This window comes from Gopherus evgoodei, chromosome 17 (assembly GCF_007399415.2).
Source record: "Gopherus evgoodei ecotype Sinaloan lineage chromosome 17, rGopEvg1_v1.p, whole genome shotgun sequence".
In the NCBI taxonomy this organism is placed as follows: domain Eukaryota; kingdom Metazoa; phylum Chordata; order Testudines; family Testudinidae; genus Gopherus; species Gopherus evgoodei.
In genome coordinates, this window is record NC_044338.1 from 21,886,765 (window position 1) to 22,026,543 (window position 139,779).

Here is a 139,779-nt window from a genome sequence, read left to right on the forward strand (position 1 = left end):
AAGGTCATGGCGGCCAGCGGTACGGTACCACTCCATCCCCCACGCGGGCCCATTGCTTCGAGGATGCTTGCACCCTGCAGTGTCCCTGGACCTGCAGTTGCCTGAGAGCTGGTTCCGTCCATCTCTGATTGGGTCTTCTCTCTGTGCAGTGTTCAGGTGCGTCCCTTTCCTGGGCATCACCCTGACCACCATGCAGACCATGATGCGAGGGATAGATGACAGCAGGAGACGAGGGGCCTTCTGCACCGGTGAGGGGACCACTTGGGCCAAGCCTTTGTTCTAGATGGTGGGTAGAGTTGGAGCTGGTTCGACCCCAGATCCCGGCACCCCATGACCCTGGGATCTGAACAGCCCTGGACTTTGTGTAACCCTGATCCAGACCCCAGCGTTGCCTCTTGGCCCCGTCTCTAGTCTGTGGAGGTGGAGGAAGGGGAGGGACAGTATGGTCTGGACACCTGGGTTCTTCTCCCTGGCGGGGGAAGGTGGGGCTGGCAGGTTAATTCATTGGGCAGGGGTGCGCTCCAGTTACTCTGATGGTGGGAGCCATAGAAACACCTGTACATGGAAGGCACTTTTTAGCGGAGGTCTTGGTTCTCTCCCATGTCTTGGGGAAAGGGTATGTAGGTGCTGGATCTCGGCACACTGACAGGTGTGTCATCATTGGCTCCATGGCATCAGGGCCCGGCCTTGTCTCTGTCACGTCTGCTGCCTGCAGGGACTCATGTCATGCCCCAAGGAGCCTCACTTAGGGTTGCCAATTTGGTTGACTGTATTTCTGGAGGTTTCATCACATGACATAATCTTTAATGAAAGATTAATCTTTGATTCCTGGAGATCTGGGGCAATCCTGGAGGGTTGGCAATCCTACGTCACTGTCTGCAGAGACCCACGTGTCCTGCCTGCTGGAGGCTGCAGCATGAACCCTGGGAAGGAGGGGGCAGAAAGTGCAGCATGAACCCCAGAAGGCAGGGGGCAGAGTCTGCAGCATGATCCCTGGCGCACAGGGGGCTAGGTGGGAGTAGACCCCTGCAGAGACTGAAGTTCCTGAGAGTGGCAGAGTTTGAGCTGCTCTGTAATGAACCATGTCTCAGCCCTGGACTGAGCTGCCCTTTGCCCCCACCCCCAACAGCCCTGGAGTGCATGTGTGGGGCAATCAGCACTTACCTGAGGAGCTGGGAGAGGAGCACCTATCCACAAATCACGCTCCAGCGCTTCTCTGCATACCTGCTCCCCATGTACCGGTACCTCATCAGCACCTGGCTGCCCAGCGAGGACACAGAGGTGAGGGGCTCGCACAGGCACTGTGGCCACAGGTCACTTGCTCTGCATCTCCCCACAAGCCCTTTCGCCCCTGGCCCCTTTGTAAGGAGCAGACCCCGGGTGGAAATCTCTCCTGTCTTGGGGTGGGGAATGTCACCGGATGCTAGGGGCTGTGGAGGTGGAGGGCTAAGAGCCAGGATTCCTTGGCCAATGTCCTCCTGCAGCATAGAGGCCAAACTGATCTCCCTGCATCTCAGGCTGGTCCCTACTGCTCTTGGTGCCTGAGCCAGTGCTGGAAGGAGAAGTACAGGATCCAGTGACTGAGCTGCAGGGGACCAAGCCAGCAGTCACCCCGTACCCATCTCTCGACAGGTCAAACTGGCTGTCCTCAAGGCCCTGGGGCCAATGCTGAACATCCTGCTGCCCAGGGAGGAACTGCAAAACCAGATCTATGGGGACATCCCCCTGCTCCTGGCTCAGTATGGGAAGAACATCGAGGCCTTTTACATCACCAAGGTGAGGGGGGGAGAGTGTTCCCTGCAGGCTCCATGGGCCAGCAAGTGAGCTGTCAGATCAGCTGCAGTATGTTGGATGGGGGTTCCCAGGGCTGGGAAGGGGTCCCAGCACCAACCCCCCTCCTAGGGGGTCAGAGTTGACTCCTGGAACAATCACACATAACAACAGCACAACACTGTTCTCTGACCCCGGCAAAGGCTGGAGCAGACCCAGGCCAGGATCCCCACTAGGGGTTACACAGCACAGCTTACAGCAAAACAGCTGTACCCCTTGGCTCGACACACACAGACTCTCTGCCCCATGCCCCTGGGGTCAGTCCAGCCGGACCATGCTCTGGGTGGCGCTGGCGGGCTGAGTGAGCTCAGCATTGTGGGTTGGTTAGTGGTCTCAGCTCCTGAGAGTTTACACAAACCCCCTTTTGCCAGCAGCCGGCTCTCCTGCCAGCAGCTCCCACCTTGCCTTAGCTCAGGGCTCCTGTCCTGCTGCTTCTTTGTTTTCTTTCCAAATTTCCCAGGCTGCCCCACACCATTTGTTCAACTCCCACCCCCCCCCCCCCCGGTCCGAGTTAAGTCTGTGTGTTTGAGCGGCAGTCCCCCCAGCCAGTCAGGTTTGTGCAGAGTAGCTGGGGCAGGAGGGAGGAAGGGAAGGAGATCTCTCACCTGCTCCACAAGTGTGCATAGCATACGGCCAGCCTGCCCCCGGACTGCAGAGCGCTCATGGCTCTAGCTGTGTGGAGGAGGGCTGGCTGAGAGGCCGACTCTGGACCAGGATCCAGAACTCCAACAGTCCATGTGTCAGGGTTGCTCAGATCTGGGGCTCCAATTCCCCAATCCCACCCATGTCAGGCAGGAGTGACTCCATCATGGCCAGTGAGCTGCTGCCCCAGGGTCAGAGCAGAATCTGGACCTCTGCACTAAGCAGAATTCCCCACTTCACCACGCTTCCAGGGTGATGAGAACCTCTTTCTCCCCAGAGCCTTCAGCCGGGGATGAAGCAGACACCTCTGTGGCTGATGAGTTGATGTCAGTGCAGCTGGGACCTGCTGCTCCCCTGTGCCGGCTCTGCCTAACATCTCTTCCTGTCTGTTGCAGGTTCTGGGAGAGATCTTGCAGGCCTCTTCCTCCAACAACCCGATCCCAGAGATGTATGTGGAGGCCATCTCCCATACGCTGAGTTACCAGGTATGGGGAAGTGGGGCTGGCATGAGTGTGCTGGGGCCAGTAGAACTCAGGGACGCCAGCAGGCATCCGTAGAGTGCACAGTGCTCCCCGCCCCCGTACTGGAGACCTCCCTGTGCCCTCAGCATTCCATACAGTGGGAATCAACAGCGCTCAGCACCGCGCAGGATCAGGCTCTTAGTGTCTGTGGGCCCAGTTCTCCTCTCTTGTGTGGAGTCTGGGGTTGTTTCTCCTGATTTACCCTGGTATAAGTGAGAGCAGGATCAGGTCCTTTAGTCCCTTCTCTGGGCTCTGGCTATGTCATACGCAGTACGTACCGCAGGATCTGTGATGGTCACATGGCCCAATCCGGTTCTGAATCCTACTCCTAGCCCCATCAGCGTGAATCTGCACTGGGGTCTGAGGAGTTGCAGAATTGGGCCCTGGATCCTTTGGGAGGTTCCTGTTTGAGCGAGCAGGCTCCTCTGACCTGTTCCCATCTCCCCACAGGTCACTTCCAAAGTGCAGTGGCCCTACCGGCTCTGCAGGGAGAACTACACAGAGATTTCCCACGTCTTCCTGCAGCTCAGAAAGGGGGTGGTGGTGAGAGGCTGCAGCCCAGACGAGCGGGGCATGGGGTGCCTCAAAGCTCCTGGTGCTGGGTCCGGATCCCTGATTCAGTGCAGGAGAGGAGAGCTCACTCCTCACTGTCCATCATTCTGTTTCCTATTCCCTGTAGCCCGTTCTTATCTATCAGAGCTGTTGGGGATTTTCCATCGAAAACTGGAGATGGGCAGGGGAGATACCCGTGTGGGGATCCTGGCCCTGATGTCATATGTTATTGGTGCTGAAGGTAGGAGCAGGGGAGCAAGAGCTCAGAGACTTTCCCTTATATCATGTCAGAGCGAGTGCCTGGTGCAGCACAGAGCCGCTATGCAGCTTCAGGGCCTGTGGGTCTGGCTGCAGGGCCCTGGGTGTGACCTGCTCCCTGTAGCAATGGACAGTCTTCCCCGTGCTCCCATGCTGCGCTGGACAGACACACCCCAAAGCTCTGCACACTCGGACACTGAAGGTGAGCCTGCCTGCACCAGCCATGGCTGGGAACAGGTGAGGGTGTGGTGCCCCTGCCGGGGCCCAGCTTGCAAGGGGCACTCGGGTGGGGAGGAGGGGAGTGAGGATGAGCGTGGGAGCCCTCACCAGGCGGCCTTATTGAAGACACATGGGTACATTGTTCCAATGAGGTGGGGGGACTCTGTGATCCTGCCCCCGGCCATACGGAGCTTCTCTGTGGCTCTGGCTTAGTGATGATGTGTGCCCGTCTCTTCCAGTTCCGAGGATGGCCAGGCTGAAACACCTGTGCATCAAATCAGTGAAATCAGTTCTTACCGATGGGAGTCCCAGGGTGAGAGAACAACAGTGCCGGGTGCGGGTGAGGCGGGCAGTGCCTGGTGCGGGAGAGGTGGGCAGTGTGGGAGAGGTGGGCAGTGCCGGGTACAGGAGAGGCGGGCAATGCCGGGTGCGGGTGAGGCGGGCAGTGCCGGGTGCGGGAGAGGTGGGCAGTGCGGGAGAGGTGGGCAGTGCCGGGTGCGGGAGAGGTGGGCAGTGCGGGAGAGGCGGGCAGTGCCGGGTGCGGGAGAGGCGGGCAGTGCCGGGTGCGGGAGAGGCGGGCAGTGCCGGGTGCGGGTGAGGCGGGCAGTGCCGGGTGCGGGAGAGGTGGGCAGTGCGGGAGAGGTGGGCAGTGCGGGAGAGGCGGGCAGTGCCGGGTGCGGGAGAGGTGGGCAGTGCCGGGTACGGGTGAGGCGGGCAGTGCCAGGTGCGGGTGAGGCGGGCAGTGCCAGGTGCAGGTGGGGCGGGCAGTGCCGGGTGCTATCACGAGATCAGGATCCCTCTCGGGTCCAACGGGGCCTAGTGCTGGTGTGTGGAGGGACATGCTGGTGTCTGTGCTGCTGCCAGCCGTCTCACCCTCTGTCTCACTACCCTCTGTGACAGTGTCTCCTCCTGGCCCTGCAGGTGAGGGTGGCTGTCCTACAGGCCATTGGCACCCTGGTCTCAGCAGGGTACCTGGATAAAGTGGAGGGATGGCCTCTCAACTACATTGCCCTGCAGCTTGCTGCGTTGGCCAACTCGCTGGTTAGGGGCAAGGTCAGCTCTCTATCCATCAGACCTGGATTCCCCCCCTTCTCCCCTCCCACTAGTTGCTCTTCCTGGCACTCACCTCCATCCCCATGGCATGTGAGTCACACTCCTTTTGTTCCCCCTCCCCCCCAGTGCCAAATTGGTGCAAATTGCACTTTGCCACTTACAACTGGTTTCTGGCCAGCTCGTCCCCAGCATGGAACACACTCGCCCCCAGATCCCTGACTAATGGCTTCACCCCAGAGATGCCAGTAGGACCCTCCCCGCACTCCATGCCGAGTGTCACCCCCCCCCACCTCCCAGGCATGGGAGCTGCTCCTCCACACAGAGAGTGACCCTGTGCTCATCTTTTCCAGGAGCGTCCAATTCGGAGCCTTCCCCTGGGGGGGCTGCTGGAAAAAATGGTCCAGAAAAGCAGCCTGGCCACCTTAGAAATAATCATTGCCTCGGACAGGGGGATCAGCCAGGTGAGGGACTCCATTGGCTTAATCGCAGTTACCCCTGATTTACACCAGGCTGAGTGAGAGCAGGACCAGGCCTGGGACACCAGGGTGATTGATTTCAGTGGTCACTGCTGATTTACACCAGTGCAAGGGGAGAATCAGAGCCCGGGGGACATTCTGTTGATTTTACTGGAAGCAGAATTGGGCCTTGGTCCGTAATTGAACAGTGATAGCATATGGGTGTTGAGGGGGAGGGAACAGGGCTCTGAGGGGGTGATGGGGAGGGGCAGAGCTGGACTCTGAGGGGAGGGGGGCAGAGCGGGGCTCAGAGGGGGTGAGGGGAAGGGGCAGAACAGGGGTCAGATGGGGAGGGCAGAGTGGGACAGGAGGGACAGGATTCACCTAGCCCTGGGCTCTCTCACCCTCGTCTCTGCAGGAGCTCTGGGAACGGCTGCTGGGCTGTGTTACCCGCACCCCTTACACTGCACCCCTTACCCGCACCCCTTACACTGATTCCATGACTTCCCTGTGCCGCTGCCTGAGGGTCCTGGCCACGAAGCGGCAGCAGCACAGACAAGCAGCCCAAGACTGCAGGGAGCCAGGTCAGTGCAGCAGTGCTCAGCCCCGGGGATCACAGCCCCAAGTTGCCCCAGTCACGGGCTTGGGGGCCCTGGGGTACCAGCGGGGATCTGCTAAGGGAGGGCAGGCCCCAGGGAGCCCCTTGAGGAACCTCTCCCACAGCACAGTGGGATGTACCTGAGGAGCAGAGGGGGGATCATGAAGGGATCCCTGGGGGAGAAGGCCACATGTCTGCACCTCTGCATGTGCTCTGCAGTGCTGATGCTGGTCACACATGCCCACCCCTGCCTCCGGCACAGCTCTGCTAGTGGCTGCCCCGCTGCTCTGCCCCTGCCCAGGTTCCGGGCAATCCCCCTGTGTGGTGTGGGGGTCATGGAGCAGCCTGGGCGGTGGGGGAGATGCAAAGCTCTGTCCCACTGATGCAGGTGACCCACTGATGCAGCAGAGCCCCAAACCTGATTGCTCACACCTAGATATTAAGAACTGCATAGGGGACACTGAGGCACCAACACAATATTTGGAGCAAACATTAAGAACATTCCCAGTTCGTCACAGAGAGTGAGGTGCGATCAGAGCTGAGCTGTGGGAGAGAGAGCTGCTGAGGGCACAGCCAGCACCCTGCAGCCAGACTGGCTAGAGTTGGCTCCTGGGAAACCTAGATGGGACACGTATTCCCTACGAGGCCCTGCCACATTGGAATAGGGTACCCCTGTCATGGGAGGAAGGGCAAGAACTCCAGTGCGGATGGGATCCCTATGTAGGGACCTGCACAGTGGGAAGGGCAGGAGCTTCAGTGTGGATGGGACCCTGGTGTAGGGTCCCCTGGGAAGGGCAGAATGCCAATGCAGATGGGACCCCAGTGTAGTCAAGGGGATCCAGAAGAGCCTCCCTGGGGTGCTTGGTTAATGGCCAGCTCTGTACCACTCTCTCTAGGACATAGCAAGTTCTCTCTGGACCAGACCGCGTGGGAGCACAAGCTGTTGGAGGTAACATGAGGGCTTCTATTCATTCTCCCAGCCCCAGAGTGAAGCAGCCCTGGGCTAGTTCCTCATGGAGGGACCTGGTTTAGAGAGTCAGAGTTTGGCTTGGTGTCCTTGGCCAGAATTTCCTGTTGCCCCCACTGTTGGGCTGTTAAGCAGCTGCCACGCTCCACCCCAGAGAGAGTTGCATTTCACTGAAAAGGAGGTTCCTGTGTGTGGCTGGAAAGAGCGTTGGGACAAGCAGTGCTATGGAAATGAAAGCGTTAGATCCTGGGCCAGGGCTGTCCCTGCTGGCAGTCAGGAGAGTTGCCCTAGCAGGTGATTTAGCACACTTCCTCTGTGTCATAACATTTCTTCCCAGATCTGGACCTTAGCGTCCAAAATATGGGTGTTAGCATGAAAACCTCCAAGCTTAGTTACCAGCTTGGACCTGGTATTTGCTGCCACCAGCTAGGAATTATACAGTGCCTAGCTCACTGTGGTCTCCCCAAAACCTTCCCGGGGGGACCCCCCAGACTCAGATGCCTTGAGTCTTACAACAAAGGGAAATAACCCCCTCCCCTTGTTTCCTTGTTACTTCCTCCCAGGCTCCCCTCCCTGGACAACCCTAGGAGATTCCCTGCTTCCAGTCCTGGAAACACAAGTACTGAGAGATCTAATCTCTCTCCTCCTCACCCAGAGAGTATGCAAAGTCAGGCTTAGTAAATCTAACACAAAGAGATTTTCCCCCCGACTTCTTCCTCCCACCAATTCCCTGGTGAGCTGCAGACTCAAATCCCTGGAGTCCCCACTAAAGAAAAACTCCCACAGGTCTTAAAAAGAAAGAAAAAGGACATTAAAATAGGCTCTGTATCAAGTTGACAATATACAGGGTCAATTGCTTAAAAGAAAAATGAATAAACAGCTTTATCCAAAAAGAATACAATTTAAAACATTCCTAGAGCTTTTGAAGAAACAGATGAATACAACACATGCACCTTTACATATGCTACTAAGTATGTAAACTACAAGACTTTTACATATGACGGACAATTTTTTAACCGATGTATTCTGGGAAACTCTCATGAGAGAGTGCATCAGCTACTTTGTTAGAAGCTCCTGAGATGTGCTGAATTTCAAAATCAAAATCTTGGAGAGCTAAACTCCAACGAAGAAGTTTCTTGTTGTTCCCCTTGGCAGTATGAAGCCACTTTAGCGCAGCATAGTCAGTTTGTAGCTGGAACCGCCGTCCCCAAACATATGGGCGTAACTTTTCCAGGGCGTACACAATGGCATAGCATTCCTTTTCACTGACTAACCATGACTTTCCCTCTCAGACAGTTTCTTGCTGAGAAACACGACAGGATGGAAGTTGTGATCCATTGCTTCCTGCATGAGAACTGCTCCTATACCACGCTCAGATGCATCCGTGGTTACTAGGAATGGCTTGTCAAAGTCCGGGGCTCTTAGCACAGGGTCAGACATGAGCGTCGCCTTAAGTTGGGTAAAGGCCTTTTGACGCTCATCAGTCCGCTTAACTGCATTGGGCTAGGTCTTTTTGGTTAGGTTGGTCAGTGGGGCAGCGATTTGGCTGTAGTGTGGTACAAATCGCCTGTAGTACCCGGCCAAGCCTAAGAAGGATTGGACCTGTTTCTTTGACTTTGGGACAGGCCACTTTTGGATAGCATCCACCTTGGTCTGTAGGGAGTTTATGGTTCCTCGACCCACCTGATGCCCCAGGTAAGTCACTCTGTTTTGGCCTATTTGACACTTTTTGGCCTTAACAGTTAGTCCAGCCTGCCTGATGCGCTCAAAGACCTTTTCCAGGTGTTCTAGGTGTTCAGGCCAGGAGTCTGAAAAAATGGCCACATCATCGAGGTAGGGAACTGCATATTCACCCAGTCCTGCTAGTAGACCATCTACCAGCGTCTGGAAGGTGGCGGGTGCATTTCGCAACCCGAAAGGAAGCACATTAAATTCATACACCCCCGCATGGGTGATAAATGCTGACCTCTCTTTGGCAGGCTCATCTAGCGGTACTTGCCAGTACCCCTTGGTTAAGTCGATTGTAGAGATGAACTGGGCACGTCCCAACTTCTCCAATAGCTCATCGGTGCTTGGCATTGGATAGTTGTCTGGACGAGTTACCGCATTTAGCTTACAGTAGTCCATGCTAAAGCGTATTTCCCCATCTGGTTTGGGTACCAGAACCACTGGAGATGCCCATTCACTGGTAGATGAGCGGATTATACCCATCTGTAGCATGTTCTGGATCTTCCGTTCTACAGCAGCTTGGGCATGAGGAGACACCCGGTAGGGTGGGGTTCTAATTGGGTGAGCATTACCTGTGTCAGTGGAGTGGTATGCCCGTTCAGTCCATCCTGGGGTGGCTGAGAATAATGGGACGGAGCTAGTGTACAACTCCTTGATTTGTTGCCGCTGCAGACGTTCCAGGGTGGTTGAGAGGTTCACCTCTTCCACGCCACCGTCTTTTTTCCCTTCGTAGTAGACACCTTCAGGCCACTCAGCATCATCTCCCTGGACTGTAAACTGACAAACCTGTAAGTCTCTGGAATAGAAAGGCTTGAGAGAATTAACATGGTACACTCTGGGCTTTAGTGAGGAATTGGGAAATGCTATGAGGTAGTTCACAGTTCCCAGGTGCTCTTGGACCATGAATGGCCCTTCCCATGATGCTTCCATCTTATGGGCCTGTTGCACCTTGAAGACTATAACCTGGTCTCCTACCTTGAAGGAATGTTCTCTGGTATGTTTGTCATACCAGGCCTTTTGCTCTTCCTGAGCATCCTTTAAGTTTTCTTTAGCAAGGGCTAAAGAGTGTCGGAGGGTGTTTTGTAGGTTGCTTACAAAGTCCAGAATGTTAGTCCCTGGAGAAGGCGTAAACCCCTCCCATTGCTGCTTCACCAGCTGTAATGGCCCCTTAACCTCATGGCCATACACAAGTTCAAATGGTGAAAACCCTAAACTGGGATGTGGTACAGCCCTGTAGGCAAACAGCAACTGCTGCAACACTAGGTCCCAATTATTGGAGTGTTCGTTGACGAATTTATGTATCATGGCCCCCAAAGTTCCATTAAACCTTTCCACCAGGCCATTGGTTTGATGGTGGTACGGGGTGGCAACCAAGTGGTTCACCCCATGAATTTCCCATAGTTCTTTCATGGTCCCTGCCAGGAAATTAGATCCTGAATCTGTAAGGATGTCGGAGGGCCAACCTACCCTGGCAAAAATGTCTGTTAGGGCCTGACACACAGCGTTAGCCCTGTTGTTGCCTAGAGCTACTGCTTCCAGCCATCGGGTAGCAAAGTCCACGAAAGTCAGTACATACTGCTTTCCTCTGGGTGTCTTTTTTGGGAAAGGACCCAGAATATCCACAGCTACTCACTGAAATGGGACCTCAATTATGGGGAGTGGCTGGAGAGGGGCCTTGACCTGGTCTTGGGGTTTTCCCACTCTTTGGCATACCTCATAAGACCGGACATACTTGGCAACATCCTTGCCCATCCCCTCCCAGTGGAAGGACTTCCCCAACCAGTCCTTGGTTCTGTTCACCCCAGCATGGCCACTGGGATGATCATGGGCTAAGCTTAAGAGCTTCCCCCAGTACTTAGTTGGAACCACCAACTGTTTTTGCGGCTGCCATTCTTCCCGGTGTCCACCAGAAAGAATCTCCTTGTATAAAAGTCCTTGGTCTATAACAAACTGGGATCGGTGAGAAGAGCTGAGAGGCGGTGGGGTGCTCCGTGCTGCCGCCCAAGCTTTCTGAAGGCTGTCATCTGCTTCCTGCTCAGACTGGAACTGTTCCCTTGAGGCTAGGGTCACCAGTTCTTCCTCAGACTGTGGACTTGGACTTGGTCCCTCTGGAAGTGATGTAGGTGATGGGGCTGTTTCCGTTGCTGGTGAACCGCTCTCCGCTGGTGCACCTGAGGGTATTTCAGGCTCTGGCTGAGCCTTTTGGGTATGGCTGTCTTGTGCTTCTGCCAGTTTTGGCTCGCTGGCGCCCTCTGGTGTTGAGTTTGAAGATGTGGTTGCACTTGCTGGTGCTGGTTGCTGTTCCAGTTCCGGGCCTGGGACTGGAGGCGCTGTGGCTGTTTCAGTGGTTGGCATGGACTTCGGGTCCACTACCTCTGTCTGGGTCTCTGGTAACACAGACGGGGCGTCTGTGGACGGCTCAGGAACAGGAATGGGTCTGGAAGCTTACCTGGTTTGGCTACGTGTAACCATTCCCACACTCTTGGCCCGCTTCACCTGGTTGGCCAAGTCTTCCCCCAGTAGCATGGGGATGGAATAATTGTCATAGACTGCAAAAGTCCACATTCCTGACCAGCCTTTGTACTGGACAGGCAGTTCAGCTGTAGGCAAGTCTACAGCTTGTGACATGAAGGGGTAAATTGTCACTTGGGCCTTTGGGTTGATGAATTTGGGGTCTACGAAGGATTGGTGGATAGCTGACACTTGTGCCCCCGTGTCTCTCCACGCAGTAACCTTCTTTCCGCCCACTCTCAAATTTTCCCTTCGCTCCAAAAGTATTTGAGAGGCATCTGGGCCTGGGGATCTTTGGTGTGATGGTGGTGTAATGAACTGCACTCGGTTGGCATTCTTTGGGCAGTTGGCCTTTGTATGTCCCAGGTCATTACACTTGAAGCATCTTCCAGCTGACTGGTCACTGGGTCGAGGTGAGTTACTGGAGACTGGTGAAGTGGAAGAATAGTGTGTCTGTGGCTTTCCTTGGGTTGTAGGTGGGGTCTTTGGTTGCCCTCGGTTGTAGGGTTTATGGTCAGTGTGCCCCCTGGGGTATTCGTTCCCCTTGACAGTAGATTTCTTGCTTTCTGCCACTTCCATCCATCAGGCTCCAATCTCCCCCGCCTCGGTGAGATTTTTGAGTTTTCCATCTTGTATGTACCGTGTTATGTCCTCAGGAACACCATCCAAGAACTGCTCCATTTGTATGAGGAGGTGCAGTTCGTCCAAGGATTTAATATTGTTTCCTGATATGTAGGCCTCATAATTTTTCCCAACGTAGTAGGCGTGTCTGGGAAATGACACATCTGGTTTCCACTTTTGGGTTCTGAAATGCCGATGGGCATGATCCGGGGTTGTCCCCATTCTTAATCTGGCCTTGTTTTGAAACAGTTTATAATCGTTCATTCGGTCCTTTGGCATTTCAGCTGCCACCTCTGCTAAAGGTCTGTGGCCTCAATTCCACCATGTACTGGTCTTCAGGGATGCTGTACCCAAGACAGGCTCTTTCAAAATTTTCTAAGAAGGCCTCAGTGTCATCACCTGCCTTGTAGGTGGGAAATTTCTTGTGCTGTGGAACCATAATTGGCGAAGGGTTGTTAGGATTGGATGGTGCATGCTGCCCAGCCTGCGCTAATTCCAGTTCATGCTTTCTCTGTTTTTCCCTCTCTTCACTTTCTTTTTGTTGTTTTTCCATTTCTCGGCGGTAGGCTGCCTCTTCTTCTTGTAGTTTTCTGTGGTGGGCTGCATTTTTGGCTTCTTCTTGTTTTTGTAGCCTTTCCATCTCTTGTTTGTGAGTTGCCTCATCTCTGGCCATTTGTGTTCTTAGTAGTTCTATCTGTTTTTCCATTGCTTCCAGCTATACTGCTTCTGGTTTTCGTGACATTCTGGTTCCTCTTTTCTTGTGTTGGGGTGCCCTCCGGTGTTTGTTGTCTGAACTGCTGGCTCTGTTGTCTCCTGGGGTCTGCCTAGCAACAGTGCCTTTTTTTTCTTCCTCTAGCTAATCTTTTAAATGTAAAGTAAACCAGAAAAACCACTTTATTTGCATGTGTATTGTGCTGGGTACTTGACTCTCAATGGGAGTGCTATGTTTAACAAAAGACCCCTAATAGTTCTTTAATGGTTCCTTGCTTAATATGCAAGCTACTGCCAGGAGAGAACAGAAAAAAAATTTCTCTCTGGTTCCTTTTAAAACCAAATCCTCTCTGCTTAAAAGCCCCTAGCAGAGAAAAGAAAAATATAATATTCCTACTGGCTTCTGGATTGTATCTTTCCCACAACGCTGCCACCATGTCATAACATTTCTTCCCAGATCTGGACCTTAGCGTCCAAAATATGGGTGTTAGCATGAAAACCTCCAAGCCTAGTTACCAGCTTGGACCTGGTATTTGCTGCCACCAGCTAGGAATTATACAGTGCCTAGCTCACTGTGGTCTCCCCAAAACATTCCCTGGGGGACCCCCAGACTTAGATGCCTTGAGTCTTACAACAAAGGGAAATAACCCCCTCCCCTTGTTTCCTTGTTACTTCCTCCCAGGCTCCCCTCCCTGGACGACCCTAGGAGATTCCCTGCTTCCAGTCCTGGAAACACAAGTACCGAGAGATCTAATCTCTCCCCCTCACCCAGAGGGTATGCAAAGTCAGGCTTAGTAAATCTAACACAAAGAGATTTCCCCCCCCTGACTTCTTCCTCCCACCAATTCCCTGGTGAGCTGCAGACTCAAATCCCTGGAGTCCCCACTAAAGAAAAACTCCCACAGGTCTTAAAAAGAAAGCTTTATATAAAAAGAAAGAAAAAGGACATTAAAAAGAATACAATTTAAAACATTCCAGCAACTACACACATGTAAATACAAAAAAACAATATAAATCTATTGTCTTACTATCCTTGTACTTACAATTTGGAAACAGAAGATTAGAAAGCCTGGAGACAGAAAAATCACTCTCAGAGCCGAGAGGGCACAGACACAAGACAAAGAACAATGAACTCACACCCAAAACTTCCCTCCACCCAGATTTGAAAAAGTCTTGTTTCCTGATTGGTCCTCTGGTCAGGTGTTTGGTTCCCTGTGTTAACCCTTTACAGGTAAAAGAACATTAACCCTTAGCTATCTGTTTATGACACTCTGCCAGTTCTAAAATGCTCAGCTCCTCGGTTCTCAGCGATGAAAGCCCCCTCCTCACTCACCTCCCTTGCATTTCTCTGTCGGGGGAGCCCCTGCACTGGGAGTGGCAGCTGGAAGCCCCTGGGCTGGGCTTACTCAGTGCTGGCCCCAGTGTCCTCTGTCTAGGACCGCAGGCCAGGAGGGCTCTGGGAAGGCTGATACCTTACAAGAGACCTTTTGCATAAAGCATATTTCAGTTACATCGTATTCATGTTCATAAGCATATTTCCATAAAACATACGTTGTGCAATGTCACACCTGTCTCCGGCTCCTTTCCACACAGTTCCTCCGAAAGACCTTGGGGAGGAGCAAAGAGGGTGTCTGGAGCCAGGATCTGAGCCAGGAACTGATCCGGCAGATAGGCAGCTATGCCAGCGCCTCAGTGGAGAAGGTCAGTTCCCAGAGAAGGCCTCTCTGGTACTGAGAGGCTCTGGGGAGGGGCAGAGGGTGCGGGGGAAGTCCCACGCCAGTGAAACCAAGCCCTGCAGTTCCTCTTGTGCAGGTGGGGCCAGGCCCTGCCTGAAGCTAGGGATCCTGATCCTGGCCCAGACTGGCCTGGCCTTCACCCCAGCAGTGGCACAGTCTGCCCTCCCCGGGGCTGGGGCTAAGCCCTCCCTTGCACTCTCTTTCAGGCTTTCCTCTACAAGGCTCTGGGCACAGCCCTGGCCATGAGCAGGGATGTGGCTTCAGTGACAGGACAGCTCCGGACGCTGCTGTCCATGGCCGACTATCTGAATGGTGCAGAGATGGAGGTGAGGGGCAGAGCCTGCCTGCACCCCAGAACTCTGGAGGGCCCTTCCCCCAGGCAGTGGCCTGTGGCCTTTGTGTGTGATTGGAGCTCCTGGGGGTGACTAAGGAGGGACTGGAGCACTGGGCCCAGGGACTGGCAAGACTGGTTGTGACTGGGAGTGTTGGGCCTGGAGACTGGTTGTGACTGGGAGTGTTGGGCCTGGAGGCTGGCTGTGACTGGGAGCGTTGGGCCTGCAGACTGGGGAGACTGGCTGTGACTGGAAGTGCTGGGACCGGGGACTGGGGAGACTGGCTGTGACTGGAAGTGCTGGGACTGGGGGGGCTCCACGCTGTTCTGGAGTTGCTGATGGCTCTTGACTGACTCCGAGCTCTCTGCTCCCAGTGCCTTGGCTCCTGCCTGCAGCTCTGTGCCAGGGAGCAGCTGGATGCCACCCTGAGAGCTCTGGGCGACTTTGAGGACGAAATAGCAGAGGGGGAGGATTCCTGGCATCTCAACTTATGCAAGGTACAGCACCCTGCTTGTCCCAGCCCCCAACCCTGTCTTCATGGGGCTGTTGGCTGGGGTCCGGGCCAGCAAGGCACAGACTGGCAGTGCAGAGGGGCTGGGCTGGGTTAACCAAGTTTCTGATTATCAGAGCCCAAAGCTGGCCCAGGCAGAACCATGGTTCTGATCCAAGTGGACCCTGTCTGGATTTGGAGATGGAGCCTCTCTGTAGCCACATGGGTGATCACCTGAGGGAACTGGTTAAGTAGGCAGGGGTGAAGCTGGGGGATCACCCCCAGGGCATGTGGGGAGCACAGGTCTAGGGGCTGGTTCTATCCAAGGGAGGGCATGGAGAACCAGAAGTTTGTTCTTGGAGGTGGGGGTTAGAGCTGGCAGGGTCAGTGTTTATAGAATCTAGGGAACAATCTTCTCAGCCCATGAGCCCCAAGGAAGCGCTTGCCGTGGGCGGTCGGGAGTTGGGGAGGGAAAGGCCTTTCCCCAGTGACATCCTTTCTCCTCTCTTCATTGCCCCAGGGCCAGGCCCCACAGGAGAGGAACAGAGTGAAGAGCGCCCTCCTGCTGTTCTACAGCAGTGCAGCAGCCCAGGCGCCCCCCCAGCAGCTGCTCCCTCAGCTGGCGGACAAGATTGTACCCAAAATCCTGCACCATTACAGTACCAGCTCCCAGGTATCTGCCTGCAGAACTTGGTCCCAATCTCCATGCCATCCCTTCTACCCTCTGAGATTGGGCTCCCAGGGCCTCACAGGATCGGACCTCAGGCCCCGGGGAGAGGGCAGCATGGATTGAAGGGGTCACTGGTGAGTCCAGGACAGCGGGGGCGGTGGAGAGAGAGGTGACTTTTAGAAAGCTTTTGTTACACTATTCTTGCCAGCAAGTTAAAAAAGTATGGATTGGATGAATGGACTATAAGGTGGATAGAAAGCTGGATAGATTGTCAGGCTCAGTGGGTAGTGATCAATGCCTGAGTGCCCCAAGGGTCGGTCCTGGAGCCGGTTTTGTTCAACATCTTTATTAATGATCTGGATGATGGGATGGATTTCACCCTCAGCAAGTTCGCAGATGGCACTAAGCTGGGGGGAGAGGTAGATAAGCTGGAGGGTAGGGATAGGGTCCAGCATGACCTAGATAAATTGGAGGATTGGGTCAAAAGAAATCTGATGAGGTTCAACAAGGACAAGTGCAGAGTCCTGCACTTAGGAAGAAAGAATCCCATGCACCGCTACAGGCTGGGGACAGACTGGCTAAGCAGCAGTTCAGAGGGAGGGATAACTCAGTGGTTTGAGCATTAGCTTGCTAAACCCAGGATTGTGAGGTCAATCCTTGAGAGGGCCATTTAGGGATCTGGGGCAAAAATCTGTCTGGGAGTTGGTCTTGCTGTGAGCAGGGGGTTGGACTAGATGACCTCCTGAGGTCCCTTCCAGCCCTGATATTCTATGATTCTGTGACCTGGGGATTACAGTGGACAAGAAGCTGGATAGGAGTCAACAGTGTGACCTTGTTGCCAAGAAGGCCAACGGCATATTGGGCTGTATTAGTAGGAACCTTGCCACAGATCAAGATTATCCCTCTCTACTCAATATTGGTGAGGCCACATCTGGAATACTGCATTCATTTTTGGTCCCCCCACTACAGAAGGGATGTGGACAAATTGGAGAGAGTCCAGTGGAGGGCACCAAAAATGATTAGGGGGCTGAGGCACATGACTTACAAGGAGAGGCTGAGAGGACTGGGCTTATTTAGTCTGCAGAAGAGAAGAGTGAGGGGGGATTTGATAGCAGTCTTCAGCTACCTGAAGGGGGGTTCCAAAGAGGATGGAGTTCAGCTGTTCTCAGTGCTAGCAGATGACAGAACAAGGAACAATGGTCTCAAGTTGCAGTGGGGAACGTCTAGGGTGGATATTAGGAAACACTGTTTCACTAGGAGGGTGGTGAAGCACTGGAATGGGTTCCCTAGGGAGGTGGTAGAATCTCCATCCTTAGAGGTTTTTAAGGCCTGGCTTGACAAAGCCCTGGCTGGGATGATTTAGTTGGGGTTGGTCCTGCTCTGAGCAGGGGGTTGGACTAGATACCTCCTGAGGTCCCTTCCAACCCTGATATTCTGTGATTCTATGATGGATGGATGGATGGATCGATGGGAGGATAGCGGGGATGGAAGCAGTCAGTTGGGGCTCTGCTCACCTTTTAGGGCCCTGTGGCTCCCAGCCCAGTCCTCCTCCTTTCCCTGGACCATATAGCTTTAAACCTGCACAGGAACTGGAGGGAGGTGGGTCCCAGGGCCCCCTGGAACAATAAGCACGGCTCCATGCTGCCTCCTGCAGGGGGAGGTGGCTCTGGGGGCCCTGGCATATCCCAGGAGGCTTCAGTGCTGATGTTTCACAGCTGCTCATATTTTGTTTTTCAGGCACTAGGACTGAACACCAGGCATACGGTAATGAGCAGCGAGTGTGATCCTACCATGTCCCCCAGAGCCCATGCAGCTCGGGCTGGGGCATCTGCTAGAATTGCGGGAAGGCTGGGGCTGGGCCAGGCTGTGGGCTGCAGGCAGCCAGACTCAGTCTCAGCCCTGGGGATGCTGGTGCATGGGACTAGTTTATGCTGCTGTTCCATGAACCTGGTTCTCTTCTGTGGGGTGGGGGTATTCCTAAGCTTCTGGGACCATCCCCATAAGGGTGCCATGTGACTTTGGGCCCTTCCTATGAGGGGAGCGAGGCGGTGGCCAGAGGCCTCTCCAGGGTGGGGTGGTGGAGTGGCCAGAGTGGAAGCCTGTACTCACCCCAAAGGGCTGGGAATGCTGCATCCAACTGTCATTCCCACTCTCCTCTCTGCGGGCATGTAGGACATGGCCCTTACTCTGCGCTTCATTGAGAGCATCTCTGCAGTCAGCCTGGCTGTCCAGAGGAGCGGGGAATCCCAACCCCACCAGCTTCCTCACAAACAGGAGCTGCTCAGCCAGCTGCTGGTGAGTAGGGGGATCCCCAGTCCTGGGGGAGCGGCCTCATGGCCTCATTGTTGCCCTGAGCTGGGATAACTGTGTCCTTGGGAGTAACTGGGGAATGGGCTGCTCTTAGGAGGTCATCCCAATGCTCTCCAAACCTGCCCTGAGGCTGCTGGCTGGACGCAGGGGCTGGCTTGGGGTTGGGGACCCAGCCCCTTGGCATAGGGAGGTTCCATCAGCTTCCGCACCCCTGCATTTCTGGGCATTATGTCAGTCCCCCTGGAGGTGGGTGGGAGGTCCCAGTGTCGCCCCCAGGGATACCATGGCTCCCCCCATGTTCTTGGTCTCTCTGTGTATACTTCAGGAGATCATTAAGGCTGAGCCACGGAGCTCCCTGCTCTCCCCAGTTCTCCAGGAGGCAATGGTGGCCATCAGGCACCTGAGGTGGGTATTGCTCTGCCCCTGGCCCCCTCCATGCCAGCTGGCACTTTGGCCATCCTTACACACAGAGACCAGCATGGGCAAGCCCTGACGTGGGCTGTGAGGGCAGTGTATGAGGCAGGAGTGTGACCCCCATGATGGCACTAGTGTGGGGAGAGCTGCCCAGCCTTCCTAGAGCCAGAGGTCAGTTCCCAGGGTGGCATGGCCCCTAGAGCTGAAACAGTCCCGTCAGCTCAGCCGTGGTGATACTTTGAGCTCCCTGGGACTCAGATCACTGCAGATTGCTCCTGATCTTCGCAGGAGAGCCCAGCTGGGCACAGAGCACCTGCCTGCTGGCAGAGCAACCCCTGCACACAACAGAGAGCAAGGGGAGAGCCCTGGGGAGAAGGGGCAGGGGTGGAGGCACCAGGAGAGCCCCAGGAGGAGGAGGGAGGAGGGAGGCAGGGAAGGAAGCAGGGGGAAGGTATTGGCCTGGAGAGGTCTCTGGGTCTCTCCATGCTCACCGGCAGGGGAATGGCGAGCCTCTAACGCCTCCATGCTCTCTCCTGCCAGTAAAGTGAAGCAGCCACTGAGCTGCGAGAAGAATCAGGAGTTGATGGAGCAGTGTCTTGATAGTGTCTTCTCCCTGCCTCTCCAGGAGCTCACTGAGGACGTAGGGCCTGTCCAGGTATGTGACAGCCCATCCTGCCTGCCCCTGCCCGGGTACCCCCACAGGCATCATTCCCACAGGGCTGGGCCTAGGTACCAGCCCCCTCTGCCTCTTGCCAGCTGCTTCAGGGCCTCACTCGTCCCTCTGGATTGCAGACTCTTTATGCCAGCACCATGGCCACCCTGGAGGGGCTGATGCAGATGTTACTGGAGGAGGATGAAATGCCAGAACGACTCCAGAGAATCTTCCGGGTGAGTGGGGGCTGGGCAGAGAGGTCTCCTGTCCTTGTGTCCAGACTCCTCGCCGGCCCCTGTCACCTCAGGGACAAGACTCACCTCCCAGCCTCCTGCCCACCCCGGAGTAAGAGCCTGCCTGGGTATGGCCTTTAATGTGGGGAGCAGGGGTGAGGAGTCGGGCTGTGGAAGCGGGGTGTTGTGGGTCTGGAGATGCACTAGGGGAGAGCGAAGTCCCAGACTCCAGGAAAGTGTGTGTGCGGGGGTCCAGTCCAGTGTTTCAGGGTTCAGGCATCCCCCGGAAGAAAGAGGAGTGATTTCCCATCAGGAGGGCTGTCAGAGCCCCCTGCAAACAGGAGTCACTTCAGGAGTGGATCTGGCCTGAGGCCTTGTGTCACGGAGTCCCCGGGCGATGCTCTGGAACTGCTCCCCACCAAGCCAGGCAGGACTTTGGGGAGCCTCCTCTCCCTTGGAGCAGACTGTCTGCAGGGCAAGAAACGCACACGGCTTCACCTCCTGGGTCTCTCCTTGGAGCATTCAGCATCCTCTGCCCCTCCATGTGCTTCCCACAGCGAGTCCACCCAGGCATGGTCCTGGGACAGCCACAGGGTCCGGCCCCCCCACTTTGCAGTCAGACGTGACTCTCAGCCAGCCAGTAAAACAGAGGTTTGTTCGATGACAGGAACACGGTCTAAAACAGAGTTTGTAGGTACAGTGAACTGGACCCCTTGGCCGAGTCCATTCTGGGGGACTGTGAGACAGACTCCCCCGTCTGCCCACACTCCTTGTCCCCAGCCAGCCCCAAACTGAAACCCCCTCCAGCCCCTACTCTCTGCTCAGCCCCTTTCTCCAGGCCAGGAGGTCACCTGATCTCTTTGTTCTCCCACATCCCCTTGCAGAGGGGAAGGGCCTGGCCATTAGTTGCCAGTTGACAGAGGGTTGGCCAAGAACTGAGGCCCCCACACAGTATTCAGAGGGAACAAGAAGAACAGTCCCACTTCATCACATCTTGGCCCAACATTGCTGGGGCTGCATGTGTCCTGGGGTCTGGGAGGGTTAGGCTCAGCCTTTGCCCAACATGGGGCTCATTTCAGACAGAAGCTAGAGGGGGGAAGAACTTCCTTAGAATCATAGAATCCCAGGGTTGGAAGGGACCTCAGGAGGTATCTCGTCCACCCCCCCGCCCCACTTAAATCAAAGCAGGACCAATCCCCAGACAGATTTTTGCTCCAGATCCCTAAGTGGCCCCCTCAAGGATTGAACTTACAACCCTGAGTTTAGCAGGCCAATGCTCAAACCACTGAGCTCTCCCCCCCTTGTCTGAGCAGAAACACTCCCTGGAGTGCTGCACCCCAGAGGGGAGGGCAGTTGGACTGGCCCCACTTCCCTGGTTTCCATCCCTTTGAAGACCTGCACCACGGCTGTTCATCCAGCCCCTCCCCCTTCAGGGGGCTGGGAGCAGAGCACTGCTCTGGGCATGGCCCAGGAGGTGCCATGCGGAGGCCTCTCCAGTTTCCATTCCCTCCTCCCCCCTCTGGGCCCTTCCTCCTCCAGGTGCAGTTGGTGGGGGCTTGCTCATTGCCCTGCTCTGCCCGCAGCTCCTGCAGAGATGGCTGGTGTCAAAGCAAGTGTGGGAGCGTGCACGTGCCATGCGGGTCAGCACCCACCTGCTGAAGGCATATCTCCAGACGGTCACAATCACCGTGAGTACCACCCCACCTGCCTGGCCCAGTGCCTGCCTGCAGCAGGCTCAGGCACTGCCTCTGCCCCAGGGCGTCCCCACGGCTCCCATATGGGGAAGGGCAGAGCGGGATCCCTGGGCCTCAGTAGCCCCGGCACAGCAGAGAGTGGCCTGGGGGCAGCCCCTCAGTACCTCCCTGGCTATGGGTCCCTGCGGGGAAAGGGCCTGCTCTCATGGTAGTCAGGCTGGTCCCTGGGAGCAGGCAGCTGTCGGCAGAGTGAGGTCGCTGCCTGGTGTGAGGATCCTGGGCCAAGGCGAGGCGAGAGGCTGGTTGCATCCAGGCCAAGCCCATTTGTTGTTTTCTTTCTTTTCCTAACCAGACACTGATCCCTCCTGGCCAGTTCAGCTCTCTGGCTGGGATGCTGGGCCCCTACACCTGTGACTCACTGGGCAGCATCCGCCAGGGCGCAGGGGATGCCATTGGGTGCCTGCTAGACATACAAGGTACGGAGGCCTTGGGGCCTGGTCAGAACACAGTGTAGCGGGCATTCTGGGGCATATAGAGGGCATGACCCAGGGATGCTGTGGGGCATGGCCCAGGGGTGCCATGGGGACAAATAGAGGGCCTGGCCCAGGGGTGGCATGGCGTGAATAGAGGGCATGTCCCAGGGTAGCATGGCGTGACTAGAGGGCATGGCCCAGGGGTGCCATGGGGACAAATAGAGGGCATGACCCAGGGGTGGCATGGCGTGACTAGAGGGCATGGCCCAGGGGTGGTATGGCATGAATAGAGGGCCTGGCCCAGGGGTGGCATGGTGTGAATAGACGGCATGGCCCAGGGGTGGCACAGTGGAATAGAGGGCATGGCCCAGGGTGGTACGGCGTGAATAGAGGGCCTGGCCCAGGGTGTCGTGGCGTGACTAGAGGGCATGGCCCAGGGGTGGCACGGTGGAATAGAGGGCATGGCCCAGGGGTGGCACGGCGTGACTAGAGGGCCTGGCCCAAGGTGGCATAATGTGAATAGAGGGCCTGGGCCAGGGTGGCGTGGCATGAATAGAGGGCATGCCCCAGGGTGGCGTTGCGTGAATAGAGGGCCTGGGCCAGGGTGGCGTGGCTTGACTAGAGGGCCTGGCCCAGGGTGACACAGCATGACTAGAGGGCCTGGCCCAAGGTGGCATAATGTGAATAGAGGGCCTGGGCCAGGGTGGCGTGGCGTGAATAGAGGGCATGGCCCAGGGTGGTGTTGCATGAATAGAGGGCCTGGGCCAGGGTGGCACGGCATGACTAGAGGGCCTGGCCCAGGGTATCACGGCGTGACTAGAGGGCCTGGCCCAGGGTGGCACAGCGTGACTAGAGGGCCTGGACCAGGGTGGCACGGCGTGACTAGAGGGCCTGGCCCAGGGTGGCACGGCGTGACTAGAGGGCCCATTCAGGGTATGGCATTGCAGATGCCTTGGGGTGAATAGACGGCCAGTAAGCTGGGCCCTCAGTCTCAGCAGCTGAGTGCACTAATAATGGCACCCAAGGGGCAGGGCTCAGGCCCACAGGCCAGGCTAAGCATCTTCCCCTTTTTGATTCCTGCAGTTGCCAAGCAGCCTTGGACCCTGAGGGACCGAGATAAGCAGTGGGCACTGAGGCGCGTGTGTCAGGAGCTGCAGAGTGCAGATCCTGAGGAGGTGTGGGACGCATCTATCAAACTGGCCAAAGTAAGGACTCTAAGCGCTACCGGGCTGGGCCACCTGGGGAGGGGGCTATTGGGCTGAGCTGCTTGGGGGAGGCCTCAGGGGCTGGGGCAATGAGCTGGCAACTGGGAGGCTCCTTGTCAGTAATCAGGAGGGTTCATAGAGCCACAGGGGCATGCTGGGTGACAGTGTGGATCTCCCATGGGCAACAGCAACGGGCAGACCCAGGAACTCCACTACCTGGATGCGGGATGCCCCAGCACTGTGCAGACTTCCACGCCCCTCCCAGCACCCACTGGCTCTGCCTGGATCTCTGGGGTAGGGATTCTCCCCAGAGGGGCCCGGAGCCTGCAGGGGAGCGCAGCCAGGGACAACCCTGCTCCCTGCTCATGGCCAGACTCTCCCGGGGCCCTGCCTGGCTGAGGAGTGAGCAGCGAGGCGTCGGGCTGACCCCAGGCCGGGGCTGTGCCCTTCTCTCTGCAGATGGTCAGCAGGGCCCTGCCCAAGGCGGAGATCCTGCCCTTCACCCAGACCCTGCTGGAGAGCCTGGGGGCCGTGAGCCGGGCCTGTGACCAGGCCAGTGTCCTGTGGTTTCACACGCTCCTGACAGACCGCGCCAGTGACCTGAAGGACACAGTAAAGCTGGGCTGGCCGTGGGTGTTTGGGGCTGGGTTTGTGGGCAGCGAGACTCCCTGAGACTGTCTGCCAGGGGCTCTGATTGAGAGCTGCAGGGAGGCAGCAACCCCTTCCCCCCGCACAGGGTGGGGGGCTGGGTGAGTGCAGGATGATATGTGACGGGGAGGGGCCGGCTGGGGGGCCAGGTGAGAGGAGGGAGGTATGTGGTGGGGAGGTTTCTCCACCGCTGGCAATCCCGAGGAGTGGGTCAGGGTAACCTCTCTGTCACGGCCAGGTCCAGGCCATCCTGAGCATCACCAGCACCTACCTGCGCTGCACGGACGACCCTGAGCTGAGAGGGCTCCTGGCCCAGGCAGTCTCCCTGCTGGCTCAGCACCACCAGGAGGCTGTGGTCACCTACCTCCTACAGCGCCCCCTACCGTTGGATAAGTGAGTGCCGCGCCTGGCCCAGCACGGGTCTCCTAGCGGTGGGGTGAGCCACATGTTCCTGGGAGCAACCCAGGAGATGCCTTTGCCCCACATCCCTGGTCCAAGGGCTGATGTGATTCCACAGCTTGGACAGGATTCCCCGGCTCTTTCCTATCGAGGTTTACCGCACACGCACCCCCCTGATCTCTGGGGCAAGGGCGGGGGGAACAGGTCCAGGCTGGTCCTAAACACAAGCCAAGTGTGTGCTTGCATTTGGCCCAACACTTTTGGGGGTACTGCTGAGTCAGCCTCAGTTCCTGCTCCACACGCATGGCCCCTTGCACTTCAAAGTCACCGGTCCAAGTTCAGACCCGCAAGCTCCCCCAGCCATTGGGGGTGCGGGGCTGCCTGGGGAGTCCTGTCCTTTGTCTGGAAGCCCAGCCTGCAGAAGGAGAGGTCTGAGCCGCTCTGGCCTGGGACTCAGAAGTCCTTTCTCAGCTGAGAGTCCCCAGGGCCAGGCCGTGGCTCCCGAGGGAGCATTAGTGGGGCAGTAAGGCCAGGCTGGTTTCTTTAACCTGCTCTTTGAGGTGCCCACACCTTTCACCCCAGGGCCTTAGGGTGGGCGCTGCCCATGAGAAGGGCCCCAGCCGCAGTGAGGTGGTGGCTGGGCCAGGAGCAGAGGCTCCCACTGATGGGTGTCTCTGGGTCTGCTATGCTCTAGGGACAGCAAGGAACTCTGGGCAGCTCTGGCTGCTGAGGATTTCTCCCAGGACATCCTAAAGGATTTGCTGGACCAGATCCCCAGGGGGCCAGCAGCAGAGCAAAGGGCTGAGACCCAGGAGGTAGCCGTTGCCAATTCCCTCTCGGTGAGTGCAAGGGGCTGTGGGTGTGGCAGCTACGGGGAGGGGGCAGCCAGCACCCTACCCTCCACCAGCACTGGGCTGTGGAACAACTACCTGAAGGGGGGTTCCAGAGAAGATGGAACTAGGCTCAGAGTGGGGGAGGTCTAGGTTGATATTAGGAAACACTATTTCACTAGGAGGGTGGTGAAGCACTGGAATGGGTTCCCTAGGGAGGTGGTGGAATCTCCTTCTTCCTTAGACGTTTTTAAGGTCAGGCTTGACAAAGCCCTGGCCGGGATGATTTAGTTGGGGTTGGTCCTGCTTTGAGCAGGGGGTTGGACTCCCTGATATTCCAGGTTCCAACCCTCATATTCTGTGATTCTGTGACACGGTTCATGGGCTGCTGGATCCCATTGCTGGCTGGGCTGGGAGCTGCTAGCAGGGCCAGCTCCAGGCCACAGCACGCCAAGCGCATGCTTGGGGCGGCGCAACACAGGGGGCGCTCTGCTGGTTGCTGGAAGGGCGGCAGGCGGCTCCGGTGGACCTCCCACAGACACGGCTGCAGCAGCTCCACCGGAGCCGCCGGACCATCGGACCGTCCGCAGAAACGCCTGCAGCAGCTCCACTGGAGCCGCCGGACCATCGGACTGTCCGCAGAAACGTCTGCAGCAGGTCCACCGGAGCCGCCGGACCATCGGACTGTCCGCCGGACCATCGGACTGTCCGCAGAAACGCCTGCAGCAGGTTCACCGGAGCCGCCGGACCATCGGACTGTCCGCAGAAACGCCTGCAGCAGGTTCACCGGAGCCGCCGGACCATCGGACTGTCCGCAGAAACGCCTGCAGCAGGTCCACCGGAGCCGCCGGACCATCGGACTGTCCGCAGAAACGCCTGCGGCAGGTCCACCGGAGCCGCCGGACCATCGGACTGTCCGCAGAAACGCCTGCGGCAGGTCCACCGGAGCCGCCGGACCATCGGACTGTCCGCAGAAACGCCTGCAGCAGGTCCACCGGAGCCGTGGGACCGGCAAGCGGCAGAGCGCCCCCCGTGGCGTGCCGCCGTGCTTGGGGCGGCAAAATTGCTAGAGCTGGCCCTGGCTGCTAGGTCCTTCCAGGGCAGATTTCATGGAAGGAAGAGGGCCCTCAACTGGCATAAGGCAGAGACCCCTCTGGGGCAGGCTCTGCCCCCTCCCCTCTGCACAGACCCTTCTGGGGCAGAGAAGGGCCCATGGGCCATGTCAGCCAGGGGAGCGGAGTTGAGTTGGAGTAGCTCCTGTTAACACCGTGTGGGCCCATCCCACAGGTGGTCTGTGCCATCGGTGAGGTGGTGATGGGGGCAGCGGTCTGGGATGTGCTGGACTCGCTGCTCCCAGAGCTCTGCTGTGCCCTCCTGTACCAGCTCAGTTGCACCCCAGACAGCTACACAGCATTGCCCGCCAGGGTTCGGAGATCCCTGGCCAGCCCAAAGAGAGTTGCACCCCCACCCTCCACCCCCCGCAGGTAACGTCTGGGGCAAGGACACCCCACCCCCATCTCCCTCAGGTACAATCTGGGGCAAGGGCACTCTACTCCCACCCCCGCTGGTAACATCTGGGGAAAGGGCGCCCTATTCCCAACCCTGCAGGTAACATCTGGGTCAAGGGCACCCCACTCCCACCCCCCGCAGGTAACATCTGGGGCAAGGGCACCCCATCTCCATCTCCCTCAGGTACAGTCTGGGGCAAGGGCACCCTACTCCCACCCCCGCTGGTAACATCTGGGGAAAGGGCGCCCTATTCCCAACCCTGCAGGTAACATCTGGGTCAAGGGCACCCCACTCCCACCCCCGCAGGTAACATCTGGGGCAAGGGTACCCCACCTCCATCTCCCTCAGGTACAGTCTGGGGCAAGGGCACCCTACTCCCACCCCCGCTGGTAACATCTGGGGAAAGGGCGCCCTATTCCCAACCCTGCAGGTAACATCTGGGTCAAGGGCACCCCACTCCCACCCCCGCAGGTAACATCTGGGGCAAGGGTACCCCACCTCCATCTCCCTCAGGTACAGTCTGGGGCAAGGGCACCCCACCCCCATCTCCCGCAGGTAACATCTGGGGCAAGGGCACCCTACTCCCCCATCTCCCGCAGGTAACATTTGGGGCAAGGGCACCCCAGCCCCTCAGATAGAGTCTGGGAAAAGGGCACCCTACTCCCACCCTCCACAGGTAGTGCCTGGGGCAAGGCATCCCAATCCGACCTCAGCCCCCCACCCCTCACCAGCAATGCTCAAGGACAAGGCCACCCCAACCCCCTGCCCGGCCCCCACCACCCGTCATAGCTAGTGCCTGAGAACAAGGACACCCCTTCCCATTCCCCACCAGCTACCCCTCAGAGGAAACACTTAGAGGCAAGGACACCCCCCAGGCCCCCATCCGTCCCATCCTGCAGTCAGTGCCCAGGAAGGATCTGGTGCCACCAGCCCTATGGTCTGCCGCTGACAGGATCCCTCTGGCCTCTGCCCTCCCCCATCTCTGCTCTGCTCCCCCTCCCTGCTTCAGTTGTGCCCCTTAGCCTGGGCAGTGGGGCTGGGCCCTGGGATTCAGGCAGCTGGGTTCTGATTTCAGTCCCTGCCTCATTCTCTGGGCATCCTTGGCCAAGTTCCAGCCCCTCTCTGGGCCTCAGTTTCCCCCTCTGTCCTTGGGGGTTAATGATACATGGGGGGCACGGGGCTGAGGAGGGCCAGGCATTAGCTGGGTCCCGCAGCCCCGTTCACCAGAGCAGCCCTGCTGTCTCCCCAGCCTGACAGTGGCGGCACTCAGAGCAGTGCTCACCAAGGGCCTGCAGAACGTGGCCAGGACCCTGGACAAGGAGCGAGGCTGGTGCCTCCTCGAGGATCCCCGCAGCTTCCCCGAGGGTGTCTCCCTGCTGGCGAGGTGAGGAGTGAGGGGCAATGTGGGGTGGGGGATACAGCCTGGAGTGGGTGACTGTCAGCCTCCAGCCCTTCCGCTGTCTCTGCAGAGTCCCCAGTTCAAGACCCTGGGCCGCCACTTTCTGAGCTCAGGCCCCTGTGAAGTGAGGCAGCGTGGCAGGGCAGCCTCTTCACAGCAAGCCAGTGACTAGTGGCCGGGGATACAGAACTGCGTGGCAAAGCAGAGCTCCTCTGGGATCTGTGCTGGCCAGCACCTTTCTCTCTGGTGCCAAGACTCCTGGACTCTGTCTTGTCCCTGCCTGGCTAGTAGAGCTCTCCTACCCCAGTCTGCCGCATGGCAGCCCCCCATCTTCCAGCACCATCCCCCTGTGATCACTGCTCCCTTTACTGCCAGGCCTTACAGTGGTCTTCCACTGCATCGCCCAGGCAGTGTCTTTCTGACAGGGACTTTTCCTGAGAGTTCATTCCTCCCAGCCCAGACAGGTTGCAGTCAACAGTCTGTTTACACAGTTCTTGCTGCTCCCTAGTCCAGAGGGAAGGGAACCCCTTCACACCAGTGGGTAGCAATCCAGGGTGAGAGGGGAAACTGAGTCACAGAAAAATATTCCAAACCTTACTGCCTCCTCTACAGTAACTCGGGGGCCTTTGGGCAGAGGAGCTGGTCTGGGCCCACTCACCCCCCAGGGTGTTCAGAGCCTCTCCAGGCAGCTGTTGCTTAGCTCTGCCAGCCCAGACACTGCCCAGACTCCCCACCACGGCTCTGTACACTGTCCTTGCCTCTCCCAGAGCTCTGGTGCAAGTGAGTGAGGCACCGCTGGATAGGATCCTGCAGCTCCTGTCCCCATCCCTGAGCTCCCCATGTGAGGACTGGAGAGTCACCGGCATGGCCTTCTACGCCGAGGTGAGACGGGCCCCAGACAGATTCTCCCCAGGGCACTGCCTGGGCAGGTGATGGACTGGGCATGGCAGGGGCAGCTGGACAGGCAGTGGGATGGGCCCAGGGGCTCTGTTCTCCCCCCATTTTACATAGAGCCCCCTGAGAGCCATCACTCCCGGCACTTCTGCTGCACCCCTTGTTTTCCTGGCCAACAGTGGCACGCTGAGGGCACGTTCTGCCCCTCCTTTCAGAGGAGCAGGGCCTGCTGCCCTTCACATGTGGGACAGGATTTTGGGAGGCTGGGCAGAGGCTGAGCAACCCCACTCCCTTGCACCCCAGGGTCCCTTGCTGCACCTCTGCTTCCTTCCGGCTGGAAGTAGCCCCTATTCTTTGTGCTGGGAATCAGAACCGACACCAGGGCAGGCCCTGCTCTTTCTTCCCTGCTCCGCCCCACTTGACACCCCCTTGGGGAGATCAGAGTCCAGCCTAAAGGAGCTCGCCCTCCAGCCCAGGCTGCCCGGCTCGCCCTCCTCCTCACTGGGCAGACGAGCAGCCAGACAGCACCCTGAGGTCACAGGCTGGCACTGGCCATGGGCCCAAACGGCTGCCCTGAGCCAGAGCCCCATTGACTGTGGGCAAGGAGGATCCCAGCCCTGGGACTAGCCCATTCAGTGCATTCTGCCCCTCCCATCAGGCCAGGCCAGGCCAGGCCTTGGCAGCGCCCGGGCAGCAGCAGAGGCAGGGTCTGGCCCTGTCCAGCAGGTTCTGGAGAAACTCCCTGGAGAGCCAACTCAGCCACGCCCATCCCCTCTCCAGCCAGGCTGGGACAGACTGGAGGGCTGGGTCCTGTGCCCACTCTGCCACTGGCCCCTCAGCGAGTCACTGCCCCGCTCGATGCCTCAGTTTCCCCAGCCACTAAGGGGACAGCGAGACCCAAGCACCCCCTGAGAGTCACCCCACCCCATGAGAGCTTTGAGAGGCACTGCGATGCCTGGCAGAGCTGAACCCAGCCCGGAGCCCGAGGGAGCTGGGGCTCTGCTCTGCCCGACGAGTGACTCCGTCCCTGGCCGTGATCATGGTCTCTTGTCCCTCAGCTCATGAGTCACCCTGTGCTGCAGCAGAGGAAGCTGCTGAAACCCGTCCTGAAGCACCTGGCGGCAGGGGCCAGCGAAGGGAGTGACACCATCCGCCGGCTGGCGGCACGCGGGCTGGGGAACATGGCCCAGGGGGTGCCACACAAGGTGGGCAGAGGGCAGTGTGGCTGGGGGTGGGGCAAGGGGAACAGCGTGGCTGGGGTGGGGGGGCAGGGAGCGAGTACAGGGGCTGCATTTTTGGTTTACAGCAGCCCCCCTCGCCCTGGGCTCTAATGCTAGAGCCAGTTAGCTCTGGGGGGTGCCACCTCTCCTGCACCTGGGGCAGAGATCCCCGGCCGGCCCCTCCCCATGACATATCACCCTTCACTCACCCGGCCCCCCCGCCAACCCCTCCCGACTGCACCTCCCAATTCACCCAGCCCCCCAGCTGGCCCCTCCCCATTACATATCACCCTGCACTCACCCGGCCCCCCAGCCGACCTCTCTCGACTGCACCCCCCATCTCACCCAGCCCCCCCAGCCGGTCCCCCCCATTACATATCACCCTTCACTTACCCGTCCCCCCAGCCGACCCCTCCTGACTGCATCCCCCAGCTCATCCAGCGCCCCAGCCGGCCCCTCCCCATTACATATCACCCTTCACTCACCTGCCCCCCCAGCCGACCCCTCCCAACCGCACCCCCCATCTCACCCAGCCCCCCAGCCGGCCTCTCCCAGCTGCACCCTCCATCTCACCCAGCCCCCCCAGCCGGCCCCTCCCCATTACATATCACCCTTCAGTTACCCAGCCCTCCAGCCAACCCCTCCCGACTGCACCCCCCATCTCACCCAGCCCCCCCAGCCGGCCCCTCCCCATTACATATCACTCTTCACTCACCCAGCCCCCCCAGCTGACCCCTCTCGACTGCACCCACCAACTCACCCGCCTCCCAGCCGACCCCTCCCAACTGCACCCCCATCTCACCTAGCCCCCCAGCCAGCCCCTCCCCATTACATATCACCCTTCACTCACCTGGCCCCCTAGCCGACCCCTCCTGACTTCCCCCCTCAACTCACCCAGTCCCCCTCCAGTCAGGCCTGCACATGCCGCCCACTCACCCAGCCCCCCATCCAGCCCCTCCCCATCACATATCATCTTCCAGTCACTCGCCTCCAGCCAGCCCCTCCCCTCCCCTCCCCACTGCACAGCCTCCCCACTCCCCTAGCCCCCCATCCCATTCGGCACTCTGCTCACCTGGCCCCGGGGGCACTGGGGTGTGTCTGCTTGTTGGGTCCCATGCAGGTGAAGAAGCACAGGCAGCTCCTGCTGGACACCCTGCGCCGGCCCCTGGCTGAGCCCAGCAGCCCCCAGGTCGTGGGCGAGAGCATGCGGGCCCTGACCAAGACGCTGGGGCAGCTGAGCGAGAGAGACGTGGGCCGCCTGTCCCTGCCCATGGCCGCGCAGGCCCGGGCTCACTTCCCGCACGTGAGTCACCCCGGGGCACGGCAGAGCTCTCCTGCTGCACCCCCCACAGCAGGGGCTTAGGGAACCGGGTCACAGGGACGCCCCCACTGCCCGGGTTCCCCCGGCCAGCTCCAGCTCTCCAGGCTCAGGACCTCGGAGCAGGAGGGAGAATGGAGTGGGTGCTCGCTGCCCCTCCCCTGGGGCTGCCATTGCCCACCACCTCTCGGGCGTGCCACTGACCCTGCCCTCTGCTCCCTGCGGCAGGAGGATGGCGCCGTGCGCGCGGCAGCATTTGGCCTGTTCAGGGCCCTGGCTGGCTCAGCCCAGCAGAAGCACCGGAAGCTCTTCGCAGGGGAAGTGAGGAGCAGCTGGGCCGCTCTGATGCTCCATGTGCGGGACCCGAGCCCCGAGGCAGCCGCGGTGAGATGCAGGGAGAGCCCTCTGCCAGGCCTGATCCTGAGACGTGGGCGCAGAGTCACCGACAGGGACAGAGCCCCCCTGCCGGGCCTGATCCTGAGACACTGCCACAGAGTCACTGACAGGGACAGAGCCCACCTGCCAGGCCTGATCCTGAGATGTGGGCGCAGACAGGGACAGAGTCCCCCTGCTGGGCCTGATTCTGAGACGCAGGCGCAGAGTCACCAACAGGGACAGAGCCCCCCTACCAGGCCTGATCCTGAGACGTGGGCGCAGACAGGGACAGAGCCCCCCTGGCAGGCCTGATCTTGAGACGCGGGCGCAGAGTCACCGACAGGGACAGAGCCCCCTTCCCATGCCTGATCCTGAGACGCGGATGCGAACAGGGACACAGCCCTCCTCCCATGCCTGATCCTGAGACGCGAGCACAAACAGGGACACAGCACCCCTCCCGTGCCTGATTCTGAGACATGGGCGCAGACAGGGACAGAGCCCCCCTGCCAGGCCTGATCCTGAGATGTGGGCTCAGGCAGTGACTGAGCCTCATCTCAACCTGCTCGCACTGTTTTGCCAAGGAGGAAGGCTGAAAAGCGATGGGCGATCCTGGGCCAAGTGCTGCCCTCAGAGTAACCCCTGTGAGCTGGGGGTCATTGGGAGCAGAACTGAGGGTGCATTAGGGGGTGTAACCCACTGGCAGGGGCTGGGTGGGGCTTTGGGGGTACATGGGTGTATCCCATTCGAAGAGTGTCACAAATCTGTCTGTGGTGGGCCACCCCCTTTAGGCTACATGGGGGTGCACACACGGGAGTCCAGTTACTCCACCCATGATGTGCCAGTGCAGGGGCTGGGCCTCTCCAGCCCAGGGCAGCTCCTTAGCCCCTTCCATGCTAGGGCGGGGTGAGTGACCCCCTCACGAGGGGGTTGTGCCGGGGTCACTGTGTTGCAGACCCCCCCTTGTGTACTTGATCCCCGTCCCAGCAGGGTCCCCACCCACCTGTCTGGAATCAGCTGGGCAGTGGATGGGGCCCTCACTCACCACCTCTCTGCTTCCAGGCCTGCTGCGCTGCATTCCAAACATGCGCCCCATTCCTCGGCCTCACGGGGCTCGAGGGAGCCTTTGACAGTGGGCTCCTGACAGGCGCCTCTGGGGAGAGGCACAGACACTTGATGGGACACGTCTGCAAACAGCTGGTGAGAGAGCTGCCGAGGCTGGGCCATTCTGTGGCTGCTTAGACCTCAGAGCGGGGTCGCCCATGTGGGCCCAGCCTGAGCCCTTCCTCCCTCTTGTTCATTCCCTTGCTGATGGCCCCAGGAGCAGCTCCGAAAGGCAGGCTCTGGGCACATCTTTGTGCCCAAGGCACCTGTGTCATGGGAACTCAGGGAGGATTTAGCCTCCCCAACCCCAGGCAGGGTTTGATCTGATTTCCCCATCCCCTACCTCTCCCCCCATTTCCAAAATCAGGCTTGGTAGGCGGGTGGGGCTGACATGGCTCTCGGTCAGGAGGAACTCACACCGTCTCTGTTGCTGGCCCCTCCTAGGCCCACAAGGACCCTGCGCTGCTGGAGAGTCTCGTCACTGAGACCAGCCTGCACCTCCACAGCTGCTGGGAGGAAATCAGACTGGCAGCAGCCAAGCTGGCAGGTGAGACGGTGCCCAGTGACAGGGAACAGGGTAGAGTGATCCTGCCCTTGTGGCCAGATTGCAGCTCCGGGGCCAGCCCCATGAGGGCGGTGGTGTGACTCCAGCGAAAGCCGGGAGATGGGCCGAAGACAGAGCCATTAATCTGACCCCTTTTGAATGCTGTGGGAGGGTCTGCTTTGAACCCCTGGCTCTGAATCGGCCCCTGTGGTTTGGGCCCAGGAGGTGCCATGTTGTGGTTCTGGTCCAGACAGGGCCAGAATCTCATGAGAACAAGCCATTCTCGTGGGACCCGGGGCCAAAGCCTGGGTGCAAGGTGTCAGGAACCCACCCTGCCTTGCAGCACCCTGGGACAACATGCTCCTCTTGTGCCTCTAGGGATCCTTGCAGAGAACATGGAGGCCCAGCGTGTCCAGCAGCTGGATCTGGGAAAGCTGCTGTGCTGTAAGTTCCCCAGGCCACCCCCAGCCAGCTCCTGCCCCAGGAGCCACTCACTAGGGCCCATCCAGCTGGCACAGAGCAGAAGGGGCAAACACCATGAGAACTGCTGATGCCGAGGGCCACGCTCTGCTCTTGCTTGCAGCAGAGTGAATGGGGAGCAATGCCGTTGGGTTAGGGGGCAGCTGACAGGTGAGCGTGGCTGGAAGCACACGGGCTGGACAGTGGGAGCCAAACACCCCCTCCCAGTGGGACAGCGGGTCCAGCCTCAGCAAGTGACGCCCCCAGGACTGAGGGAAATGCACCTGGTGCTGTCATGGGGGGCTCAGGCCATGGTCATTGTAGGACTTGGCCAGTGTGGTCCTCGCCCCAGGGATCTCTGTTCTTGCACAGATATCTCATCCCAAAGGGGCCTCTCTTCCTCTCCCCAGCTCTCCGAGTGCTGCATGGTGACTCCAGCACTGCTGTCGAGATTGCTGCCGCAGAAACCATCAGCACCATCAGCCAGAAACAGCGGGGGGCCCTGCAGGAGCCAGGTCCCAGCCACACAGCCCGCAGAGGCCAAGGGAGGCTGCTGTTTGTGAGGAAGCTCTTCAGGTGGATGGGGTAGGGGAGACCCCTGGCAGGGCCCCTTGATGCTGCAGAGTCAGAGAGCGTCTACAGCAGCTGATGTTGGAAGGAGATGGGTGCTGCTGTCAGAGCAGAGGATCGGGGCCTTTGGAGCCATGTTCCCCTCTCTCAAGGGGCTCTGGACATTGATGTGTATATATGTGAATATATTCTGTGCCTTTCCAGCCATGGTCTGGGCTTTGTTATCTGAGAATCTGAGTCCAGGGCCCCAGTCAGTCCCAGCCCTGAGTCGGCAGGAGCTGGGAGCACGGGCAGCTCCCAGACTAGGCTGCTGAAGGTGCAGGGGCCATAAATACGGGAACCATGGGGAACACCCCCCGGCACAATTGCATGCCCGTGGGGTGAGAGGGTGGCCAGCTGAGTCGCAGACTGGCCTGTGCCAGGAGAGCTGGTTATGATTTGGCCCAGACTTTTTAATCTAGAGAGTTTCCCTCCTCCCTTACCTTTCCCTGCTCTCCTGGGTGACATCCAGCTCCTGCCATGGCCTCTGAAATGGTGCTCCGGGTTGCGTGGGGGAGCGGGATGGAATTCCATAGGGGGATTCTCTGCTACTTCCAGGCTCCAGAGTTTGCCTATTTGACCTGATAAAAGCTCCTTTGGGGCTGTTCTTTTAACCCCCAAACCCCTCTAAAGAGACTCTCTCAGCCTCCCCTCCCCCACACCGTCTCCCAGCCTATACCCCATCAGGCTACCTGAGGTTAGCAGAGGCTCACGAAGTGGCCACCAGCACTGCCTTGCTCTGCTGTGGTGGAGAGCGAAGTGAGCTTCATGGTCCTTAGGGCCTAGGGGACATTTTGACCTGGAAAAGGCTTGTGTTGGGTGCTGCATGTACCACTGGCTCTCCATGCACATCTGTTCCTGCGGCTGACTCACAGCGAGAGCAGCAGTCTGCTTCTTCCAGCCAAAGAAGAGTAGGACTGGAAGGGACCTCGCGAGATCATCTAGTCCAGTCCCCTGCACTCAGGAGAGGACTAAGTATTATCTAGACCATCTCTGACAGGTGTTTGTCTAACCTGCTCTTAAAAATCTCCAGTATTAAGATGCCACAATCAACCTTGGCAATTTGTTCCAGTGCTTAACTACCAGAAAGGACGTTTTTCCTAGTGTCCAACCTAAACTTCCCTTGCTGCAATTTAAGCCCATTGCTTCTTGTCCTATCCTCAAAATTGAACAATAACAATTTTTCTCCCTCCTCCTTGTAACAACTTTTATGTACGTGAAAACTGTTATCATGTCCCCTCTCGGTCTTCTCTTCTCCAGACTAAACAAACCCAATTTTTCAATCTCCCCTCATAGATCATGTTTTCTAGACCTTTAATCATTTTTGTTGCTCTCCTCTGGACTTTCTCCAGTTCAGCCACATCTGGAAATGTGATGCCCAGAACTGTGCACAGTACTCCAGCGAAGGCTGTATCAGCGCCAAGTAGAGCGAAGAATTACTTCTCGTGTCTTGCTTACAGCACTCCTGCTGATACAGCCCAGAATGATGTTTGATTTTTTTGCAACACTGTTACACTGTTGACTCATATTCAGCTTGTGATCCGCTATGACCCCCAGATCCCTTTCCTCAGTACTCCTTCCTAGGCATTCACTTCCTGGGAGACCTTGTGGTCTAGGTCCCAGCCTGGGGTGGTCTATCATGTTATTCTTCTGCAGGGACATTAAACTTCTGAGAGCACACAAGAGTCTGGCCTTGGTTTGCCCCAACAGCAGGACTTCGGTGACCTTTAACTTTAAAAACAATAAGCTAAAAAGCCATTTTATGGTGCCTCTCTAATGGGCTCACGGGACTGTGTGATGGTCTGTACTATTATGGTCACCACTTTTACAAGACTGTAATAAATGTTGTGCAAAGTAAGCCTTGTGAGGTATCATTTGAAAAATCATAATCTGCTGAACATTAGTGTCCTGATGAAATATGTGATGGGGGAGATGTAAACAGGAACAGCTATTCTGACAGCACAGCAGTATAAAAGGCACCCCAGGCTAGAGAATTAAGGAGCCGCAGCTGTTCAACAGTCCAGACTGTACCCTGAGGCATGTCATATCATAGACAGAGGAGGCAGCTTGGAAAAGGAACCACACCTGAATATTGTAGCTGGATCATGGAGCAAGGCTGTAGGATGTGAGTAGTCACTCCCCACGTGAGACGGCTCTGCTCAGGTTCAGAGCTTTGGCAGACAGTGTTTCCCCTTACTATGTGTTACTGGCACAATCATTGGTTCAGCCAAACACTGGGGTGGCAGCCCTGCGGGGAGGTGTCCACTCATTGAGTGGGACTGGGAAGGACCTTCCTGCAGACTGATAATATATGTGCTCCGAGATGTGCTCTGAGCCCCAGCCTGCCATCCAAGGCTACACGAAAGTCTGGTTAAAAATAAAGCTACATGCAGTTACCCTGCTGGTGGCGGACAGGCAGTGCCACAATCTTTGCACTCAGGAACAATATGGATCGGATGCTCCACCTGTTGAGAAAGCAATTTACTGCAAAGCAAACAGATGTAAGCTGTTCTCCAGTGATAGATGTTTGGCTGCGTGTGTGTGTTCCCTCTGTGTGTTGCCCCAGCCCTGCACAGACAGCTGGCCCGGCAGACCTCGAGCGAATCAACCACAAGATCTGTTAAGGGACGAAGGCATCCAGCTAGGTTTATTGTCGACAAATCCTGGTACTAGTATCCCGCAGACTCTATTGGACCAGTAATACATGTAAAACATGATTCTGGGATGCATTAACAGGTGTGTTGTAAACAAGACACGAGAAGTCATTCTTCCGCTTTACTCTGCGCTGGTCAGGCCTCAGCTGGAGTATTGTGTCCAGTTCTGGGCACCGCATTTCAAGAAAGATGTGGAGAAATTGGAGAGGGTCCAGAGAAGAGCAACAAGAATGATTAAAGGTCTTGAGAACATGACCTATGAAGGAAGGCTGAAGGAATTGGGTTTGTTTAGTTTGGAAAAGAGAAGACTGAGAGGGGACATGATAGCAGCTTTCAGGTATCTAAAAGGGTGTCATCAGGAGGAGGGAGAAAACTTGTTCACCTTAGCCTCCAATGATAGAACATGAAGCAATGGGCTTAAACTGCAGCAAGGGAGATTTAGGTTGGACATTAGGAAAAAGTTCCTAACTGTCAGGGTAGTTAAACACTGGAATAGATTGCCTAGGGAAGTTGTGGAAGCTCCATCTCTGGAGATATTTAAGAGTAGGTTAGATAAATGTCTATTAGGGATGGTCTAGACAGTATTTGGTCCTGCCATGAGGGCAGGGGACTGGACTCGATGACCTCTCAAGGTCCCTTCCAGTCCTGGAGTCTATGAGTCTATGAGTATGGCTGTGACAATGGACCAGCTCAGTGAACGGCCAGACTTTCTGTTCCTCTCTAAGGCGAGACAAAGATCCTCCCTCTGAGATACATCTTTATACCCCAATACAAATAAGTTAGTACTGCCCTGCTGACATAGTTAGTTACCGCCCCTGATGTGACTAGTTCTTATTCATCACCTTGTACGTGTTAGTTCAATCAAACATCTTTATTACGTACTGTCGTCCTGACCTGATCTTTAGGAGGGGTCAGCGTCTTCCTGTTAACCTCGGGAAATGGTTTTGTACCATCCTTGATATGGGGATGTTCTGGTACCCCTAGGTATCGGGATGTGTTTGTGTGAGCACTCTGTGACTAGCACTTCTTAGGAATGTGTATTTCTGCAATATCAGCCCTGTTCGTGCCAGAGTCTGTGAGCAGGGCCTGCCTCATACCAGGCCTCTGATACAAGGGCTTATGTCTCAGGCTCTCTGCCTACTGCATCTGGGATTTAGGCCAAAGCAATCGAGCATGTGAGCCACTGAGTCAGGCTGGCCCTGCGGACCCATGTTCCAGGCCTGTGTGCAGGGCTGGGGCTGGGGTTTAAATGGGGACTTGTTCCTTTTCCAGTTCCCCTGCTCTCCGCCTTGGTCAGGTTTGGAATCAAGACTGGCCCATACCGGGAGCTCCTGTAGTCGTGATGCTCTCACCCTTTGCCCTGGCTCTAGTCTCACGGGCTCTGAGGCAGGGTGGAAAGTGCCGGCTGGGTCTCAGAGCCCTGTTTACGGTATTGACTCCGCATTGCTGCGTTGATCCCACCGGGGCAGAGTGACCTTTTAGCACCTGGTCTTGTTGCCTTATTGCTGTGGCATTTTGATGCCACTTTCTCCCCACTATGTGATGATGACATCATGCCATCCCCCATGCGGCATCGCGCTGGGCTTGAGGACGTTTCATCTCAGGCCATCACAGCAATAGTTTGATGCTGCCACATGAAGACGTTTTGGGGATCACATTTGTATCACCCTGGGACTGAAGCAGGGGAGCCCCAGCTCTTCCCCATAGAGCTTGTGAGTATAATGCTGACCCGAATCCAGCTGCTGGGCCTGGCCTTACAGCTCCCCATGTATCTGAAGCCTGAACGTGGCAGCAGCTGCAGGAGCAGCGAAATCTTGGGTTGATCCATCCAATGGCTATTCTGTGCCTGTGTTTGTCAGGAACGAGTCTGGGAGTCAGGAAAGCAGGAAATAAGGGAACTAAAGAATGAGCCACAAGAGGGCACCTGCGAGGCTGGGTCACTGATGCCCCATGAAGGTGAGAGTGCAGGGGTCTTGCTACACCAAAGGGCTGGGGCACGAGGCATCAGCAGGGCTCTGAGGGAAGGATTGGCTCACGCTGCACCCATTAACTCTGAGCCGCGCTGCCAGTATTTGCACTGTTCTTGGGTGGTGATTCGGGTCCATTTTTTCTAGGCTCCTTATGATGAGGGGAGAAACTCGGTTACTCTGGCTCAGCTGTTGGCAGTTCCAGCCCCTGGACCGAAGCGAAATCCCCTTCCCTGCAGAAGCATCAGTGTGATAAGGGGGTGGGGGATACAATCCAGGCAGTCCCCAGGGAGTGGGAAGGGAGGCAGGATTTGCCTGGGGAAGGGGTAGGGGAGGTGGAGAGGGTAGGAACTGGAGTCTACCTGTTTGGGGGTGGGTGAAGAGGGTGGGACTTCCTGGGCTAGAAGGAGAGCGCCCTGGAGGGCCTACTGCTAAGGTCTGGGAGGGGGAGATGGGGAGCTGTGGGGGGCTGATGTTTTGCTGGGGGGAAAGGAAGGGGACTGTTGTGTTGCAGAGGGCATAAGGGGCAGCCTGGCCTCAGCTAGGGGCAGGGGCAGAAGGGGAAGGTCTGGAGGAGACAGGCTTTGCCACCAGGAGAAATTACCTCCCCCCACCCCCTCGTACGTAATTTAGTAGAGCAAAGCCCCCGCTCCCTTGGGAAACATGACAAAGGGGTTGAAGTTAACAAGGTGTCTGCGAATACCCTTGTGAGCATGAAAATGGGTGTGAGCAGGGAGCCCTGCAGTGTGTCCCCAGGGAGAATTGGGAGGGGTGTGTGGGGAGGGAGGCCAAGGGGAGCAGGAAAGGAGAAGCTGCTGGGTGGGCTGGAGCGTGGATGGTGATGGGGTGTGACTGGGGCAGGGGCACTGGAGAGGGGGAAGGGGAAGGTGCTGGGTGGGCTGGAGCAGTTGGTGGATGGTGGTGGGGTGTGACTGGGGCAGGGGCACTGGAGAGGGGGAAGGGGAAGGTGCTGGGTGGGCTGGAGCAGTTGGTGGATGGTGGTGGGATGTGAGTGGGGCAGGGGCACTGGAGAGGGGGAAGGGGAAGGTGCTGGGTGGGCTGGAGCAGCTGGTGGATAGTGGTGGGGTGTGAGTGGGGCAGGGGCACTGGGGAAGGGGAAGGTGCTGGGTGGGCTGGAGCGGCTGGTGGATGGTGGTGGGGTGTGAGTGGGGCAGGGGCACTGGGGAGGGGGAAGCTGCTGGGTGGGCTGGAGCGGCTGGTGGATGGTGGTGGGGTGTGAGTGGGGCAGGGGGAGGGGGAGAGGGAAGCTGCTGGGTGGGCTGGAGTGGCTGGTGGATGGTGGTGGGGTGTGAGTGGGGCAGGGGCACTGGGGAGGGGGAAGGTGCTGGGTGGGCTGGAACAGTTGATGGATGGTGGTGGGGTGTGAATGGGGCAGGGGCACTGGGGAGGGGGAGGAGGAAGGTGCTGGGTGGGCTGGAGCGGCTGGTGGATGGTGGTGGGGTGTGAATGGAGCAGAGGCACTGGGGAGAGGGAAGGTGCTGGGTGGGCTGGAGCGGCTGGAGGATGGTGCTGGGGTGTGAGTGGGGCAGGGGCACTGGGGAGGGGGAGGGGAAAGGTGCTGGGTGGGCTGGAGCGGATGGTGGATGGTGGTGGGGTGTGAGTGGGGCAGGGGCACTGGGGAGGGGGAAGGTGCTGGGTGGGCTGGAGCAGTTGGTGGATGGTGGTGGGGTGTGAGTGGGGCAGGGGCACTGGGGAGGGGGAAGGTGCTGGGTGGGCTGGAACAGCTGGTGGATGGTGGTGGGGTGTGAGTGGGGCAGGGGCACTGGGGAGGGGGAAGGTGCTGGGTGGGCTGAAGCGGCTGGTGGACAGTGGTGGGGAGTGAGTGGGGCAGGGGCACTGGGGAGGGGGAAGGGGAAGGTGCTGGGTGGGCTGGAGCGGCTGGTGGATGGTGGGGTGTGAGTGGGGCAGGGGCACTGGGGAGGGGGAAGGTGCTGGGTGGGCTGGAGCAGCTGGTGGATGGTGGTGGGGTGTGAGTGGGGCAGGGGCACTGGGGAGGGGGAAGGTGCTGGGTGGGCTGGAACAGCTGGTGGATGGTGGTGGGGTGTGAGTGGGGCAGGGGCACTGGGGAGGGGGAAGGTGCTGGGTGGGCTGGAGTGGCTGGTGGATGGTGGTGGGGTGTGAGTGGGGCAGGGGCACTGGAGAGGGGGGAGGGGGAAGGTGCTGGGTGGGCTGGAGTGGCTGGTGGCTGGTGGATGGTGGTGGGGTGTGAGTGGGGCAGGGGCACTGGGGAGGTGCTGGGTGGGCTGGAGCAGCTGGTGGATGGTGGTGGGGTGTGAGTGGGGCAGGGGCACTGGGGAGGGGGAAGGTGCTGGGTGGGCTGGAGCGGCTGGTGGATGGTGGTGGGGTGTGAGTGGGGCAGGGGCACTGGGGAGGGGGAAGGTGCTGGGTGGGCTGGAGCGGCTGGTGGATGGTGTTGGGGTGTGAGTGGGGCAGGGGCACGGGGGAGGGGGAAGGTGCTGGGTGGGCTGGAGCGGCTGGTGGATGGTGGTGGGGTGTGAGTGGGGCAGGGGCACTGGGGAGGGGGAAGGTGCTGGGTGGGCTGGAGCAGTTGGTGGATGGTGGTGGGGTGTGAGTGGGGCAGGGGCACTGGGGAGGAGGAAGGTGCTGGGTGGGCTGGAGCGGCTGGTGGATGGTGGTGGGGTGTGAGTGGGGCAGGGGCACTGGGGAGGGGAGGAGGAAGGTGCTGGGTGGGCTGGAGCGGCTGGTGGATGGTGGTGGGGTGTGAATGGGGCAGGGGCACTGGGGAGGGGGAAGCTGCTGGGTGGGCTGGAGCAGTTAGTGGATGGTGGTGGGGTGTGAGTGGGGCAGGGGCACTGGGGAGGGGGAAGGTGCTGGGTGGGCTGGAACAGCTGGTGGATGGTGGTGGGGTGTGAGTGGGGCAGGGGCACTGGGGAGGGGGAAGGTGCTGGGTGGGCTGGAGCGGCTGGTGGATGGTGGTGGGGTGTGAGTGGGGCAGGGGCACTGGGGAGGGGGAAGCTGCTGGGTGGGCTGGAGCGGCTGGTGGATGGTGGTGGGGTGTGAGTGGGGCAGGGGCACTGGGGAGGGGGAAGGTGCTGGGTGGGCTGGAGCGGCTGGTGGATGGTGGTGAGGTGTGAGTGGGGCAGGGGCACGGGGGAGGGGGAAGGTGCTGGGTGGGCTGGAGCGGCTGGTGGATGGTGGTGGGGTGTGAGTGGGGCAGGGGCACTGGGGAGGGGGAAGGTGCTGGGTGGGCTGGTGCTGGGTGGGCTGGAACAGCTGGTGGATGGTGGTGGGGTGTGAGTGGGGCAGGGGCACTGGGGAGGTGCTGGGTGGGCTGGAGCGGCTGGTGGATGGTGGTGGGGTGTGAGTGGGGCAGGGGCACTGGGGAGGGGGGCTCACGAGTGGGGAGTGGAAGAGGTAGGGGAGGGGAGAAGGGGAGCAGCAGGGGAGGTGTCAGGGGCTGGGAGAAGCAGGGAATGGGGGAACCGCTGGTGTGGGGGCTGGGAGAGATGGGAGGGAATGAGTCCCAGGCTGGGACATTTCAACCCACAAGAAGCTGCCCTGAGCCAATGACAGGAGCCTCCTCCAATGGGAGGCGGAAAAGGAGAGGGAAGCTGTGCCGGGGGGTGTTGCTGTGTGAGGGGTGGTCACCCCCCCATACACACAGTGCCCAGAGCCATGGGGTGGGGGGCAGGAAGCTGCAGCCCAGAAGGGGGAAATGGGGTTTTCTAAGCTCCCGGGCAGGGAGGGAGATTAGAGCCTCCTTGGGGCCGTGCCTCTGCCCCCATGCTCAGGGTTGGGGCAGGGGTAGGATCTTGGGAACAGTCACTGCCCTGAGAGGGAAGGGCTGGGTTAGCCAGGACCCCTCCGTGGTGGGCAGCCCCAGGTACCCGGGCTGGTGGTTGGGGTTTGGTACCTTGGGGGTGGGGGGAGTTGATATTCCTGAGTTCTGGGCAGGCCTAGGTATCCGGGGTGGTGGTTGGGGTTTGGTACTCAGGGGGGTTGTTATTCCTCAGTGCTGGGCACACCCAGGTAACCAGGGTGGTGGTTGGGGTTTGGTACCCAGGGGGGTTGTTATTCCTCAGTGCTGGGCATGCCCAGGTACCCTGGAGGAGTGTGTGGGGTGGGGTCAAATTTCATTCCACCAGCCCTGCTGCGAACATGCTTCACACACACTAGCGGCCTCAGTTTAGACAGCAGAAGTGGGGGCTAATGCTGCTCCCCAGGAACACCTGAGGGGTGACGGTGGCTGTTGGAACAGCAGGCAGAGGTGTCCAAAGACACCTTCGCAAGGACAGATGAGGCATAGGGGCAGAGGGGTTAATTAGTTTCTCTCCAAACAGGAATACCCTTTGGCTCTCCCTCAGCTCTCCAAACAAACTCCCTTGGACAGGACAGCTGTGCTGGGCCGAGTTAACCCACGAACCTGCAAGTCTCAGTCTCAAGGCTGGTCTCTGCCTAGCCCCTCAGCCTCAGCTGGTGGCACGCACTGTGTCAGAGAGAATAAATGCTTATAGCTTGGCTATGTCGCAAATGAGAAATCTCATCGTCCTCTGCGAGGATTTGAAGTGCAAACACCAAAAATAGAGAGTGGCACAAGGCCCTGCATGTAGAAAGGATGAGACCAAACTAAGGAAAGGAAATTTGAGGCTTAGTATCACAAAAAGCTTCCTGACAGTGAGCTGTGTCTAGCGTTGGACAGCTTCCTCCAGGGACGTTATGGCACCCCCTCATTTACCCATGGATGGTGGGGTAAACACACTTGTGAATGTTCTGTAAAAGCAATTCCATGTCAGGCCTAGGGCTGGGACTGAAACTCATGACAAGCTTGTTACCATAGAACTCAGAGGGGGCGGACTAGGCTGGGATATTCCCATTGCCACCACCTGATTTCTATGACAAATTTCTGACATATTTCATCCTCTGTCTGAGCAGTGCCACACTGCTGATTATGTCCCTCGCTATGCCCTTGCATCTTCCATTTGTCCCACTGATGTTGCATGTTCCCCGAAAAAGCAGCAAAGATCCTGTGGCACCTTATAGACTAATGGAGGTTTAGGAGCATGAGCTTTTGTGGGTGAATACCCACTTCGTTGGATGCATGTTCCCCGACTTCCTCTGAAGCTGGGGACCCTGTAGATGACTGTTTCCCCCTTCAGGGACTATATGACAGTGACCACAAGGGACACAAAGGAATTTCTAAATCAATCACCTTTTACTCACAGATAAAGCACTAGGCATCTACAGATCTATGGAAACTAACAAAAACCTGCAAGCAGAATTTTTTTTCCCTCATTTTTCACACCACTCACAGAGCCCTTTGGGTTTTGATCATTCCTTTCAGGGTCCCAGGACCCTCCTTTCCTTCACGCCCCTACCTGCCACCCTGTGTACAGCTTCGCCTTCTGGGCCTGATAGCCTCTCTCAGAAATTGCTGATGGGAGAGGCTTCCTTTTGTCATGTCCCAGTGCCCCCCCATCAGGTGACTCTCTTCAGTGGCTTCGAGTCCCTGTCAGTTGATACATTACTTGATTAGAAGCCCACCTGGAAGCTCTGGTTCCCCTAGGAAGTAAGCCGCTCGCTGTCCTAGGGTGCTTCCATTTGATGGAGAACCACCAGGTAAACCACTCTTGTTGCTCTGTGTTAGCCATGTGCTAACACTTCCAGGAATCCCAGTCCAAGATGCAGATAAAAAGACAACACTGAAGATACAGTGCAGTTTCCACTCAACATGGCATTCATCAAATGGTGTTTGTAATTTGATTTAGACATGTACAGACTTAACTAATCCATCACGCTAGGTTCACTCCCTGCAGACACGGGGTGGGGGGGATCTGCCCCACTGTGGGTTTCTGATGTTTGGGGAAAGCCTCCATAGCAAGGGCACATAGGCAACCCATACTAATGCTGGTGGCTGTTTAATTCCAGCCAGCTGCTAAACGGTGTGCAGTGATGCCCCACGCAAGGTCACCTGGGGTGGAAGGAACTCTGGACTCTTGATTTGAAAGCATGAGCTAACGGGCACCAGAGTTGAGTAGTGGACTTGGGAGATCCTAGGGGCTATACAAGGACATACCCATGTGAGCCTTGGTACACTGTGTTAAGGGGAACAGTCGGGTTGGGGAGGGAGAACAGGTTTGTTTAAAGAGCAGTTGATATTCCATGCAAAGCTCTGACCACTGACTGAGACAATTGTGTCTTGGCTGGTTGAATTCTGTCTTCATCCTCTCTGATTCCGCATAGCTGGGGCCATGTGCATGGGGGCAGGCTACTTCTCTCTGCTCTGACATGATCCTCAGCCTGAGATGCAGTCCTCAGTCCGCAGCAGTCGTTATGGTGCCTCACACAGGAGTCTGGGTGGAGAACAGGCGGCAGAGACAGGTTGAACACGGTAGTGGGGATGGGTCCAAACGGCAGCAATCGGGTCCAAGTTCCCCCGAGAGTGGGGATGGGGGGCTGATTTGGTTCATGCCCATCTCTGCTCTTAAGGGATAAAGATCCTGTTTCTCCAACCCTGAGGCTTGACTGGCAGAGACCGACACCAGCTATAAGCCCTCCCCAGCTGGGCTTCAGAGAGCTCTGACCATCCCCAAACAGTGGGTAGGGTGAGGGGCTCTGGATGGGGATCTATAGCTTTGTGGGCTCTGGTGGGTCCAGGCTGCTGTCGGGAGCTTGTGTGTGTCGAATCATGGCAGGCGTGGGCAACACGATGGGCAGAGCGTTGGTGCCCCGCTCGTGCCAGCACATGTCTATGATGGGGTAGAGCTTGCCCTGAAACTCCGCCTGGAAGGTGTAGATGGGGACGAGCTCGTCGGGGCTGTCGGCGTTGTAGAAGGTCAGCTCGCCCTTCTCGTAGTGCAGGTAGACGCCGATGCGCTGGGGCCGGGCCGTGAGTGGTAGCGTGGTGCGGGGGTTGTTGAAGGCCTCGTAGATCTTTCCTTCCTTCAGGCCGATGAGCCACACGCCATGCTCAGGAGACTTGTTCAGCTTGCCCTTGCGGCTAGCTGTGCCCTTGATGATGCCCAGGCGCCAGTGGCTCTTGGTGCCTACGATCACCTCCCAGTAGTGCTTGCCCCAGGAGAAGCCCTTGTTGGCAAGGATGCAGTTGCTGGCGTCAAAGCGCTCAGGGATGCTGCCCCGGCGCTGATAGAGGAGCCTGCTCTGCACCACGGTGTTGTCCTTGGTCAGCTCTAGCAGAGGGTGTCCTGTCACCGGGTCCAGCTTCAGTGTCTCTGGGGCTAAGGAAACACGTGGCAATCAGAAGAACTACAGGACGGGAGACCCAAGTGGCTGGGCCCAGGTGAACCCTGAGCAGCTGTGTGGGTTGAACCAGGACCAGGAGAGCCCTGAACACAGATGCAGGCCTGGCCAGGTGCAAGGAACCCTGGGAGAGCCCCGAGCAGCCTAATGGGCCGGACCCAGTAGAACTGGTCTTGTCCACAGGCAGCACCCCAGCTAGGCTCTTGCATAGCCAGGAGAGTGACCCATGCAAAGCTTCACGTGGCACATGCCTGAGCAGCCCCGCGTGTGTCGGACAGTGCAGTGCATGCCAGAGGGAGCGTGTGCACGTGACCGCTGCAGGGGACTTACTGTGGGCGGTGCAGTACCTGGCAGGACTCTGCGGAGCAGACGTTTCCATACTGTCATCTTGATGTCATCTTGGTGGAAACCTGGCTTAAAGGATATGGCGCTGAAGGTCCCTTCAGCTAGGTGCTGGGGGAGAAACTCTGACCTGCAGGGAAAGACACCCCCATGCAGTGGGGTTTAGTGAGAACATTCACGGGCCCTGCTTCTCTCCCCATTGCACACAACTGGCAGAACTCAGAGTCTCCCTGGCTGCACTAGCCTCCATCTGTGAGCTGGACGCCGGGCAGCGGGTGCTTGGCACCCTCAGGGCATGGGCAGTAAGGCGTGCCAGGTGGAGGGGGTGTGGGCACTATGTCACTCCTCTCTAGGAAAGTGGAAACCCTGGGAGCAGAAAGCCTGGTGCCTCACTGCCAGGCTGCTCCCAGCAACACTGGAGATGCTGCCACACCACTGGCATGGAGAAGGGGTGCAAACCGCAGCTGGCATGGGCACAGCCCTTGCTCACCACTAGAGTTGGGGCCTCAGTGCCTCCTGCTACCCCCATGAAAGAGCCCTCGCCATCACCACTCCTAGGAAACATTTCCCCTTCGTGGGTTCTAGCCATCCTGGCTGTCCAGTAACTCAAAGGAGAGTCCCAGGGGCGGAAGGTAAGTGCTCACCTGGAGGGGAATGAGCCATAGTTCTGTAAAACACAACACACACAAAGGCAGAGTTAGCGCTGACAGCCTTAGCCCCGGGGAACGCTGCAAAGGATTCCTGGCCAGCACTCTCACCCACTCTCCAACTGCCCGTGGCACTGCCACCGCCGCTGCCCGTCCATGCAGGGAGAGTCAATGTAAGCCACACAGACTGGGAGTAGGGGGTCTCTGGCAGCCAGGATGGGGCTGAGGGACACAGGGATAGGAGGAATCAACTGCCAGGTGGAGAGAGGCTGGAGAGAGTGCAACAGAACCATAATTTGTCAAGGCTACTCCACCATGGGCAGGCATGGCGCAGTGCCCATCTCTTGGCTCTCCAAGGTGGCTGCATGGAGGTACCTGGCTCTCTCCTCTCCTGGGGGAGATCTAGCTGGCTGCTCTTCCCACAGAGTGCATGGGGTGCATCTAGCTGTTTCCCAGGTTGCCTTGCAGGATATAGGGCAGTCTCCTCTCCAGAGTTCCCATGGTCATTCCCCGGCAGACAGACTCACCCGGATGAAATCCAGCTGAGTTTCATTGTTGAGTTTCTCCAGTGAGCTCTCCATCTCCTGCAGCTTGTGCAGGGCGTCTGATGTCTGTGTGACCTGGAACTCAATGGAGGCAATGAGGTGGCCAGCCTTCCTCTCAATGCTCCCCAGGAAGCTGGCCTTCTCCTCGTCAATGTATCGGTGCAGCTCCTGGAACTCCTTCCGGATCACCCACTTGAAGACGTCCGACTCATTCTGCAGGAGGAACAGCATGTTCTAGGAGCCAGAGGAAAATACCAGGACAAGGCGTGGGGTGGCCTTGCCCTCTCCCTGCTTAGCACAACTCAGTCATTCCACTGGCTTCCAGGGTGCTATGCCTGGTGCAGACCGTGGGCCAACTGCAGCCCACCTGCCTTCTGCAGCAGGGCACATGCCCTCCAGAATAGCCCAGTGGTTAGATATCTCACCTGCACGTGGGAAATCCAGGCGAATGGCTATTGGCTATTCTGGGGTCAGTGGATCTCTCTTTTTTCGTGACATTTTTTGAAAGTTCCTTGCCTTGGTTTTGTCCCGAAACAGAATGAAACCAAATGCAGACACTGCCATTTATTTTTTCACAAAATGGAGCTCTTGTTTTGTGGCCACTCCAACTGCTTAGCACATGGAAATCTGCCCAAAGCTGAGTTCCCCTGGCAGGGCAAACATGCCCGGAAGCTATCAGTATTGATCTTGTTGGAGAGCTAGTTCGGGCCAGGATATTTTACACTGGTTATCTCACTTTCAAGGACACTGGGTCAAACCAGCTCTGAACAATGAATTGCCCAGCCTGTCTGTACGCCTGCCAGGAGGTTCAGAGCCACAAAAGGTGGCCCCCTCACCCCTTTGAAAAGCAGGGCTATTTTTAGTCCACACTTTGTGAAGAACAACAACCCCCCCCTCCTCCGCTAGCAACAGAAAGCAAGCATAAAACTGTAGGGTTGGAAGGGATCTCAGGAGGTCATCTGCTCCTTCCCCCTGGCTGGGGTAGGCCCAGGCAACCCTAGCCCAGCCCTGGGAAGCAAGACACTTATTCACTTGCCTCTCGCCCAGCAGGCAGAGGACATGGGACCAAGCAGCTCTGGCATAGTGTGGATTTGGTAGGCTGGGACTCTATGAGGGAGGAGGGAACCGCTTCCGGTGTGGGGCACAGGGCACTCTGGGGTTTGATTGTTATTATTGTTATTATTTAACACTGATACGGCTGGAGAGTCTAATGGCCAATCAGGTCGGGGGCCACCGTGCAGGTTGCTGTACAAACAGATAGCAGTGAAGTGTCACAGGGGTAGCCCACTTCCTCAGACACATGTTTCGTGGGCATTCACCCACGAAAACTCATGCTCCAATACATCTGTTAGTCTTTAAGGTGCCACAGGACTCTGTCACTTTTTACAGATAGCAGTGACAGTCCCTGCCCTGAGGGGCTTACAGGCTAAAACTAGACATTACAGGGGGATGAGAAACAAGCTGGCCGGGGTGGGAAAGACGGGGTAAGACAACGAATAGGATGGGTGCAATCCTTAGTCAATTGGGAGCAGTGATTAAACTGGGGCTGCTCCCGGGGAGGCACCCAGGAGATTCCCAGGCACGGGCTCCTCTCACAGCTCCCTGCACTCACTGCAATCCGGGTTTTATTGTTAACCAGCTTGCTGATGTGCTCATCCAGATTCCTCTTGTGTTGCTGGACCTCTGTTATTAGCACTGAAAGCTCCTCCTGTGAAGGCAGAACATACTTCTGTTAGACTGGAGTCTCTATAGCACCCAAGGAGTAGCCAGGTTGCAGTCACTTGACAGGGGTTTGGCTCTGGGCCCCACACCCCCGCATCTGTGCAGGCCAGCCTGGCCTGAAGGGAACCAGCTCTCCTGGGGTCAGTTATGCTTCATGTTCCCTTGATCACTGGCTTCCTCCCATGGAATACAGAGCACGGTGAGACCATGTTCTCCTAGGCTCCATGGGGAATTCATTTATCATTCTTTTTCCATCCTGCCTGAGCTCACCTCTAGGCCTCTTTAATGTTGTGTTACCTCGATATTGTTAACCCTAGCCGCTGGGCCAAATTCGGAACTGGGTAATTATGTTTTGCCCATCTAAGATTCTCCCTGTTGGCTCATTTGACATCTAAATTGCTATGCACTGTGAAACAGTTGCTGAATTCCACCCTAGAGGTGGCTGCATTTGAGTGGTAAGTGCACTGGTGTTGTACAGCAAATGCAAAAAGTACAGAACTCTTGCAAGGTTCAGTTTGCACAAGCACTCGATGAGTCTGGAAATGCAAAAGTTTAGCTTCTAAGGGCTACATTCATTGGGCTATTTAGCATGTCTGTACACTAATGTGAGGAGCCTATGTAACAAAATGGAGGAACTAGAGCTACTGGCGCAGGAAGTGAAACTGGATATTATAGGGATAACAGAAACGTGGAATAGGAGTCATGACTGGAGTACAGGTATTGAAGGCTATGTGCTGTTTAGGAAAGACAGAAATAAAGGCAAAGGTGGTGGAGTAGCATTGTATATCAATGATGAGGTTAACTGTAAAGAAATAAGTGATGGAATGGATAAGACAGAGTCTGTCTGGGCAAAAATCACACTGGGGAAGAAAGCTACTAGAGCATCCCCTGAGATAGTGCTTGGGGTGTGCTACAGACCGCCGGGATCTGATTTGGATATGGAGAGAGACCTCTTTAATGTTTTTAATGAAATAAACACTAATGGGAATTGTGTGATCATGGGAGACTTTAACTTCCCAGATATAGACTGGAAGACAAGTGCTAGTAACAATATTAGGGCTCAGATTTTTCTGGATGTGATAGCTGATGGATTTCTTCACCAAGTAACTGAAGAACCAACAAGAGAGGATGCCATTTTAGATTTGGTTTTGGTGAGTAGTGAGGACCTCATAGAAGAAATGGTTGTAGGGGACAACCTTGGTTCGAGTGATCATGAGCTAATCCAGTTCAAACTAGATGGAAGGATAAACAAAAATAGATCTGGGACTAGGGGTTTTTTTTCAGAAGGACTAACTTTAAAGAATTAAGGAAATTAGTTAGGGAAGTGGATTGGACTGAAGAACTTGTGGATCTAAAGGCAGAGGAGGCCTGGAATTACTTCAAGTCGAAGCTGCAGAAACTATCAAAAGCCTGCATCCCAAGAAAGGGGGAAAAAACCATAGGCAGGAGTTGTAGACCAAGCTGGATGAGCAAGCATCTCAGAGAGGTGATTAAGAAAAAGCAGAAAGCCTACAAGGAGTGGAAGATGGGCGGGATTAGCAAGGAAAGCTACCTTATTGAGGTCAGAACATGTAGGGATGAAGTGAGAAAGGCTAAAAATCATGTAGAGTTTGACCTTGCAAAGGGAATTAAAACCAATAGCAAAAGGTTCTCTAGCCATATAAATAAGAAGAAAACAAAGAAAGAAGAAGTGGGACTGCTAAACACTGAGGATGGAGTGGAGGTTAAGGATAATCTAGGCATGGCCCAATATCTAAGTAAATACTTTGCCTCAGTCTTTAATGAGGCTAATGAGGAACTTAGGGATAATGGCAGGATGACAAATGGGAATGAGGATATGGAGGTGGATATTACCACATCTGAGGTAGAAGCCAAACTCAAACAGCTTAATGGGACTAAATCGGAGGGCCCAGATAATCTTCATCCAAGAATATTAAAGGAACCGGCACATGAAATTGCAAACCCATTGGCAAGAATTTTTAATGAATCAGTAAACTCAGGGGTTGTACCATACGACTGGAGAATTGCTAACATAGTTCCTATTTTTAAGAAAGGAGAAAAACGTGATCCGAGTAACTATAGGCCTGTTAGTTTGACATCTGTAGTATGTAAGGTCTTGGAAAAAATTTTGAAGGAGAAAGTAGTTAAGAACATTGAGGTCAATGGTAATTGGGACAAAATACAACATGGTTTTACAAAAGGTAGATCGTGCCAAACCAACCTGATCTCCTTCTTTGAGAAGGTAACAGATTTTTTTAGACAAAGGAAACGCAGTGGATCTAATTTACCTCGATTTCAGTAAGGCATTTGATACGGTTCCACATGGGGAATTATTAGTTAAATTGGAAAAGATGGGGATCAATATGAAAATGGAAAGGTGGATAAGGAACTGGTTAAAGGGGAGACTACAACGGGTCGTACAGAAAGGTGAACTGTCAGGCTGGAAGGAGGTTACTAGTGGAGTTCCTCAGGGATTGGTTTTGGGACCAATCTTATTTAACCTTTTTATTACTGACCTTGGCACAAAAAGTGGGAATGTGCTAATAAAGTTTGCAGATGACACAAAGCTGGGAGGTATTGCCAACACAGAAAAGGACCAGGATATCCTACAGGAAGATCTGGATGACCTTGTAAACTGGAGTAATAGTGATAGGATGAAATTTAATAGTGAAAAGTGCAAGGTCATGCATTTAGGGATTAATAACAAGAATTTTAGTTATAAATTGGGGACACATCAGTTGGAAGTAACAAAGGAGGAGAAGAACATCAGAGTATTGGTTGATCACAGGATGACTATGAGCTGCCAATGTGATATGGCCGTTAAAAAAGCTAATGCAGTCTTGGGATGCATCAGGCGAGGTATTTCCAGCAAAGATAAGGAGGTGTTAGTACCGTTATACAAGGCATTGGTGAGCCCTCATCTGGAATACCCTGTGCAGTTCTGGTCTCCCATGTTTAAGAAGGATGAATTCAAACTGGAACAGGTTCAGAGACGGGCTACTAAGATGATCTGAGGAATGGAAAACCTGTCTTATGAAAGGAGACTTAAAGAGCTTGGCTTGTTTAGCCTAATTAAAAGAAGGGTGAGAGGGGATATGATTACTCTTTATAAATATATCAGAGGGATTAATATTAGGGAGGGAGAGGAATTATTTAAGCTTAGTACAAATGTGGACACAAGAACAAATGGGTATAAACTGGACACTAGGAAGTTTAGACTTGAAATTAGACGAAGGTTTCTAACCATTAGAGGAGTGAAGTTCTGGAGCAGCCTTCCAACGGGAGTAGGGGGGGCTTTAATACTGAGCTTGATAAGTTTATGGAAGGGATGGTGTGATGGGATAGCCTAATTTTGGCAATTAATTTTGGCAATTGTTCTTTGATTATCAGCAGGTAAGTATGCCCAGTGGTCTGTGATGGGATGTTAGATGGGATGGGATCTGAGTTACTGCAGAGAATTCTTTCCTGGGTGCTGGCTGGTGAGTCTTGCCCACATGCGCAGGGTTTAACTGATTGCCATATTTGGGGTCAGGAAGGAATTTTCTTCCAGGGCAGATTGGCAGAGGCCCTGGAGGTTTTTTGCCTTCCTCTGCAGCGTGGGGCACGGGTCACTTGCTGCAGGATTCTCTGCAGCTTGAGGTCTTCAAAGCACAATTTGAGGACTTCAATAACTCAGACATAGGTTAGGGGTTTGTTATAGAAGTGGATGGGTAAGATTCTATGGCCTGCATTGTGCAGGAGGTCAGACTAGATGATCATAATGGTCCCTTCTGACGTTAAAGTCTATGAGTCTATGAGTCTATGTTCTGTATGTTATATGGGATACAATTTACAACATAAACAGAAATACGTTAAGCTACAAATTTTAAAGGATATCAGCAGCTTGAAACCTCATCAGTTTAAAAAAATGAGCTAGAAGCAGTTTCAGGTATGACACCTGCGCCCAAGTCTCCCAGCCAATGTTTGTGGGCAGGTGTCACATTTCCCTATTTTGCAAATTCCATTTTTTTTTTAGGTGGACACCAGAGTTAATCACGACCAACTGACATGCTGTGAAATATGACAGTACTTATCCACACAGAGTCTGTCTAGACTAGGAAAAGATTCTAGGTTACAATACAACCACCTAACATGATAGTAAGCTATTAATAACTTGTATCTACATTTGGTGGTAAGTGGTGTTTCAAATCATGTTACCCAACTCAATTTTAAAAGCACCTTTTTTTTCTGGCCAAGACAAACCCTGAACATTTAACATTGTTTTAGTTGGCAAGTGTTCTGTCTAGCACAATAACAGGGAATAACTGGCGAGGTGGTAGCACTGCAGAAAAGGATCAGGGGTTACAGTGGGCCACAAATTGAATATAAACCAATGTGATGCAGTTGAGAAAAAGGCTAAAATGTCTGGGGTTTATTAACAAAAATGTCCTGTTAAAACATTGAAGGTAATTGTTCTGCTCTGCTCAGTGCTGGTGAGTCCTCAGCTGGAGTCCTGTGTCCAGGCTTGGGAGCTGCACTTCAGGAAAGATGTGGACAACGTCCAGAGGAAAGCAACAAAAATGATTAGAGATTTAGAAAACCTGATCTATGAGGAAAGGTTAAAAAGGTTGGGTGTGTTCAGTCTTGAGAAAAGTAGACTGACAGGGGACCTGACAACAGTCTTCAAATATGTTAAGGGCTGTTATAGAGGAACGTGATCAATTATTCTGTGTCCACTGAAGGCAGGACAAGAAACAATGAGCTTAATCTGCAGCAAGGGAGACTTAGGTTAGCTATTGGGAAAAACTTTCTAGCTCTAAGGATAGTTAGCGCTGGACTTGGCTTCCCAAGGAGGTTGTGGAATCCCCGTCATTGGAGGTTTTGGAGAAGTCTGGCAAACAGCTGTCAGGGCTCGTCTAGGTTTACTTGGTCCTGCCTCAGAGCAGGGGAAAGGACTAGATGACCTCTTGAGGCTGCTTCCAGTCCTACAGTTTTATGATTGTGTCAGTGTAGGCAGGCCCATTATCTCACTCTGACTGGCAAATTTACAGTCTGTGAATTTGTTTAGTGTGAGTGTTCATCCCTGTTCCCAACTATTAATAATGTTACAAACAAGCAGAGCATGAATCACCGTGTCCTTCCTCTAACCTGATCTGTGGCCACTGCTCACTGCCCTTTCCGCGTGATCTGGTGGAGAAAGATTCGGGGGTGTAGCCAAACTGAACAGTATGACATTGATTCAAATGCCACCAGTGGGTGGGTTCTTTTGCAGTAACTCCTCCCCTGTGCTCTGCACCGATGCTGCCTCAGTGGCGTTATTATTCCTCATTTTCACTGAGGGGAGTAGCCAGGATCCAGAAAAGCAGCTTTGAAGCATGTATTCCAGTTCAGGACAGCAGTTAAGCACATTCAGGTTCCTGAACTGGAGCTGCTACCAGAGTAAGAGAGAGGAGAGTTGGTCCTAGAGGTTCTAGTTCTGTTGTAGCCCAGACATACCCTGCTTCTGAACAGGGCCCCGACTCCCCAAGGACCGAACTCAGGGCAGGACACACTTCTCCTGCCTCCCACACCCTATCTGGTGTCAGGAGCGGCAGGAAGCAGGGGCTGAGGCTGTGCTTTTCCACGTACTGGCTGCCACATGATCTGCTGGAAGGGGCCCATTGTTTGCGGTTGCAGCCTAGCCTAGCAGAGTGCTCTGTCCAGCTTCCCTGCTGCTTATCTCAGCTCTTATCAGCCCACTCTTTTCCAAAGGTGTTTGAACACTGGAGATGAAAGGACCCTGGAGTAAACAGGGAACAAGACTGCCTTTCCCTCCAGCACCCCCGCCTGCCATGCCTCCTGCACCCCCTCCGCAGGCAAACATTAACTCTTGCAGCCCCGGGGAGCTGGGTCATGGGGATGGTAGGTTCTAGTCCAGCTTCAGGGCTGCACAGAGATTCGGTTCACACTGAGGCACAGCCGAGCCGGCTCAGATCTAGCCTGGTCAAAGCTAGTCTGAGTAAGAATAGCAGTGCAACCCTGGCAGGAAAGCTGGGTCCTGTATGGGCAGGGCTAGCCCATGCAACTCTCTGCATTGCTGCAGCTTCGTTACTATTGTTATTCGAGCTAGCTTTGATCACGCCTACTCCTGCTGCAATCACACCTCCTGACGGCAGTGTACAGACTCCGTGGGTTACTGTGGCTGTGGGACAAACCCCAGCAAACCCGATACACCGGGATCCAGGATTTATTTCAGCTACCAGCCTGTGCCAACTACCAGCCTGGGCCAGAACTCTTGTCCCTCTCTCACACCCACAGCAGGTCTGGAAGTCCAATCAGGGATGTTTCATTGGCTGTGCTTTTACCACCGGTGTCTTTCCCCAGCAGGTGCCATGCCTTGCCATGTTAGCTGCCCAGGCACTTACCTTCATCCGGCTGTATATGGTAGAAACAGGCATGATCTTATGCTGACGGTGAGCCCCAATGATGCCGCACAGCCCACAGATCACCTCTTGGTCCTGCTCACAGAAGAGGCTGAGGGGGTTGTGGTGGACAGGGCAGGACTCCTGGTTGGGATCTGAATTGCCCATGGTCCGCAGCGCCTCGATGACACAGGCCAGCGTGACGTTGGGCAGCAAGGTGCTGCAGTCCACAGCTTGGCGGCACACGGGGCACAGGAGCTGCTGGTCCAGGTTGCACACGAGAGACCCCACGCAGGACTTGCAGAAGGAGTGCCCGCACTGGAGCATCAGGGGCTCCTTTAAGAGCTCCAGGCAGATGGGGCAGAGCAACTGGTCCTCCAGCTCACAGAGACTCATCTTCCGAGCCATCCTGCAGCAGGCGTCTGTCCCAGCAGGGTGGCTTGGTCCAGGCTTGAGGGAAGAACGCCTGGGCTGGAAAACACGGAGTTAATGAGAACAGTTCCTAATGTAACAAGCAAGATGGAAATCTGTCCCATTGGCTGAGGATCTGAGGAGGAGCACATCCCTCTGGGGTGTTTCACTGAATAAACCTCCAAACACATCTATCCATCCACCTGGGATGGGAGATTCCTCCACCGGGCACACAGTCCAGTGGTGCTTGTGCCCACTAGTGTCTGTGTGAGGTGGGAGGTGTTGGTTCAACCTATGAAACGGGGAAGGGCTTGGGCCCTGCTGATCTTTGAGACCCTGCTCCGCTGTTGGTGTGATCGCGGGGCAGCTGTGGTCATCTCCAGTCCATGGCTGCCCCATTTGCACAGAACAGGACTGTTCTTGATAAGATGACATAGACCAAGCTTAGTTCCCCTCTGGGCTGGCCAGAGCCCACTTTTGATGACCAGCCGCAATGCCGATTGGTTTCCCTGGGAGAGAGGGGGAGTGGAGTGGGGTGTCCCCTGACGGCGGGGACACGTCTTTGCTGGCACTGGGATCACGTCTATGTTTCTGTTGAATCCTTGTCTCAAATACTGTACATAGAATCATTGAATCATAACAGGGTAGGAGTGGAAGGGACCTGGAGAGATTGTCTAGTCCAGTCCCCTGCGCTCATGGCAGGACTAGAGTAACATGCGTTAGGAGCATGGGTGGTGGATGAACCGGCAGTAGGGGGAGGCTAGCCCCTCCTCCTCCCTTTCTGACCAAGGCCTCTCCCCTTCTGCCCCAGGCCCTGCCCCTCTCCTTCTTCCCCCTGCCCTGCTGGAGCCCAGAGCATCAGAGCCCCATTGCAGCCGCTGCCCCCCAACCCAGGCCAGCACCCCCGTCCCCTGCCCCAACCCCAACCCCCAGCACCGGGTGGGTGGCGCTGCTGCAGTGCCACCAACTCCTACACTGAAGCGTGGAGTGGGCAGCACAGATGCAGGGCCCCTGACCCCCGCCACGGAGCACCAGGCTGGCACCAGTCCTAGCCTTCCCAAATCCCAGCAGGAAGCCGTCAAGACCAGCCCCAGCCTGGGCCATGAAAGAGCAGAAACTCACAAGCATTTCTGGGGGCAGAGTGTGGGTGGGGCCACACGATGCTGCTTTGGGGAGGCTCAGTCTCCCCCAGCCTATGATACTCGCTGCCCATGGTTAGGAGGCCTGGAGTTAATGCATATTGAAATATCAAAATGAATGGAGGAATCAATCAAATAAAGAGTCGAAGCTCAAGAGACAGGACTATAGAACAACCACCCACAGAAATCCTCTGAGAAAAAATTCATTGATTTGTAGCTTCTACAGCCACAAGAGACCATTGTGATCATCTAGTCTGACCTCCTGTAGAGCACAGACCAGAGACCTGCCCCACAATCGTTCCTAGAGCAGATCTGTTAGACCTGTTTTCAGAAAAGATTCCCCCACATCTGGGATGACCTCTCCAGACATAGACGTTGGAGCAATAACATAACATCCTCCCTCCGAGGCTGGACCATCCCTCAGCTGGAAGTCCTAGAAACACTGTAGAAAATCCATGCACCACCTATGATTGATCCTTCTCCTTGGCTAGTGAAAGAACGGAGAGCTCATGGGGCCCCTTCCAACTGAGACTGACAGCACCACCTTTAAGCATGTCCTAGTCTAGCCAGAACTTGGCAAACACTCCATGCTGACAGCGTTTCCTGCACCACCTACTAGCTATGCTTTCACTTCTGAGCAAGCTAAGTGAGAAGCTCATCAAGGCTCTCTGTTAATTTCACCTGGATGCTTCCAATATTCTGGGCCTTCCCAGTCAGGCTTCAGGTCAGAAGAAAGAACAGAAATGACCATGAACATGAGCTATATATCCATTCTCATAGTGCAGGATCTCTCCATGTCATTCAGTGTCAATCAATGAAATGCTGATGTCCTGCCTTAGGGGCATAAGCTGATGTTTGTGGGAAGGCACTGAGGTAGCTACAATCATTCCTCTTGGACCAGAACCAGAGAGCTGTGATGGGCACCAGCTTCCCCGCCTCCCCTGTAAAGTTCCACAATGATCCATCCTCTCTCTCATCCTGCTTAACCGCTGTTGGAGGCTGTTAGGGAAGATTATGTCAGTTAGGTTTCTCTGTTGTGCTCCTGGGCACAGGAACAGGGGATTGTGAATCACATGGGTTCAAATGCCAGCACTACACGCACAACATGAAGCACAGAGCTTTCCGGCTAATGTGAACAGCGCCTTCTCCCAGATCTCTCAATGCTTGGAGAACCTCAGCACTTAGACAAAAAGGAGTGGGCTCAAGCCAAACCCAGCCAAGCTGGAGGTAATGCTGGAAAGGAGATGGGAGCTTTGCAAAGGACTAGCCACTACTGTGAACTCAATCTCATTGAGGGCAGGCTCACTAAGGAAGGTCATTGCCTAAAGAAACCAGGAGGACCACCAACCTCCTTCAGATCTAAGTGGGACTGTCAGACTCATTTCCATGATCTCATCTTCCCACAACAAGTCCTGCAGACCAAAGGGGAAATGGGGAGACATATACAGAAACCTTTCCCTGTAATGGCTTTTCAAACATGCAACGAGACTCAAACCCCAATGCAAAGAGCGCAGGACAAATGCCCAGAGAGATTGTGCTGGGGACAGTGCCCAAAGAATTAAAATATAATCACAGCCAAAACCAAAAACTAAACACATAATTACAAAATAGTAAATGACTGAAAACACAGATAAAAAGGACCAGTCTTGGATGATTTATTGATGTGGGGAAAGAGGCTGGAGAAGACACTTCAGATGAAGGAAGTTCAGTACCTGATGGCTCCACAGTGCATAGATTGGGGAGGGTTTTCAAAATAAACTCCTCTAAATAAACCTTACAGCCCTCAGTGAGCCCCAGAGCCAGCACTACTCACCTTCCACTGCTCAGCCTTTCTTTTCTGCCCCTGCTCACCCCTTCAGAGCTGCAAGGTGCTGGGCAAGAGATCAACCCTTGAGGGGTCTTATTCAGCCTGTGACTGACAGAAAGGTTCAGTCCCCTCAGGCAGGCAGCATCCAGCTAAGTGTGATGAATGATGGACACACAGCTTCCACAGCAGCAAATCAAGAGTGCCCTGTCACCTCTACTTCTTTTCCTTTTCTTTAAGTCCTACTGAGAGCTTTCCCCCTTGTTTTCTTAAACCTGGCCCGCAAATGCACAGAAAGCTGGGACCCACCACAGCCCACAGACATGTACTAAGAACAAGAGCCTAGCTATTTTCCCGTACACCAATCCGTGGTGCTTACCTCATACTAACACCCTACCACACCCCATGTTCCACTCCCCGAGCTCACTGAAAATCAGGTGTAAACACACACATCATATGACTGAATAGCCAGCCGCGGAAAGCTCCACACTTGATAAGAGAGATTCATATGGTTACTTCAGTCAGCGTATGGCTTCCAAGGAAGTCCTTTAGGACAGTGGTTCTCAGCCAGGGCTACGCCTACCTCTGGGGGTACACAGAGGTGTTCCCGGAGGTATGTCAGTTAACTCTTCTAGAAAGTTGCCTAGTTTCACAATAGGCTACATAAAAAGCACTAGCAAAGTCAGTACAAACTAAAATTTCATACAGACAATGGCTTGTTTACACTGCTTTATATCAGTGTTTCTCAACCTGGGGGTTGCGATTTATTTCATAATCATATGGTAAAAATGAGAAAGTATGCACTTTTTCAGTACTAGTGTGGTTGTGACACTTATGTACTTTTATATCTGATTTTGTAAGCAAGTAGTTTTTAAATGAGGTGAAACTTGAGGTACGCAAGACAAATCAGCCTCCTGAAAGAGGTACAGTAGTCTGGAACAGCTGAGTACCATTGGTTTTGGGCTTTTACATGGATCCAGTCCAACTGGCAGAGTTGATGGAAACATTTTTTCTGTGAAAAAAACATTTTCACTTGGGTTGAAATTTTCTTTTTTTCCCCTGCAAAAACAGAAATCTTTTTTTTTCAATCTTTGGTCACATATCACCAAAAATTGAAACTTTTACTGAAAACAGTTTAGAAAACCAAAACATTTTCATGGGAATTTTTTTTGGGGGGGTGGAACTTTTATGGCAGTTAATATTTTGGATGGCATATTAAACCTCATTCCTCAGGGTTTAAACCAATTTCAAACAAAAAAGGATTAGAAGACCCAATGTGTGGGTCAGATTATCCCGTGTCTGCTACTGAGTAGTTCTTCCAACATCCTCTGAAGCAGATAGTTCTGGCCACTGTCAGAGGAGGGGGACTGCTTTGTTCTCATCCGGTCTTGCAATTGCTAGGTTTGTGTGTGACCTTCAGCGAATCATTTGGGTCTCTGTAAAATGGGGTTGATATTTCCCTTCCACAGGGCTGTTATAAGGACAGAATTTGTTAATGTTTGTGAAGTGCTTGGATACAAAGGGTGGGGGGGAAATAGAGACTGAACAGAGCTAGGGCTTGCCACCAACGCCTCTCCTGCAGTCTGGGGGTGCAGGGCCAGGTTTTCCCTTCTACAGCATCATGTTGAGAAGCGTTTGGTTGTTTCACAGCCTGCAGGAGGCTGTGGGGAGGATGCACGGGGCGGAGTGAGGACGGGGTCGAGCACCACCTGGCACCCTGGAACGTTGGCCCCTGTGGCTGGAGAACCCAGGGAAAAAATTAGCAGGTTCTTAACACCCACTGGCACCAAACTCCCCCAGCGCCACCGCCTGCCCCACTGGGGCGCCTCCCCCGCAAGGCAGGACACGGGTGGGTGCAGGAGACCCCAGGGCCGCCCACGCCCGCAGCACCGGGCACTACTGCTCGATCTCTAGCTAGGAGTGCAGGGGCGCTAAGGAAACTACATGTCCCAGCATGCCTCACGTCACCGGCGGGCGGCACATGGGTGGGGCGGTCACGTCTCAACGCTTCTTCTGGGTGATTGGTTGAGACTGGTGATGCGCCGAGCTGGGATTGGCTGCTGGGGAGCCGGGGCGCCCTGAGGCTCAGAAGAGCGGGAGCGCGCACGTGCTTGGGCGGGGAAGGGCAGTCGGAGCGCGATTGGCTGGCGCGAGACGGGCGGTCTGAGATGGCTGGGCGCGGCCGCGGGTGGCCGCGGGAGCCGCTCAACGGGCTGCAGGCGCGGGCCGGGGGCGGCGCGGTGAGGCGGGCCGAGCCGAGCCGAGCCGGGCCGGGCCGGGCCAAGGGGGGTGTGTGGGATCCGTCCCGGCTGCAGCCCGCCAGGGCCGCCGCCTCCTGTCCCGGCGGGTCTGTCCCCCGCGGGGCCGCCCCCCCCGCAGGCTGGAGGCAGAGCCCGCTAGTAACCGCAGCAGCCCCGGGGGGGCCCGGCCCGGCAGCCTGGGGGGCTTGGCCAGGGCCCCTCTTGTGCTGGGGCAGAGCCCTGGGCGCCCGCTAGGGTGGGGGAGGTGGGAGCTGTGTGTGTGCAATGCTGCAAATTTAGCTCCCCGCCTTACACCCCCTGCGGGCCGGGCGTTAGCAGCTGGGTTTTGCCGTCCATTCCAGGCCCGGAATGAAGTTTCTTGGTGTGAGAAACCCCAGAGCATCCCGGCCGTGTCACGGCTGCGTGACCTGGAGCGTGAGCTGGCTCTGTCCCAATGCAGCTTTGCGGCAGGATTGTGCCTCTCCCGCAGTGTTTCAGCGCTTCTGAGCGGAAACCAGCCCTCTAATTACAGCTGCGCCGTCTTCATTTAATAACGGAGAAGTGCATTGTTAAAATCTGATGGTTAAGTGGCCTCATTCTTTTTCCGCCGTTCGTAGTCTCCTTACCGGCGGCTGGGCCAACGCATGCAGGATGTTACTGGTGACGGAGGGGTGTTAAAGGAGGTGATCCGTGCTGGCGCTGGAGAAGTTGTGCCCCAGGATGCTTCTGTGTTAGGTAAAACCGCTCTCATTGTTGGAGGCCTTTTGCTGGGATTATCTACCGAAGAGCATGTCTGGGTGTGTTTTTGTTTTTATACTAAATGAATGTTTCTGTCCACATCCACTTTACAATTTTGACTTTTGCTTAGTGGCTGGTATTCTAGACCAGTGGTTTTCAGCCTGTGGTGTACAGACCCCAGGTCTGCAGGCTGTGCCTAAGATTCCCAAAGGGGTCTGCACCTCCATTTGAAATTTTTTAGGGATCCACAAATGAAAAAAGGTTGAAAACCACTGTTGTAGACCACTGGTTCTCAGCCTTTTTGGGCTCAGGACCCTTTTGTAATTGTTGATGGCCTGTCACAATCCAGTAAATAGGCTGGTGAGGGGTGTTGGATTCTGCTCCAAGGGGAAGCCCTGGGGGTGGGTTCCAGAGCCCACCCCACATTCATCCTCCAGTGGTGGCTCCTGCAGCTGTGGTCCCACGGGGCTGGCTGGGTTTGGCTCCCTGCTTTGGACGTTGCAACCTCCAGGGTTGCAATGCCACTCAGGTGTGGCCCTGGCTGGCTAGGCTGCCTTTGTGAGAGTGGTGTTGCAACCTGGTACATGGGGTTTTAGCGCCACTCAAACTTGTCCCGGCTAGTCTCCTATTATGATACAAGGGCATCTGGGTCAAACCAGAGTGACACTGCAACCCCAGAGTTCGCAATACCCAGAGCGGGGAGCTGAGCAGCTCCAGGAGACCGAAGCTGCACAGGTTGCCACATGACTCTTCGAAATGTTCTGGTGATCCAAGTTTGGGTTGCAGCCCATGGGGTTGAGAAATCTTGTCTTAGCCCTTGGCAACTGTGCTGCTTTGCCGCACATGTGAATAAATTGAGGTAGTTGGTGATGCATCTGGTTTGTTCTAGGATTCTCTAGGCCCCTTTGTGTTTCTGAACACTTACAATATACCAATCTGAATTCAGTTTTCCTGCAGACTCCCAGGCGATGCCAAAGATGTTACAAAAAGAGCTTTAACTGTAATTTGCTGTAGAGAGCAATATGCCCCGCCATATGTGCTTGATTTTTATTATAATAATAATAATAATAATTATAATTATAATAAGGATATTTAAGAATGTCTTGTTCAGGATTGCTGGTTTAGGCTGTTCTTAAGCTGCTTGCTTCAAAAAATCAGTCTCAGTAAAATATGGGTTATATTGCTTAAGGAAATCTGTAAAAGGAATCCCACCTCTTTGTGAAAGCTGTAGGTTTTAATTAGGTTCATGTTCAGTCAGCTGATCCCAGCCCTGCGATGAGATCTGTACAAGTTGGTCTCACTCGCGTTGCAGGATCTGTACTTTTGGTGAGTATTTGTGGCTGTCCAGAAGTAGGACACTTGTGAACCTGAGGTGACTGCTCTTTATAATGTACGTTGTGGAAGAGTTTAGGCTCAGATTTGACTGAAAGCTGAAATGTTTATTGGCTAGAGAGTATCTTCTGGTGTTGCAGTGGCTTGTAGAGCTTTTCTTTCTCGGCATCGTAAACACACTAACATATCTTTATAGTATCTTTGTTTGCTGTCCCAGAAGCTGACAATCAGAGGGAGTTACAAGTTAACAAATTCTGTTCCAAGTGCTGTCATCAAAATGCAGTGTGCAATAGATGAAATGAAGGGGTATGTTGATTTTTAAGAAATGCAGGAAGCATTTCGCTGCTGGATTGAGCCTAGGCCAGTATTGGCTGAAAGCTGTTTCAGTTTGATGGTGGTTTGCCTTTTGTGACATGACTCATAGATTGAAAACCAGAGGGGGCCATCCTGATCCATCAGGTCTGACCTCGTGCACATCACAGAGCACAGAACCTCACCCACCCACCCCTGTAATAGACCCCTAAACTCTGGCTGAGTTACTGAAGTCCTCAAATCATGACTAAAGACTTCAGGTTACAGCGAACCCACCATTTGCACCAGTTTAAACCTGCAAGTGACCTGTACTCCAGGCTGCAGAGGAAGGCAAAACACTCCCTGGATCTCTGCCAATCTGACCCATGGAAAAACTCCTTCCTGACCCCAAGTCTGGCCATCAGTTAGACCCTGAGCATGTGGGCGAGACCCACCAGCCAGACCCTGGGAAAGATTCTCTGGAGTAGCTCAGCCCTTCCCATCTAGTGTCCCATCACAGGACATTGGAGATATTTGCTACTAGCAGTCACAGATCAGCTGTGTGCCATTGTAGGCAGTCCCATCAGACCATCCCTTCCATATGTTTATTAAACCAAGGGCATGTCTTCACGTCAGCGCTATAATGTGGCTGTGTAGTCGTGGCGCTCACAGTGCTATAAAAACCCCACTTCCACGAATGAAGTAGCTACCGGTGCTGATGCAGGACTCTTCTATGAGTTTCAGATCACCTGGTTAAGGCAGGGTAGGCTCTTGACATGCTTCCTATTTTTCCTATACAGTGGGATAGTTTGCTCTTGTGTCATTAACATCTCTTTGAAAAACTGCCAATTCTCTCCAGCTGCTTTTCTCCTTAGACTTGCTTCCCATGGGATCTTACCTATGAACTTCCTGAGTTTGCTAGTCAGCCTTCTTGAAATCCATTGTCGTCTGCTGTTTTCCCTTCTACTATTCCTTAGAATCATGAACTTTGTGATTACTTTCACTTAAGCCGCCTTCCACTTTCAAATTCTCAACCAGTTTCCCCCATTTGTCAAAATCAGATCTAGAACAGCCTCTCCCCTAGTAGCTGTCTCCACCTTCCAAAATAAAAAATTGACTCCAGTGCATTCCAGTAATCTGTGCACTGCTGTATTTTTTCCTAGCAGATGTCTGAGTAGTGAAGTCCCTGATCAGCACCAAGTCCTGTGCTTGTGTCCCCATTGGTGCTGTGCTTAACTCCTCTCCCTCCCTGGTATTTGTGTCTCTGATGTATTTACAGAGAGCAATCACATCTCCCCTCAGCCTTCACTTTGCTAGGCTAAACAAGCCAAGCTCTTTGAGTCTCCTCTTGTAAGGTAGGTTTTCCATTCCTCTAGTCATCCCCATAGCCCTTCTCTGCACTTGTTCCAGTTTGAGTTCATCTCTCTCAAACATGGGAGACCAGACATGAGATTGGCTTTAGTCCTATGCTAATTGTGGTGATGGTCTTTGTGGTATGTATTAGTGTTCCCAGCAGACAATCTCAGCAGAGCTGTGAGTAAGGGGCCCACCCCTGAGAGTTGGTTCCTTTGTGGCAGCTGTTGCTGTATGTTGTGTATCTAGTCTGCCAACAGACCAAGGATTTTTGTTTCTAGAACTTTCCATCTGCCCATCTTTTCCCAATAACTAAATTCACGCACACATTTGCTAGATAGAAAATGACAGACTGGTAGACAGAGTTATATTGTAAAAAGTTGTAGGCCAGTGTTGAGTGAAATTGCCACTGTACTAATTTGATGGCAGAGAGATCCTGGAGTGAGTAGTCTGTGCTCCCTCTGCTGTTTGGCAGCCCATGGAAAAGCAGAACAAAAGAGCTGTGCCGAGTGTGGGTGGTTAGCAGTTGTATCACCGAAGAAGTAACAGTTTTTTCTTGAGTATTTTGTAACTGAAGTTCTCTAACATCTCCTCCCTTCTCCCTTTGCATTGGAACTCTTGCAGTGAAATATTCTGGGTACCTGGAATACATGGATAAGCCCTTTGACACGAACTGGTACAGGAGGAATCTTCGGCTGATGAAACTTGGAGAAGGTAAATTCAGACTGAAGAACTAGTACTGAAGGTACAAGGTTGAAGGACCCTGCCCCTTCTACAGCGCTCTGGCTGTGTTAATACCTTAAAGCCTGGTATAGGTTGTGTGCTTTCATAATGTCATATGTTCTAAGGGTTGGGTTTACAAGCTACCACTGTGCCTTTGCCTCCTGCTTCCAGGGATGACTGAGAGCTGTTGGGTCCAGAAGGGACAGTATAAGCTACCTGCGAGTTGTAGAATTTGGCTGTATTTTGTGGCTTAAAGTGGATACTTGCTTTAATTGCTTAACACATGAGCCTTGCAGCTTATGCAATATTTTAAACACTCCTTACATTCCAAAACTGGAGGCAGAGAACATAAGAATGGCCATATTGGGTCAGACCCAAGGTCCATCTAGCCCAATATCCTGTCTGCTGACAGCAGCCAGTGCCAGGTGCCCCAGAGGGAATGAACAGAACAGGTGATCATCAAGTGATCCATCCCCTGTCGCCCATTCCCAGCTTCTGGCAAACAGAGGCTGGGGACGTCAACCCTGCCCATCCTGGCCAATAGCCATTGATGGACCTGTCCTCCATGAACTTATCTAGTTCTTTTTTGAACCCTGTTAGAATCTTTTCCTTCACAACATCCTCTGGCAAGGGGTTCCACAGGCTGACTCTGTGTTGTATGAAAAAATACTTCCTTTTGTTTATTTTAAACCTGCTGCCTATTAATTTCGTTTGGTGACCCCTAGTTCTTGTATTGTGAGAAGGAGTAAATAACACTTCCTTATTTACTTTCTCCACACCGTCATGATTTTATAGACCTCTATTGTATCCTCCTTTAGTTGTCTCTTTTCCAGGCTAAAAAGTCCCAGGTTTATTAATTGCTCCTCATATGGAAGCCGTTCCCAACCCCCTAATAATGTTTGTTTGACCTTTTCTGAACCTTTTCCAATTCCAATATATCTTTTTTGAGATGAGGTGACCACATCTGTATACAGTATTCAAGATATGGGCGTACCACTGATTTATATAGAGGAAATGCGATTTTTCTGTCTTATTATCTGCCCCTTTCTTAATTATTCCCAACATTCTGTTTGCTTTTTGACTGCCGCTGCACATTGAGTGGATGGTTTCAGAGAACTACTCACAATGACTCCAAGATCTCTCTCTTGAGTGGTAACAGCTAATTTAGATGCCATCATTTTAGATGTATAGTTGGGATTATGTTTTCTGATGTACATTACTTTGCATTTATCACCGTTGAGACTGAATACCCGCATCTGCCCGGCTACGGGAATATGGGTGGTTCATTTTTGTGATCCATGGTGCATGCTGTGCTGCTGGATGTGTATAAAATTGCCATCGCTGGTTAAGAATTGGCAGTCCTAAATGCTGAAAATTGGAAAAGCTAAAGGTTGCAAACCAGGTTTTAAGAGACATCGGTCTTTCAGGTTAAGGTTTTTGAGGCCCGCTTCTTAAAAGTTCCACTTCTTGTTTTGCCAGAGATTACACTTCAGGGCATGGAGGTTGGCCTGCTGACCATGAAGAAGGGAGAGTTGGCAAGATTTCTCTTCATACCAAGTTATGCCTATGGGGCGCTGGGCTGTCCTCCTTTGATTCCCCCTAATGCCACAGTCTTGTTTGAGATGGAGCTTCTGGACTTTCTAGACTCGGCTGAGTGTGACAAATTCTTTGATTTGACTCCTGTGAGTTAGTTACACAAGTAGCTTTGAGCCATAAACACCAAATTTTAAGTCTTTGTTGTTTACTGTCGTCCCTGTTATGTATGCCCATTGCTACAGTATTAGGATGATGTCAGATACTCTTGTTCAAGATAGCTTCCGGCAAATAGCACTTGTAGTACATTTGTGTGAAGGGGCGCAGTGTCCTTGCTCATGCCTCTACCTACATACTTGTAAAACGACAGCACAGTTATGCTTGCACCACGCTGTCTGTATCTCACTCCTTGCAGTGCACCATGTTCCAGGCCGTGTAGCTTGCAAAGAAAATAAAGCATGCAGAGGTGCTTAATGTGACTTAAAAAATGCTGTGCCAGCCCAGTGAAGTCTGTGGGGCTATATCTGATTACAACTAGTTGAAGGTTTGGACCTAAAATCTTCCAGATTTCCCTCACAGTTGAAACTTCCCTCCTTCCCAGCCTGTGTCAACAACATTTCAAAGTGTAAATTAAAGAAAATAGATTCTTGGGAGAAGCATTAAAACAAACTGAGCTGTAGTTCTTAAAACTGCTTTGCATGCTTCCAAGTAAACATGGTACGAACAGGCAAACATAACTCAGAGTGTGACCCAGGGGAGAAGCCAGTCCGCGTGGGATTTCGTTGTTTCTAGTGAGTCCTACAAGAACCTTGGAGTGTAGCTCCCTCTAGTAAAACTGAATTTATGTAGAACAGCTCAAGGATGTAACTCGCAGCCCACGTAGGAAATTCTTACCAATGTTTGTTAGGTTGGGGAGGGTATTTTCTTTGCTCCTGAGCTGACCTTTACGAGGATGGCTTCCACTCCTAAAGATAGGCCTTTGTCACTACAGTCCTCCTGTCTCCTTTGTGCAGCCGTTCATATACCAACTCTGTATGTGTTAGACTTTGGAATGTTACTCCCTTGTCTGACCACTTGGAAGTGCAATAGGTACTTGTCTCAGCATTCCTATTTTGTGTCTACTAATCGGCTGAATTTTGGCTTCTGTACACAGGAGCAGCAGGATACGTTCCCACTACAGAAGGTGTTGAAAGTGGCAAGCACAGAGAGGGAGTTTGGCAATTACCTCTTCCGCCAGAAACGCTTCATGGATGCCAGAGAGAGATACAAGCGGGTAATAAAACCAGAATGACAGGGTTATGCAGTCTATAGAAGATAGTAAGTGACAACTAAGCATTAGCTGGCAGCACAAGGTGGAAAACAGTTTAGAGAACAATTACCCTCTAGCATAATACACCTGGGAAACACAATTAAGCTAAAGTTTTTTTTTAATTTTGTTAGAAGTTGATAATTTAAGGACAGTATTAAGCAGCTGTCTTTGTATGCTCTGCCAAGGTATGTGTTGAGCAGCAATGAAAGGAAATACAGGTTGGTACTAGTATGTGAACCTGCTTCCCCCACGTGTACACCTTGCTGGTCCCAGTTAGTATAGACAAGGGAGTGTAAAGATGGGTTGGTGTACTTGGAATACATCTCAAGTTCTAGAAATGGCTTTGAACATATTTCCTTCAATTGTGACAGTCACGTAGCTGGAATCTTTCGGCAGAGCTTTCAGCAGAAAGACGAGAGCCTGTCCCTAGAGCATGGCCTTGGGCAATGAGGGAGCTCTGAGATAAAATTTTTAGAAGTAACTTAGGCACTCAGAATGCCAAGATTTATTAAAAGTCTCATCCCTCTAAATCACTGAAGTGCTTTTGAAAATTTTACTCTTAGTCTCCCAACAAGGAAATGTTACCCCATCACCTGTTGTTGGGAGGCTTTATCTTTTTGTTTCTAATGACACAAGATGCACTCCATGCTCCTAGTCTTTAGCTGGGACATGAGTGTTCGTGTCTTACAGAAATCTTGTTTCTGTTTTGAGGATAGTTTCTCTACCGCCACTTTTGCCTGTGCAGGGATGTACTTAAGTGAAATTTCTGTGGATGGTTTCCTCTTCCACCCACACTTCCAAAATTTGTGAGATTTTCCTTTTTGCGGTGTATATATTAGAAAAAACAACAATTCCAAACAAACACTGCAGAACCTGTGTAGCATTCACAGTGCATTAGGCACTTCAAAAATCAGGAACAGAAAACAAGGTCCCTGGTCTAATCTCAATCAGCAAGGAGCAGAAGAGGTATGCTATGCCACAACTGCAAATGACAGCTGATTCGTCATGTTCAGGATGCAGCCTACAAATGCCATTCTGTTTTTTTGCTTTTTATCTGAAACATGTTTCAAAAGTGGTTAAGTTGATGTCGTCTCTCTCTAGATCAGTGATCAGATAAAGTCTTCAGTTTTCCACAAACATATGCACCATGCATTATTTCTGTTTTTTTTTTTTTTTTTTTTTTTTTTTTTTTTTACCCCATCTGCCCAGGCCTCCTTGATCCTGTGTCGCAGGCCTTCCAGTGGGGATGAGCAGTGTCAGATTGATGCTGCCAAACTGCTGGTGTTTCTGAATCTGTCATTTACTTACCTAAAGCTGGAGCGTCCTGTCCGAGCTCTGACATATGGAGAAAAGGCGCTGGAGATTGACGAGAGAAATGCCAAAGCATTATTCAGGTGTGGCCAGGTGAGCAAAAGTAGATTCTTCTGTTGGGTTAAAAAAAACAAGTAGTCCGGTGGCACCTTAAAGAGTAACAGATTTATTTGGGCATAAGATTTTGTGGGTAAAAAAAACCCACTTCAGATGCATGGAGTGTGTGTGGGTTAAGAGGTTGCATCAAGCTAAACCTCAGCCTTGCTAGTTTGTGGGGAAGACATGCCACAGAATAACATGAGCCGCTCAGAAAATCTGTTAGAAATACTGGGCCAGGCTTTCAGATGTGTGGTGTGCCCACAGCTACCATAATAGTAGTTGGGAGTTATGCTGAATGCTCATGTCTGAAAACCTGGCCCTTTGCAAATACATTGCAGAGCTCTGTTTTTTCATGGATCCAAACAGTTGTTTAGGAATTACTTATTTCCAAAACTTGAAACATACATATTCCCATAAAGTAATCCTGAAGAGCTATTGTGAGTAGATATTTAGTCTCTAATTCTTGTCCTTCTTTCAATGACAGGCTTGTCTCTCTCTCACAGAATATGAAAAGGCTCGGGATTTCCTTGTCAGAGCTCAAAAAGAACAGCCCTTTAACCATGATATTAACAATGAGCTGAAAAAGCTGGCCAGGTGAGAGAACTCCCTTTAGCTATTGTGAGAGGTGGGGGAGAGAATGCTTAGGTGGACAAAAAGTACACACTTCAATACCTTCCACAAGGCAAATAATTGTCTAGAAATTCTCTCTAGAATGTGTTAAAAGAAAGAGCCAGCAGACTAGCTTTTGTAAAGATTAAATCAGCAAATGATTGAGCTCTGGAAACACAAGTCTTTAAAAAAAAAAAAAAAAAAAAAGGGGGGGGGGGAGGGAGGGTGGTTGGTTTGATTAATTTGCAGATGCAGTACTTCAGAGTGGCTAGTGAGTAGATGACAGAGATCCACTGTTTCCATACAATTGCTCTGGGGGGATATCTCTGTTGCAGCTGCTATACACTTCACTCGAGTGGGTAGGGCAGGTGGTTGATGACAGGCTAGACTGGGAGCGCTGAAATATCTTGACATCAGTAAAATATTGTACGTTAGAGTTCACTGCGATAAGATCCTGTTTCCTTTAAGATGTGTTGGTTGACTTCCCCTGCTTTTCCATTATTGAGGATGATACTTACCACTTACAGCACTGTCAGAATCTCCCTGCAAATTAATGTTTGCAAAGTGAATTTCATGCTGCCTCGGTGATGATAAATCAACAGTCTTGGAGAAGTGAACTTATTCTGGGGGCAAACAAAGTTTAACATGAGCACTTGCAGCACAGTCTTCCCTACCAAGGTGCTTGGTCTCGTTTTCATGAAACCAACTCTAGTGTCCCCATCTTATTCTGTTCTTGTTGTCTTGGGAAAATACCATCAAAGGAGCTATTAGTGCCAGTTATGTTGCAGACACCTTTGGGAACTATGCAGTGAGGGCCTCAGAGCTCAGAAGGTCACCAACTCACCTTAGGTAGGCATCAGAACCGCTGTTGGGTGGAATTGACCAGTTTCATTCTGATCAACCCAGGTCAACGCCAGGCCACGCCTGTAATGGAAGAAGTGAAAGCTTCCCTCTCCGCTGTCCTCTCTGTGTCAGGACATTCCACTCCTCAGCTGTCTGGCATGACAACATCTTGCCTTACTTGAAGTGCTTGCAGTGTGGGTATTGTCTGGCCCTTTTGCAATCCTCTAGTTCTTTGCCCTGTCTGTGAATTAGAGCAAAGGAAGTGGAGTGGACCTGGTGGTATGAGAGACTAGGAGTGTTATTTCTGTGCCCTTAGAGAGAAGGCATAAGGAAAAGGATGGAAAATGATGCCCCTGATTGAGGCACGGGCTTGTCTGTTCCTTTCTGCATTTGTGGAAAGTTGCATTGCCAGTGTGGGTGAAAGGCTCTATGTCTCAGCCCTCTGTTTTGCGCTGTTCATCAGTTTGTAAGTTGTAATTAAGTTGTAAGTAGCAGCCTGCTTTACGGAGGGCAGTGGATGTTGATGAGATATTATGAAATATGATGATCAGCATTGTAATCTGTCAGTTACATATTTAAATCCCAAGGCGCTAAGTGCATTACAAACACAGCTAAACAAGCAGTCATCATAAAATGATCCTGGATGACCAGGTACGTAGCCTATTAAATTCAGGACTAGATCTTGGATCCACTCTTAAAACTTGTGGACTGATCTGTACTAGGATGTCCAAGAAGTAATTGATTCTGGGTAGCTTCACGCAAGATCTTATGTGCAGTTTAGACCATCTAAGTTTTTGTCAAGACTCTTGATGATAGATAGATAGATAAAGGGTCTCATTCTGACCAATACAAGGTGTGTGTAGCTCTCTTGACTTTTATGGGCTAATCCTAATCTTTTTCTTAGGTGTGAACTGAGCAAAATAAAAACCATCAGATTTAAAATATTTCTAAACCACAGACAGCTAACAAGATGCTCTAGTGTCCAGGTGGAATTCAGGTTTGTCGTCTTCTCCCCCTTTTATCTTTGGGTGTGGCAGCATGTGCAGCTTAAGGCATACACCCTGGAACTTGAACGCAATGGAGGAGCTGGCTAAGGGAATGTCAGCTTGGAGTTTCTGCTTCTGTGGGTTGGTGTCAGAAGTTAAAATTAGCGTTATCGTAGGTTGGTTTTTTTTTGCACTTTTAAAAAAAAATTTTTTTAGATAAGTAATGTGAAAGAGAAGAAAACAGTTTTCAGGCTGAACTGTGAGGTAACTGGCTAAATCTGTTTAGCTTTGTCAGCTTTGTTTAGCTTTGTCACACCTTTAGGGCTCCTTGATGTGATCTAAGAAAAACTACAAAAGGTGGAATATAAATGATCTCTCTCCTGCCATCCATCTCCACCCTCTGAAAAACAGAGGCGAGGGACACCATTCCTTACCCATCCTGGCTAATAGCCATTAATGGACTTAACCTCCATGAATTTATCCAGTTCTCTCTTAAGGCTAGGACTATAACTGGGTTTCACAACCTCCTCAGGCAAGGAGTTCCACAGGTTGACTGCGCGGTGTGTGAAGAACGTCCTTTTTATTTGTTTTTAAACCTGCTGCCCATTAATTTCATTTGGTGGCCCCTAGTTCTTATATTATGGGAACAAGTAAATAACTTTTCCTTATTCACTTTCTCCACACCACTCATGATTTTGTGAATCCAAAACAATCCATACCAGCTGAAGGAGACTTTCTGTATTTAGAATCATAGAATGTCAGGGTTGGAAGAGACCTCAGGAGGTATCTAGTCCAACCCCCTGCTCAAAGCAGGACCAGTCCTCAACTAAATCATTCCATCATCTATCATTTGGTGAAGCTCTGTTCTCCAGCACTTCTTAAAATAATACCTAGCTCTCAAAAGGCTTTCTACTTGCCTATATAAGTTCTTTTTGAAAAACAGAGAATATTGATTAGTAATTATACCCAGCTCTTATATAGTTCTTTTAATCAATAGAGCTCATTCAATAACTGGATTTCAGTGTTTAACAGAGTATTGAAAAACCACAGCTAAAACCATAATACAGCTGTGTGTCAAAAGTCAAATTGTGATGGAAAATCCAAGCTTGTTCTTAGTGGGGCTAATGTAGGCAAGATCCCACCAGAGCATGATTTTTTGGAGGTTACAGAGCCATTAGAAATGCTGCCAAGTGCATTTGGTGCTTATGAGCTCAGCTTTTGTTAGCTGTGGTAGGTTCCCCATTTTGTTGGGTTGTGATGACTGTCGTGATGTGAACAAGTGTCATCTAGGCTGACTTTTACTTTCACATGGACTCTGCTCGGATCTCCAAAGATGAAAATGTTTGAACCTGCTAGATGTATCCTCCCTGTTTTACCGATGTTTCCAAAACTGACAGAACAAGGCTGTTTCTTATGGTGAGATTTGTGTATGGAGCGTATTGGTGTATTTTACTTGGTGGTGGTTATGGCTCAAAAAAGACTTGGTCTTGGACACCTCCAGCTCTGCAACATAATTATGTTCGTATAGGATCAAAAATGATGTTTTTAGTAGTTGAAAAGATAACAAGTTTGTCTGTGTTGAGCCATTTACACCCGTGATCTTATCCTGGTATAGCCCTGTTCAGAGCAGTTCTTCCCTCAGTATTGTTGTCTGTATTGGTTTAGCTGTGGAAATAGCCATCCTGTAACAATGTGCCCGATTTTGCAGCTGTTACAGGGACTACATGGATAAGGAGAAGGAAATGTGCTGCCGAATGTTTGCTCCTCTCAGCTTTTCTCCTGTGGAACCAGAAATAAAGGTAACAAACAAACAGTCAAGAGGAGCATGTGGGTTGAAACGGGTTTGTTTCTTTTTAGATCTTCATGTCTTGCCTGCGCTTGTATTCACTGGCAACCACAAAACTGCTGAACATAATCTCTCTCCTCTGCCTGAAAGCTGCAGAGGAAGAACCTAACATAGGAATGTTTGCAGTGAAGTGTGGCAGTAAGATACTGTCCAACACTAACTTCTGGACCTGTAAAATGTTCCCTACACTTTGTAGGGTGACCATATTTCCCTGTGCTGAATACCGGACACCTGTTAAAATTACTCATATTCAAGCAAGTTCAACGGCAATCAGCCAGAACTAGGCTGTACAAATGTTGAAATTAATATCAGGTTGATTGAGCCACTGTTTAAAAGAAATATTGTCTAGTTAGATTCTTTTTATTTCCCATCTTCTCTTTAGGGCTTTAGGGTTCACATAGGGAGGGGTGACACACACAACCCTCTCCTCCCGCCAGTCCAGAGCTTAGCTGAGAAGCTGCCCCCTGCTAGTGCTGTTTGGGGCTTTGGCACATGCAGGGCTTGGCTCCTCCCCGGCTAATGCCCCAAGCTAGAGGGTATTGAGCTTTCCCGGGGCACCAGCCCAGCCAGGCTGTTGGTGGGCTGAGCACTCCAACCAGGGGCTGGTTCTCCACACAATGCTGGGAGTGGGACGTGTCCTGCCGGGGGAGATATGGAGGAGCAGCGGGGCTGGGGTGGGGGAGAAAAGGGCAAAGCAGGGAGAGGACAGCAAGAGTGGGAGCACATAAAGGGCTGAAGGGTGGGCAGGAGAGGCGACGCATAACCGGCCGGCGCCAGCTGGAAATGGGACGAGGGGTGGGGCCCTGCTGTTGAGAGCCGGCATGCAGCGGAGGCTGCGCTAATGGACCAGCCAGGGGAGTGACCGGCCACGCATGCTGCATTTTCGCTGGCGGGCAGGCATCTGACTAGCAGGGATCCGGCCAGCAGCAGGGCCCGCCAATTTGCCCATGTTGTGTTTTTAAAGAAAAAGTCGGGATGCCTTCGGGAGGGCTGATCGGGTGGGCAGTCTCTAGCAGCAGGTCAGCAGGTTAAGAAATCCCTAAACTGGCAACAAGAACACCTTCAGCGACTCACTCTTCCCCTTACAATCTCCCCACTCCCACTTCCTGCCTGGTCACCACAGCAACGCAAGTGCCAGAGAGAGCTGCGTGTGGCCTGCCTTAAGAGCAAATCGCTTCAGAGAGTCAGTCTTCATGGTATTGAGACGGTGGCCATATGGCTTACCACGGTGGCTGAGGATGCAGGAGTACGTTGGCAGGGACATGGCTTCAGAATCCTGGGATTGGCTCTCCCTAGGCCGTGGGGCATTAATGATATGTGCTTTCAGAATTCTGAGATTGGGTTTTTGCTATATAGATGAGAAATTCTGCTCTTTGAGTTGGACATGTATCCCAGTTGCAATATTTGAACTGGTGCTAAGAACTTGGAACAGGGCTTTTTTGATACCAGTAAATCTTTGCTGTGAGCAAATCCATAAACTTCTTCCAATTACAGGTGCTTCTGCTCTAAGGCCATGGAAAGGTTGGCCTGCAGGAAGTAAAGGGGTATATCAGTCAAATGACTATATGAAGGTCATAAAAACAGAAACCTTCATATATGGTCTGATCTTGGCTGAGATACCCTGACCTGCATATCTCCAAAATGTGGCTGGAGAACTCTGCCAGCCCTATGCTCTCAGCTCAGATATACTCCAAGGCTGGTAAATAAGGCATATTTCTAGGTTTGCATCTGAGGCCATGTAGGAGAGCCACACTCTTAAATCAAAATCCTTCTGAGTGTACATGCTGGAGTACCGTTCCCAAACAGCAACACTCTTGATGGGCAGATTTCCTAACTACAAACTCCCACCTGGAACTGAAGGAGCTCAAGTCAACTATTACTGACCTTGGCACAAAGAGCGGGAATGTGCTAATAAAGTTTGCGGATGACACGAAGCTGGGGGGTATTGCTAACACGGAGAAGGACAGGGATACTATTCAGGAAGATCTGAACCACCTTGTAAACTGGAGTAATAGAAATAGGATGAAATACAATAGTGAAAAGTGCAAGGTTATGCATTTAGGAATTAATAATAAGAATTTTGGATATACGTTGGGGGCGCATCAGTTGGAAGCAACGGAGGAGGAGAAGGACCTTGGGGTGCTGGTTGATAGCAGGATGACTGAGTCGCCAATGTGATACGGCTGTTAAAAAAGCAAATGCGATTTTGGGATGCATAAGGCGGGGTATTTCCTGCAAGGATAAGGAGGTGTTAGTACCGTTATACAAGGCATTGGTGAGACCCCATCTGGAATACTGTGTGCAGTTCTGGTGTCCCATGTTCAAGAAGGATGAATTCAAACTGGAACAGGTTCAGAGACGGGCTACAAGGATGATCCGAGGAATGGAAAAACTGCCTTATGAAAGGAGACTCAAAGAGCTTGGCTTGTTTAGCCTGGCCAAAGAAGGCTGCGGGGGGATATGCTTGCTCTATATAAATATATCAGGGGGGTTAACGTTAGGGAGGGAGAGGAATTATTTAAGTTTAGTACTAATGTAGGCACGAGGACGAATGGGTATAAACTGGATATTAGGAAGTTTAGACTTGAAATTAGACGAAGGTTTCTAACCATTAGGGGAGTGAAGTTCTGGAACAGCCTTCCGAGGGAAGTAGTGGGGGCAAAAGACTTTCCTGGCTTTAAGACAAAGCTTGATAAGTATATGGAGGGGATGTTATGATAGGATTGTTAATTTGGGCAATTGATCTTGGATTACCACCAGATAGGTCTGCTCAATGATCTGCGGAGAGATGTTGGATGGCATGGGAACTGAGTTACTGCAGAGAATCCCTTCTTGGGTGCTGGCTGGTGACTCTTGCCCACATGCTTAGGGTTTAGCTGATCGCCATATTTGGGGTCGGGAAGGAATTTTCCTCCAGGGTGGATTGGCAGGGGCCCTGGAGGTTTTTCGCCTTCCCCTGCAGCGTGGGGCACGGGTCGCTTGCTGGTGGTTTCTCTGCAGCTTGAGGTCTTCAAACCAATTTTGAAGATTTCAATAACTCGATCCTGGGATAGGGGTTGTTATAAAATTGGATGGGTGGGGTTCTGTGGCCTGCCTTGTGCAGGAGGTCAGACTAGATGATCAGATTGGTCCCTTCGGACCTATGAGTCTAGAGTGGAGTCCACTGCACTCAGAATAACCAGCTCCACCTTTATAAAGCCGGATGAATCAGCTGGCCAATAATCTGTTTCCCAGGAGCAATCATGGCTTACGTCCACACTAATCATGTCTGACAGTTACACAATGGATCTTGTCTGCAGTGAGTAGAGATGTAGCAGTCACCTTCTTATCCTAATCCATAGTCAACTCCAGGTTCAATTTAGAAACTTCTTCAGCCCCACTCCCAATCCTGTCTATTAGCAGCTAAACAAATAGACCTGTCCACAAAGACTGATCAGCCTCATTGACTTCCCTGCTGTGCAGTTTTGGAAGCCTTCCTCCCTCAGGATCAATGGCCCTGTTCCATTTCACTGCCTGCACAGCTCACCATGCTTCTGTGATCAATTCTGCTGAGGCTGAAGTGTCAGTACGAAGATCCTCTATGCAGGCAGTGAATGCTACAGATCTGCTTCTCTGCTGGGGCCCAACCAAAGGAACCACTCTGATTTATATGCCTAAAAAACCCAGACTGCCTGCTGCTAAGTACAGGAGCTCTCCTCTTTTGTTGACAGAATCTGATAAACATATTGGAGCAGAAAACAGCATTCCACCATCCGCTTTGAGAACTGAGCTTTATTCCACATCTGGGACTGACCAGTCCATGCCACTGTTGTGGTGGTTAGGGGGCATCTCAGGCCCAGCAAGGGAAAAGATGTTGATAAAAATCCTGGCATGCTTCTGTGATATTTAAGTAATTAAGTGTGGTCTGGCATTTTGTGTCTGCACTGGCATTTTTCCAGTTGTAATCATCTTAAATGTTCTCAACCCCTTACTAAGCACACAGAAAAAGGGAAACAGTTAAATGCTTTAAAACTTAAAGAATTAAGGCATTTAGTTTAACTGTTTTCCGTATGCACTTTGCTGTACAGAATCTCTGTCAGGGAGGGGGGAAAGTCACTGCTTGATGGTCTCTTTAAATGATTTGATCTGTTTTTTTGAAGGTGGAAGAAAGTTATTTTAAATGTTGCTGTTGAAGTCCAATCCTGTTTCTGTTAAGACAAACACAGGGAGAAAGGTTAACAAAAGATACATTATCTGTCTCCTGTCTCTGCGTATTTTCACTTGCAGCCTAGCTGCTGGAGAGAAACAGGCCCAATACATGCTGCTGTTAGCTATTCTGAGATCTGGCAAACAACCAACATTGCGCTGTTGGAGGTACTGCTTTCTGGTCACAGGCGCATAGCAGTGTTGCAAAAGGTGGAATTGTCTTGGCAAGTCAAGCCAGGCTCTTGCTAGATAGGGCAAAAAGAGAGACATCCTTTTCTTTCCTCACCTATAGGGAGGGTTTAACAGCAGAACCTTAGGTTCACATTTCAGATGTTCTGGATCTTGCCAAACAGGTGAGGATGTCATCTGGTTCCCTCCCTGGCTTGCTTTGGTCAGGGCACTGGAAGCCCGCTGGTTCCCTGGTGGATCCCAGGAGAAAGGAGGGGCAGCAGGAGCCATGGTTGGGTGACACTTCCTCTTTCCTGTCCTTCTGTCCCCCAGGGTCTTTCCCTGATCTCCAGATAGTGCCCAGAAAGGGGAGGCAGCCTCTTCCCATTGTGATTTAACCAATCAAAGTGTTTTGATTTCGACCTAACCACCTCCTCCCATTTAGAGAATCTTTCCAATTGTCATCCTGTCGACCTGTGACTGAACCTGAAGCTCGTCCTTTTAACGTTAACAATCCAGTTTGTACCAGCCTTGGTCTCCAGCTTTGGCTTGTTTTTATAAATAGTTTTATATCACTGGCTAAGCTGCATTTGTTACCTTGGATAGCTTAGAGTACAGGCCTCTGCACACCACCCACCTGCAGTTTGGCTATGTGTCCCTACTAGCACATCTGCCTAGTGCTGAGAGATCATCCCTGTCTCCCTGGGGGCAATCTGGCACTTGCCTTGAGACATGCTATAGTCTAACTCTTTTCTAAATGCTTTATGCCAACAATCTTCATTATGAGGCGCGGTAGCGAGGCCGCTTCAGTAGCATATGACTCTTGCTGATCCCCTCAATCCCTCCCTTCCCAATCAGGATTCAAGCCAGCTCATGGCATACGCAATGCTGCAGGTAGCAAAGGATGAGCTCAGAGCAACCCACAGATAAAATACGTGCCAGTACTTCAAGTACTGTCTTTACTGATCCCCACCCTTGTGCCTGAGACGCTGAGGTTGGAACCTTTTGGAAAGTGGTGGCTGGGGCGATTCCCCCTTTAGTTCAGCACTGCAGTCCTGATCTCACGGAGCAATGACAGGTTAACCAAGGACCAGCCAGCCTCCATAATGCAGAATAGTATTTATTTAGAACAAAAAACAGGTCTTAACAACAGTAAAGAGCTCGGCTTCTGTGAGAGTGATCTCTCCCCTTATGCTAGAGTGGACACTTCATACAATTTTCAGTTCCTTGTTTACCAGGATCTCTTTAACCAGGTCAAACCAATCTGTGCCACTTTCCACAAGTTGCAAGGTTTCTCCAGGCTGGTTACCAGCCTGGGGATTTGTGTTAATTACCCTGCAATGATTTTAGTTCCCACAGGAATGTCCTGTAAATCTCCAATCGAGCTAGAATACAATACTTCGGCCATGCAGGTACGCGTAACATTTATCAAGTTGATGCTATAGTCCTTGGATATTGCATGCATCCGTAATATGTCACAAGTGTTGTTCAAAGTAAGCCAGGGTGGCAGAATGGGGCCATGAGTATTGAGGTCTAACAAATATAATTTTTTAAACTTGTCTGACTGGCTTTCCGGGCCTTTCTGCCTGACGCAAAGGGGAGAGTGATGATCCAGCTTCTACTATGTGTTGCGTCAGTTTGCTCATTCTGATGGTCACTGTTAGAAAGCAACTTCCATCCGTTGATGCATCCATCACCATGTCTTCCATGTTGGTGGTGGTGATCTGGGCAAGAGGAGTGTCTTGGTGGATTGATCTCAAGTGAGATTTGCTGTGCGAAAACATCATATTTAAGAATTCTGTATTCTGTATGCCTTTGTAGAGAGGGAACTCAAAGATCTATTTGCAGTGGGTGTCAACACTTCTTTTACACAGTGGAGAGGAAAAGGTGTGTTTTTGTTCTTGTTTTGTTTTTCTGGACAGGTGGCTTTTTACTGGACTGTAGCAAGGGGGTTCTTCCATGCACTTCAACACTTTGGGAAGTAAAATATCCAGGAAGATAAAACACCAGATCCAGCATTGTGGAGGGCTCCCCACAGGGCATAGGACAGGTACTGGGAACTCACCTAGCCTTGGCAAAAGCATCAGTAGTTCAACTCCCTACACTTCCTCCCTCATCTTTCATAGAAACAGGGTCAGATCTTCCATCTGGACACACAGGATGGTTGTCTGGACCATGGAACCCTAACAGACTATGTCTGATTGTTCTTGTAACTTTTTCCTAAGAACAATAATATTGCTGTACTTCCAAGTATCCACGAGACAAACATATGTAGCAAAGTGTGTGGCCTGGAAAGATTGCTCATCTGTCTCTGCTATCCTAGACTATTTATTATATTTTGTTAAAGTCTGGTTTCGCTTTAAGCACAGTCGAAGGTCATCTGGCAGCCAGGTTAACTTATGCCTGTTTTTCAGCCAGGAGGTTCACCTGTGGGTGACCAGCCACCTTCTTGGGATTTCTCCTTGTTTCCCACACTGCTGGACAAGAAGGGAGAGGAGCAGCTGCTGAATTGCTGTTTGATGTGGAGACCTACTGGGTTCAATCCTGTCATGATTTAGTGTCTACATACAGTCATTGGTGGTAAATTTTGAGATGATGCAGACTACATTACCAGCAGCCCAGACAGCAGTGATCCTGGTTCTCTTGGTGCATGGAAGAAACAGGAGTATTGGTGAACTCTAGGAAAGGCTGAACTGATGCCGGTTGGAAGAGGGAAGCATCTTGTGGGAGCTGATCAATAAGTGCTACCATCTAAGCCTTAATCATGGCATGTGGCCATCAGTAATCAGGACATCATCAGGTCTTGGGGTTGTTGTAGGCTAATTGCTGATCTGGACAGCCAGGTAGCAGCAGTCACAGGAAATACTGCCTTCATTTGCTGCTAGTGAGATTCCATTTGCTCCTTATGAGTAACTGACTTAGCGTGATCCATGCCTTCAGCACCTCCAGCCTGCCCTACTGTTACTTGCTTTACCTGAGACCGAGGAAGCAGTTCATAGAGAAGCTGCACCTGGTGTATCATGTGGTGGCTCGTCTCCTCAGTAGGACGAGTCAGAGTGTTGTCTTAGTTCCCCATTCCATGCAGTAACCACTTACACAGCTCTTGGAAGCAGGGCTGTTAAACATACAGCCCACTGGCCAGATCCAGCCTGCTGACCCTTCCCCAGTCCACAGGCCCCCTTGCACTTCAGAGGAATCCAGCCTGCAGCTGCCTATCTGCCAAGGGGCACCAGGAGACGTGGAACTCTTTGCACAGCACTTCATCTCCCCACAATTTTCAGCTCAGGGCAAAAGCTGCATCTCGCTGCTGCTCCTCACTTCCAGCTGCTGCTGAGCGTTGCCAGGACCAAGGAAGCAGCTCTGCTGCTTCCTGCTGCCTCCACCTCCAGGGAACAGAGGGGAGAGAAAGGGCAGGAAAAAAAAGTGAAGAGTGAATCCTCAAAGAAACACTGGGATTCTCCTTCCCCCATCCTCCTCCCGACCCCACCCCAAAGCTGGGACAAAAGCAGTTAGGGGAGAATTCACTTGGGGTGAATGCTCAAAGTAGGGGAAGGGGGGAAAGGGAAAAATCCCAAAATGATGATGATTTTGGTGGGGTGAGGAACTGATTCTAGAGGGAAATAAATAGGAGGAAGGTTCATGGACAGAGTGGGATTTCATCAATGCATTTATTTTGTATTTAGTTACAATTTATCTTTACTTGAAGAGGCTTATTCTGCACTCAGGCAAGTCTGCCAAACTTACCTCTTGCTTGTGAATGTTTTTACTCCTGGACTGTAACCAAAATGGCCGTTCTGCCCTCACAGAATGAGTTTCACACTGCTGCTTTAAAGCAGTAGGTCCACGCCTCTCCTTTTTTGGAACCACCCTGGCAACTGTGCGATGCTGTGATTGGCCATTCATAAATTTTAGAGAAAAGGTCTTCTCAACCATGGGGCCACTGGCTTACAGCTTTCTTCCTCAAAGAGTTCAAATCTTGTTCATCTTAAGTCCTGTGGCAGAACACTCCTCTTTGCTGAAGTATATTGCAAAGAATTGAAGCTGGCTAGAACTTGGTAGCATTATCATTGGCAGAAGTAAACGGCTAAATCAAGAATCTGATGGAGTTCAGTCATTTCTGGACAGATTTCACTGTTGCTAATCCGTTTATACATCAGCGATACCAGATATCTAAACCCACTTGTCTTTATTTGGATACCAGGCAGTGAAAAACTGTTACCGTGAAAGGGACCGTCCACCTCCAACATTCCCAGAATCTACAAAACTTCACAGTCCATGTCCTGGATCCTAACTACAGTTGGTAAGAAAATAGAATGACCTTTTTGCAGCTTCAGTGTGCACGCTTAAGTAGTCAGTCCAAATGTTCTGTTGCACTTTGGGCCCATTCCTGTTTGTCCTTACGCGTTTGCCTCCTATAACATGTTAGTGCCACAATAGAAAATCTTGAAGGGGTGTTAACGCGCTGGTACTTATAGCAATGCGTTCAGCTACTGTAACGTATACCAAGAACCGCATTCTTACGTCAAGTGGGGGTCAGTCTTGGCTGTGGTTCCCACGAGTGACTGCAGTCTAGGTGTTGGAGGAGGAGTATGAAGCTAGGTGAAAAATTATTTTTGCTGTTGTGATCGAGCTATTAATGGGTAATTTCCTGAGTAATAGAATGGCTAGGAGAACTCTGTTTTCCTTCCTCAACTGGCTCTGCCCTGGAAGCAGCAGTACGGGAAGCTTACCTTTCTATTTGGCTGTAAGCTTACATGCTCCTTTTTTAAATAGTTCTTCCTGACTCTGGGTTGGAAAAATTAAAGGTCCTTGTTTCAGCGGGGTTTGTTGATTAGGTGCACCGTTAACGTGTCAGGGAAAGAGCAGCTCTAAAACAGCATTCTGAAAAGATCAGTAGAGGCTGAAGAGTGACGTAAACCTTTAATTGAGGATGCCCAAGGGGAGAAATTACTGCTAGTAGATTCATCGGTTCCGTGGCCAGGAGGGGCAGTGTGATCATCTGGTCTGATCCCCTGTATAGCACAGGCCAGAGAACTGCCCCATAATAATGCCTAGAGCAGAGCTCTTAAAAACATCCAGACTTTTTATTAAAAATGGCCAGTGATGGCAAATCTGCTACGACCCTTGGTAAGTTGTTCCAATGGGTAATTACTCTCACTGTTAATTTTACACCTTATTTCCAGTCAGAGGTGAAAGTAAGCTGGTCTGGTCCAGCACAGCGTACCGGCAAGAGGCAGTGTGCTGTGCTGGACCGCACCAGCTTCCACACTGTGGGCAGCCCAGAGTCCTTTGAATCTCGGCCACGGCTCTGGCGGCTGGGCTGGGGCCAGGATTTAAAGGGTTCGGGGCTCCCCTCAGGGGCAGGAGCTCTGGGCTCTTTAAATCCCTGCCCCAGCCCTGCAAAGCTCAGGGTTCTCCCTGGTAGCCAGAGCCCCAGGCCCTTTAATTTGACCCTGAGCCCCGCTGGGCTCCCAGCCACCTCTTCAGCTGGGAGCCCTGGTTGATTTAAAGGCCCTGGGTCTCCCATCACACCCGGTGCCCCAGGGCCTTTAAATCTTGAGAGGCCACATCTCTTCCAGATGAGGCCATGCCCCCCTCAGGACTCCTGCAGTACCAGTAAGTCCTGTAAGTTACTTTCACCCCTGTTTCCAGTCTGACTCTCAGTTAATGCGAAGAGCATTTTCCCCAAGGAGGTTGAGAAGGGTAGCGTGTTGAACAGTAGGTGCCAGGTCTTTGGTAAGTGTATATTGAATCAGACTCGTGCAATAGGTTGGAGTGGCTGCTTTCCTTCTATTACAGCCACTGCAGCTCTTTGTCATTCATCAAGGCTTAAGCTGTGAAAGTTATGAGAGCCCATAAATCCTCTAGTTCTTGTTCTGTGAAGTTCCTAGGACTAGTACCATCACTGCCATTCTAGACGGCCTGTTAACCCCCTCCGCCCGACAACTTTAAACTGCACGCAATCCACTGAGACATTGCAACAGAATCTATTGTACATGCTGCTGCCAAGGTTCTTGAAGGGTATCAGTTCACTCTACCACGAGGCCACTTCAGCATGCCATGGCAGCGAATGAAAAAGCATTGGTTAAATAAGTCCACATAAAGATCAAACCAAAACTCTTGCTGCTGTAATTAGCTCAAACACTATCAAAAGGAAACTATGGTTATCCAGAACTAATGCAGAAATGAGGTAAGATCTGCCTTAACTTGGGATTGCGGTCTGAAGTTTGTTAAGCCAATCTGTAATTGGGCCTGTCTCATTATTTTATCTCGGGTCTCCTTCCTGTGAACATTTTGGAATCAACTGATGCATTCAAAGGAAACCTACAGTTTTTTATCATTTTGTTGGATTTTTCTCTCAATCGGTCTGATTCACATGGAGAACCTCTGTGTGGGTGTTCGCTGAGAATAGTCATTTAACACTGACGGGTTTCTGAAGTGCTTATTTGACTTTTTACCTCCATTTGTTTTTGTAACAACTCTGCATTGGTCCAGGACTGTTGCCTGATCCTTGCCTAGTGCAAGTCAAGCTAGACATGATTTAAGCGTATCCAGCCTCTCTGGAATACTCAGTATATGCTACGTGGCATCTACAACTCCTCAGGGAAGAGTGTTTTTGGAATATCAGTCTCTAACAGAAAGCCTGTTTACATGGTGTTGCCACAGATCAGGTCTGCAGATTGATCCTTTCCTCTCTCAGATAGGAATTGTAAAGTAGGACGTGCTTTTAGCTGCCACAAGCAGTGTCTTGCTCCAAATAGACTCTTTGTGGAGGTTCTGGTTGGCATAAATCTCTCCTCTCTCTCCTTCCACCCCATCCAGACTTGTCCCAAGGTGTGAAGAGTGTTTCAGAAGTGAGCATTTGAGTTTATTTAGCGTGGTCAGAGTATACAGTACCTGACTTCTGGACATAAGAAGATACAGGCTGAACTGTGTTGCAGCTGTAACCTGTGATGCAGGTAGCTCAGACATCAACAGCAGCTACTCATGGGCGCTGAAAATTCAGTACATTCTCACCTCTAGAATTCTGATAGGAGCAGCAGCTGGGATCAGCAAAATTCTGGGCACCATCATCAGTTCAGTTAGTCAACACCAAGACTCCTAGGCTTTTTAAATAGCGTTTTAAAATTCTTGTTCATCGCACATGCATGTTGCAGCTCAGGCAAAGTGCAAATAAGTGTACGGAATGGAAAATAAAAGCTGTAAAACTGATTTTGTGGGACTTGCCTCTTGAATTGCAAATGGTGGTGGGATTTGCCCATCTCAAGGATTTTTTGAGGGTTGCAGGGAAAGCAGAGAAACTGAACATGTGCGCTCGTGTCTACCGCCTCTTCCTAGCACAACCTTGAATTCCACGCTGGAAGAAAGGGAGGAGACTGACAATGAAGATTTAAGAGAGCACGAATTGTTAAGTGAGGTGCCTGTTTTCCATAGTGAGTTAACTTCTGGCAAAGACAGACAGGGCCTGACTCTTTGCCCATTAAAAGTAGGTGCCCCAGTTGTTTGTCTTATCCCACTTCAGGGCACGACTATTGTACAATCAGAACTTCTTTTTCGAGTGATTGCTCATCTCTATTCCACAATAGGTGTGCATGCTTGGCGTGTGCACTGCTGCTGGAAGGTTTTCCCCTTAGCAGTACCTGTAGGGGAGAGTGCCCCCCGCGACCCCTGGAGCGGTGCCTGCCTGGCATGGTATAAGGGGAGCTGCATCCCCCACTCTCAATTCCTTCTTGCTGCCAGTAAAGGTGCGTTGGAACTGCTCCGCTCCAGCTTTGCTGTAGCTTGTCCCCAGAACTGTTTGTTTGTTCAGCATTAGTACCTGTAGTCAGTTAGCTGTTTAGTTAGTAAGTGAGCCTGGGCCAGAGCGTGCCCCCCACCCCCGATTTAAGTCGTGCAGCTCTTGCAGACGTTCTGTGCCAAGGAGCACCCCACACGCAGGTTGTTTGCGCTGCTTGGGAGAAACCCATATCCGCGAAAGGTGCAAGATTTGCAAGTCGTTTAATCCTCGGTCCAAAAGAGAAAGGGAGACTAGGCTCCGGGCCATCATCATGGAGTTGTCTCTGGCCCCAACCCCGGCATGCCACTTGGAACTGGTACCTGGCACCGCGGCATCAGCACACAGAGACCCTCTGGTACCATTGACCAGTCGACACCATTCCCCCATCCACGGGGCATGCCAAGAAGGCCAGGAAGACTCAATCTTCTTAGCAGCACTAAGGGAAATCTGGGACAGAGGCTAGGCCCATGTCGGGCAGTCCTTGATCCCCACCGGGCCCCAGGCCTCCAACTCAAGTAGAGCGGAGTAGTCGGACGCCTTCGGAACAGGCCTCTCTGGATGTCTGGATGCCTTCCGTGCCTGAAACCTTCCAGGCAGCCCAGGGTGTCAAGTCCATGCCAATGCCTGGAGTGCCGGCAATGTCAGCCCTGCGCTGCAGACACAAGCCATCACTGGGATCCCCGCAGCTGCCTCTGGCCCAGTACCGGTCTTGGTCGCGGGAATGTTCCTGATACTAGTTGCCGCTTGGGGCAGAATCAAGGTGGATCACCCTTGACGCCAGCCAGATGGTCTGGCTGGGTTCCGACCGGCTGGGACTTGCAGCACCGCTCATCCTCAAGGAGTGAATATCGACAGGACCACGGCAGGCGTTGCCATCAGTCCTCGTCTTGGAGAGGGTACTGCAGTTGATCACGACACAATCGTCGACGCAGTTCCCGCTCAAACACCTGCTTCAAGTCTCCGCCAAGACATTGCAGCTTCAGGCATCGATCGCTGGTGTCTCACAATCGTAGGTCTGCCTGTTGAGGCTGTTCGCGAAGCAACTATTACTGTTGGTACCAGTCGTCCATGTCGAGATTGCAGTCCTGTGGCTGTCATAGATCCCGGCCCCACCACTTCTCCCAGTCCAGGGACAGTAGCAGATCTTATGCCAGCCTGGACAGCTGACCCTGCCCGTGCCACAGCAGGTGCAGTGGCATGGCCAGCCGAATGGTACTAGTGGCACCATGCCCAGAGTCTGATCAGGTGGTGGACATCCAGAGCACTGCGCTGGCCTCTTCTCCCCGCCTGGAGGAGTCGATGTGTGGCTACACACCTCTGTGTCCCTCAGGACCCACCAAGAATTCTTAATGAGGGTGGCAGCAAGCCTGCACCTCCAGGCAGAGTAGACAGAGGAGCCTCGGACTCCCTGTTTAACCCATCGGCACTGGGTATGGTGACCTTGCCTCTCCTTGAAGGGTGGTTAAGATTTCAAATGCCTGTGGCAAACACTGGCCTCTTTGGCCCCCATCTCTGAAAAGGCAGAACATAAGTACTTTGTACCCCCTGTACTTGTATACTCACCTGGCCCCCAGCTCCTTGGTGGACAAGTCGGTCAACCATAGGGAACGGCAGCGTCAGCCAACCCCAAAGAACAAACTCTCAGAGACTGGACTCTTTTTTTCAAAAGGAAAAAATTAATTAATCTTTGAGCTTCCTGTTATGAGTGCTGAACCATCAGGCTCTCCTGGGCCTGTACAAATTGAATCTGTGGGGCTCCCTGCCTCAATTTGAGGACTCCCTCCAGGAGCGCAGTAGGTAGGCATTTAAGGCGCTACTGGAGGAAGGGACAGCGACTGCTAGGGCATCCCTGCAGGCAGCCTCAGATGCTGCAGACACGGCCACACGATCAGTGGCCTCCGCAGTGTCCACAAGACAGGCATCTTGGCTCCTCTCTGGGCTGTCCAGCGAGGCACAGTCTTTCATGCAGCATCTTCCATTTGATGGGAAAGCTTTATTTGCAAAGGAAACAGATCTGAGGCTGCATGGCATGAAAGACTCCCGCACAACCCTCCAGAGTCTGGGACTCTATTTCCCGGCTCCGGCAAAACCTAAATTCAAGCCGCAGCAGGCTCCCACCAAGGCCTCCCATAAGAAGCAGCGGGACTATAAGAGATGCCCTCAGAGGCAGTCTCTGCCTGGGTCCTCCAAGGGCAAGGAGGCAGAGAAAAGGCCTTTTTGACAGGATGCTCGAGGGCACCCGACCAGTCTTCATCAGGGATCCAGTCCCCATAAAGCTTCCCTTCTCCAACCGGTGGTGTGCTTTGCTTCCAGAATGGTCGAGGCTAGCCTCTGACTGATGGGTCCTCCATACCATTTCCTGGGGCTACACCCTCCAGTTTACTTCCTCTCCGCTCATCCACCCCTGCCCCTGTTCTTCTTGGGGGACCTCTCGCACAAAGCTCTGCTCGAGCAGGAGGTGGGGCAGCTCCTAGGGCTAGGAGCAATAGAGGTGATGCCCGAGGAATTCATGGGCAAGGGGTATTACTCCTGTGTTTCCTCATACCAAAGGCGAAAGGAAGGCTCAGGTCCATCCTGGACCTCCGAGCCTGAGGTGAAACTCAAGTTCTGCATGGTCTCCCTGGATCCCGGGGACTGATACGCTGCCCTTGATCTGCAGGACTTATACTTCCACATATTGGAGGGCACATTAGCTTCCTCTGTTTTGTGGTGGGACAGAATCATTACCAATTCACGGTCCTTCCATTTGCTCTGTCCACTGTCCCCAGGGTGTTTACAAAATGCATGTCAGTGGTAGCGGCCTTCCTCAGGGGAATATCTGGATCCCCTCACCGTCTATCTGGACGATTGGTTTGTCAAGGGCACCTCCCAGTCACAGGTGAGGGATCATGTGGTGCTCTTCCTGTCCATATGCACCTCCTTGGGCCTGTTGGTAAACAACACCAAGTCCACGTTAGTCCCAATCCAACACATAGAGTTTATCAGGGCACTTCTGGACATAGAATCGGCCAGGGCCTCTCTCCCACCAGACAGGTTCAAGACTGAAAGATCTCATAGACTCAGTCACAAGGTTCCTGGTCACAACAGCCAGGGTTTACCTGGAACTCTTGGGTCACAGGTCGGCTTGCATGTACGTGGGCCATCACGCCAGACTCAGGCTTTGGATGGCCTTGAAGTTCTCCCAGGCCATGGACAGGATGGGCAAGGTCCTCACTGTGCCGGATTCTGTGATTGCCTGCCTATGGTGGTGGTCCGTCCCAAACAGTAAGCCCCAAGGGGTCCCGTTCAGTGACAGGGCCCCATCATTGGAGCTGGTGTCTGATGTGTTGGACCTGGGTTGGGGGGCCCATGTGGGGAACTTTCAGACCCGAGGTGTGTGGTCGGCTCAAGACCTGATTCTACATGTAAACGTCAAGTTGCTCAGGACTGTGCGGCTGGCGTGTATGGCCTTCTGCTCGCACCTAGAGGGCAAGATAGTCAGGATCCTCACGCACAACGTGGACTCAATGTTCTATATCAACAAGCAAGGAGAGTCCCGATCCCCTGCTGCAAAGTCCTCAGACTGTGGGACATCTGTATAGCCCATGACATCCACCTGAAGGTCTTCCACCTGCCGGGTGCCCGGAACGAGAGGGTGGATTGCTTGAGCAGGGACTTTCCTCACAACACGAGTGGTCTCTCCACCCGGAAGTGGCCCACTGGCTCTCCCAAAGGTGGGGAACTCCCCAGGTGGACCTATTCGTGACTCGGCAGAACCGGCTATGCCCCCAGTTCTGCTCCGGGGGGGGGGGGGGAGGCTAGGGAGGGGCGCTATCTCTGATGCCTTTCTCCTGTCCTGGTCACTCTGGCTTCTCTACGCCTTCCCCCCATTCCCCCTAATCATCAGGGTCCTGGAGAAGATAAGGTCGAACAAGGCCTGGGTCCTCCTGATTGCTCCAGCAGGGCCCAGGCAACATTAGTACAAGACCCTCCACTGTGGCCGTTGCCACTCCACCTGGACCTGCTCTCTCATGACCAAGGCCGCCTCCTACACCCCATCCTAGCGACTCTTCATCTCACAGCATGGCTGCTCAGTGGTTAGGTGGAGAGGAACGGACATGCTCGGACCTCCTCAAAAGTAGATGGCCCTCCACTCGCCGTGCTTATTTGGCGAAGTGGTCTCGATTTTTTAGGTGGGTGGTGGACCAGGGGATCTCCCCGGTGACGACTCCAATCCAGCTTATCCTTGATTACCTGCTCCACTTGAGGACCCAGGGCTTGGCACCCTCATCGGTCAGGGTGCACCTGGCAGCCATATCGGCAAGGGCACACAGTATTTTCCCATGCTATGGCTGGCCAGTTCCTTAAGAGTTTGGACAGTCTTTTTCTGTATTCTTGACCCTCAGTCCCACAGTGGGACATAAACCTGGTGTTGATGTGTCTCACGGGGCCCCCGTATGAACCGCTAACCATGTGCCCCTGGTCTCACCTCTCGTGGAAGGTGGTCTTCCTGTTTGCAGTAACGTCAGCCAGGCAAGTCACAGAGCTCAGAGCCCTGACTTCCGAGCCTCCTTTCAGGGTCTTTCATAAGGACAAGGTCCAGCTCCACCCGCACCTCATGTTCCTCCTGAAGGTGGTCTCTGCCTACCACATGAGTCAGGACATTTTTCTACCGGTCCTCTGCCCTAAGACCCATGCGTCGAGTGAGGAGCGCTGTCTCCACACACTTGATGTGCGGCGGACTCTGGCTTTCTACCTCGAGCGGATTAAGCTGCTCAGAAAGTCCTTGCAACTGTTGGTCGCCTCAGCTGAGCGTGTGAGGGGCCAGCCGATTTCCACTCAGAGGCTGTCGAATTGGATCACTTCGTGCATCTGTTCCTGTTTATGAACTGGCGGGTGTTCCCCCGCCACCTATTGTGAAGGCACACTCGACTCGGGCGCAGGCCTCGTCAGCTGCCTTTGTGGCCCACGTCCCCATCCAGGACATTTGTAGGGCCCCCACGTGGTCTTCAGTTCAAACGTTCACCTCACGCTATGTGATCATTCCCCAAAGCAGGGGTGACGCTGGGTTCAGCAGAGCCATCCTCCATCCTGGGAACTTGTGAACGCCTACCCACCTCCAACAGATGTAGCTTGGAATCACCTACTGTGGAATACATGAGCAATCACTTGAAGAAAAGACAGTTACCCTCTCTATAACTGGTATTCTTCAAGATGTGTTGCACATGTCTATTCCATATCTCACCCTCCTTCCCCTCTGTTGGAGTTGTCTGGCAAAAAGGAACTGAGGGTGGGGGGGAGCGCACAGCTCCCCTTATACCGCGCAAGGCAGGTGCCACGCCAGGGGTTGCGGGGGGCTCTCCGCCCTACAAGTACTGCTAGGGGAAAAACATCTGGCACTGGTGCACAGGGCGAGCACGCACACCTACTGTGGAATAGACATGAGCAGCACATCTCGAAGGACACTAGTAACGGAAGAAGTAACTGTCTCTCTCACAGCCACACACCCCCATCACCTGCATACTTCAGGTGAGGGGATTTAATGTGTGCATATGATCAGTGCACATGCATGGTATGTGTGGGGTTGTACATAGGTGAGGGGCCATTATCTGTAAACTTGAGGTAGGTAAGAGTGTGTGTGTGTGTGTGTGTGTGTGCAGGGGGGAATGCTGGGTTGCCAGAGTTCACTGCTGTATTGTGAAGCCTGGACTGTTAATATGGAAAGATTTCTGCTTCACAGTGCTGGGATGGAATTTTGTATCCGTGCATTGTCCTACGGAGCCTTGTGTAGCCAACAGGGAACTAGAGAAATCCTTGTTTCATGTGCTGCTCTGTGAAGTGTGGAGCAGGCTCCCTAGAAATGTCTGCGTGCGCAGGGGGCAGGGGGAGGATAGTTTCATTCCGGAAGGATGACTCCTTGTACTAAGTTGGGCCAGAGTTGAAAGCTTGCCTCTAACATATGCTCTAACTGTCGTACACCAGCGAGAAACAGGCTCAGCGCTTAGAGCTGTTCCAATGACAACAAGCACCGCTGAAATTACAGCAGGAAACTGTGACTCCTGAGGTCAAACAGCGAGGTTTTAGGAACGGCTCCAGATTGCTAGGCCTGCTATTAATTGGCGAGACTTAGCTGCCACATTGGGATTGGGTCGCCAGGTAGAAATGACTGTAACTGGGTTTAGAACCAGTGGCTGGTGCCAATTAAACTGACCTAATGACTTGCGAATGAACAGAGAAGTATGAGCATAATACAGTCAAAACTCCTGACTTGGGACAACTCCAGGCTTTGAGCGAACAGTGACTTGCTGCTCCCCTCCTACCCCACCCCGTTTTGTAGCTGAGATTTAAACTAAAAATGCCTCATGCCTGTGTGATGTGGACTCATGGTACAGAGCTGCACATCTTAGACACTACCATTTGTGCATGTTCCTTTAGCAGGTGCAAAATACCCACCCGTGGGGGTTTCCCAGATAAAGAAGGAAGTTCTGTGAAGTAGCTGAGTGCAGCTGTAAATAACAAGAAGCCTAATTAAGTTATACCTGAAGCCATCACCCCTGCTGGGAAAAGCCTCCATAAGGAGAAAAAGGAAAAAAGATTTATTAGGGTTGTTTTGCAACTCTTTTCTCTTCAGATCCCAGCCCTTCTCTCTGGTTTGCAGAGCAGTGCTGTAGCTATGGCAGTGTCTCTAACGGGCACTTCACAGATCTTCAAGGCAGGTCAGTCCGTCTCCTGAGGCACTCTCAGTATACAACAAATGGACAGACCAAAATTAGGGGAAGGAGATCACCAAATTAGTGGGGTTTGTTTTAGATAAGTGAACTAGAGCCTTGAAGAATGAGGATGAGGCAGGGGCCTTGTGGATCAATTCAGGGAGAGAGCGTGTGTAGGGGCCGTGTGGAAGAAGGCATAGAGGAGATGGTGTCTAACAAGGACGTGAATAAGAGCATTAGGCTGTAGCGTGTGCTCCAGTAACGTTACTGCTCTGGATAAGTTTTGGTGTTTTGCTCTATTGGAATGTGATAATTTTGTTGCCAAAAAAAGTACAAATTTGTTATGCTGCTTCACATCAATATTTGTGCAAGGAGTTGAGTTGGTAATCTTCAGGTCTTGTCCCCATGGAGTGGTACAAATGACAGGCCTGTAGCACTAGAGAAATTCAAATACAATACCCTGGTGAAAGGTCCTAGTCCGCTTCATCTTTCTTGTTTCCTCTCCCTCTAAAAAGGGGTTGTGGTAAGGAAGAGGTTCTGCGATTTCTATCAGGATACTGGCCCTGGACCATGCTCGGTTTACCATCTTTAATGTAGACATCTAGCTAGTAGGTACCTGAAACAGTCATAGAACTATATTGTTTGGAAGGGACTTTGAGACATCCTCATGTCCAGCCCCTCCTGCTGAGGCAGGACCAAGTGAACCTAGACCAGACCTAACAGCTGTTCATCCAATCTCTTCTTAAAATCTCCCATGATAGGGATTCCACAACCTCTGTTGGAAGCCTATTCCAGAGCTCAGCTACCCTTAAGAGTTAGAAAGTTTTTGCTAATATCAAACCTAAGTCTCCCTTGCCATGTCTACCTTCAGTGGACATGGAGAATAATCGATCACTGTCCTCTGTAGAACAGCCCTAACATATTTGAATACTGTCTGCTTTTCTCAAGACTAGACATGCCCAGTTTTTTTTAATCCTCCCTCATGGGTCAGATTCTCTAAACCTTTATCGCTTTTGTTGCTCACGTCTGGATGCTCTCGAATTTATTCACATCTTTCCTAAAGCATGTCAGCCAGAATTGGGCACAGTGCTCCAGCTGAGGCCTCACCACTGCCACGTAGTGCAGGATGGCTACCTCCTGCATCTTACGTGTGACACCTGTTTATACACTCCCAGAATATTGGCCTTTTTTGCCCATGCATCAGTCTCATTTTTGGCTCAGCTTCAATTTGTGATCCACTAGAACCCCCAGATCTTCTTCAGCAGGGCTACCGCCTAGCCAGTTAATTCCCCATTTTATAACTGCGTTTTGGATTTTCCATCCTAAGAGCAGTACTTCGCACTTGTCTTTATTGAATTTCATCTAGTTCATTTCAGACTAATTCTCCAATTTGTCAAGATCATTTTAAATTCTGATCCTGTCCTCCAGAGTGCTTGCAACCCCACCCAGCTTGCCATCATCTGCAAATTTTAGCAGCACACTCTCCATCCGTTATCCAAGTCATTAATGAAAGCGTTCAGTAGTACCAGACTTGGGACTGACTCCTGCAGGACTCCGTTAGAGCTTGCCAGTGAGCTGTCGATAACGACTCTTTGAGTTTGGTCTCTCAGCATGAGGCCTCCCTACCCAGCACTCCTGATGGAGGTGGGAGGGAGTCTCTGCCTGCTATACTTCTCCCCACCCTCCTGCCTGGCTGATGCGAAGGGCTCTCTCTTACCCTGCTCTGATCTCAACCTGTGCTGTGGAGGAGATGGGGGTGAGGGGGGACTCCTTGAACAAAGCCTGCCTTTGGGGCTCTGTCTAGCAGCACCGCTGCTAAGAATTATTTGGCAGTAGTGGAAAAGTTGTTTGTCTCTTCAGTTTCGCTCTGCTGGCTGCAGGCTCTGGAATGCCAGACTTGGGCTGGTTAGCATTCAGGTTTATGTGGGGGCAGCTGACCTTACAGCCATAAGAACTAAAAACTTCTGATTTTTAATGAGAGCTTGAGTGGGCATTTCGGGTCTGACCATAAGGTACCATGTGAAATCCATGCTCCATTCCTTTCCTTCTGCCTTAACCCTTCCTGATTCAATACATTCTGATAATAACAAAGTACATGTTTTTAGCTAATGTGATTTTTAGATTGATGGTGACACTTCACCAGGAAGAGAGAAATTTGTTAAACCGCTTTCTTCCCTTTCTAATATCCTGCTCCTACTGTGTTGGAATATATATGAGGAAGTCATGCCAGAACTGCACATTTCTGGAGTGGGGTTTGGGGCGGTGAGCATATAAATTTAGTTCTTTCTCAAGGGGAAAATCTTCAGCTTAAACAGACTTGATGAGAAAAAAATAACTTTGTGTCGAAACAGCAAATGGCAGCAAAAATCTAAATTGCCACCTTGAACCGTGTGTAGTGTATTTCCTGAGGGTGTATCCTAAAGGACAGGTCTGAAACTTAAAGCAGCTGCAGCCCTGTCAGCCATCACTACTTGAGGCCAGTAATTGCAGGCATCTTGCATCCCAGGCCCCCCAGCTGTGAGTACCTTTTCTGTCTCTAGAACAGGACTCCCGGCTGATTCAATTACTTAATCAGATGTAATCAATAAGAGCCTTAAACCACATGGCAATTGGACAAGCAGCTTCTAATTTTTAGACTGAGCTATTGCACATTCCTACCAGATACTTTGTTGCCTTCTCTCAAGCCTGTGGGTTTTCCAGAAGTGGCTACTTTGAGTTCCTCAGTTTGTGTATCTAGACAGTAGAATTCAAAAGGAGAGAGAAGTCGTGAAGAAAACTCCTGCTAACTTCAGACAAGCCAGCTGTGTTCCTTTTTAAATATGGCTGGTCTGGAGATCTGAGCCATGACCTTGAAGAGCACAGTACATCACTGGTGCACATACAGTTACGAAGCTTTGGCTGTACCTTGTGGAATGCTTCTCTAGAGCTTGAGCATGAAAGGTGCCATGTTGACCTGAATGTCAGCCTTGAAAAGGCTGGGAAGAGGATGGCAAACAAACACACACCCTAACACAGGGCTTCTCGAACTGGGAGTTGGGACCTCTTGGGGGTCAAGAGGTTATTATATGGGGAGTCGTGAGCTGTCAGCCTGCACCCCAAACTCTGCTTTGCATCCAGCATCTATAATGGTGTTAAATATATAGAAATGTTTTTAAATTTATAAAGGGGGGCTTCGCACTCAGAAGCTTGCTGTGTGAAAGGAGTCCCCAGTACAAACGTTTGAGAACCACTGCCCTAACAATCCTGGGCTATATTATATCATCAGATTTTCAGCTGAAGTCCCTGTTGAAATTGGATGCGTTCTGCCTCAAACAGAGAGAACGTGCTGGCTTGTTCTCTTTATAAAAGTAGCTTTAGTCTTACCCTCCTGGAGAAGTGTTTTTTCTTTAGTTTAAAAGCTCAGGCTCGTCTTATGTTTAAGGCTGTGTAGAGCCTTGAATTAATGAGGGTTAAAGAGCAGGGGCTCTCACCATTGGGTTGATCCCTTGTCAAGAAGTGTGCAGCGTTTATTTTCCAGATTCCACGCCTGCGTATTTTTGGAAGAGCCCCAGCTCTTGTGTAAGTGATGTCTGTTCAGCCCTGCTTTTCCCACTCCCTTAGGAAAGGCTGGCAGGGAAGCAGCGCTAGAGGAGCAACCTCTGTTCTCTCTTAGCAGCCCTGCTGCGTTGCTGCTGATCTGACTCTGCAGGCACCAGGCTGCTTAAAATAATTGAAAGTATTAGTTAAATGCTACCTGTTAACTGTTGTGTTAAATGCAGAATAAAGGCAATTGTGATTTTTAAATGACCTGTGAAATGTCATTTTCTAGCTATAAATTCATGGCTGACTGTTGTCTTCCTGAAGCCTGTGAATTAAACTAGCCAGCGATAACCAACTTATCTCTGAGCATGAAAGCGTATGCTTGTGTTGATTTTTGGGTAGTTCTTGCCAAACGGCTTTTAAAGGAAGGCGAGAAATACTGAACGGATGGCCTAGCTGGGGCATGTAGTTCTCCTACCTGCTGGAGCAGCAGCCCCTTGAATGCAGTCCAGGCCTTCTCATCTTCAAGGTCAGAGAGTCCCCCTCTGCTTCCTTGGTGATTGTGGAGCCATTAGGTGGAAATGAAAGAGATGAACTGATCAAACACTCCTTGAAATGCCTTCAGGGTTGCAGCTTGAATATTTTTAATTAGCTCCATGTAAAGACTTTATTACTTCAAATAACCATGATCATAGAAAATTCTCAGTTTGATCCTTTTTTCCCCCTTGTGGTGCACAAGAAGCCTCAGTAGATGCAGTTTTTACATCCAGCTAGACACCCCAAGTCACAGCTAACAGCCAGTGGAAACATCAAGTGATTATCATTAAATACGCCTATCAGAGACCTATGAAAAGAGCAATCTATGTCCATAACATAGAAGGCATAGAACAGCAGTAGCATGGTCGAGAGATGCTTTGCTCTAATACAGTACAGACTACTGCAGAATACCTTATCTAAAAACATCTATCGTACCTTTGTCATAGCCGATAAGAGTTTGCGCTGCAGGTTCGGTAAATGACTGACTGGCATTCGGAGCCAGTAGATTAGCAATTGAGAGAGTGATTGATATATGAAGATTTTTCTCCTTCTCATTCCTTGGTCTCGCCACCTCCTTTCAGGCAGTGGTATGACATATCGTCAACCCTGTGCTGGATTTCCAACGCAGCTGAGAGCTGGACCACCTTCCTGAACCCACAAGTGGTTTAAGTTTGGCTTCAGAACGTTGCATATTTCAATCTCTCATCAACCCCCCGATGGTTCAGTCTGAGCTAGACAATGTTGCAGTAGTGAAGGACGTACTGACCTGGTTTGAAGGGAGGGTGGGCTAGTGATGTGAAGTGCCAGAATACAAGTCTGGAAACTCCCAGTCCAGCTACCGGCTTGTGTGACCTTTCCGGGATTTCACTTTCTGACCTGCAAAATGGGGATAGCGACTGCACAGACTGTCTGAGTTAACGAATGGCCTCGTCCTGCTCCTGCTGACGTTGTTTGGCGTCACAGCAGGCCCTAAATGCCTTGCGTAGCCTTGAAATGGAACTGGACTTACGTGTGAAACATTTGTAAAGTGCTTTACGGCCATTTGACGGAAGAGGGTTTAAAAATGCAAAATATTTTGTGTTCTGATAAGATATTGCAAAAAAGACGCCTCTTGCTGTAACTTGGCCTTTCCCTCCGTCTGCCTGTGAGGTATCTGGTTTCAGAGTGGTAGCTGTGTTAGTCTGTATCAGCAAAAACAACGAGAAGTCCTTATGGCACCTTAGAGACCAACACATTTATTTCAGCATAAGCTTTAGCCCACGAAAGCTTATGCCCAAATAAATGTGTTAGTCTCTGAGGTGCCACAAGGACTCCTTGTGGTTTTTACGAGGTATCTGTTTTGCTCCCAGTTCTTGGGCTTTGTGTTTTGGTTTGGTTAGAGTTGGAAATTGTGACCTGTTCTCCTTCATATCATTTCAGATAAATAAATCCTAGGAAGTTAATTTTTAAAAGCTTGCAGAGTGGGGTGGTGACCGAAGAGTTATTGTAATTGGCTTGTTAAACAGATTGAAGTGGATATAGCTGCTGGAACTGTAACATGTGAAACGTGGCTGCTATGAACTAAGAGAAGATAAAACAGCCATTGCATATGCGTTACTTTTGTTTTTTGATTACCATTTACTCTGCATGAACTACATGAACAGATTTGGATTAACTCCTAGTGAACTTGACAATGGCTTTTCCTTTAAACCTGACTTTCAGTGTAAGGGTACATACACACAGCAGAAAAAGACACCCCCACCCCACCCCTGGCAGCAAGTCTCAGAGCCTGGGTCAACTGACTCAGGTCTGCACTGCAGTGTTAAAAATAGACATTCAGGATCGAGCTGGAGCCCAAGCTCAGAAACCAGCTGGAGGGGAGAGTCTTGGAGGCCGGGCTCAGGCTAGAGCTGGCCTCCAGAATACCTACACTGCTATTTTTAGCCCAGTACCTTAAGCCCAATGAGGCAGAGTATGTTGAGCTGGGCTTGGAGACTCACTGCCATGTGGGTTTTTTGTTGTGTAGATAAGGGGTGTGACAAACTGGAAATGTTCTTAATGTTTTCTCTGAATACTGTGTTGGTGCCTCAGTGTCCCCATGGCAGTTCTTAAGTATCTGGTAGAGCAAAGGGCCAGTGCACTTAAATGCCTGACACTCTGTCTCCTTGCAACTGATGGCCTGGGCCCCTCCTCTGCAAAGGTGCCAGCTGAAGGTGTTGGAGACAAAGGGATCAGGTGACCTCCTGGCCCAGGAAAGGGGCTGAGCAGAGAGGAGGGGCTGGGGAGGGGCTGTTAGTCTGGAGCTGGCTGGGGTCAAGGGTGAAGGGCAGACCTGGGGGTCTGGCTCACTGCCCCCCAGAATGGACCCAGCCGAGGGGTCCGGTTCGCTGTATCTACAAGCTCTGTTTTAGACCCTGTTCCTGTCATCAAATAAACCTCTGTGTTACTGGCTGGCTGAGAGTCACGTCTGACTGCAAAGTGGGGGTGCAGAACCCGGTGGCTTCCCCAGGACCCTGCTGGGGTGGACTCGCTGTGGGAAGCGCATGGAGGGGCAGAGGATGCTGAATGCTCCAAGGAGAAACCCAGAAGGTAAAGCTGTGTGAGCTTCTTGCCCTAAACAAGTCTGCTCCAAGGGAAAGGAGGCTCCCCAAAGTCCTGACTGGCTTGGTGGGGAGCAGTTCCAGAGCATCGCCCGGGGACTCCGTGACAAGGGGTTGGCAACCTTTCGGAAATGGTGTGCCGAGTTTGCATTTATTCACTCTAATTTAAGGTCTCGCGTGCCAGTAATACATGTTAACGTTTTTAGAAGGTCTCTTTCCATAATATATAACTAAACTGTTGTTGTATGTGAAGTAAATAAGATTTTTAAAATGTTTAAGAAGGTTCATTTAAAATTTAAATTAAAATGCAGAGCCCCTGGACTGGTGGTCAAGACCTGGGCAGTGAGAGTGCCACTGAAAATCAGCTTGCATGCTGCCTTCGGCACCCGTGCCATAGGTTGCCTACCCCTGGTGTAGATGTACCCTAAATGGGATTAGGGCCTGAGTACTTCTAAATCTGGGTTAATTCTATCTGAGACACAGCGTGTGGCAAATGGATAGAACATCATCTTGGTCCTCAGTGCATCTTCGTGAACGTCTCCAACGCTACCACTTGTAACTGCAAACAGTTCCATATGTTGTGGCGTTATGAGCAGTTGGATATTGAAATGGGGGGCAGGGCTTCATAGAATCGTGAGTAACCCATGTTGCTTGTTGATCTAAAGAACAAATCCTGCCTGACACGCTTGATGGCTTTTTAGGTAGAATTATAAAACTAGAGAATAAAAGTGGCGTAGTATGTGTGATATAACTGAATTTAAGTGGCACATTTTTAATGTCTGTCCAAAATGTACAAAAATACTTGGAGAAGAACAGTATCATCTGGAGTGAAAACTAGCTGAAAGACTACAAACGAGAGCCAAGGTGGGGGAAGGTAATATCCTTTATTGGATCATCTATTGGTGAGAGACAAGCATTTGAGCTACACAGAGCTCTTCTTCGAGTCTTGTTAAATGAGAATGTACAGCTGAAGGAAAAATCCAATGACTGGTGCAGAGTTTGGATATGATGATGAAGACTGAACCATGTTAATCTAGAATAAGGTGAAAAGCTAGGTGATGTGAGGATCAGTAACCACCACAAAAAGACTCAGATTAGAAGAACAGACAAAAAATATCAAATGGATTAGAAAAGTGCCAGCTAATGCTTTAAACCCAAAAATTCAGCGAGCAGAAGAAAGCAGAGAAGCCGTAATGCTGAAGAGACCTGGGTGTGATGGGGGACAGCAAATTAGGTAGGGGTTTGTAGTACATTGTAGTGGCTTCTTGTACAAATATGTCAGAGTAAGGGGGTGACATTCAGGTGTACCTGCATTCATTTCTGGGCACCTTGATCGCAAAAAGCTATTGACCAATTTAGAAAGGAGTAAACAAAGAAGAACAGAAATGATCATGGATCTGGGAGTATTAACGGTTTTTGAATAGAGTTGAATCACTTGTATCTTGGCGAACTAAGGTGGGAACTATCTATAAGTATATGATGGGTATAAATACTAGTGAATGGAAAGTTACTCGGTGGACTACAAGAGTAAATAAAGGCTAGATTGGAGTCCATAACATTTAGAGATGGGATTCCCTTTCAGGCCACGGGTGAGGCTGGTGAAGGAATATTGTGGGAACTTCACTCTTACTGTGCGCTGTGTATTGAGCTGTGAATAAATACAGAATTATTTCAGAGCCAGTAACGTCAGTCATAAATCACAAGTGTCTGAGAATCAACCAGGCTTTCAGCAGATACAGCCAATCAGTCTAGTCAAACGACATTTATGATTAGTGTTTGAATGTTGCTGATTGTGGTTTTCATTCTAGAATCCTCTGCAGATGAAAGGAACGGTTCCATAACTGGAAGGAAGCTACCTCTAGCCCGCAAACATTGCATCCGTGCTTTGGGAGGAAGGGGGACGGAACGTTGTTTCATTGGAGAGCTCGGAATTGAGGAGGCTGCAAACCTGTTCAGTTTTATATGTACAACATGTTTTTCCAGAAAATAAGATTAAACTCTGCTGTAGAGAAGGAGGAAATTGCCCCTTGGGCTTTATGCTCTCTCATTAATGGAGCCCTGGATTATTCACAGAAGCTGATATTGACTTTATTTTGAAGCAGACTTTTTCTCAGTCTTCTCCGACCTCTTCCAAGTTTTGGGCTGCTCAGAGGAAATATGTCAATAAAAGTAGGATGCCAGGGAATTTGTATTTAGGCAACTTGTTCTTAGACTAATTATGTTTAAAATTTGGTTTTGTTTTGAAAAAATAAACGGATCTCTGGAAAAGAATCCGAGCAGGACTGGTCCCAGTTTATTGTCCAAGAGTGATTTTTTTAAAGAAGCTAACGTGAGGAATCAGAATTTGAAAACATGATTTGGTTTGTCTTGCCAACTTGCTGCTTTGCTTGTTAGGCAATACAGCATGTTATGCTTTATGAACATTCTCGTGCATATTGATGCTAAATCCCCAATTACTTCAGAATATGCCTCTTACCTATTCCCCTTTCCCCAAATATCAGCTCTCCCCACATAGTTCATGTAGATTTCCTTGAATTGTTTTGGAATGGTTCTGCCTTGCAGAGTGACTGAGTTAAGTGTAGATTTGAATGCATGCTAATGAATAACATACAGCCAGTACAAAATCAGTAAGAAACCTTACAAAGGTTCCGTGGAAGGGGACCCTGGCATAGCAGAATGTACTGCTCCCACCCTGTACGTCCCAGCTCATCCCCTCTGGACATTGCACATCAATGTAAGGCAATGAGCAGGGTGTGAAGGAGAATTGCTCCTGGTGAATGCACATTCCAGAGACTGCTTGCCAGGAAAGAAACCTCTTGAACTTTCTCGACCTGTTTTTCTCCATCTTCTCGAGCACCTTCTGGCTCTTGTATTCCACATGAACAACAAACGTACCTGTTATTGACTGACTTAATCAGCAAGCAAAGACAGTACACTGGTAAGTTAGGGTGCCAAAAGACTTCATTTGTCCGTGTCTTGTAAGCACAGTACTAAATATTTAATTTATAGCGTGATTAACTTATGGTAGACTTCATTGCTTATGGAGAAGTACGTCCCTCAATCCTATCTGGCTAGACAGAGGGTCACATTCTCCCCCATGTCATGATGTAATTCTCTCATTGACCTCCAGTGACAGTTGCATCTGTACGGCGCACGCCAGGAAGGCTTAGCTGGGTCATTAGTTGTGAGTTACAAAGCCAACACAAATGTAGATAAAATTGTAAACGTGAATTGTCATTTCTGTTTTGTGTGTGTATCTGACCTTGCTTCACTTGACAGATTTTTCTAAAGGGCCCAGTAACGGCTGAGACTTAATCTTTCTCCTTGTCCTAATTGTTCTTTCGTCAGATGTACTGTGCAGCCAGCTTCTCAAGCAAGTTCTATTTTAGCTCTGTTTGCCATTTTCTTTCAGGATGATAAATATTAGGGGGTCACATTTCTTTTAGTCACTGATAGGTTTGAAGAAACAGGTTGATACCAAAGATGTTAAAATGAGTCTTGTAGATTTTATTGACTAGACACTAGGTGGCAATATATCCCTCCTCTTCATAAATACAAGCAACTTTTATGGGTGAGTGTGTAACAGACTTTATATTTTGCTGAATATTAATAATCTTGTCTACAAATTGTTCTGATCACTTCCTTGATCAGAAGCTGATGGCCGTTCCCTGCCAGAATCAGAGAGCTTTCGTATCTCATGACTCCGCATGAGGACAAGAGACATTCTTGAAGAAGGCACATGTGTAATGGGGTTCCACTATGTAGCTACCTATGTCTTCAGCAGCAGAAGCTTTCCCACTACGCTTCCAGACCTTATCCCAGCAGCCAGCTCCATCCAGCATTGTCACTGTAGGAAAGCCAGCGTGCTGGCAGTTGTGGTTAACAAACACAGGTGCTGTAAAGCTGAAGATGAAAACCTACTGAATCTATGTCAGTATTTGACTCCATCTTATGCAAAGGTTGAATCTGCCGACTACTAAATTTATATGCTGTGATTCACAAGAGTCTAAGGCCTGGATCCTGCAGAAATCTCAAGCCGATGCTTAACATTATGCATGTGAATAGGCTTGTTCAATGGGCCTGCTCAGCGTGTATAAAGTTAAGCAGTGATCTCAGGCCTAGGTCCAGGAGGGGACCCCTGTGATCATTTGCTGCCTGGCACAGGCCGTAGAATTTCACACACTAATTCCTGCAGTGAAAGGAATTATCCTTTTAATGCGGGGTGGGGGGAGAGGTTCACAAGGGGATTTAGGCACCATTCACAAATCTGAGGAAAAGGCAGAGTTATCCCTTCCCCCTTATATCCAGCGATTAGGGCAACCACCTGGAGCACAGACTCGAAACCAGGTCTCCCAATCAGAGGTGAGTGCTCTGGGCACTAAGCTATTGGTTATTTTGGGGTGGGGGTCTCCGTCTCTCCTGCAGGAGCTGTTCCACTTAGTATCAATTAAACATTCATCGGAGCAGGACCTGGAACCCAAGTGTCTCCTGACCCAGGTGAGTGCCGTAACTACCAGACTAGACCCCCTTCTCGCTCGGTGGCTCGGTGAATATTTATACAAAGGGAAGCAGCTTCTGGAAACTTATCCCAGAACAGCAAACAGCCTGGTGGTTAGGAAGTGGGGTGGGGTTTAAACCTGGGTCTTCTAAATGCCAGGTGAGGGCCCTAACTATTAGGATGTTGGGCTGGGGGGTGAATTGCTGTTTTCTGCTCAGTGAAACACTTTTTGACTCCAAACTGTCTTGTGTCTGAATTTTCAGTTAATCAAAAATAGTGGAAAAATTTCAGTTTTCAGTTGACCTGAAACAAAACAAAGTTTTTTTTTGTTTTTTGTTTTTTAAAGCTGCCAGGGAACCAATAAAAGAGTTATTCTCCCATCTCTACCAGTGGATTACCTAGAGCACATCCCTAGGGAGGCTGTTAACCTATGGATTTAAAGACCTCCATGTGATTTAACTAGAGCTTGCCCAAAAATACTGGTTATTTCCTGCAAGAAATGTGGATAATTTCTCTTCTGAAATTTACCATATTTTTTTTTGGTTTCCCCACCAAAAAAAAAACAAAAAAAATGAAGAAAAATGAAAATTTTTACCAAAACCCAAACAATTTTACTGAGAATTTTAGGTTTTTGGTTTTTTGTCATGAACCCAGAAACCTCTGACCAAAATGAAAGATTTCCCTGAAAATTTCATTTTGATCAAAAAGCTCTTTCATTAAAAGAAAATGGTTTTTGATGAAAAACTTCAACCAGCTGTAGAACTAACCACATCCCTTGGTATGCTGTTCTGAGAGTCTGTTACCTTCACCAGTCAAAAGTTGTATTAGTTCCCGTTTGAATTTTTCTAATGTTAACATCTGGCCCTGGTATCTGGTTATGCCTTTTGTCTGCTAAATGAAGAGACACATAATATCAGCTATATTTTCCCTGTGTAGCTACTTGACCTTGTCCAAAAGACCAGGACACAGTCTGCTCCCACTTCTACCCTGCAGTCTGTGAAGTGGAGATGAAACGTATTAATTCTAAAAAAATGAACTAACACGTTGGTTCTTATGTGCCTGAGAGATGAGTCAGTATTTCCTGGTTATCGCCAGCTCTTGCAAATTGCTTCTTTGCTAGTAACCACACAAGAAATATAATGCAAATGTAAATACAACTGAAATTACTAGAGCTTGAATACCATGGTGTCTTGGTTTTCAACAGCTGGCATCCAGGGTGAGCTAATGTACCAGCTACGTGATACCTCACATTGTCTTCCATTTCTAGGGTGAGGTCAGCAGGCTCCGTCTTCTTCTAGATGGAGTCACTGTAAACAGGTAAGCAAAAGATTTGGCATGGCAATTACCCCACTGCCTTCCATACTTAGAAGGTTGCATTCTTTCCAGCTCACCACCCCTGAGACTGCTTGGCCATGGAAGATCTAAGCACCAACACGTTTTAGTTGACTACCAGCACCGTAACTGCGTGGTCGCTGAGGGTGAGAACTCATTCCTTTCCAAACAGTAGGTCAGACGCAGAATGCTTGAGTGGGTGACGGTCTAAGCTTGGTGTGAACATACTCGGTAGGGGCTGGAAAACCATTAAAGTTTCCCCAGCACCCATTCATCTTGACTCTGGCACCCAGAATCTGAGCTTAGATCTCCTCTACTAGCAGAGGCTGTCAGGAGGTGCAGACATCTAGCTAAGAACTCTGAATTGTCCATTTTATTTGTTTAATATTCTAATCTAAGTTGCTCCACTTTGACCGTCTGGGGAGACAGTGTCATCTAGTGGCTAGGGCACTGGCGTGGCAATCTGAAGCCCTCAGTTCTAGTCCTGGCTCTGCCACTGATGTCTTGCATGACCTTGCACAAGTGATGAGGCCTCTCTGAGGTTCTTTTCCCCTCCCACCCTTCATCCGTCGTGTTTATTTGGAGTAGAATTGTCTCTGCAGCACCTAGCATGCGGAGACCTCTCGGCACTGCCGTAATAGAAATAACACTGCTCTGCGCCTGTTCGCGTATGACTGTAGGGACTCTAATAGCTAGTGATCGTCTTCCCCTGTGGCCGTGGCCAGTGCTGGAGTGCTCAGTGTCACAGGAGCCAGGCCACAGGCCCTGCTGGAGGGAGAGGAAGTGACCCGAAGGGGTTTTGTGTTGCCTTTTAAGCAGTTTCCCAGTATAATTTTACACTGAAGCAGGAGCCCAGGAGTAAGAGCCCAGTGCCCCGTGGGGCCCTCAAAAAGCGAGGTGTGTATCTCAGGCGGTTATCCCAGTGCATCTCCCCTCTCTGCTCACTGGGGGAATTCAGTCACTTGTCGCTTGATGCGACCTGTCTCTTTCCCAGATTCATTGTAGTCGCCTCTCACTGCTTCCTCTTCTCAGAGCTGGTCAAATCTCTGTCGCTGCTGGGATTTCCCAGGCCGCCTGCAGCATAGGCTGTTTGAGAAGCCGTGCCTTTTACTCTCCGCTGCCGTTCCTGAAACTCAGCAGAGCGGAAACTGCTCACTGGCGCCAGCTGACTCACTGCTGTGAACCCCAGAACTGGCACCTTGAGCGCTCCTATTTTTGCATGTTCTGTTCTCCCTCTCCCCTCGTTTGTGTTGGCAGTTGCTGGAGAATGAAGCTGATTTAATTGGCAGTTGTGTTTGTGGCCAGGGTGTTATGAAAAGGTTTTCTGTCTCTCTCTGTAAGTTACACTGACTGTGTTTTCTTTCTTAATATAATATTCACTTCATTATTAGCTGAAAGAGGTTCTTTTGCAGAAAAAAGTCCCGCTTCCAAAAATATATATAAAAGTTTCTTCATGCAGCAGTATTCTGAGGGCTGGGCTTTTCGGCTGGAAGGGAAGTGAGAAACCTGATGGTATCTGTGATTTAGACAGAAATTCCTTTCTTTCCCAGGGTGATGGAACACTGCCTCACTGTGCTGGTACCGCTACTGGCTGCAAAATTGGCTGCACCCTCGTGCCTTCTCCCAAACGGCAATGGAGTGGGGTTTTTTCTTTGTATGTGAGGAATGAGGTTCTCTGAGGGCAAATTCAGAGGAGATCTGTGCAGGACGGTTTTGGGGTTCACTTGCTTTTTTCTGTCATCGGTTTTCCCTGTTGTATGTTGGTTTAAGGGGGGGTTTTCTCTTCGGAGCAGGGATGCATGTGGTTGTCTGCTGCCGGCATTGTCCATTGGACTGAAATCCGGCATTTCCTGACATGATTTGAACACGCATCATTGGGGCTCAACCTCAGGAAATACCGTGTGCACTTTACAGGGTTACTCAGCTCATTCCTTTACTAGGTGGTAAAGACATTTCCTGCATCAGCAGGGTTTAGGGGGATGGAGCTTTGTTACATGAATTTCATTTAAATCCCTTCTCCTTTTAAAAGAGACTGATGCAGTGAGGGCTTTCTTGCCTTGAAGAATGCAACGGCAAGGCTATGCAAGGTGGCGTTTCCAGCTCAGTAGCTAGTTCTAACCCATTCCCTGGGAAAGCCGCAAACCCCATTGCCTGTGGGTGGGGGGTGAAAAGGGCTGGAGAACCTTTCAGGCCTGCTGTGGGGCCTCGGGTGGTTCGTTGTCCACAGAGCATCCAGTCTTGCGCAGCCCAAGAGAAACGTCGAGGTCTCAGGCACGCACACAGGCTGGAGGCCTTGCTTAGTTCAGGGGTTAACGGGTTTGTTTTCATGTCGTGTTCTTACTGAAGCGCAGGCCAGCGGGGGGAGGAGAGAGCGCTCACATCCTGAGACAGTTTTGTTTGTTGAGTTAGTCACAGTGCTTGACACATTCAGGTCGTTTTGCATGGTCTGATAAACTTGAGGCTCCAGCCTCAGAAATGCCTCCTCAACCAGGCCACGTGAAAAGGGAGCCAGGCTCCTGGCCATGGCCCTGAGAGCAGCAGGCTAACGCTGGGCAAACCTTTATGTGTTTGCTGTAAATGGTACACAGCAGCTGGCAGTTCACCTTTGGAGGGGTGGAAACTACTTGACTGCATCATGCTTATCAACAGCTTCCTGCTGGGCTCTGCCATGTCACTCATGCCATTTGCATGGAGACGCTGATGTCAGAATAGGGGTGGAGCTGGACAGATTGAATGTAAAATGTGCCACCAGTGGAAACTGGCCAAGACAGCTCAGCACAAGGTGTGACTGAGGGGAGACCTGGCTTCCTTGAAAGCCCTGTCCTCTGTGGCCCATGGAGGTTCCTGGTTTTGTGTTGGCTTTGGGAATGGGCATGGAGTGCAGACAGTGGCTGTGGCTAACCAGGGGGGTACATGTCTGATGTAGAGTTTGGCCACCAGCCGGAAGTCAGTGATGTTCGTTACTGCCATGGGCTGGATTTGACCGAAATGCTGACCGGGCAGTGATCCTTCACTGGTCTCCAGGCGGCTTTTCTCAGAAACTTCCCTCGTAGCTGGACATAGCTGAGGAGTGAACGGGACATGGACCTGACCCCATTTCTCATGCATGCAGGTCACCTGGCCTTGGCCATGTGCAGCTGCTCCAGCTGTTGAGCCCAGAGAGAAGTCCGTCCCCCCCCCCCCCCCCCGCAGGAAGGGCCAGCACTATTGCTCGTGAGCTTGTCTCAGCTTGAAGGTCTCTCTGTACACGTCTGACACAAACAGGATTGAATATACTGTGCACTGTACATTGAGTAGGGTATTGTAACCTTAGAGAAGGATCTGGGATTGGCTTCTCAATGCTCTGGTGAGAAGTGCATTAGAAATACCACGGTGAAGGATTTTTCATAAAGCCCTTAATAGACTAGACTCTCAAACAAAAGCAGACGCTGCAAAAAGGAATCAAAGGCTGAGAGACACAGTTGCCGGGGTGCAGCTCCTCTGACATGCCTTCCGCCAGAGGGGTTACGCTGGGGCAGCTCACCAGGGGGTTGTGAACTTGGGTCGGAGCTAATCATTCAGAGCTTTGCTTTCTAAGGATTTTTAGAACTTGGCCCCAGATAAAATTGTGCTGCCGGCTGCCACCAGCCACACAGGATCCAGCGAAGAGGAAGCTACCTACACAGAACTGGTCTTCCTTTAAATGTTCAAAAAAGAAAATGGCTTGGTCTATTTTTAATTGTGAAAGTGAACAAATTGAAGATGCGTTTGGATCAGTAGAACTCATACCTGCTGTGATTTAAGAAATTAAATGATTCCACTATTTATTTTATTTTTAGTACTTTGGGCTAACAACCCCCTCTGCTCCCCCCGTAAAGCCTCCGAGACATTTGTCTTTGAAAGATGGTTACTGCACACGGACAGGAACGAGTACAAGGTCCCTGTGCCTATCAAGAGAGCTCAATCAGTGTGACTAGTAGGTACAGCTTTCATTACAACTGCTGGGATTGGATGTGTGAAGGACGTCGGCTCTCTCGTGATTCAGGACCCAAACCAAGCATTGACTCTGGCCTTAGCAAGAAATGTCTCCTGGGGACACGTTATTGCAGAATTCGGTGGCAGCATCTAGTTTTGGCCACTCTAGGACAAGAGTCCAGCCCTGACTCACTGTTCTGAGCCTGCTCTGGAATTCCTGCGTTCTTCCCTCTGCCTTGGACCCAGAGAGGCCTCTGGGGGGGCCATGACTGCTGGCCCCGCCTCACCCTGCATGATATGCCTGTTGATTTTGTGTTCTCAAACCCCTTCCCGGGGAGGTTGGGCTCTCAATGTGTCCTAATGCAGTTGGCCTGTGCAGCAACTGGTGTTCGGTCTAATCTGTATCAAGTATCGGACTGTTTCTGCATCCGTGACTCGTTCCGCTTTCATCCCGTTAGGTCTCGCAAGCTCAGCAGGGTTGATGCAGACCAGTACTTGGAAGGCATGCTTTCCAGGAGTGCCCAGGTGCCCCATTAGAATATGGCCTCCCCCTAAATCTGTACGGAGCACTACCTGGGCATGCCATGCTGCTGCTGGAGATCAACAAATCTCTAAATAAACAAATAAAAACAAATAAAAAATGAGTCTGAAGGTTTATGCCGGTTAAAGCTCTCATGGCACTTTCCACAAGCTGAGTGAGGGTGGTTTTAACACTCAGGCTGTGACCTACTTCTGTTCCCCCTGCAGTCTGAGTTCTAGCTCGTTTTCATCCCTGTACTTTCTGAGCACTGCACAAACGTACCTTCACAGCCTCCCTGTGAGGCAGGGACAGAGTAGTCCCATTTTACAGACCGACAGACTGAGGCACAGAGAGACTGCTGCCCAGGTCCTCCAGGCTCCAAACTTCCACAGATTGCAGGATCTGGACCTAATGACTCTCCCACCATCATGCAGAAAGTCTGTGGCAGAGCAGGGAATTGACCCTAGGTGTCCTCCAGGGCCTTTGACACAACTACCTTGGCTGTGCTTTTCCTTTGCTTTCTGTCCTCAAGTATTGTGCAGTGTTGCTGTGTGCTGTTAAATCAGCTGCTATGTTCCACTTGAGAAGTGGCTGCATTTCAGTAGTGGGTAAAGCTTCCCCCTAGATCTTGATTATCTATTTCATAACCATGCTGAGATACAATTAATGTTTTATACATGCTTTGAACTCCTCAAATAAAAGGCATGGAGCGGCGTATAGCGGTAGTATTTTACAAGCACATATTTCTTCTTCTTTTAAAGGAATGTAAACACACAAAACCCCCCATTGTGCCTGGCTTCAAAAATGCAGAAGCCAAGTGAATGTTTCTTTTCCCTGTGGTCAGCTATGATCATTCTTTACAATCCCGTGAAATGCATTAGGGACGGTCCCATGTAATTATGATCATTCAAGAATGAGGCGTAATTGGTAAAAATTAGCAGTTGTTTCAGCGAACGTCTGTTTGCTTTTGCTACTGATGCCGATTTCTGTGGCACAGATGACCTGGTCGTCTCCCTCCCCATGCTGCGAAAACCCTCTTGCGTGTACCTCTCCAGTACAAATGCTCTTTAAGGGTAGAGTTAAAGCTAGTTATTTATAGACTGTGAACAGAAAGAACCTCCTCAGAATGTTATGGTTTAAGAAGAGCTTTAGCATCTAAAACTCAGAAAACTGAGTTAACTTGCCCAGCCAGTCTGGGCAGACTCCATATTTGTGACCCGTATCCTGGCCTACTGTCCCCCAATGGGCATATATGAAGTATTATAGCAGCTCACAAACTCGGGGTCCTTGGCATTACACTGGGTTGAACTTGGCCCTGTATGTTGAAAGGGGAGTGGATGAAAATGCATCTATGTGGCCCGTGGATGAAGAATAGCGTCTAAAGGCTTGTTTTCACTGCGGTGAGAGTTAGTCCACAAAGGGGTTACTCCACTTGACAGTTAACACAAGTTATAACTCTCGTGTTGCCTCTCACTTGAGTCCTGGCTGTGCACACAACCCTTCGCTTGAGTGCAATGGTGTGTTTAATGCCAGCTGACTGGTCTGAGTGGGGGGATAAGCTAGTGAAGCCCAACTCATCAGCTGCTAGCACGACCACTCTGTAGTGTGTGCAGGTTGGCACCACCCAAGTCCTGCTGGTTCTCCACTTCTTTCCCACAATTCCCCAGGTGCCCAGAAAGGACGGGCAAGTTCTCCCACAGTTCACTTGGCAGGAGTTCCCAGAGCAGCTCTGCCTACTGCAGTGCTAAGAACCCTGGGATTTCCCCACACGGCTGAGTGCCACCTGTGAATGAGTGCAGCCTCCGTCTGAATGCAGCAGCTCGATATGCTTCTGCCGTGTGGGCGCACTCACTCGAACCAGGCTGACTGGAGAAGAGTAACCTGAATGTTTATAACTCCAGTTCACTCACCCTCTTGATATTACTCTTAGGGTCTGTCTTCGGGCAGAGTTAAGTCGATCCAGGGAGTTTCTCATCTATTCGTTGGCTTCTCTGGCTCCTAGTGCAGTGGGGCTGGGACGGGGTGTCACTGGGAGCAGTGTGGAGGGTAAAGGAAGTGTGACAAAGTTCCTCTTCTACCTTGATGGGTCCTGCGCTTATTGGCAGATTTGCTCACCTCAGTGATCTTCCCCTCTGGTGGAACCCACAGTCCAGGTCAACTCCTCCTGTGTCTGATCAGGAGTTGGGACGTTTGAGGGGAACCCAGGTCCGCCCTCTACTCCAGATTCCAGCCCAGGGCCCTGTGGACTGCAGCTGTCTATAGTGCCTCCTGTAACAGCTGCATGACAGCTACAACTCCCTGGGCTACTTCCCCATGGCCGCCTCCAAACACCTTCTTTATCCTCACCACAGGACCTTCCTCCTGGTGTCTGATAACGCTTGTACTCCTTAGTCCTCCAGCAGCACAGCCTCTCACTCTCAGATCCTTGTGCCTCTCACTCCCAGCTCCTCACACGCACTTCCTCTCCTCTGGCTCCTCCTCGCCTGACTGGAGTGAGCTCCTTTTTAAACCCAGGTGCCCTGATTAGCCTGCCTTGATTGGCTGCAGGTGATCTAATCAGCCTGTCTGCCTTAATTGGTTCTAGCAGGTGCCTGATTACTCTAGTGCAGCCCCTGCTCTGGTCACTCAGGGAACAGAAAACTTCACATCCAGTGACCAGTATATTTGCCCTCTACCAGACTCCTGTACCTCACTGCTTTGGGTCTGTCACAGAAGATATGGTGATATCTGGCCCATACTATGAGAACAATCTTTGAGAGGATTGGGGCTCCAGCCAGTGTGTGGAAGGTGTAAACGAGGTTGCGCTGGGTCGGGTCTGTAGTGACTGGTCTGAGATAGCACAGTCTGGAAATGTAACTGCGCAGGGTGGGCTTGGTAGGGGGTTTCTAGCCTCAGGTGGAGTCTGAGCGGGCTCAGGGGCGGACCCTCCTTTACAAGGTGTCTCTGTCTCCAGTCTCCACTCCGGCTTGACTCTCCTGCTTGGGAGCGTCCTTACCGCTTGGTCATTCTGCCTGCTGACACTCGAGGGAATTTTATTAAATGCTGACTGTGTAATAGAAACATTAATGAGGATTAGTAGCCTCTCCTTGCCTACACAGTTACCCCTAAGTTAAATGCTCCAATACTTCTCTGCTAGCCGATTCCCTCGTGCTTGACACTTCTCTGCAGACCCTTCAACGTCTCTGTTGTTCTCTGCAGAATGACTGTTGTATACAACGTTCCCTGGGCTGTGCAGTCTGTGGCACATGGATAATTTTTGGGCCAAGGTACAAGCTGATGGCTGATTTGGTCAGACAAGAAGCAGTGTGCATAAGTCTAGTTATTCTTATGGAGAAAACGAAGTCCCTCACCGTTACCATCAAGCAGTCTCCAGCTGCAGATTTACAACCAGCTCGACTCATGTTAACTAATATCCAGACAGGACATCGAGCAGCTGGCAAATATTGGGCAGCATCACAGATGGTGCTGGAGGACAGGACGTGATGTGAACGCTCACATAGCAGCACTGCTTTGGCGGCCTTTGTGGGGACGTCATGCTGTCAAGCTTGCTATAAAGCTGCGGATCTACAGAACCACAGTTGTACCAGCTCTGCTGTATGGAAGTGAAACCTAGGTGCTCGGCAAGGGTGAAGAACACTGGATTGATGTTTTTGAGTCTGGTCTTCATCAGCTGCTCCACATCGCGTAGCAGGGCAAGATCAGCAATGAGGATGTTCAAAGCCGAATTCAGCAGCTGCCTCAGTCAGCACTGGTTTGGTTTCAGCAGCTTGGTGTGATGTATGATAGGAAGGGAAGACCAGCTAAATTCGAAGCGTGTGTACCATGGCGTGCTGCCATGTGGCCGGGGATCATGTAGGCACCAAAAGCTTTGGTGGAGCGATAAGATTGCCAGTAATGGTCATAAACCGAATATACAAACAGACCCCTTAAGCACCTTGCCAGAGATCAGTCTGGGTGGCCCTTGATTTGCAAGGAGCCAGTCCCTTTGGCATTTGCTGTGATGATGATTGATGATTTACAAGTTCCACCACATTTGCCCGCAGAGATTGAAAACTCCTTGAACTAGTGGGAGGATTCATGGAACTTAAGGGCTTTGGGGCTTGTAAGCTCCTTGACACGAGCAATCTGACTCATTGACCTGACCAGTTCTTCTGGCTGTCTCTGAAGCGTGAGAGCTGTTCAAGACCAAACAATATGCTCTATAATAACCACCGAGACCTCATGTAGCCTTGGGCTTTGCATCTGCATAGGGAATAACTCCAATTATCTACTCACTCTTATTCAAAATAGCCCTCTGCACTAGTTCTTGTGGAAGGATAAGACACATTTGAAGTTTCTAGACAGAGCTGGATTTTTTTTCTTTGAAGCGTGACTTTCTGTGTGTGTAAAGATTGGATTTTTCCAGGAGTGGAAATCAATCTGTTTTCCAAAGCCCCACATCTCAAAAACGCCTTGTCCAATTAACCTCAAACTTTTTCCCCCAAAATTCTCCTCTGGCAGGAGACCACACATGAAAAGCTTCAGGCAGAAAGGAGCTTTTCTGTGAGCAGGTAGTGAAGAGGGGTCTCGGGGGCAGGGGGCTGAGAATTGGGCTTAAAATGGAAAATGAGGTCTAAGCTTAAGACTGAAGTCCCTGCCATGGCCCTGGAGTGAGTGAGTGTCTGACTCAGTCAGTCGAAGGGGAGGAGAGAGGCTACAGTGGTGATTCCCAGCAGTGGGATTGTAAGTCGGAGTGGGGAAGGGAGGAATAGACCTTCCCAAGTATTCAGTGGCTTAGAGCTCAACCACTTGTCCCAACTGGGTTAGGTTTCAGATAGTTCCCCATTCATAGCGAGTGATTTGGTTCTCTGGGAATTGCTCGCTTTAGCCAATCATGCAGAGGCAGTTAAGGCTGGACACCATGTTTCTGCCCAGGGCTTGGTGTAAGAGCAGCATGTGGCAGGGCTGATGCGGGAGCTGAGAGGCTCTTTCCTCACTGGAACTGGTGGAGAAGCGCAAAATGTGAGAGCAAATTGCAGGGACTTTTCCAGATGCTTGTGACTTTGCTCCTCAATATTTCCCCAAGAGGTCACTTACCTGCCTCAGATCCAGCTGCTGTTACTGTTTCCCTCAAAACCCATTCCAGCCTGCGGGATCAGCTCTGCCACGTGGGGGCTTGCTCCTGGCTCGGGGCCCATAGAGCACGGAGGGAGGGGGAGAATCCCAACAGCAGAGCAGGATGACAAGACACTGGACCAGAGTGATGGCTTAAAGATATTGCTCCCTTTCTGGTTCAGCGCTGTCCCCGGGACCCAGCTTTCATGAGAGCCCAGGAGCCACTAGGATGCCCATCACATTGCACCTAGCATCTGGAGATCAGGAATGACCAGGACCTAGTCAGAACATTACGGTTGTGAGCTGTGAGTTGGAAGGGGCTGGGGAAGGAGGTGATATGGCTGCTCCTGGACTAGGCTGGCTTTCCATGCTGTCACTTTTTCCCTCTGCAGCTGAAGCAGATGCAGTGATGGTGAAAAATGTGGCCACCAGAGCAGGGTGGAGCAGGGAGTGAGAGAGAACCTTTGCTTGTGGAAGATGCTCAGGGCAATAGCGACTAGCCTGTCAGACTCACAGCAGAACATCGTCAGCCCAGCCGTCGCTTGTAGCACAAGGCAGCTGGATGCCCCCCCCCCCCCCCGGGCCTTTGACCTCAGCCTTTCTTGTAGTACGGGGTAGGCAACCTATGGCACGTGTGCTGATTTTCAGTGGCACTCACACTGCCCAGGTCCTGGCCACTGGTCCGGGGGGGGCTCTGCATTTTAATTTAATTTTAAATGAAGCTTCTTAAGCATTTAAAAAACCTAATTTACTTTACATACAACAATTGTTTAGTTATATATTATAGACTTATAGAAAGAGACCTTCTAAAAATGTTAAAATGTATTACTGGTATGCGGAACCTTAAATCAGAGTGAATAAATGAAGACTCGGCACCCGACGTCTGAAAGGTCGCTAACCCCTGTCCTACCCCTCCTGGAGTCGGTGGGAACTGGACTGGGCCCAGGAGGTGTGGGCACCACCCATGCAGGCCCAGCCTTGGGACACATGGTGATTAGCATCACTGGATGTAGGTATCAATGGCAGGAGAAGACTCCTTGGGCCCAGCCTGATTGAGTGCTTAGACCTAACCCCCAAAATACCTGCTTTAGGCACCAAAATCCCTACTCAGTCCTCTGGCTTTGGCTTCTTGCTGTTTTCCCCTCTGCTGTGCTGTTTTGGGTTTACCAGAACTGACCCCTCTCTGTGAACAGGAGCCTGGGGGCAGAACAGCTTCTACCAAGCATTCTGCTCAGAGGGTGGCCATGTGCTTCCCAGCCCAGCGAGGTGCATGCCTGGTATCGGGGCTGCTCAACCCACCCGTGATGTTAGCTAATGCAGACCAGGCTCACGTGACCCTTTTTCGTGTGTGCCCGGCTGGTCGCGTTAACCTCTGCAGCGGGAGGCGTAACTTCCAGCTGGCGTAGACAGACACATGCTAGCTTTGACTGAGCTAGTGTGCTAGAAATAGCATAGCTGTGGGAGCACGGGTGGTGGCTTGGATCAGTGACCCGAGTGCAGGCCCATCAGAGGTCCCTGGTCCATGCCCTCATGGCCAGCCCAAACTGCCGACAGCACCACTGTGCCCACGATCAAAACCAGCATGGGGGTGTCTGCCTGAGCCGGGAATCACACCACCAGCTGCAGTGCAGGGAGGGGTCCAGGCCTTCACGCAGCCAACTTAGCCAACGTTGAAAACAACACATACTTCTCCACCCTTGTCTTTCCACAGGGGGTGATGGAAACGTGGCAGCGAACACGCCGTAACCAACACTTCTGTCCTCCCCCAGATGAGGCCCGGACAGCGGCAGGTACATGAGACCATGTTGCAGGTGGCAAGTCAGGCAGGGAGCAGAAGCCAGGAGTCCAGCCTCCCGGTCCCTTCTGCAACACTGCAATAAGCACTGATCACTGGCAGCTTCCATGGACTTCAGCTGGTGTCATTCGGTTCCGGCACATCTGCAAGTCAGGCCCCATGTCCATGCCCCCAACTCTGGAGAGCCAGGTGTTTTCAGGACTAACCAGAGAGCTCCCTTAGCCAGGTCACAGCTTGTTGAGGAATGTGGAACCAATGAACAAGCAGCCTCCGGAGAAGAGGTGTTTGGAGAGCTGTGTGAGGAATGCTGCTATACGCTGTGTGGTGGGTGTGGCTCTGGAATAATTTATGGTGCTGAGTGTTGACCAGGTCACTGGGCTGTTCGCAGTATGTGGATATTGTTAGGTCAACAGGGCGAGCAGGAAAGAGAAACAATGGCTCAAGAAGATCCACTGCCCAGTAAACACTTGGGGGTTGTTACGGGACAGCATTGCGGTTGCGTTCGGAGATGCTGGCTCAGTCCCTGGCAGAGCCGACGACCGGCTCTGGACAAGCAGGGCCAAAACACGGGACTTGGAGAAATAGAAAGGAACTCTGCTTGTTCAAAAAACTGCCCGTTTTCAGAAGGGGGCAGCTGTTCAGACTGACATGGGCACCTTCCAGGGCGTCTGAAGACACTTGGCCGCCCTAGGCTGAAACGGGGGTGGGGGAGCACTCTGGGCAAGATAGACGTGGGTAGAGACTGTTGTTTTAAAAGCCTTTTCTCTAATCATGTTGTTCCTATCGTTGAAATTGAACAACGAGTTTGGTAAAAACAAAGAGTCCTGTCGCACCTTATAGACTAACAGACGTATTGGAGCATGAGCTTTCGTGGGTGAATACCCACTTCGTCAGATGCATGTGGTGGAAATTTCCAGAGGCAGGTATAAATATGCAGGCAAGAATCAGTCTAGAGATTAGTTCAATCAGGGAGGATGAGGCCCTCTTCTAGCAGTTGAGGTGTGAACACCAAGGGAGGTGAAACTGCTTTTGTAGTTGGCAAGCCATTCACAGTCTTTGTTTAATCCTGAGCTGATGGTGTCAAATTTGCAGGTGAACTGAAGCTCAGCAGTTTCTCTTTGGAGTCTGGTCCTGAAGTTTTTTTGCTGCAGGATGGCTACCTTTAAATCTGCTATTGTGTGGCCAGGGAGGTTGAAGTGTTCTACAGGTTTTCATATATTGCCATTTCTAATATCTGATTTGTGTCCATTTATCCTTTTATGTAGAGACTGTCCAGTTTGGCCGATGTACATAGCAGAGGGGCATTGCTGGCACATGACGGCGTATATGACATTGGTGGACGTGCAGGTGACTGAACTGGTGATGCTGTGGCTGATCTGGTTAGGTCCTATGATGGTGTCACTGGTGTAGATATGTGGGCAGAGTTGGCACTGAGGTTTGTTGCATGGATTGGTTCCTGAGTTAGTTACTATGGTGCGGTGGGCAGTTACTGGTGAGAATATGCTTCAGGTTGGCAGGTCGTCTGTAGACGAGGACTGGCCTGCCTCCCAAGGCCTGTGAAAGCGAGAGATCGTTGTCCAGGATGGGTTGTAGATCCCTGATGATGCGTTGGAGGGATTTTAGCTGAGGACTATATATGATGGCCAGTGGAGTTCTGTTGGTTTCCTTCTTGGGCTTGTCTTGCAGCAGGAGGCTTCTGGGTACACGTCTGGCTCTGTTGATTTGTTTCCTTATTTCTTTGTGCAGGTATTGTAGTTTTGAGAACGCTTGGTGGAGAATTTGTAGGTGTTGGTCTCTGTCAGAGGAGTTGGAGCAAATGCGGTTGTACCTCAGCGCTTGGCTGTAGGCAATGGATCGTGTGGTGTGTCTGGGATGGAAGCTGGAGGCATGAAGGTAGGCATAGCGGTCGGTGGGTTTTCGATGTAGGGTGGTATTAACATGACCATCACTTATTTGCACCATGGTGTCTAGGAAGAGGGCCTCCCGTGTCTGTTGGTCCAGACTGAGGTTGATGGTGGGGTGAAAGCTGTTGAAATTGTGGTGAAATTCTGCCAGAGTCTCCTTCCCGTGGGTCCAGATGATGAAGATGTCATCAATGTAGCATAGGTAGAGAAGGGACGTGAGTGGACAAGAGCTGAGGAAGCATTGTTCCAGGTCAGCCATAAAAATATTGGCATATTGTGGGGCCATGTGGGTGCCCATAGCGGTACCACTGATCTGGAGGTATATATTGTCACCAAATTTGAAATAATTGTGCATGAGGATAAAGTCGCAGAGCTCAGCAACCAGTTGTGCTGTGGCATCATCAGGGATCCTGTTCCTGACAGCTTGTATTCCATCTGTGTGTGTGATGTTTGTGTAGAGAGCCTCCACATCCATGGTGGCTAGGATGGTGTTTTCTGGAAGGTTACCAATGCATCATAGTTTTCTCAGGAAATCAGTAGTGTCACGGAGATAGCTGGGAGGGCTGGTGACGTAGGGTCTGAGTAGAGAGTCCACATATCCGGATAGTCCTTCAGTGAGAGTGCCAATGCCAGAGATCATGGAGTGTCCAGGATTTCCAGGTTTGTGGATCTTGGGTAGTAGATAGAGCCCTGACCGGGGTTATTCTAAGGGTGTGTTGATTTGTTCCAGTGTTAGTGTAGGGAGTGCATTTGGTGTAAGGCTGTTTGATCACTTTATCCTCTGACACAGACTCCCAGAGGAAAGAATCACAGGTGCCAGAACCCCATCGGACCTGCAGGATAAGAACGGGGGATCCACGGGGTGCTGGAGCCTGAGGCCTAGTCTAGGAGTGGGGGGGATGGTGGAATTCCACCCCGGGAGAAGTAAAGGCACGCAGCCTGACCCTGAAGTGTCAGAGAGACCAGAAAGGTGCCAGAGGTAAAGCTAGCCCTGCAACCATGAGACACAGGTCTTGCCGGGACACACAGAGCTCTGGGGAGAGGCTCCGGCCTGTCCTGAGGGAGCTGGTTGATCTCTGCTCTCGGGGTAGGTGTCTGAGCAGGGAGCCCCCACCCCCATTGCTCCACAGGCCCGACGCTCAGGCAGCGACAGTGTGTTAGTTTAACACATCGCTGGGTTTGTTTTGGCTGAGCTATGCCGCTGTGAGATGGAAAATATTAGATGTGCACGTTGTGGGCCCAGAAAGAAGGGAAGGAAAAGGGGAAAGGTCTGTACACCGTTCTGTTTGAGCATAAGCCGCACATGCCTTTGTGCTATTTATACCCACCCCTAGGAAACAGCGTGAGCCATGCATGTACCCTCTGTAAATGCGATATAAATACCCCCCTCCCCATTCACCCCGACATAAATAAAGCAGCCCTCCCAGTGTGTGTATTTATAGCCTGTTTTCCCCTCCCCCATCAATCAGCAATCTGCTCTTCTGGAGCCCTTCTATTGTCTTAACAGGCCTGTCTCATGAAGCTACCCCAGTGCTGCGGGGTGGGCCTGCCCTGGAGACTAGAGCCCTTCTGCCCGGGCGGCACCGAAGACAGAGCTGGTTTTGCTTTGATGTTCCTGCATGTGTGTGTGGAGGAGATGGGGAGAAGCGGGTATTATGGAGGGTTGGCCTGTCTCAGGATTAACAATGGCCTATAGAGCCTTTCATCTTGATGGTTCATATCCAGCCTGGGCCACCTCTCTTGGATGTCTGGTGTCAGGCTTGTTCCTAATGATCCTGGCACTAATTGGGCCCTCTCTTGGTAGCCTCTGCAGGATTGAATGGGTCATGCAGGTTGAGCTGCCAGCTTGCCCCTCAAAGGCTCTCCAGGTCAGAGTTGACTCAGCTGCCTCAGCTGAGCAGACTGGTGAGCAGTATTCCCAACCCCACAAGCTCAAGAGACAGGAGTTGGGTCCCAAGAATTCATGAGATTAAAAATATAACAACTATTGGATTCTTCTATTTGCATCAGGTTTGTGGGTCTTTTGGGTGCCCTCGTGTCACCTTGTCAACCTTTTCTCTTAGATTTAAAAACCCACCAAATATCTCGAGACTCACAATACAATTGTGAGAGTTGGCAACACTGCCCTGGCTTACTGGACCAGCTCTGTCAACTTCATCTCCAGAGCTCTCCAGTCAGCAGCTTTCACGAGCAGGACGTTTATTCCTGTGCCCCATAGAAACTGCTAGAATGTGAACTCTGAGGGGAGTCACAAGAATAATCTAGAGCCAATGTCCTGACTTTGCTTTGATGCCTCAGGGTCAGTTGCTTACCCTAGGGAGAGCTCTCCAGGAATAAAAGGAAGCAGGCATCATAGCAGCAGACATATGACTGGCTGGCCACATGCCTGGCTTGGAAATCCAGCATGACCACACAGAGTGGAACTAGCTAGCTAGTTTGCCCTCCAAAATGCCATGATTTAGGGTGAGATGTTTAGGTTTTACCTAGGACTGATGGGACAAAATTAATTAAAGAAATGTTTAGTTTGATGTCAGGAAAAACCTCTGTTTATATAGAATACATACGTTTTTCGCCCTGTATAAATATTTCCATTAACTTTTCGCTCTAAAGTTCTTCTCTTTAGGGTGTTCATTCTCAATTTACCCCCTTTTCCACCCATCCCTTTTACCCTCGCTGTTGTATCTGCCTCTCCCTTCTATCACCCCTCTGTTCTTTATTCCTACCTCCCTGGCCCCTCTGTGTCTTCACCCCAGGGGCTCTTCTGGGATGAGGCCAGCACATGTGTCCTGCACACCCGGGTTATGAGTGATTCAGTGAGTGAAAGGCTGAGGGACCCTGCTGTGAGCAACTGGTACAAAATGCAGCAGCTGGGATTCTGCTCGAGGATCAGCAGATCACTCAGTGTTATTAGGCATCAGTTTATAAACCCTTGCTCCCATGTACTGTAGCACTTCCCTGTGACACGCACAACATTAAACAACAAAGAGAGCAGCAAAGTAACGGAGATGCAGAATTCTGGGGGAATTGTGCAAACTCCTGCCCAGGGCGAATAGCCACTTTCAAAACAAACATCTCTTCCAGGCTCTTTCTCATTTCAAAATCTTCTGGCAGACGTTGCAGACCAAGCAGTAGTAGTTTGAGAGAGAACGCTGGTAGAATGTACAGGGGAAAAGAAGAGACTCCGAGACCTTGTCTCCACTACAGAGATTTGTTGGCAAAAGGCAGCTTTGGTAGCAAAACGGCAGGGGTGTGCGTACAGGAGTGCCACTGTTGGCGACAAAGCAGCCCTGTTTTGGTGACAAAATAAAATCACCTCGACGAGAGACATGGGGCTTTTTGTGCCAAAGTTTTAGCAGCCAAGTGCCAGTGTACATACCGTGCTTGGTTTTGCCACTGTAAATGTCCTCCAGGAGGTGTCCCACAACGCCCAGCCTGACCGCTCTGGTCAACAGTCCGAACTCCACTGCCCTGCGGGCAGGTGAACAACCTTCTGCCCCTCCCGCTTTAGAGCCCTATGAATTTTTGAAATTCCACTTCCTGTTTGCTCGGGGTGGAGAGCTCACGGGTCACATCTTCCCAGCTGACCAGGGCAGCTCCACGGGGCAAACGCTCTCCCACTTGGAACACTGCAGAACTGCTTGGTACTTGGGGAGAGAAGGCTGTGCAGTCCCAGCTGTGCTCCACCCATAGGAATTTTGATCCCTATGGGCAAATTTCTCATGGCTGAAAAGGGGTAGAATCGGGACACAGTGCTGTGCCGAGCGAAGATAAAGGAGCTGAGACAGGCGTACCAGAAGGCAAACTGTCACTCGGGTGCTGCACTGAAGGCCTATAAGGAGTTGGACACTATGCTCTGCAGCGACCCCACCCCCAAGAGCCCCGTGGACGCTTTGGTGGGGCTGGAGGCAGTGGAAAGTGGGCCTAACCTAGAGGATGAGGTCATGGACAAGGAGGTGGAGTTAGAGGATGCTGTAGAGCCCGTGGCGGGGTCCAGACCAGTCAAGAACTGTTCTCCATTCCAGAGTGGTTTAGCTGGTCCCGGCACTCCTACTTTAGCTACCAAGAAGCAGAAGAGGAGAATCCTGGTAAGTGGGGTTTTTTGAGTCATTGGTGCTTGGTTACATGATGGGTGAAGGCATAGAAATGGACAAGGCTAGCTGTGTTTGTGTGTGCTGGACATTTCCAAGTGCAGCTACGCAGTACAGCAGAACAGTACAGCGGAATCAAGATGTCATGGGAATCCTACAGAGAGCTCTCTAGGGAACTTTCCTGGAGGTACCCGGCTATCCTCTGCCAGAGGTTCCTTGGCAGAGCTGCTTTGTTCCTTCTCACATTGAATGAAACTTTCCCACACCACTCTGCAGTCACTTGTTCAGGGACCAGAGTGGCACACAGGTGAGCAGCACAGGGACCAGGTCAGAAGCCGCAAGCATGCAGTAGATGCAGCCTTGCTTCCCTGGTTACCCTCAGGAGTGAGAGATCTGCTTCAAATACCCCCACCTGTGGAAAAGGGTGGGAGAATTTACAATATTGTCCCTGGTCTCCAGCACTACAACTGTTTCATAAGCACCGTTGCTGTTTATCCCAGGTAGAACACCCTCCCTCCCCTCAGGCTAAATTCACCATGCCTGGGGTGTCCACCGAGATGTGTGCTTGGTATATTACAAGAGGTGGGCTAAACTGTGATTCAGTGCTGTGTGTGAACTAACAATCATGCGTCTGTGTATTGCTTCTAGTGCTTTTGGCGGATGTGGCCTTCAGGGGAATCCCCTACACACCAGTGGAGTGCCTCCGCCAGATGAGAAAGCGGCCAAGATGGAGCAAGGAGGACATGTTCCAGGAGGTCCTGCAGTACGCTGATGCAGAAAAAAGGGAATGCAGCGAGCGGAGAGAAATTGAAAGGCGGGACAGCAAAGGAAATCAGGACGTCATTAAGGATGCCACTGAGCGAATGATAAGTTAATGGAGCAGTAAACAGAGATGCTCAAGTCCCTTATAACGCTGCAGTCAGAACAGATGCGTGCCCACTCTCCCGTGCAGCAACTTCAGAACCGTTTCCAGGTATCCCTAAACTCCACCCGTGCATTCCCTGACATTTTCTGGAACTTCTCGGCTTCCCATTCACTCCACTCCTTCGGGCAGCTTTCAAAATGATAGCTGGACCTACGCCCACCTCTGACGGTCTGCCCTTCCCTGCCCACTTCTTGTCTCACCGTGTGTGTGTGTTCGTTGATTGTTTGTTTGTTTAAAAAAAAAGAGAGAGAAATAAAATCAGTTATATTCTACAATTTGAGATAGCAGCAGGCAGCAGCAAGACCTACACAGGCAGTTTAATCCTTTGCTTACTCAAATCCTAGACCAGGAATCATCAAAGTGTTTCCTAGGAAAATTCAATTTAATAAAGCATTGCACTTTGTAGCACAGAACTATACATTATTGGTACTCATTCTCAGTGTTGCCCTAAAGCTTCCCTGATTCGAATTGCCCCCCATTGTGTCCCTCTGACAGCCCTGGTATCAGACTGCTCAAACACAGCTGCCAGGCACAGTGCCTCAGCAGTCCACCCCTGAACAAACCTTTCGCCCTTTGCTTCACAAAGATTATGTAATGTACAACGGGTGGCTATGGCCGTGGGAATATTCACCTCATTCAGGTCTAACCTGCTGCTGTTAGATGTTCGGCTGCATGTGTGTGTTCTCTCTGTGTGCAGACAGTCGCCACAGCAGACCTTGAGTGAACCGCCCAATGACCTTCAAGTACGAAGGCATCAGGCCAAGTTTACTGTCGGCGAGGCATGGTGATAGCACCTGGCAGACTCTACGAGGATACTAAGACACGGATGCCCGTGACAATGGACACAGCTCAGTGAATGGCAGGACCTTCCATTCCCCCTCGGCTGGACAAAGATCCTCCCTCCGAGATACATCTTTATACCCCGATCCAAATGAGTTAGCACTGCCCCTTTGACATAGTTACTGCCCCCTGCCATCACTAGTTACTACCCGTCTCCTTGTACACGTTGGTTTGATTCATCACACTGTCATCCTGAGCTTATTTTTTAGGAGGGGTCAGTGTGTCCCTGTTATCCTTGGGAAAAGTTTTTATACCATCCTTGATATCAGGAGGATCTGGTACCACTCTTCTGGACTGTGTTTGTGTGAGCCCTCTGTGCCTAGCACTTCTTAGGAATGTGTGTTTCTGCAATAACAGCCCTGTTCCAGCTGGGTTCTGTGAACTTGCAAGCAGGCAGAGCCTGATGTTTTCTCACAGCCTAACTTTTGCTTACTTTACTTTATATAAGCACAGCTTGCCCACTACTTTAGCTCAGTCCTCATACCAGGCTTCTAAGGGTATGTCTACACGACCCACCGGATTGATGGGTAGTGATCGATCTATTGGGGATTGATTTGTCGTGTCTAGTGTAGATGCGATTAAAATTGATTCCCCATCGCTCTGCCATCAACTCCGGAGCTCCACTGCGTGCGAGAGGAGGAAGCGGAGTCGACGGGGAAGTGGTAGTGGTCGACTCGCCGCCGTCCTCGCAGCCAGGTAAATCAACCTAAGATACGCCGACTTCAGCTACTCATTATACAACTTCCCCTAGGTGATCTTAGGTCAACTCCCCCCTCCTCCCAGTGTAGATCTAGCCTAATACAAGGACTTAGATCTCAGGCTCTCTTCCTACTATACTCCTGAGGGCATTCTGTGCCCAAAAAATTAAAATTCGCAAGTTTTATTTGTCAAAAAATCAACGCAGAGGCACCAGCTTGGCAGTGGGGAGCACAGGCCACTGCACCAAGGTAGGAGATCACCCTACAGCCTCTCTGGTGAGGCTACATCCAACCCTAACACAGCACAAGGTCTAGGCCTGCCCTGGAAACCCCCTGGGGCCCTGCCCCTCTGCGTCAGGCACACCAAGTCTGGGGCAGGCAGGCTCAACCAGGTGGGATCCAAGTGTAGAGGGGCTCAGTGTGGGAGATCCAGGTGTGGGGTGAGAGAATTGTGAGAGACAATTGGGGTGCAGGCAGCTCAGTGGGGGGTCTGGATATGGGTGGGGGGGATCTGGATGCACAGAAGCTTGTGGGGGCGGGGTTCCAGGTGCAGAGGAAATGGGTCTCTGCAGGGGCTTCCAGGTGAAAGCGGTTGCAGCTCAGCAGAGGGGTCTGGATATGGGGGCTCAGGGTAGTGCAGGGGGCTGAGACTTGGAGTGTAGGGAGCTCAGTGGGGTGTGGTCTGGGTGCAGGGGGGCTCCAGATGCAGGAGTTGAGGTTCAGTGGGGTACAGTTTGAATATGGAGGGCTAGGCGGGGGTTCTGGGTTTATGGGGTGAGGTTTGGCAGGGGTGTCTGGGTATGGGAGGTCCAACTGCATGGGGGCTGAGTGGATGGGAGAGTAGCTCCCTGTACAATAACCCCTGACCTTGCAGCTGAGGAGCAATGGGGGAAAGAAGCAGGGGAGGATGCTGACCTTCCTGCAGCTGGGGGAAGTTTCTGGGGGTGGGTCTGAGATGGCCCCAGCCACTCCTTGCAGGGGAAGAGGAACTCCCGTCCTCTCCTGCCTCCAGGCAAGCCAAAACTAGCAGCTGATTGTGGCTCAGGGTAGGAGCCACTGGCTGGGGTGCCCACAGCCCTGTGGTGATTTACCTCTTTGCTGGCTGCTCCAGGTGCCTGAAATGATGCACCTGCACTGCTAGGGAGTAGGGCATGACTGCCCTTGCAGCTTCCCTTTGGTTCCGTGCCAAAAATCATTTTTCTGCGAGGAAGCAATGAACTCTGGGGGGGACATGACTTCTACGCATGCACAGTGGTGCAGAATTCCCCCAGGAATCTACTATGCCTGCCATAAAGGCATTGTCACCAAGCCTTTAATCTGGCAAATGCACGTTCCATGTCAGCCTGCACCTACTCAGCCTATTGGTGAAGTGCTCCTTACTGCTATCCAGGTTTCCCATGTACGACTTCATGAGCCATGAGAATAAGGGGGGTACACTGGGTCTCCCAGCATCACTATAGGCATTTCAACAGCCCCCGCTGAAATTCTGGTCTGGAAAGAAAAGTCCCCATCTGCAGCTTTCTGTACAGGCCAGTGTTCCTGAAAATACATACATCATGCACCTTCCTGGACCAACCAGTGTTTGTCAGTAGAATGCCCATGGTGATTCACAAGTACCTGCAACACCCTTTCTATTGACGTGTTCCATTGCAAAGTGGTCTGGGGCCAAAATTGGGCTGTGTGTGCCCTCCATCACCCTTCCCCAGTTCGGGAAACCCATTTCCGCAGAGCCATCCACTATTTCACACACGCTGCCAAGAGTCCCGGTCCTTCGCAGCAGGACGCAATTCATGGCCCTGCACACTTCCATTAATGCAGCCTCAACAGTCAACGTCCACACTCCAAAGTGACTAGCAACCAACAGGTAGCAGTCCAGAGTCATCAACTTCCACACTGCAATCGCCATGTGCTTCGCTGCCAGAAGGCAGCTCTCCTTGTGCCCCAGTGTTCGGCCAAACTCCGCACACAGTTCCAGGAAGGTGGCTTTCCTCTTCGGAAAATTCTGGAGCCACTGCTAATCATCCCAGACTTGCATAATGATGCAATCCCACCACTCAGTGCTTGGTTCCTGAGCCCAAAAGCGACAATCCACTGTGTGCAGCTGCTCCGTGAATGCCAAAAGTCATCGTATTCACTCTGATCCATGTCACTCCGCAGGTCAGGCAGGTCTGAATCCTGTTCAGTGTGGAGCTTTATGATTAACTGCACTGCCATCCGGGATGTGTTAATGACACTTAGCAAGCATTGGAGAGCAGTGTGGGCTCCATCCTTTCACACAGAGATGGCAGGGGGACAGCAAACAAGGGCCATTGAAAAATGCTGCGAACCAAAGCCAGAAGACCATGGAATGCTGGGACAGAAAACAATGCATCATGGGACATCAAGCCCGCACCCATGATGTGCTGTGATCCATCCTGCCAACCCACAAGTCATAGTGGCATCAGGTGGTGAGTAGCGCTGTGGGATAGGTACCTACAGTGCAACCGCTCATCGCTGTCGATGCTAGAGCACCAAGTGTGGCTGTGCTTGGCCGATGGAGGGAACATAGTGTGAACATGCAGTAGTGATGTCGTTATTGTGCTTCTTGGGCACTGACATAACTTTTGTCAACAAAACTCTGTAGTGTAGACACAGTCTGAGCAAGAGCCGTTGTTTTCTCTCCCTCCCCAGCATTAAATAGGATGGAGTCACTGTTATGTATAGCAGATGGTGCTGTCAAGCCAGCCAACTCAAAACAGATTGAAGGCACAGTAATCCAGCCCACCATGGGCTCTTTATGGAACCAGAACATTGCAGCAGTGAATATTGTCCTGGATTAATTTAAAAATCACACCTTCCAGAAACCTGTGCTGGACCTAGAGAGAAAATAACTTACATATAGTCGCCAATGGTCCCTATTACAGATAGTACAGACAGGAGCCCAAATAATGAACCAGAGAGTTTTCCAGGGTTGGAGAACCGTGGAATACATATGGCTGGTCAATTGTTTGCCCAAGAGACTTTTCTGATTCTTTTAGAAATCAAAATCATCCGTAATAGTCCCACTTTCTCATGGGACTGTTAGATTAGGCTTTATTTTTGTCAGCTTTCTAGAAAAGCTGTTTTGTACAGAAAGCTGCTTTATTACAAGGGATGGCTTCCGGATAAATGGGGAAGCAATACAGTGATCACTAATTTCAGTCAGTCTCTACTGATAAGAAATGCCCATATGAGATACAAGGGGTAAAGGATTTTGGCAGATTAAGAGGAACAAGAAGATAATAATACCAAGCTCTTGTATACTGCTTTTGATCAGCACCCTGGAGTTGCAGTGTAATAAAAGAAAATTTCTTTAAAATATGGTTTCAGTTCTACATTACTGCAGTAAGGCTACCAGTATACAAATGGGGTGGGGACAGATATTGCAGAAACTGTGTGGAGGAAAGGTGATTTCAGGGTGGATGTGTCTTACTGTTTAAGAGTATTGGGATGCGATTTGTAGCCCATTATTACTAATGCTGGATATTTATTACTGTGACGCGTGGCCAGAAAGGGTTAAACATCTTGCAAAATAAATAACCCTCAAAAGACATGTGGAGGGATAATGTTTGTGTATTTACATATGTATGAGTAGGGTCAACAATGTAATCAACAGTCCCTGTCTATGCTGTATTCTGAGAAGTCAGAGGTCAAAAGAACATCTTATCATTTAAATGAATTGTAAACACGGAATATCTCGGTATTCATCGTACAGCAAATAATCTGTGAATGGTGGAGGAACAAGCAAATTGCCTTATGTTAAATCTATAGCTAAGTACCAGTGATGGACCTCCTTCAAAGTCATGCTAATTACCTCTTGAACTCCAACTTGTCAAAAAAGACATGAAATTGTATCAAAGATCCTTGGGTCCTGATTCTGTTATCTCAGATCTGCTTAGGGGCGTCATCAGGGGAAGTTTGAGTTGCAAGACTGAGGTCCCAGTTATGCTGGTACAACCCTGAATATGAGATTTGGACATTGGATTATGACCAAAGAACTCTTTGCACCTACAAAGTGCCTCATCTCTGCTATGAATCTGAATCTTAAGACTGAACTCATGTCTCTATGTATATTGATCTTTTAACCATACTCGCTCGCTCTCTTTTCTTTTTAATAAATTTTAGTTTAGTTAATAAGAACTGGCTGTAATGTGTATTTGGGTAAGATCTGGAATATTCATTAACCTGGAAGGAAATGTGTCTGATCCTTCGGGATTGGTAGAATCTTTTCTTTTACGTGATGAAATAAGATTTACAGAAATGTTCATCATATTTGATGTGGGTACCTGGATGGAGGCCGGAGGCTGGATCACTTGAAGGGAACTGTGTTGTTTGGATTTGTGAGTCACCAGTGAGGTAATAAAGAAACTGTTTGTGCTGGTTTGTCAAATCTAAGCATTGGAATATCCACCAGCTTTATGGGGATTGTCTGCTCCATTCTGTGCAGTTCACCCTAATTGAGTGACCACAGCTGGCTCCCCACTAGGACCCTGGTCATAATTACCAGTGGTTGGATATTTATCACCAAATGCGCCTCCTGTGTCTTTCCAGCAGAAATGGTCTCATTGAACCAAAAAATGAATCTCTCATCTGGTAGTTGATGCTAGACTGTTGGTAGCTTCTTATTGGACGAGGGGAAAATTCTCCCAACTGGAGGAAAGGTTCTGTTGTAGACAGGGGATCAGTGTTAGGGGAAAGTTACCACAATTATATACACGGCAAAATAGACAGAGGGCAAAGAGATACTCAGAGAGTTGGATGCCATTTTTGCAAATGATATTATTTACACCATCGCTGGGCTGTGGCTTGTTAGTGAGAACCGACAGAATGATTGTTCAGTTGAAGAAAGTCCCTAAAGGGACCTTGTCCTGGCCAGGGTAATGATGGTTCCCTTCTGACAGGGTGTCACTCTGCCCATTTAATACCCCAGGCAATGACCTAGTTCTCACTGTTCTCCTTGTTGGTGCATGTTTGGCACCTGTAGTATAAAACAGCTTAGGGTCCAGAAATAAACAGAGAAAAACATGCAAGGGGCAACTCCCAGAGTAACGCCTCTGTCACATCCAAGACAGTGCACCTCAGGGCAGAGTGTTCAATAGCAGGGAGGGGAGCCCAGTGCCAGCTGGGACACACCAGCTACCCGCACAGCTTAGGAGCTCCCTAGGCTTTTGCCAGCCTTAGTATAGAATTTAAACAGTCCCCTGGGAAACCCAATCCCTCTTGATAGCACGTAAGCAGAGCCCTGGGCTGTTAGGCCCTTTTCACTGTAATGGCACAGAAAACCCAAGTTCCTCTGTTCCCAAGGGGCCAGACACACACCACAGTTAGTTCCTCCTTGGAGCTCCCTTCTTTATCCAACAAGGAGTCCTGCACTTAGAACGGAAGAATCCCATGCACTGCTAAAGGCTGGGAACTGACTGGCTAAGCAACAGTTCTGCAGAGAAGGATCTGGGGATTACAGAGGATGAGAAGCTGGATATGAGTCAGCAGTGTGCCCTTGTTGCCAAGAAGGCCAACGGCATATTGGGCTGCATTAGTAAGAGCATTGCCAGCAGATCCAGGGAAGTGATTATTCCCCTCTATTTGGCACTGGTAAGGCGGCACCTGGAGTAATGTGTCCAGTTTTGGTCCCCCCACTACAGAAGAGAGGTGGACAAATTGGAGAGAGTCCAGTGGAGGGCAATGGAAATGATTAGGGGGCTGGGGCACATGACTTATGAAGAGAGGCTGAGGGAACTTGGCTTATTTAGTCTGCAGAAGAGAAGAATGAGGGGGGATTTGATAGCCTTCCTCTGCAGCGTGGGCACGGGTCACTTGCTGGAGGATTCTCTGCAGCTTGAGGTCTTCAAACCACAATTTGAGGACTTCAATAACTCAACCATAGGTTAGGGGTTTGTTATAGAAGTGGATGGGAGAGATTCTGTGGCCTGCATTGTGCAGGAGGTCAGACTAGATGATTATAATGTTCCTCTCTGACTTTAAAGTCTATGAGTCTATAAGTCTATAGAAGCCTTCAACTGCCTGAAGGGGGTTCCAAAGAGGGTGGAGCTCGGCTGTTAGTGGTGGCAGATGACAGAACAAGGAGCAATGGTCTCCAGTTGCAGTGGGGGAGGTTCAGGTTGGATATTAGGAAACACTATTTCACTAGGAGGGTGGTGAAACACTGGAATGGGTTCCCTAGGAAGGTGGTGGAATCTCCATCCTTAGAGGTTTTTAAGGTCAGGCTTGACAAAGCCCTGGCTGGGATGATTTAGTTGGGGTTGGTCCTGTTTGAGCAGGGGGTTGGACTAGATGACCTGCTGAGGTCTCTTCAAACCCTAGTCTTCTATGATTCTAAGGCAACGCTCAGTCTGATACTGTAATAAACTGATTTAGGCTTTATTAATTAAATGGAAAGGAAGCAAGAGCTATTTGCACAGTGCTAATAATGCTAAAGATACAGACAAGTGTAGGTTATTATCTTAGAAAACTTCTGTTCAAAGTAACCAAGTCTGGTAGGTTCAGCTTCTGAGGCGTATCTCAGTTGGGGCAGCTGGGGGCCCTTTGCCTGGCAAACAAAGTCCTTACCTCTTAGGATCCAGTTGGGTAAAAAGAACCCAGTTTTCCACATGGCAGCTTTTATCCGAAAGCCCTGCCCTCTGCCTGTTCCAGCCTCTGAGCTCATGGATGCAAACAGGGCCGGCTTTATGAATGGCGGGGCCCTATTTGAATACTCGGCAGTGGTCCGGGGCTTCGGCTGCACTTCGGCGGCGGGGGGGGGGTCTGCTCTGGGTCTTCCGCAGTACTGAAGGACCCCGCGCTGCTGAAATGCCACCAAAGCCCCGGAGTGGACCCCACACCCCCCCATCAAATCCTGCTGAAGCCCTGGAGTGGAAACCCCCCCTGGGTGCCAAAATGCCGTCAAAGCCCTGGAGCGTACCCCCGCTTACTGCTAAGTGAGTTAAAAAAATTAAAATTAAAAGACGCCTAAGGCACGGGGCCCTTTTAGGCATGAGTGCGGGACCCTCTTAGGCGCGGAACCCAATTCTGGGGAATCGGGGGAATTGGCTTAAAGCCAGCCCTGGATGCAAAAGGTGATGAGCAGACTCCATGAGGGAGTTTGCTGGTGAAGTCATCCTGTGTGACTCATCCCTGGATGGGAGTTTCCCCTTCTCCTCGTCCCATAAACAGGTTTCTATCTACTGTATTGAGAGTCGAGGTATTTCCTCTGGATACGTTGTTTTTAATGGGTATCAAGTAACCATTCTCTCCTCCAAGGGGTGCAGCTGGTGCTGTGGGTGAAACTCAGCCATGATTAATGGCTTTTGTTGTCCTGGGGTCCGTCCCAGCCATGTGAGAGTTACATAGCACACGTGTGCAGATATTACTCTGAACATGACAACTGCAGAAGTTAGCATGGGAGTATTACAGTCATCCATCCACCAGCAGTTAGGAAAATCCCAACTCTATGTAATTTATCACCATTTGCACAATTTTAGTAACGTTCCCCCAGCCGTGAGCCTGACAGACTCGCAGGTGATCCGTTGGCCTGAGCTACCAGCGTCACGGGAACGGAGTGTGGGCAGTGCACGCCCTTTTGAAAGGTGCCACCCCTGGAGTTTAGGGCCAGGAAGGACTGTTCTGATCCTAGTCTGACCTCCTGCATAGCACAGGGCAGAGACCGTCACCCCAATTCCCATCAGGCCCTCGGCCGAAGTTCCCTCCTGGAGTCCCTTTCCACCTGCAGCTGCCAATATGGTCCCTGGGACAGATCCCCCAGCATCTTCCTTCCCATCCTGTGCCCGGCAGGCGGTGGGCTCTGCACCAGCTCGGGGAACTCACGGCCCTGGCCATGAAGCACCAATTGTTTGCTGGGCCCAGCACTTTCCAGGGTAATGCATGAACATCAGGGAGTTCCCCTCCTAGTCTCTATACCCTTCTAGGTTTCCTTTCACCTAGGCAGCTCCAAGCACCTGGCAGCCCTACCACCCCCATTTACGGGCTAGGATCCCAGAGAGGGGAAGAGCCTTGACCCAGTGAGTCAGCGGCAGAGGTGAGAGCAGAACCCAGGAGTCCGGGCACAGTGCGCCCTGCTCCGACCCCCCCCAGCCTCACTCCCTCTCAGTGACGAGCTGCAGGTGGCTGGCTGCAGATGCAATGAGGCAGTGGGATGCGTAGCCGGAAAAGCTCTGTCCCTCGGCATGGGAGCCTGGGCTCCTCTCACGGTGGCTGCGCCATCCCAGCCACGTGCCCCCACCACAGGTATGGGTTGCTGGTAACCTTCCCTAAGAGCAGCACTTTGCTCCCTCTGCCCCTTCCCAACAGTCAGGCTCATCTGAGCCCAGACGCCCTGGAACCTGGGGCCTCTCCCCAGCGACAGAGCCTGTTTTTTGGAATTTAATTTTGGAAGAAAACCAAAAAAAATTCTGACAATGTCAAATGTCAGAATGTCAATATTTTCACCACATTTTGAATTTTTTTAAATTTTGTATTCAAACACAAAGTTTTACAGAGTCAAAACTGAAACAAACTATCAGTTGGAATTTTCTTTCATGGAGAATTCTGAACTGTTCTGCTTTCAGTTCCTTTCGGAACTAAGCCAGATTTCAAAATCTCAAAATCCTTTATGAAACTGGACTTCCATTCTCCACACAGCAATAACAGCTCCATGTGAATGGTAAAGAACAGAAGCTCATCTGCACTGGAACACCAGGGCTGTTTGAACATACACCATAGTAATAGCTGAAGCTCCTTTTGTATGTATTTTGGGCCAAATCAGAGCATCCTCTGAACGAGGGCACAGATAGTGCCTCAGACTGTCCCCTGAAGAGCTCCCAGGCCAGTGCTCTCAGCTCCTGCAGCCCCTGTGGGAGATGGCTGCTCACGTCACTGCCCAGCTCTGCTCAATCACAGTGTGGTGTGGCCTGGGGAGGGGTGTGGGGTTGGGTTTAACAGACAGGCAAAGAGCCCAGGGGAGATGAGGGGAGATAGTGAGGGCCCCAAAGGAAGGGGGGAAGGGGACTTGGCCTGGATCAGAGCAGGGTCTGTTTGGTCCACAGTGGCCAGAACCAACACAGAGGAAGGTGCAACACCCCCTGCAGGGTGGAATAATCTGCCCGTGGAGGGAGTTTCTTCCCAGACCACGCAGTCAGAAGCTGGTTTAGGTCCTGAAGTCGGAGGGGTTCCATCCCTTCCATTTGTATCCTGTTTCATGTATCGCTGGAGGGCCTCAATGGCCATATAAAAGTGCTGGGCCTTGCTTTGGAATCCTGATGCGCTGGTGGTGGCAGTGAGATCTTGTGGCAGTGAGTTCCACAGGCCAACGGGGCGTTGTGTAAACAGTATTTCTTTCTTAGCAGATCTGAGTGTGTTGCCTCTTGGCTTCCTTGCCAGTCCCCTGTGCCAAGTGTCTGGAAGTGCCAGATCAACCTTCCCAGGAGAGGAGGGAGCCAGTAAGGGATCCTCCTCCTGGGACTCTGTGTCAGTTTACAGCTTGTACGCGAGACACCCTCCTCATCTTGTACAATGCGCATGTCTCAGCGCCAGAGGGGAGCGGTAATGGATCAGCACCCGTTGTGCTGCTGTTGTATCAGAGTCTCGCATCCTGGCAGAGATCGCCGGGCAGGGCAGCCCAGCAATGAAAGGCTCAAAGACAGAAATGCCACAGATGCCTTAACTGCCACTGTCTGTGCAGCCCAGCCAGCCCCCTGCTGTCCTACCCCTGAGTGACCCTCCAGGAGAACCCTCCCCACCCACACACAGAGCATGTGCTCATGCCCTCCCAGCAGGTCCCTGTCACCTGTCCCATCCCTCCAGAGCTGCTGAGGTTTGTGCTTTCTGTTCCAGAATAAACAATGGCTCCCCGTCCCCAAAGGGCAGAGTCCGGCCACCTTGCTGCCAACAAACACTCAGCCTCTGCATGGTAAGTGCAAAACAAAGACCCACGTCCTGCCCCCAGGGGGGGAGTGGAGATGGTTCACGGGCCACAGCCCTTTGCTCTGCAAACATTGGAGAGCTGTGCTTTTTGGAAGGCCATTGTGAGAGAGCAGCGAAAGGCGCTCGTCTGGCACCAGCTGGGATGTCTGGTTGCAATTACTGTCGCCTTCCAAAGATCTGAGCTTCCCCTGTTAATTTTATTCAGAGCAATGATTATTTTATTACGGTTCTGCTAGTTCTTCCTTTCTGATATATAACAATTGCCCCCAGCTCAGGAGCGACACCCGCCTCTCTCCTGCTGTAATCTGCAGAGCGGGATGGGTGCAGAGACGAATGCGAGCGGGGTCCACCCCCACCCGCCTGCAGAAGGCGATTTATTTTTCATGAACTATATTTAGGTAGCATCGGCAGAACCCAAAACTGCTGAGTTCTGCTAAATCAATATTGTTTTTTCTACAGGAGAACGGGATTAGTAAGTGAACAGTAAATAATATTTTGGTTTAACATACCTGAGGGTTTCCACTCCAAGTTTTGCTCCTTTTGAGCGCTTGGTACGGACTTCAGAGTGCGTGGGGATGTCCCTAAAGAGACAGTGGCTAGATTTGTGCAAAGACTTTTTTCCCCCAGGGAAAAAGAAAGAAAAGGAGGGTTGATTTTTTTTTTCCAGGTTTTTTTTTTAAATTGCTGTGACACTTTGAAGTGGTTCCATGAAATTTACCGTATTTGAAATTCTTTATGCTGGAAACATTAAGGTCCAATGTCATCATGCATAAAAGCTTTTAACCATTTGACAGTGCTAACAGGACGTAATGAAAACAGGTCCCTGGTATGCCTGTTAGGAAGCTCTAAGAACATTATAGAACAATCTAGAAGCCTAGCGGAATGGGTGGGGCCACTGGAGAGAGGGGCATGGCTTGTGAGCGGGATCAGTGCTAACTGGATGTTGAGGAGAGGGGAGTTGGTGGAGCGGTGAATGGTTAAAGGGAGGTTGGATTAATAAAATCTAGAAGCTTCTAGGAAGTGGCTGGGCAGACTGATGATCTGGTTTGGTGATAAAATCCTAGCTCCTCTGGAGTCAGTGGGAATTTTGCTGTTGATTTGAGTGGGGTAAGGATATCCTGGGGGGTGATTATTTCTCTTTGGACTGGTGAAAGCTGCTGATCAATACAGTAACCGGGGATCAGTGTTTAGAGGTTACCAGGCGTCATTGTCTGAGCTGATCTGACTCAGCTCACCTAAACCTGCAGAAAGTGATAAGAAATGGGTGACTGGAGGGACCGAAGTAATGAAACCATAATACTTCGAAAGGAAAATACAAACATTGAGAGTTGTTGGCCAGCAAGACGGAAAAGATTCATGCTCATCTCAAAAGGGGTAGAAAATCTAGTGCTTCAGATTCTTCAGGATCCAATGTGCCGTTGCCTGAAACGCTGTCTAGTGAAGGGGGAAAGAAAAACACTAAGGAACTTAAAGAACATTTTTCTCAGGTCTGGGGTCTATACTAGGAGTTAGATTGATGCAAGGCAGCTCACATCGACCTAACTATGGAAGCGTCTACACTAAAACTTCTGTCCCACTGATGTAACTGCCCTGATATGTGGACTTAATAACTCCACCTCCATGAGCCGTGTAGAGTCCAGGTTGATGTAGTTAGGTTAATGCAGTGTCAGTGTAGATGCTGCATTGCGTATATCAACTGTTACTGGCTTTCAGAAGCCGTCCCACAATGCCCCACGCTGCCAGTACAATTGACACAAGCGCTGCTGGTGAGGACGCGCACTGCGGAGACAAGGAGCAAAATGTAGACACCCACGAGTGATGGAATTACTGCGGTGGCTGAATGCCAACGCAAATTCATTGAGCGAACTTAATTTTGTTGTGTTGACATGCCCTCCTTGTCATCGTCCCCATCAAAACAAAGCTGTGATTATTTATGTCCTTGTTCTAGGCCTCTCTGGCATCAGCTTCAGCCAGGAGCTGTCCCTGACCTCCACGCCCCCAAAATGGCAAAGATTAACTGCTGTTTATGCCAGCAAAACAACCCCAAGGCAACGACTTCAGCTTAAAAAGGAAATTGCAATGTCACCTTCTGCGTAGCACCAGATAAGCAATTTATAGAAAGAACTGAAGCACTTTATTCTAGGCCATGCTCCTCCAGACAGATTTAAGCTCACAGGCCCATTACTAGATGCTTCAGAAGAAACAGAGGAGAAGATGAAAGGAAGAGATAGAAGTCTCAGTGTTGGCATTTCATGCAAGGTGGGTGGACAAACACAAGAAATGACCCAATAAAGGCTACGACCTGCCAGACGGGACAAACAGGTTCCTTTGTAACGGTACTGACCCCCACGCCTGAAAAGCAAAGAGCAGCATATTCTGACTCAAAGTTGCTGAAGATCCCATATGAGAATGGAGAGAAAAGTATGACAAGAATGTCTCAGCCACTTGCTTAGACCCTAAAAATGGAATGGAAGAGATGAGAGGACTTCGACCTGCACTGCTGGTGTTGGATGCACTAACCGTAAAGCTTAGACCTCGCTGAGAGAGAAGGAAAAGCTACACAGTGCTCGAGCTTCCCAAGCCCTCACCGGCTGCACGGCTGGGTGACTGAAGGAGGATTGATGCCCCGGCTTCCTGGTGACACTTGGTAGAACTCCCGGAACAACATTTGCAGCCAGCTGCCACAGATATGTTGCAATTTGCTGTGAGCATAAGGAGCACTTTGATCAAAGCACAGCAGGCACTGTGCACAGAAAACAGGGCCTTCGAGAGAGGCACTAAACTTCTAAAAGCCATCAGAGGATACGGAGAACTTGAGGGATCGTATTGTTGAGGCCTCTGGAGATCTGGCTTGATCTAAATCAACAACAAAGTGCACACGGATCAAAACCTAGGCAGAGATGCCATGGGACCTTTCTGTGATGGAACCAGCGTGTCTGGCCCCAAACTCAAAGGTCAGAGACTGAGCTTAGAATGGGAAGAGGCTGGAATGTGGTAGTGGAACATGGCCCTGGGCTCCTGCCTGCCTTTCTAGTGTTTAAAACTGAGGCTCCAGCTGTCCATCCCCAGCCTGTGTTTGTGAAAGAGACTGTCATGGGTCATCTTGTCAAAATGGCAGGTCACAGCAGGCAGGCACTTGAACTACTGTAGACCTCAGACCCTTGGGACAAGCTTGTCTAATGGGGGAGCGTGTAACCCACTGGCCTTCTGCGTGTGCCCATGTCTGCCTCTCGTGGCTGGTCACAGCAGCTATAACAGCCCGCCGAGTCCCCTGGTGTTACAGGAGTTCTTCTGTAGCGCAAGCGGGAGAGGCCTGTCCTTTTGGTGCTGACGCTCCCAGGTGCAATGTCCAATGACACCCGTGGTGTCTGTGCTGTTACTGGAAGCTCACAAAAATTAGTGACACTTGTGAATCCCATGGGTCCAAGAGCCCGTGGTAACGTATCCACCCCACACCCCAATTTGGCCATGTCGGTAGTGACTGATTTAGTTGGCTGTCACTGGCACATCCGTCGCTGGGCCCCTGTAATGACGGCACACCCTGGCAGGAAGAGCAAACGGCACAGCTCATCTCTCGGATGGGATGGGATCTCGGCCGCTGGATGGGAAAGCGGAGCTGTGCACCATGCTCCCAGGCCGAGCTGCCCTGTTTAAGGGATGATATTGCTGAAGCTGCTGTGCCCATGGAGCATCTTCGAGACCGTGGCATCTGTGCTAGTTAGGTTAACATAGGAGGCAAGGAGCCGTGGGGAAAGGCCCCATGTTTCCATACCAGGATGACTGACAGCAGCTGAGCAAAGGGAAACTCGCCCAGGCTGTGGGGCATTTCCCAGGGGACCTGGTGGAAGCCCCATCACCTGAATCTTTGCCTGAATCCAGAGTTCTTCCACCCTGGCCACCCTGTGCCAACGACCCAGGGCACTCAGCAGGTCTCAGCCCCACAGGCAGGCCAGGGTTTGCATGTGGGCCTCTCAGCCAGACCAGGTCTTGGAGGGCTTTTCTGGCCCTGGCTTCCCTGGCTGCAGGCACTCCAGGCGCTTGCGGCCCAGATGGTCTGTGAGTCAGGGGCCCAGCAGCGCAACCCAGGCACACCATGTCCTGGGACCTCTCTGCAGCCCGCCCCCATGCTGTGGTCCCACCCCCTTGGAGTGACAGGAAGCCCCGCCCCTTCCGGAGAGGCAGGGTTGGTTTTGGTGGCTCCGAAATGAGTCATTTCGACGTTGCCTTTCAGACGGAGGGTTCATTGGAGAATTTCACTCAATTTTATTGTTAAAAACATTTAAAAACTTCAAATGACACAAAAATCTTTGCCTTGTTCGTTTCACTGGCAAGTCAATGGGTTTGTTTCAGGGGGATCCTGATTTTTTTCTTTCTTTTTATTTTTTTGTGGTTTTTAGGTGGCTGCTCCAGCTCTGCTGAGAGCTGCAGCCTGTCAAGGGCCAACGGTCTCTGCTCAGAGCTGGCCCGTGTGGCGCCAGCCCCAGGCTTTGGCCATACCAGC

The 139,779-nt window shown here is 51.5% G+C and overlaps 5 protein-coding genes across 5 annotated transcripts; 4 read left to right on the forward strand and 1 right to left on the reverse strand.

The window, feature by feature from the left end:
- The first annotated feature begins 1,140 nt into the window (after nucleotides 1-1,140).
- LOC115636660 (maestro heat-like repeat-containing protein family member 2A) lies at nucleotides 1,141-16,017 on the forward strand. Its single transcript, XM_030537028.1, has 12 exons — nucleotides 1,141-1,281; nucleotides 1,633-1,776; nucleotides 2,868-2,957; nucleotides 3,444-3,536; nucleotides 3,900-4,005; nucleotides 4,262-4,335; nucleotides 5,949-6,114; nucleotides 7,025-7,077; nucleotides 14,260-14,367; nucleotides 14,609-14,728; nucleotides 15,109-15,231; nucleotides 15,745-16,017. Exons 1-12 carry the CDS (start codon nucleotides 1,141-1,143, stop codon nucleotides 16,015-16,017), a joined length of 1,491 nt encoding a protein of 496 aa, XP_030392888.1.
- A 1,980-nt stretch (nucleotides 16,018-17,997) lies between these two features.
- On the forward strand, nucleotides 17,998-28,512 carry LOC115636567 (maestro heat-like repeat-containing protein family member 2A). Its single transcript, XM_030536847.1, has 12 exons — nucleotides 17,998-18,189; nucleotides 18,530-18,609; nucleotides 19,159-19,273; nucleotides 19,411-19,506; nucleotides 21,087-21,191; nucleotides 21,550-21,673; nucleotides 22,754-22,875; nucleotides 23,335-23,487; nucleotides 23,762-23,916; nucleotides 24,617-24,761; nucleotides 27,511-27,645; nucleotides 28,428-28,512. Exons 1-12 carry the CDS (start codon nucleotides 18,070-18,072, stop codon nucleotides 28,446-28,448), a joined length of 1,371 nt encoding a protein of 456 aa, XP_030392707.1. The 5' UTR covers nucleotides 17,998-18,069; the 3' UTR covers nucleotides 28,449-28,512.
- Nucleotides 28,513-32,539: 4,027 nt separating this feature from the next.
- On the forward strand, nucleotides 32,540-34,284 carry LOC115636316 (maestro heat-like repeat-containing protein family member 1). Its single transcript, XM_030536238.1, has 4 exons — nucleotides 32,540-32,664; nucleotides 33,013-33,115; nucleotides 33,491-33,556; nucleotides 33,982-34,284. The coding sequence occupies exons 1-4, from the start codon at nucleotides 32,641-32,643 to the stop codon at nucleotides 34,158-34,160; spliced, it is 372 nt and encodes a 123-aa protein (XP_030392098.1). The 5' UTR covers nucleotides 32,540-32,640; the 3' UTR covers nucleotides 34,161-34,284.
- Nucleotides 34,285-44,024: 9,740 nt separating this feature from the next.
- On the reverse strand, nucleotides 44,025-59,437 carry TRIM50 (tripartite motif containing 50). The gene is made up of 7 exons (XM_030537110.1): nucleotides 59,040-59,437; nucleotides 55,680-56,147; nucleotides 49,187-49,282; nucleotides 47,557-47,787; nucleotides 47,027-47,049; nucleotides 46,388-46,512; nucleotides 44,025-46,018 (listed from the first exon to the last, which is right to left on the reverse strand). Exons 2-7 carry the CDS (start codon nucleotides 56,082-56,084, stop codon nucleotides 45,408-45,410), a joined length of 1,491 nt encoding a protein of 496 aa, XP_030392970.1. The 5' UTR covers nucleotides 56,085-56,147; nucleotides 59,040-59,437; the 3' UTR covers nucleotides 44,025-45,407.
- A 2,137-nt stretch (nucleotides 59,438-61,574) lies between these two features.
- Nucleotides 61,575-101,945, forward strand: FKBP6 (FKBP prolyl isomerase 6). The gene is made up of 8 exons (XM_030536610.1): nucleotides 61,575-62,005; nucleotides 65,609-65,698; nucleotides 67,187-67,389; nucleotides 68,394-68,513; nucleotides 69,759-69,953; nucleotides 70,444-70,553; nucleotides 74,106-74,196; nucleotides 101,506-101,945. The coding sequence occupies exons 1-8, from the start codon at nucleotides 61,915-61,917 to the stop codon at nucleotides 101,536-101,538; spliced, it is 933 nt and encodes a 310-aa protein (XP_030392470.1). The 5' UTR covers nucleotides 61,575-61,914; the 3' UTR covers nucleotides 101,539-101,945.
- The last annotated feature ends 37,834 nt before the right edge of the window (nucleotides 101,946-139,779 follow it).

Bases quoted from the DNA above. Each gene is read 5' to 3' on its own strand.
- TRIM50 (XM_030537110.1), bottom strand. From the start codon at position 56,084: ATGGCTCGGAAGATGAGTCTCTGTGAGCTGGAGGACCAGTTGCTCTGC. The intron at 47,050-47,556 runs GTGAGTCTGTCT...TGTGTTTTACAG, and splicing joins CTCAGCTGGATTTCATCCGG to AACTATGGCTCATTCCCCTC. The intron at 46,019-46,387 runs GTACTGCACCGC...GTGTTTCCTTAG, and splicing joins GCTCCGCAGAGTCCTGCCAG to CCCCAGAGACACTGAAGCTG.
- LOC115636567 (XM_030536847.1), top strand. From the start codon at position 18,070: ATGGCCCTTACTCTGCGCTTCATTGAGAGCATCTCTGCAGTCAGCCTG. The intron at 18,190-18,529 runs GTGAGTAGGGGG...TGTATACTTCAG, and splicing joins AGCTGCTCAGCCAGCTGCTG to GAGATCATTAAGGCTGAGCC. The intron at 21,192-21,549 runs GTGAGTACCACC...TTTCCTAACCAG, and splicing joins TCCAGACGGTCACAATCACC to ACACTGATCCCTCCTGGCCA.
- LOC115636316 (XM_030536238.1), top strand. From the start codon at position 32,641: ATGGGACACGTCTGCAAACAGCTG. The intron at 33,116-33,490 runs GTGAGACGGTGC...TTGTGCCTCTAG, and splicing joins GGCAGCAGCCAAGCTGGCAG to GGATCCTTGCAGAGAACATG. The intron at 33,557-33,981 runs GTAAGTTCCCCA...TCCTCTCCCCAG, and splicing joins TCTGGGAAAGCTGCTGTGCT to CTCTCCGAGTGCTGCATGGT.
- LOC115636660 (XM_030537028.1), top strand. From the start codon at position 1,141: ATGTGTGGGGCAATCAGCACTTACCTGAGGAGCTGGGAGAGGAGCACC. The intron at 6,115-7,024 runs GTCAGTGCAGCA...CACTCTCTCTAG, and splicing joins CCAAGACTGCAGGGAGCCAG to GACATAGCAAGTTCTCTCTG. The intron at 15,232-15,744 runs GTACAGCACCCT...TCATTGCCCCAG, and splicing joins GGCATCTCAACTTATGCAAG to GGCCAGGCCCCACAGGAGAG.
- FKBP6 (XM_030536610.1), top strand. From the start codon at position 61,915: ATGCAGGATGTTACTGGTGACGGAGGGGTGTTAAAGGAGGTGATCCGT. The intron at 62,006-65,608 runs GTAAAACCGCTC...GAACTCTTGCAG, and splicing joins CCAGGATGCTTCTGTGTTAG to TGAAATATTCTGGGTACCTG. The intron at 65,699-67,186 runs GTAAATTCAGAC...TTGTTTTGCCAG, and splicing joins GCTGATGAAACTTGGAGAAG to AGATTACACTTCAGGGCATG.